The sequence below is a fragment of the Heloderma suspectum genome, chromosome 5 (assembly GCF_057233095.1).
Source record: "Heloderma suspectum isolate Gila_16-S chromosome 5, 16-S_ref, whole genome shotgun sequence".
Classification (NCBI taxonomy): domain Eukaryota; kingdom Metazoa; phylum Chordata; class Lepidosauria; order Squamata; family Helodermatidae; genus Heloderma; species Heloderma suspectum.
The window spans coordinates 207,010,068-207,134,339 of NC_139462.1; the positions used below are offsets into that span (position 1 = coordinate 207,010,068).

Genomic DNA, 124,272 nt, shown 5'->3' on the forward strand with positions numbered 1-124,272 from the left:
ATCTGTCACTTTGGGTTCTTGAAGACTTCCATCCAAGTAGAGAGATAATCGGTTGGATCTAGACGGTTAGTTGCACTTAAGTCCCATGGACTTGAACTCTTGGCTAGATAGTCTCTAGGTGATTTCTAGGTCATGGGAGTTAAGTCACAAGTAATTTTTCACACTATCAGTGGGTCTAGATTCACCCTTCTCTCTGTTTCAAATATGCTTCATGCCCAGAAACATTTAAAATATCTAGCCTATTCAGTGAAATAGGGCAACCCTATCTCATAGAAACCCTAAACTCTTTTAGATGACACCATGGTGGTAAGACACAAGCTATGAAATAAAGACATGTGAGTAAGAACCACTGTTTTTTGTTTTGCTTTTGGGTTTGCAGCTGTGCTTACAAATTAATGAGTGCATTTTTGTGAAGCCTGTGGCACAGTGCCATTATGTCCCATACCCTACTGCAGGGGTGAGGAAGTTTTTGCAATCGAAGGGCCGAATTCCAATCTGGAAAAGGTCTCAAGGGCTGCATTCTATCTGCAGGCGAGGGCGAAATGTTATTCTTACTGATTTGAAGTCTACTCAGAAGTAAGTAATAAGGACAAGCCTCTGCATGTCTACCCAGAAGCAAACACGAGCAGGATACCTATCCGCAAGTAAACAAGACAAGCCTCAGAAGTAAACAGGACTGAATCACACAGCCACACTTCCCTTTTCCAGCAGAGAATAACCTCTTATGCCTGATCAGCAGCTCATAAGACCTTTCCCAGCTGGGAGAGGGGGCAAAGCTTGGGGAAGATGCTGGTGGGCCTTATGGGGAACCTATATGGGCCATATTTGACCCACAGGCCAGAGGCTCCCCAGGCCTACCCTACTGTAACTAATACACATAGACTGAATAACTGACTGGGTTCAGAAGAGATGCTGTAGGTGCCAGGTTGCATACCCAACCCCTGCTCGGGGATCGGCAAGCATGGGTTATGCGAAGGTTAAACAACGTCCGAGTATGGCACTTCACAATCTATAAATCACACAGACATCAGCAGAATTAGAGAGAAATGGAGGCAGGAATATGGAAAGGAGGGCTGTTCGCATACGCATTACCCACGCTTGCCATGTTTGCACAAAAGAAACCAGGAGCGAGGGCTGCATATTCAAAATGGCAGCTGCACATACCACAGCCTCACCTTAGGTTGACTAACCCAGGGCGGGCTGTCATGTCGTGCAAACAGCCCCACTGTATATCCTTTTCATGTTTATTCTTGTCTCCATTCTGAAGTGCCATACTCAGAGGTTGCATGATTTTTTGTCACAAGGTTAAGACTATCAACGTATCAGCCATAGCTGCAGAACTAATATGTCAAATATAAGAGTTCGATAATTTGAAGTGATCTGTAGAAAGGGGTAAGCTTCCCCAAGCAAAATAGTATTGCATTAACAGTGCATGCATAGAGCAATGCATTTTCTGATGCTTTTGGAATGCATACTGAACTTTTTTCTTCCTTTCACTTCATACCAATAAACCACAGCACCATCCAACACCCCACTCACAACTTTATCCCTCCACACTCGCCTTAGAAACTTGCCTTTAAAATTAAGAATAATAAATGCTTCTTCTGCTCTCAATTTTAACACGTTGCTGTGGAAGAACCAATTTGCAAGGCAGCTGAACTTTCTCAAAATTATCTTAATAATAATTAAAGACAAAGGGAGCAACAGGGCCTGCTGCAATTGGACTCCCCCTCCCCCCGCCCCCCAGGCTAACTGACATCCATGGCCCTATGGGGAAGGAGGGAGCAGGCAAAGGGAACATCAAGGCCTGCTCCAGTTGGACTGCCCCTCCTTTGGGAGATGAGAAGGGGGAACAGGGCCATCCCAGCAGCCCTGCTGACAGTCTACCTAATTATTTTTTCTCCCTCTTCCTTCCCCATTGCCTTTTCCTTGTGTGTCGTGTCTTTTTTAGATTGTAAGCTTGCGGGCAGGGACTATCTTCTTTGTTCATTGATTGTAAGCTGCTCCGGGAGCCTTTTTTGGCTGAGGAGCAGGATAAAAATACAGTAAATAAATAAATAAGCTGACATCTGCACAACCCCACAAAGCAAACCCACCCTGGGCAGGTGCCATTGCATAAAACTGCAAGTAAGGGTGCAATCCTATGCATGTTTAGACAGAAAAAAGGTCCTACAACTCCCAGCATTCCCCAGCCAGCCATAGCTGTCTGGGGCATGCTGGGAATTGTAGGACATTTTCCTGTCTAAACATGTATAGGATTGCCCCCTAAAGGAAATAAAACAAAGCCTGTGATACACAGCACTTCAAGAACATAGTCAATATTGCACTAAATGCAAGTCAGCGTATGTTCAGGTGGCTTCACTGAATGTTGCACTTGCCGGTTAGGGTGAATTAGTAAAGCAGCAGCCATGCAGTTGTTAACCCCTTAATGGTGTGAATTAGTGTATACCTAATTCCCTGAGACAATGCTAAAAGGCACTGATGAACTGATGTTCTCTTCTACAAAAGCTCCATCGATTCATTACTTTCCAGTAATAAAAGCAGTAATGTTTACAAGCCTGAAAATGATTTTTAAAATAAAAAAACACGTTATTTTCCTTTCTGCCTTCTCTCCCAAGTGGGCATGGTTAGGCTTTGATCTTTATTCCCTGCATTACTCTCCAAGCTCCTCTTGTCCCCTAGAGGAACAATGCTTGCTTTGTTTCCATTCAGCAACCTGACGCAAAGATTAATACGCTTGAGTGGCCGTTCCACTATATTCCATTGTGCTCCTTCCCTGCAAGGGGAGATGCTGTTGGGGCAGACAGAGAAGGCCAACAGGACTGGCCTTCAGCTGCCATGCAGGACACTGTAGCACTTTTGCTTTGGTCATTTAACAGTACACACACAGATCAATCTGCTGATATGGAAGATCTCAAACCAACCATTTCTTACTCTGAACAGTTTCACCATTGCAGCGAAGTGTGCAAGGATGACATTCCAGAGCTTGCTTTCTTTTAAAGTGTTTGTTTCACAGAGCTGGAACAGAAGCACCATATGATGTAGCTGTTGCCAACCATACCAACTGTAGGGAGGGGGTATTTTAAATATTCTAATATTTAATACATCCCTGTATAGCATCTCAGAAGGAAAGTTCTAGGCTAGATTATCCCTGAAAATGCTAGTTTTGTATGCATATGGAGTGTTTTCATGTGATTTGTGCAAATAAGTGGTCTGAAATAACACAGTTGAGAAACAAATATGTTATGTGGAACTCCCAGTCATTTATTATGGCTCTAAAATCCTTTGATCAATATTTCTTCATATTTCAGTGGCAAAACAAGGGCAGTACATCACCTGTCCCAGCCACATTCTCTATTATTAATATAGCGCCACCAATGTGTGTGGTGCTTTATGAATACAGATCCCTGGGCCAAGGAGATTTCTATCCCAAGTTTGACATGGGTGGTAGAGGAAAACGACAGCAGAAGTAAAAATATATATTAATTTCAGTTTCACATAATTTGGCTTCGTTACAGTGGGGTATGGGGAACCAGGGGTTAGGCCAAAGACTTCACAGAAAAGATGAATACAAAGAAAGACAACTGCCCAGTTGCACAGCTATACAAGTTGGCTATAATAAATTAGTTACAGGTTGACAGCACTGCACCACAGTACCAATTACATTACCTTCCTTTTGATCACAAGTGCCACTTTCCAATATGAAACAAGGAGCAAACTGAGCAGCAGCTACATAGTTCACACTTTTTGCCAAATGTTGGGTTCTGTCTCTGAACTAGAGCTGAGTATTTATTAAATTTCTTAATCACCCATCTGGCCGGTCACCTAGTAGAAGCACAGTTGGCTCTACTCTGAGCAGCATCAGTATTAAGCAATACAACCAGAGTGGAAGGAAGGCATTCAAGGCAGTCTCATGCCCTCCAGATGTCTTGGACTACAACTCAACATTCCTGACAGTTGGCCTTGTTGACTTGGGCTGATGAGAGTTGGAGTCCAAAACATCTGAAGACCACCAGGTTGGGGAAGGCCGATTTAAAGTGCTGTAGCCATTTATTTCAGCCTATTTCCCCCCACCAGATATTTGGTGAGCATACTAGGAACATTTAGAACTTTTCTGAAGTAGGGTTGCCAAATTTGTGTGATTCGAACAAATGCATAATGAGTGGGAGTTCAGCAGCTGAAGCTTTTCCCCAACAGGGCATCAGCAGGCAAAGCCCTAAGTGATAGAATTCTGCTTGTCATGCAGCTGTTAAAACCCTAACCCTAACCCTACTCCAGGAGGAAAAAGGGGAACTAGAACCCCCATGTGAAGGAAAGGGTCAAGCTGCCAGGACCGGCCCCAACCTCCCTGTGAGGTAGGACTGCTCAGGACCTCATCCTAGCTCTCCTTCCAAAAATCGGACTGGCCAAACCCAGCCTTCCAGTCGCCTCAAATATCCAGTAGCCACCCTCCTAAGACAAGGGGCACTGAAATTAGCACTGAGGTTATGCAGAGAGATCACACCAACTAAAGGCTGGATAAAGGTTTAAGATAAAAAATAAAGGGGTAGAGGGAAAAGGAAGAATGGAAGTAGGAAGTTACACAAAAGGGTACAAGCCAAATTACTTAACTATATTCAGAGAGCTTCATGAATGCACACCCAAGCAAAATAATAAATCTACCTGGCCTATCCTTACATACCGAAGTATGGATCTCCCTGGACAGCAAGCAGCTGCCTGCAGGTCCAGGACCACCAGGATGAAGGGAGACACCATGCCTCTACCTCAGGATTCTTTTAAAGCCCAGCCCTGGCAACCCAGGGCAGATTTTCCTCCAGCCAATCACTGGCTCAGCCCCTGCGTGGGCCACCCTTGCCTCCGAAGAGGCTGAAACTCCCCACCAAATCCAGCTGTTGTCATTCCCCAATTAGCAGGGACTGCACCTGGCCTTGAGTGAAGGGCCAAGGAGCCTCTGGATGACAATTCCAGGTGGTTACATCCAGCATGACAGCCTAACCTAACCTTATGGTGGAAAACAGGTCATCATTCTTGACACCCCTATTCTAATTTTAAGTTATTGATGTAGCCTAGGGACAGTATTCTAAAGATCCATCATCAGTGAGGGTCTTTCAAGGACTTTCACAGGAAATTTAGTCTCAAGTCTCAATGTTTTGTTCCCATGCATTATTTACCATCCCCAATTAGAAAAAGAGGCAGCCATGAAATAAATGCTTTTTAGTCCTTCAATAATTTAAACAGCCTGCTCATCTTTTGCCTACTTTCCCAAAGATACTGCCAGCATTAAAGAACGTTCTGTTTCTATGGTTGCAAAGACCTGCTCCTAGCTAGAAGAGATTATAATCAATAAAACATGCCAGATGTCATTTGGAGTAAGGCACTTTGGCTAACCATCAGCTCTCCTAAGAAGCCAGTTCTATCAGGGTCCTCCCTCCATCAATTGCTACATAAGAGCCCTGCTGGATCAGACCAAGGGTCCATCTGGTCCAGCATTCTGTTCACACAGTGGCCAACCAGCTGCCCATGGGAAACGCACAAGTGGGACACAACTGCAGCAGCACCCTCCCACCCATGTTTCCCAGCAACTGGTGAGCACAGACATACTGCCTCTGATATCAGGACGAGTGGCCATTGATAGCTTTATCCTCCATGAATTTGTCCAGTCCCCTTTTAAAGCTATCCAAATTGGTGGCCATCACTACAACATGTAAAAGTGAATTCCGTAGTTTAACTATTGGCACTCCCAGGGCCAATCTATCCTGCCACAGCAGCAGCAGAAGAGAGAATCAGGGCCACTGCATTAGCTGTTAAGACACCACCAATTTTCTGGTCCCTCTTCTTTTTGAACTGTTTCCACTCCAGCTGCTCATTAAACTAATTTTGTAACTAAGAAATAGTGCCTAAGACTGCTTTTTTTCCTCCTCCCTCTCAAGCCACTCGTCGTTTGTGTAGTTTTCCAGATGGGGAGCATGTAGGCAGGGATTGTCTTAATATTGACCTTTGTAAGCCAAGCTGGGAGCCTTTCTGGCTGAACAGCAGGATAAAAACTTGGTGAGCTGCCACAATCTTGCTCTCAGTGGTGGCCCTTCCCACCCCCAACTGCCACCAGAAGGGCAGCTGAGGAAAAATCTTGTCCTGAGGGGATGAGAGAAGGAACAGATTAAGCTGGAACTCAAACGAAGAGAAACTGCATAAAAGAAAGAAAAGAGAAACAGGCCAGGAAGAACATGCCAGCCCAGGGCGATAAAGGATGCCGTGCAAACCTTAGTACAACTGGTTCCAGAATAGGTATATTCCAATCCATCACCATCATGCTTTTTTCCTCCTCCCTCAAAATCCCTTTCCTCACAGCTTGTGCCTTTTTAGAGCATAAGGCTGAGGGCAGGGATTAACTATTGGTTCTTGTAAGCTGCTAGGGGACCCTTTTGACTGAAGAGCAGGATAAAAATGCTTTGAACAAATAAATAAATAAAAATGCTTCAAATAAAACAAGTACAATGAGGGTCTCTGGGATAATTCTGGTGGGCTATGATTAAGATGGCGTTAAGCAGCTGGAAGAATTGCAATTATAACCAGTTTCATGTCTTGATCTGCACAGATGCTGTCCCATCTGAGTGACTGCACAAAGGCCACAAAAAAGCAAAATTTTGAAAAAGAAATGCAGCATGCTAAAGCATATGCTGCAGGCTGAAGCTTCATTATTATTATTATCATCTATTATTATATTATTATTAATATTATAATTATTATTATTATCTATTAACATAATATCTTGTTTCTGTTACTGATATGTGAACCGAGACACTACTATCAGAACTGAAAATATTGCCACAGTTTAAGAATTACTGAGAAAATGGATATGAAAGACTGTAAATGGTTGCAGTTGCTACATAAATGTGATATTAATAAGCAGTATCAATAAAGTCACTTGCTGAAGTTTTAAATAAGTAATCCAATAGACGGTGTTACTGTCATTGCCCCAGTGGCTCTAATCTGGGGCTGCATTTGGTTGTGGCAGCTTGGAAAACTTGGAGCACTGTTGCTCTCAATTTAAATCTTGACTCAAATGCCTTTCTTTCACTTTTGATTTATTTAAGTTAAGCTTGGCAACTGTTGCCACTATGTCCCTTCTCTTGCTTCTTGCTTCTTGCTTCAAACTGTCCTCAGCCATCAGCAGCTGGAGTTTTCAAAAGAGAAAAAAGTTACTGAACCATCTTCCCAATACATTTTCTATTGCCAACTACCTTCGTGTTCTGTGACAACTTTTAAAAAGTCTTTCAAGTAGATATGGGTGAAGTCTGAAGGAAAGCCGGTCAGGTTTCTGCTTAAATAGTTGGCAAACCCACTTTTCCTGCCCACAACAAAACGGAATAACATAATTATTCCTACTCAGCAGTGAGGTCTATTACAATCCTGTAGACACAGAAATCTTACCCCAGGCCCTTCCCTTGTAGACCGTAGGAACGCTGTAGACATCATATACCTCGACTTCAGCAAAGCTTTCGACGAAGTGCCCCATGATATCCTGATGAGCAAACTAGCTCAAAGTGGGCTAGATGAAACAACAATCCGGTGGATCCACAGTTGGCTACAGAATCGGACTCAAAGAGTGCTTAACAATGGGATCTTCTCAAACTGGGGAGAGGTAACGAGTGGGGTACCGCAGGGTTCAGTCCTGGGCCCAGTGCTCTTCAACATTTATATTAATGACTTAGAGGAGGAGGTGCAGGGAATGCTGATCAAATTGGCAGATGACACAAAATTGGGCGGGATAGCTAATACTTTGGAAGACAGAAACAAAATTCAAAGTGATCTGGATAGTCTGGAGCACTGGGCAGAAAACAACAGAATGACATTTAATAGGGATAAATGCCAAGTTCTGCACCTAGGAAAAAGAAACCAAATGCACAGTTACAAGATGGGGGATACGTGGCTCAACCACACTACAAGCGAGAAGGATCTTGGAATTGTTGTCGATCACAAGCTGAATATGAGCCAACAATGTGATGTGGCTGCAAAAAAGGCCAATGCTATTTGGGGCTGCATTAATAGAAGCATAGCTTCCAAATCCCGGGAAGTACTAGTTCCCCTCTACTCAGCACTGGTAAGGCCTCATCTGGAGTACTGTGTCCAGTTTTGGGCACCACACTTTAAGAAGGATACAGACAAACTGGAGAGGGTTCAGAGGAGGGCAACAAAGATGATTAGGGGACTGGAAACAAAGCCCTATGAAGAGAGACTGAAAGAACTGGGCATGTTTAGCCTTGAGAAGAGAAGACTGAGGGTTGAGATGATAGCACTCTTAAAGTACTTGAAAGGTTGTCACAGAGAGGAAGGCCAGGATCTCTTCTTGATCATCCCAGAGTGCAGGACACGGAATAATGGGCTCAAGTTACAGGAAGCCAGATTCCGGTTGAACATCAGGAAAAACTTCCTGACTGTAAGAGCAATACGACAATGGAACCAATTACCTGGGGAGGTGGTGGGCTCTCCCACACTGGAGGCCTTCAAGACGAGGCTGGACAGCCATTTGTCAGGGATGCTCTGACTTGGATTCCTGCATTGAGCAGGGGGTTGGACTCGATGGCCTTGTAGGCCCCTTCCAACCCTACTATTCTATGATTCTATAATTCTATGATACCTTCACCTGTTAACTGTGCATCCAATGTCCTATTCACTACTGCAAGAGGTCACCTCCCACCCTACTTTCTAAGGAGCAAGAACTGCAGAAATATCCTTGTAATGTGTAATAGCCTGCTCCAAGGATATCCCTTAACAAAATGTCCCTGAAGCCTCACCTATCCTATTTGCATATTATAAAAGCATGTCTTCAGGCCAATTTCTCTTCATATTTTTTCTAGAAATGAAGATAATTTTTTTTAAAAAACCTTTAAACTGACATTAATGCTGTAATTCCCCATATTCTGCAGTTTCAATCAGTGGCTTAGCCTTAGAAAAATATTTCTTGTTTAGTTATTGCACCCTCTAGTGGCCAATATTTTTAGCCTAATTTGCTTCTGCTAACCAAGTCAAGTCTATCAATCTTATCAATAGGATTAAAGTCCTCAACAGATACCTCCCTTTAGAAATGAGGTCTATTTACATTTAAATTGATAAATTGTAAGTATGATAGGATAAGTGCAACTTAGTATTAGTATACGGACTGAGTAGCAAACATCAACATTTCAACTTTCAGGGGGACAACTTTCTCTTGTTAAAGAAACTGGCTTTCCCAAGTTCCGACTTTGAACAAAAGTGTTAGCAAAGTGTATCAAAACTTTTTGTACTCTAGAGTAGGGATGGCGGAGAATTTCTCCATGAATCTCCGGGAGGCCGAATGCCAACGCATTCAGCCCCCCGAAATTGGTGGAGAAACAGTCCGCCACCCCCCTGCCACCCCCCCAGAATGGGACTTACCTCTGTCGAATGTCCCTGGCGCTGGCGGCTCCTGGTGGCAGTTTGGCAGCAGCCGGTCTTCCGACCGGCCGCCACCGCCGCCATTTCCCAGTAAAAAACAACAAACGTGATAGGCTACGTAAAGATTTACGTAGCCTATCACGGTTAGATTTTCAAAAAACACCGTGATAGGCTACGTAAATCCTTACGTAGCCTATCACGGCTGACTTTGGGGGGGGAGCGCGTACGCACATGGTGGTGCCTATGGGCGCCGCCATTTGCGTTCTTTATTTGGGCACGTGTAGTCTACGTAAACATTTATATAGACTACGGCGAAAATAAGGGCGCCGCCATTTGCATACGCGCTTCCCCCCCCCAAAGTCAGCCGTGATAGACTACGTAAGGATTTACGTAGCCTATCACGGCTGACTGCAGGGACGCAAACGGCGGCAGCTATGGCTGCCGCCATTTGCGACCCGGCAGGAGCAGAGGATTCGCGGCTGGAGGGACGGGGCGCCCCCCCCCCGGCCAGAATTTCGGCCGGAGGGACGGGGCGCCTCCCACCCCGCCAAGAATTTCGGGGGGAGGAACGGAGCGCCTCCCCGCCACTGCAAAGCAAGCTGCAGGACCAGGTAAGGGACTTTCGTCCATCCCTACTCTAGAGCACTCTCCTACATCTGAACCTAGTTCCCTTCAAGCTTTTCTAAAGTTATCTAGGTTGACTCAGATAATTGCTGATTTTATTATCATTAAATAAATCAAATAAATTAAGTTAATGAAATTGTTAAATTAAAATTGTAGATCTTCTAAATGCTGGGAATGTAGTACTGCATTCCCAAACTTGGCTAAGGACTGGCTCACACATGACCTGGACATATGCTCTACACATGGAAGGGTTCAGGACTGTTTTAGGCTCACATCCCTGCACACACAGTGTACAGAACACTCCTGCTCCCTAGTGTCTCGAATGTACACAGTGGGATAGTGTATGAACTGGCCCTTAAGAGGCACATTGACTCATCTTTATCAAAATGTTGCTCGTACCAAGTACAGCAACTTAGTAAAATACATGTAGATACAATGCTACAAAATGGATACTACATTAAAAGGTTATATAGGTCTCAAGGAAGTTCATTAAAATTGAAAGGTTTTCTTTATTTAAAACACAAAAAACATTTATAGCATGCAGGTAGTTAACTATATGGCATCTTCTCCAAACCATTTATTCTTCAATGCATCCTCATGTATTGAGAATAAACCATTGTGTTCACAGGCAAAGTTTTGTCCTTTTATGACTAAATTAGAGGTAAAGTATTTTATCAGTAATATTATGCAAATAATTTAGTTGATCTCCATAAATGAATAGTGTTTTTCTATGTCACTCAATTCCTACCCTAAGCCATTTTTTAAAAATGACCTGGAGGAATAAAAGATTCAAGCACCACAAATCCAAACAGCAACGCATTTAGAATTCTATTCAGATTGGAGATTTTAAATTTACAAAACCAGCAGTGGTCCTGTCCATGTAACCTACCATAGGTGATCTAAAGAACTAAAATAGGAGTTCTTTTGAAAGTCTAAGTTGCAGTTCTTCGTAAACTTAATAGGTTAAAATAAAAACTTAGGTATAAAAAGGATGTACATTTGAGCTACATGCTAGTTACAGTTTATTTAACTGCTTAATTACACAGCCATGTCAGCACCAAAACCTGTGATACATTACTTACAGGAATGAAACTACCATAAACAGTCATGAGAAAATATCCTGCTTCATTTGAGTATATTGCCAGGAAACCAGAGTTCAACTGTGTAAACTGAATCGGGACTGAAACTGTATGGTTAATGTTGAGAAATTGACATAGGCCATTATAACCGAAAACACAAGTATTTCTTAAATATTCTTTTATCTTTGTATGATTCCCCTCTTATGTTCCAGAATTCTTTCATCTTAAGTTTGGAGTGTTTAATTCAAGCACAAAAAGAACAAGTCTATGTTATGACAATTCCAAACTAGCAAGGGTTTGGCTGATAAAAAAAAATCCAGCCTCTAAAAACTATCATAAAAAAGACAGAAATCAGAAGTTAAGGAATAGAAAAAAAAATCTTTTTCTATTACTAAGCTCCATCATAATACAAATACTTCCATTTGTAAAAAAGTTTGTCAAAGATCTACAGAAAACCTCCCCCCAACCCCACTGCCTGTGAATGTACTGTAATAAGATATAAAACTGTTATTAATTTAGTCTGAAAAAGCAGTTATTCAGAATCTCTCCAGTGTCACAAAGTTTCTTCCTTTGCCTCCTACCAATCTCGTGACTGTAATGAGAAAGCCATCTAAGACCTTTGTAATATATCAAGCAGGAACTCCCTGTCAAAGGCATTATTTGAACTTCATGGCATGTAGTTTCAAGTGCTCTTTTGTAGGGCAAAACTCCCAACTTTTAAAACTAGGGCTTAGGACATTGCTTGGGAAAAAATGAAAGGCAGTTAAGATGTCTGACAAGGTATCTGGAGTAACACACATTTACAGAACTCTAGATTTACAAATAAGTTACAGTACAGTTTCAGTGTATCACAATTTCCATACCCATTTGACATTGCTGGCCATTTTAAACACTTACTTTGCCTCCTTTATTCATTCACCTTGTTCCATTTATTCAATTAATTCACATTCTCTTAAGCGTTAAGTTGAATTGGTAGTCTGAATAAAGTTTAATGCAAGAGGAGTTCTACAGGGTCCCGATTTCTAACTATAGCAGCTCTGGTGACCACTAACTGGCTCATCAAGATGAAGCAGAATGTTTTCACCTCATCACGCCATTCTGTGTATAATCAGGAACAGGACAGATGAAAGTCATTGCCAAGCCTTTCCATGTAAACTTACATTTACTACTTGCTATACAGTATTAATTCATTAAACTGATAACTGTTGGATTAAATCAAATGTTTAGTTCCATGTTTGAGACTTCAGTGCCTAAAGGCAGTCATAAGCACACCTCAGTAATTGCATACTGTACAAATAATTTTAGTCTTATACTCTATACAGCCATTCAGGCAAACTTAATGTACAGTGCTGCTCTAATTCAAGAGTGGGTCAAGTAGTGTTATTAAAAGTGGTAAAATTAAAACTTACTTCAACATTGTTCCACATTCCCTAAGACCATTAAATATACATAAATTAAGCTAGGAAACTTTAACTAAGATGTTGCTTAACATACATTCAACTTGGCACAGTGCAGACTAAATTTAAGACGTGAAAGACAGATCATGTAATGAGGGCTACATTTTAAGTTACACGTCAATTATCCAAGAAGAACAAGTTTTTTCCTAGTTTTGTAGGGAATCAATTAGCCAAATTAGCCAGAACAAGGAGAGCTGTACAGACCAGTATAAGTTTATACAATTTTCAAAAATAATCCTACAGTCCCGAGGAAGAGACAAAGATCACTGTCACGGAATGACTCTCATTGCGCGATATCCAATCCCCTTCATGCTGCATGTACTTTTCAGCATCTAGAAATAGTGAGAGAAACTTATGCATAGACAGAAAAAATGTAACATTTTTATTATAATCCAATACAAATTTTAACTTTTACGCAATTATTCATAGCCATTTATATTTATTCATAACTATTTACAGTCTAATTTTTCCATATTATTTCAGTGAACATACCAGAGCTAATTAGTATCAAAGCTAATAGACAATGATGGTGTCACTGTTGTACACTAAACACTGACTTGTTTAACAGAATCACTTCAGTCAGGCTTCAGGCCTGGGCATGGGACAGAAACGGCCTTGGTCGCCTTGGTGGATGATATGAGGAGGGCTCTGGATAGGGGCGAATGCTCCTTCCTTGTTCTCCTCGACCTCTCAGCAGCTTTTGATACCGTTGACCACGGTATCCTCCTGGACCGCCTGGAGGGGTTGGGCATTGGAGACACCGTATTGAGGTGGTTCCAGTCCTTCCTCTCTGGCAGGTACCAGAGGGTAGCACTGGGAGAGGAGGTTTCAGACCCGTGGCCACTTACTTGTGGGGTGCCACAGGGTTCCATCCTCTCCCCAATGCTATTTAACATCTATGTGAAGCCACTGGGGGCTATCATCAGGAGGTTTGGGGTGCGGTGTCATCAATATGCGGATGACACGTGGCTCTACCTCTCGTTCAAATCTTCACCAAGGTTGGCCGTAGAATCCCTGTCCAAATGTCTGGAGATGGTGAGTGGATGGATGAGGAGGAATAAGCTGAAGCTGAACCCTGACAAGACCGAGGTACTTTTGGTGGGAGACAAGAGGAGGTTGGGGGATGCTGACCTGGTGTTGAATGGGGGTACGGCTACTCTTGAAAGACCAGGTCCGCAGCCCAGGGGTCATTTTAGACTCACAGCTGTCCATGGAGGCTCAGGTGTCAGGTGTGAGCCGGACAGTGCTGTACCAACTCCATCTGATATGGCAGCTGCGCCCCTACCTTCTCGACCATCTGCTCCCATCAGTAGTACATGCCCTGGTATCCTCTCATTTAGACTACTGTAATGCGCTCTACATGGGGTTACCCTTGAAGACAGTTCAGAAGCTGCAGCTGGTACAGAATGCGGCAGCTCACCTGATTACAGGCAGCCGCCGGCGAGATCACATCACTCCAGTGCTGAAGGAGTTGCACTGGTTACCAGTTGTTTTCCGGGCCAAATTCAAGGTGTTGGTTTTGACCTTTAAAACCCTATACGGTTCCGGCCCAGCCTATCTTAAGGAGCGCCTCCAGCAACACCAGACAGATCGCTCAACAAGTTCAACCTCGGATGGCCTTCTCTCTGTCCCATCAGCCAGGACAGCTAGGCTGGTGAGGACGAGGGACAGGGCCTTCTCTGTGGTGGCTCCCACTCTGTGGAACTCCCTCCCTAGGGAACTCCGCCATGCCCCCTCTTTAATGAGCTTCCGCCACGGATTAAAAACATGGTTGTTCAGGCAGGCATTTGGGTGGGTTAGGGTATTTTTTATGATGTTTTTAATGTAGAATTTTATTGTTTTAACTGTTTTGTTGTTGTACATCGCCCAGAGTAGCTGGGTGACCAGCCAGATGGGCGATTAACAAATTTAATAAGTAAATAAAATAACATCATTTTTAAATTAAGTTATACACACAAATTTGTATACACACACACACAAACACAGAGATATGTATAAATCACACATTTCTATAAAAGCATTCCATTAAAACCCTTAAACTTATGTTCAATGTTTCTTATAACTAGTCCAAAGACCAAATTTAATCTTAGATTGGTGACAGTATTGACACTGTGCTGATAAGCTATGGCCAGCACACAGAAATGACCAACACATGAAACAAATTCTGAACTTTTGGGGACAGTTCAAGAACCTGTTTAGTTCTGAATGAATTAAGATTTTACTCAGCCCATTTATTCAAATGAAGATGCTGCTAATCCTCACAAATACTCGTGTGTATCTGGACTTTTATTTAATATTTGAATAAAGATTCATATTCTGTATTTTCTAATGAAATACCATAATCAAAGGACAGGAAGTTAAACAGAATAAATAAGTAAAAAGCCAACCTTGATAATATAAATTTATGCTTTCTCTTGCCGTGTTCCACCTCCACGTAGGGCAACTGGCTGGCTGTTTTGAGTAAAAGCGCCTCCCCCACGAATTGCACTTGGATGAGTTGGAGAAGCTGCTGGATGTTGACCAGGACGAATAGGTTTAGCTGCATGAAATAAACACAGTTGTTAAAAGTAAATCAAAGCCACTCAACGTATTAGGATTGCCTGAGTATGCTTAAAATCACACTTAATATGGGAGCAAGAAAATACCATTAAGATCTAGGAAAGGATTGTGGTAACATTTCTATTCAAGAAGGCCTTCTCTGATTAGCTTTTACAAACCTTTTGGCTATTCTGTTTTATTACTTTGTTGCAGGAAAAACAACTAACGTGGCTATTCTGGAAGACATAAAACAATAAAAAGGAACAAAACAGCACAGCTAAAAAGTTTGCAAAAGTGACTAGTCATAGTTTTGTGGTACCTTAAAAGGCTAATTACTTTATTATGGCATAGGTTTTGTGGATGGCAGTTACTTCGCAGGACTCTAGCCCACAAAATCTTATCCCATAATGACTGTTAGGCTTTAAAGTGGCACAGTACTATTAATTTGTATTGTTAATGGTATGTTTATTGTTTTATCTCATTGTAAGTTGCCTTGTAAAGAAGTTTTCTAAAAAGTGGGATAAATTTATTTTAAAAAATTGCTTCAATAATCAAAGCCAAACAACTATGAAATTCAGGAGCCTTCTAGCCCTGAGCCATATTTTTTAAAATACCACAAAATCACAAATACAAAATCAAAGAAACCCAAACTCTCTGCCAAGATACCCACTTCATAATTCCATGAAAATTCAAGTTACACATTTTATATTGTATGTATTCTCATAACGTCCTCAGAACCTGTTCCCACTGGACTGTCCCCCCACCCCCTTGAACAGAGGCACTGAACATTGACTGTTCTGTGGGAAGTATCCTAATGTCTTACGTTTTGCTATTGTTTCATCGTGATTTTATTAACGACTTTGATTTTATTTCCAAACTACTTTGGAACGATTTGTATTCTGAAAGATGGGATATTGATATGTAAAATAAAAATAAATAGTGTTGGAGGCCAAGTTATTCCTCTGGCAAATGGAAGGGCTCCTTCTGTTCAAAGAGAGAACTGGGATCTGGTGGAGCCTCCCTGTCAGAGGAAGGGGGTGGAGTGGCAATTTCTACAGCCCTCAGTACCAACTCATGCTGTTCTGGAAGATCCCTCAACCTTCCAGAACAGATTGTTAGGGGCATAGGAGACTGCATGGGGAAGGGGGAATCTGAAAAAATCACCTCCCTCTCCTCCCCCCCACCTGCAGTGATCACCAAGTTTACAGAGTCCATAAATATCATCATCACTATCATCACCATTCCTTGCATATTAAGTCTTATGAAATGTTTCACTGTCCCACATGTGTGCGCTGCTAAAGTATCTAAATCCATAAACTGCACTATTTCAGTAACTGATGCCCTAATGAAGGCAGCAATCAGGCACTCTCCAGTGTGCCTAGATACAGATAACAGCTCCATCTAAAAGCTCTGCTTCCTCCAGCAACCAGCTGCCATCACTGAGACCACAAGAGAAAGCAGCAGCTCTTCCACTCTGCTTAGATTAAACTCTGTGACCTGCTGAAATTACCACCTGCTGAACTTTGTAACTATGAATTTAGTACTCAAGTTTGTTTTTTCCTCTTCCCTCCCAACCCCTTTTTCTTGTATGTTGTGTCTTTTATACTGTAAGCCTGCAGTAGGGACAGTCTTATTTCTGATCTTTGTAAACCTCTCTGGGAGGCTTTTCAGCTAATAAGCAGGATAAAAATGCTTTAAATATATAAAGTACAGCACTTACTGCTGTAGCCAACACCAACTATTTTCACTGGTTCCCCCCCCGCCCCCACCCTCCGCCCCCAAAAGACCCAACAGGTGCTGTAATGGACTTACACACCAATAGAATTTATGGATCTGCTTGTGATCTCCCACCATTTTAAAAGCCAGGCCAATCACCGAGTGATCAAGAACTAGGCAACAATAATCAAATGCATGCCACATTTGTAGTGACTAATGTTCCATTTTTGCTACTAACCAATCTGTGCAGAATGTGCCTTTCTGATCATATTCTTTGACCTCACAGCTTCCTTAATACGATCTACTTCTTGCTGGTATCGCTTGCGATCACGAGATGCATTCTCTTTGGCTTCCTTTAGTGCTGATTCCAAAGCTTTAACTCTCTCAGCTGTAGCTCTAAGCCGTTTCTCCAGTTTTGGAAGTTCACAGCGAAGATCTGCATTATCACGTACCAGCTGGGAAAATACACACACACACACACACACACACACACACACATATGAGTTTCCTGTCACAAGGAAATCTTACTCCTGTCCTATGTCTCTTCACTATAACCTTGCATAATAAAAATATTCATATTTTATAACATAAATATGGCATACAGTAAAAAAAAAAAACCCAGCTATTCCCATCACATAAAACTTAATACTGTCTGTTCATATTCTTAGAATCATAGAATAGTAGAGTTGGAAGGGGCCTACGAGACCACTGAGTACAACCCCCCGCTCAATGCAGGAATCTAAGTCAAAGCATCCCTGACAGATGGCTGTCCAGCTTCCTCTTTAATGCCTCCAGTGTGGGAGAACCCACCACCTCCCTAGGTAATTGGTTCCACTGTCGTATTGCTCTAACAGTTAGAAAGTTTTCCTGATGTTCAGCCGGAATCTGGCTTCCTGTAACTTGAGCCCATTATACCGTGTCCTGCACTCTGGGATGATCAAGAAGAGATCCTGGCCTTCCTCTCTGTGACAGCCTTTCAAGTACTTGAAGAGCGCTATCATATCTCCCCTCAGTCTTCTTTTCTCAAGGCTAAACATACCCAGTTCTTTCAGTCTCTCTTCATAGGGCTTTGTTTCCAGCCCCCTGATCATCTTCACTGTCCTCATCTGAACCCTCTCCAGTTTATCTGCATCCTTCTTAAAGTGTGGCGTCCAGAACTGGACACAGTACTCCAGATGAGGCCTAACCAGTGCTGAGTAGAGGGGAGTACTTCCCGTGATTTGGAAGCTATACTTCTATTAATGCAGCCCATATTGAGAATGCTCACCTCTAACCATAGCCACAGTCAATGCATATGAAGCAACCACCAGCGTAATGTTTCTGACTTTGCCATTCAGTAGTGCAAAGTATTTTGAGGAAGATGCATATTTTAATCTATACTATGGAAGGTAACTACCACCACCAAATACTCCCCCACCCCCCACCTTCCAGAACCTGAAAAGTAAGTTATGGAAACTGAACAGCATTTTCCACTAACACAAATTCAAGGCTAAGTTGAATGGCCTTCTAAAATTTCAGTGGCCACTGAAGTAAACCTTCCACAAAAAGGTTAAGAATATAGGAAGAGCCCTGCTGGATCAGACCAAGGGTCTATCTAGTCCAGCATTCTGTTCACACAGTGGCCAACCAGCTGTTGACCGGGAACCCACAAGCAGGGCATGAGCGCAACAGCACCCTCCCACCCATGTTCCCCAGAAACTGGTGAACATAGGCTCACTGCCTCTGGTACTGGAGTTAGTGCATAGCCATCATGACTATAAGCCACTGATAGCCTTCTCCTCCAGGAATTTGTTCAATCCCTTTTAAAGCCATCCAAATTGGTGATCATCACTACATCCTGTGGTAGTGAATTCCATAGTTCAACTATGCGCTGTGTGAAGAAGTACTTCCTTTTATCTGTCCTTAATCTCCCACCAATCAGCTTCTTGGGATTACCTTGGGTTCTAGTATTTTGAGAGAGGGAGATGCACCAGCCCCTTGATAATTTTAGTTGCATTTTTCCCAGCTCTACAATAGCTTTTTTTAGGTGTGGTGACCAGAACTATACATAGCATTCCAAGTGTGGTCACACCATAGACTTATACAGAGGCAATATGATATTGGCAGTTTTATTCCTAATTCCTGTTCTAATTATGCCTAACATGGAGTTTGCCTTTTTTACAGCGGCCGCACACTGGGTTGACATCTTCATTGAGCTGTCGACCACAACCCCAAGAACTCTTTCCTGGTCAGTTACCACTAGGCTCAGATCCCATCAGGCTATACCTGAAGTTGGATTGTTTGCCCCAACGTGCATCACTTTACACTTGCTCACACTGAACCGCATTTTCCATTTAAATGCCCATTCTCCCTGTTTGGAGAGATCCTTTTGGAGCTCTTCACAATCCCTTCTTGCTTTAACCACCCAAAATAATTTGGTGTCATCTGCAAACTTAGCCACTTCACTGCTCACTCCTAATCCCAGATCATTTATGAACAGGTTGAAAGGCATTCGTCCTAATTCCGATCCCTGAGGGACCCCGCTATTTACTTCCCTCCACTGGGAGAAATTAACATTTATTCCTACTCTCCGCTTTCTGTTCTTTAACCAGTTACAGATCCATAACAGCTTAATACAAGTTAGCCATATCAGGATCATCCTTGAGTTTTAAACCACACACACATGGATGCATGCACACATGCACAAGTGGAATCTAACTGCAGCAACATTTGCTTGGAATTCACTATCCTGGATTTCTGTTCTGAATGTATGAGTAGCTGTAGTAGGATGTCGGCAAATTGTATCAAATAAAGCAAGACCATTAGAGTAGTTAATCCTGGGCAAAAAATGGATTTTTATCCATTAATACATTAACTCAAAAATGACTAATAGTTTCTTATGGCAATTCAAGGAGACAAACTCATAAGCTTTAGGGTCTACAAAACAAATAAGCTTTTATAAAGCTATGGTCAATAAGCTTTTACAGTCGTGGAAGCAGAAGAGATGCAAGAATATTACAGTTTACCTGTTTGTGGACTTTTGTGAGCTGTTCAAGATTATTCTCGAGGAAAGAAATCTTCTGCTTTTGAGCAGCACTGCCACCAGTGTCATCTGAGTCAATTTCTGCACTCTGTGGCGATAAGATACACAATCTAAGTTTAGATTCCTATGGTATGAAAACCACATACCAATGACTTTGAAATAAAGAACTGAGTTTCATATTACCTTCTTAACTCTGGTAGCCAAATCTTGAACAAACAGTTTTCTAAGATTATGCAAGGTCTGAAGTTCTTTGGCCTAATAACATAAAAGACAACTGTAGCACTCTTAACTGAGAAATTCAATAATTTGAAATATACTTTCTGAATCTATAACTTACCACGGTTTCTTCCAAACCTTTCAAGTCTTGTCTTGCTTGTTCTCTCCTATCTTGCATAACACTGAAGTTAACAAAAAAAAAATTAAAAGTTTAACCAACCACTTTTCTTCCTTCTCTCACCAAAGTAATAAAATAAAGTAGCTTAGAAAAATGCAAAACCTAAAAAGCTGGACTATGAGGCATTGAACCAGACACACAAATCAGGCACAGCTGTTTGCATGTTTAATAGCTATGCAATTAAACTTGATGGAACAAAATAGTCCTTGCACAAATTCTGAAGCCCAAAGTGTTGGGTTGAAGCAAGCCTCATGGGAGGGAATTCCACAATACTTTGGAACCGAAAGAGAATTACTGTAAACCCAAGGAATTTAACATACAATGTTAGAATGCACAAATGGGACAGGAAATAAACATCACAACAGAATGCTTAGAAATTTCTTGAGAAGTAATTAGTCAGACACAGAAGAGTACATTTGAAAAGGCCAACTACTCTGCCAGCACAGGGGAGAAAAGCCAGGTGACCTGTTGCTATCACTCATCACCAACTACTCTCCTCCATCTCACAGCAGCCAAAGACCTGATGCACCAGCCATTTAAAAATGGTGTTGCGGAGCAGGGAGCAAGGGATGGCTCATATCTTTACAGCATGTTGTATTGGCCCCAGGAGCGTAACCAAGTCACCTGTAGTGTTAAAGGGGCCTAGAGATCCATAATGCCTTGCTTAAGTTCATTATTAGTGCAATTCCCTTGCTAGTAAGCCCTCTGAGGATGTGAAGATGAGTCAAAGTCTGATACATTCCACACTAATCAGCTAGAAGGCCTTATCAAGATGTGCCTGAGAAACAAAGTTTGTTTATGTTGAGCTGCAAGTGGCTGTGCTGAGAACTAAGCCCTGCTAGTCTATGCTGGGAATGAACGCTAGGAGGCGCTTGCTGCTGTCATGTTGCCTCATTGCTAACATGTATGGTATAAAACCCATTGTACTGCATGGCTCAGGGTTCAGAGAAGCTGTCTGATCCAACCACTGGGTACGCCTGTGTGCTTTAAGTTACTCAATAACGTACTCCTTGTAAGTAAACCTATGGATCTGATTTATCACTATCTTGGCACCTCTAAATTAAGAGGTCAACACCCATGGCCGGGGCAATACAAATGTGAACAAAGAATAATGCGTAGAATTGTAGATGCTAGGCAAAGCTTTGTAAGAGAATGAGCTTGCACAAGAATGCAGAACTATTATTTTGGGTAGGTGGAAGGGGAGATTGAGAGACCACTGAATGTTAACAGGTGAAAAGGACCTTCTTGGTCACTTTATATAAACAATGTATTAGTAGAGAGTAAATATTAGATGTCCCTCCTTTGTTTCCTCCAGCCATTTATATTCATTACTTGAGATGTTGAAGTAATTCAGAATAGCGTTGCAAATTTATTTATACACGATAGCGTAAGCTATAAAATGAAATTTAAGATTGTAAATAATGTTAGAATCCATACCATAGGCTGTCAGGCAACTTGGTGCAAGACTTTTTAAGGCAGACATGCCATTATTCCAGTTTTCTGGAATACATTTTAAACAAAACCTATAAACATTTTGAACTACTGCCTTAAAATCTGTAATGTACATTGTACCACCTTTCTCCAAAGTATGTTCCAAACCTCCAAGTATGTCAGTACTTTTAAGATAGCCCATTCTTTCCTGTCCAGTCTTTGAAATTGTCCAGTTTTCACACATCACTGATATGCCCAAATTATTTCCATTTTTGTTTCTACTCACGTAAGTTCGTGCAGTTTCCTGCTTTTCTCTTGATCTGTAGCTTTGAGCTTATCATGCTCAATTCTGAGTCGTTCCTGCTCAAGCATCATCTTCTGATTTTGACTGAACATAGAAAAAGAAATGATAAAGCAAGAGATTTCCACAAAGATCAACACTTCCTCATCTTGTGACATATGGCACTCATCACCAAAATATGCCTGTTGAGCTAGCTTGTGCCAGTAACCAATATAACAATCCACATATCACACAGAACCAGATAAAAAAATGCTGGCGCCAACTGTATACCTTTAGGATTGACAATCAATTTTGTTCTGAACAACTAGAATGGGCAGCCACATTTAGCAAGGTTCAAGCAAAACCCTTTTTTTAAGGCTAAGTCAATATTGGTTTGAACTGAACACTGCTATTCTACTTCTATGGTGCTGACATTAAGCTCCTATCTCATTAGGAAAGAAAAGTTGCAAAATCAGCCTTGAATCAAGGTGAATGAATACAGAAAGGATATTTCTACTGTTGTGCACTGCATCTCTGTGAACACAGACAGGGCTTTACTACCTTCTACAAAAGACTGAAGAGTTTAAGCATATAAAAGTGAATCACACATTTAAAGAGACAGTTGCAAGGCAAGCCTATGCCTACTCAAGTGTGAGCTTTACTGATTTCAATCGTGCTTAGTCCAAGGTAACTAGGTACTGGATTGCAGCCTTAAGTTTAAAAAGCTATTCTCCACCCTCCCATAAAGACATACAGAAAGGTGCAAAACTTACTCTTGTAGTTCAGTAATTAGTTTCTCCTTTGACTCAACCTCATCTCTCAGGCTGCTAATCTGCTTCTGATGAGTTTCACGGTGACTTTGAATCTGCTGCTCAACAGCTTGCTAAAGAACCAAATGCTCTGGTTATTTCACATCATTATTATAGAAATTACATTTTTGAAGAAGCTCAATTTGAATATTTAGAGCACACTAAAAATTCACTTGCCTTGACTTCATTTGCAGTTTGAACCTTGTTTAAATGCTCCTTCTCCATTTCATGAACTTTTTCTAATGAGAAAAAAGCGCTTTCAGATACTGGACACATACAAGTTCTTTGAACTCACAATCTGCTGAAAGATCATGGCATGCCATTCCAAAAATATTATGCACCTTACAAAAATAATATAAAAGCCCTACAAGATCAGGCCAGTACCCCGTCTTGAGTATCCTGTTTCAAACCGTGGCTAGCCAGATGCTCACAAGGGTGTGTGTGTATATATATATGGATGGATAGGTATTGTGAACTGCTTAGAGATCTTAGGATATTAAGCGGTATAAAAGTAGTATAAACAGAATACATAAAGTGAGCCTATCAAATACATATCAAAGCAATTTAGCAATCCTTACACCCATACTATGAAATATACTATCATACCCAGATTACAGAGACCCAAGGCAGATGATAGTATGCCAGAGGCCATGCATTCTTGGCTGTCATGACATTGAACCTGGGACTTCCCAGCTCATAATTCATGCTCTTAGCCACTACACAAAGCATAAACGTAAAGTAACTCATACTTTGTGCTCGAAGCTCAACTAGCTCATCATTAAGGGAATCCACAGACTCTTCAAGCTGTCTTTTCTTCTGTTCCACATTCTGAAGATACTCTGTAAGTGACTTGATCTTGGCTTCATGCTTCCAGGATGAAAACAGGATTGATATCACAATGTTATATATAAACAAATACAACAAAATGCGTGTCGGGGGAAGTATCTGCAGGGATACATTCTACTGTATTCATCTACAATTCATCACACACTACGTAGCTCTAGAAAGCATACTTATTCTATCTACGGTACACAAGGCAAAATCGTTTACAGTGAATTACTCCTCCAGAATAATGAAATGTTATTAGTCTCTCTCTTCCTCAACATTTAAAGTACAACTAGCTTGCTCCAACATAAAAGCTGTAAGAGTAAGTGTTCTTTAAGAGAACCTAATGATACACTATGGGGCTGACATAACAAAAACTTAACTCACAGTCACGCTTGAGAAACCTAGGCCCAGAATATGGAAATCTGTTACTTGACATCATTGACCAGCTTTTTGAAGTTCAGAAGAACTAGTGTTTTTTTTGCCAGTGATAGGAGTAGCCTGTACAGTTGTTGCCTTTGCATATTAATCATAACAGACTCTCTACAGCAGCAAACCTTTGCAGCCCCGATGGAAATCTAGACCCTGTTAAGTCAGCCAGCCATTGAGGAACATGTTCCATATAAATTTACTTTACACACATCAATAGCTATAATCCCAACCCCACTGGAAAATATCATTTTAAAGCAAAGTGAATTGTTTATGTCCAAACAACTTAATTCTAATATTTTCTGGACCAATTCAGGCAGAACAATAACTTATAGGGAAAAAGTAAGTGTGCTGCTACACTCTGTTCAATCACTCCTGCCTGGCTCATCCTGCAAGCGGGAGCAGCTAAACTAATCTGGAAGCCTCTGACTGTGGCTGGTTCACTGTTACAACCAAACTCGGATCCCTGATTTGTTCTCTTAACAACCCAAAATGATAAACCAGGATTTGTTCTTGGGGTATCTTTACGTTAAGCAACCACCGCCACCCCCCCGCATCCTTACTGGGGCTTTCTGCTTTCGGTTTCTTTGTGGGATTAGGATGGGCTCCTTTACATGGCAGACATGTGGTTTGAATTGAGGGAGCGCCTCCCTCCCTGGCATGAGTGCAAGGCAGCGGGGGGGGGGGGGGGTCTTCTTTTCGTAGCTTAACTTGTGCTGCACTGTTTCCTTGCAGCTCCCAGGAAAGCTATGACTTACTTCCAAGTAGACATAAGATTGTGTGGTATGTCTGCAGTCCTAGGCACACTTACTTGGGAGTAAGCCCCAATAAACTCAATGGGACTTACTTCTGAGTAGACATAAGATCACACTGTAGGTCTGCTACCCTTGGCACACTTACTTGGGAATAAGCCCCACTGAACTTAACGGGGTGCACTGAATCAACAGACAATGCTGATTCTGAGCTTGGTGGGGTGGCAGATCATACCTGTCTCCCTTCGCTGCAGGGGGGCATTTTACCCTCTTTTCCCTCCAATTGGTTTGTGATTGAAAAATGTGCTCAAGCATTTACTTGGCAGACACACGGTCTGAATGGAGGAAAGTCCTTCCTCGGCAAGTCCATAGCGCTATGCCAGCATTACACACTGCTATGGCGCCATTAACTTGTATTACTAGCTTATCTCTGATCTTTTTGAAAGTGGGATAATGGGGGAAATACGCAGGACATGTCCTGGAGGTGTAAAGGACCCACAAACTTCCATGAGTGAATAATCACAAGCGTGCAATAAATCACTCATGTAGAGACACCCTTGGCTTATGATTCTAGCAAGAGAGGAGAGGAGCATGCTGGTTCAGATGTAACACTAAAAAACCACAACAGAGGCTTCCTGATTTATCAAGCCACCCCTGATGACGGGAACAGTCAGGCAGGACTGACTGAGCAGGATGCACAAGCATGCTTGCTCATTCCCCACTAAGCCAAAATTCTACAGTATTTTGAAAAAAAAATTATTTTCTAAATCAACCCATTAGTTAAGTAAAATAATTTCCTTCTTTTCTGACATTTAGGCTTTGAGTGCCGTTGCTTATGTAGCCAAGATGGCACTACTCCATGCACAAGAGAAAAGTAAAAGTAGACTTGGAGGAACCCCAAAGTTTGCAGAGGTTTACAAAATATTTAGAAAAAACCCTAAGGGGGACCCCAACAGAGCTCAATACAGACTAGGCATGCTCGGTGGCAACGAATTGCTGTTGGCAGTGTGGGACAGAAAACTGGAGAGGGGAGAATGGAACGGAGTGGCTAGAATCCTGAATAGCAGCACTCCACATGGTAACATTTGATTGCAGGTCCCACTTCTATTAATAATCTTAAATTTACAGTTACTTATGTATCATAAAACAAACTGCTAACCCTGGAATCGAGAGGCAGAAATGACTTAATTGACAGAGCCAAACCACATTTACCTGTGAGATAAGAAGCTGACAGGCTGCCAGCTCTTTTTCATTTTCTTCCATTTTCTTATTGCTTTCTGTTTGCGTACTTTCTAACTGCTTGCATCGTTTTACCATAGTTTTCACTTCAGATTTCATTTTACTGATGTAAAGTCTTGCAACTGTGAATTCCTCATCTATCATGCCAGTTCCTTCTGGTTGCTGAGAGGGAAGAATTATTTAGTTCCAAACATTTGAAATGTTCGCAAATGATCTGCAACACATTCACAGTTCAAGGTATTTCCATCCTACCAGTGTGCCTACCAGATGACTTGTTTGTATGGAGACCTACTTTATATTAGGATTGCGTCAAAATGATGACCTTTCTCCCCCAAATTTGCCATCCAATTTGCACGTGACAGATTTGTGGGGGAGGTGCACTTTGATTTTTTAAAAAAATTCAGGGGAGTTTACTTTCCAATTACGGGTGGTCACCACCTGCCATTTTCTCCTCAAAAAGGCCCCTCCAAAAGATGCTATTATCACATTATTTCACAGGTATTTTTTGTGGTGGGTGGAAAAATAGCCTCCCAGAAATGTTTTGCTGCTTCCACTACAGGAAGTAGCAAACAACATTTTTAAAGAGTTTTTTTTAAGGATGTGCTGCTGTTCACCACCAATGGTTAAATAAGCACTCCAATACTTCCAAAATCATCCCCCAAATATTTCCTGTAAATTAAGCACAGCAGAATTTTGGGGAAGAGAAGCCAGTAACAGCCACACCTCATGCTTTTGTAGTATAATTATAAATGACATATTCTATTAATTAATATTCACCATCAGGGTCTATTGATTTAAAGCAGCAGGAAAAACATTAATTTAAATCACTGATTTAAGTCAAGTTAGCTACTGAAACCTTTTCATATATTTCCTGAACAATGGTGCAAATCTGACCACTAAACCATTATAATTTACAATTCAAAAATATTTAGTTTCATTCTTACAAGCAAGCTTTGCATCTCTTTATCTCATTGTCTATATTTTGCATGCTTTCCTTTTTTATGTACAGAGGGAATGTCTTCGGCATTTTTGATATCAGGTCTTTTGACTAACGTGCATGACAGTTTGAGGTTAGCAACGCCATCCTATACATGTCTGAGCAGAAATAAGCTCCACTGAGTTTAATGGGGCTTACTCCCAGGCAACAGGTTATAGGAATGCTGCTTAAGTATGGGAATACAGGCAGTTGCACACTGGACAATTTTGTCTTTTTTCTTTCCATTGTTGCTCCATTGTGCTTCACTCTGACTTGGCCCAGCCTTGCCCTCACAAGAACTAAGTAGGAAACAAAAATGTAATGCTCATGATTGATAGGTTGAAGCAAAGTTTGATAGTTACTGGGCAGACTAGAACAGTTTATTTTCATCAGATACAAATGAAATGCCTGCCTATGTTTGGGTAGAGTGTAAATAATCACATTTGAGAAATGAGCACATTGGTTCTTCATTTGGACAGAGAAGCCTCCTTTAACTCTATGACCTGGTTCTCATGTAACTGCAGTGTGTGCTGCTGCCATTTTGCATATGCAACCTCTAATCAAGCCAAATGGAGGTTGCTGCATTTTGTCTGAACCCAGGCACTATAGGTTAATCGTGGGTTAAACAACCCACAGTAAACCTACAATTACTTCTTAGGTTAAGTGTGGATTGTTTAATCCACAATTAACCTATAGTGTCTGGGTTCAGATGACACGGACCAACCTCTGATTGATCTGTGGTTGCATATGCAAAATGGTGGAGGCATGTGCCCGGCACAGTGTGGCAAACAGTGGGTTAATTAACCTATCATTTGCTGACATTACATGCGAACAGGCCCTATATATTGGAGGGGGGTGTTGATTCAGTTTAGAGATTAACCGTATCCAGGTATACTTCCAGATTTAATATTAAACTAGTTACTATTTGAGAGACTTGGCATTTACATTTAAAAAAAAATCAAAACTAAATTACTAAAAAACAATTTTTCTTATTGTTTAAAAAAACAATTCTTATCCACTGTGCAATTTTGTCTGTCTTAACAAACTCCTCTGGCTAGCTTGGCCCAGATCCACCACCACATAAGCATGAAAAAATTCTATCTAGCCTGTGTCTTTGCACATTTGACTTTAGTCAGAGAAACAGAAGCCGAAAGCTAAGAACTTTCAGGAACCAAGAACTGGTAATCTGGACAGAGCCAGTTTAGTGTGATGGAAAACTAAAACAAATACCGAATGGATTACCTACCAACATGTGACACTTGTGTAAGTGGGTACTATGTCTAAGTACGACAGAGCTATTAATTCATTTTTTTATGAGACTAAGGGTGCATGTTTTGACAGAAAAAAGTCCTACAACTTCCAGGATGCCCCAACCAGCCACGGCTTGGACATGGCTAGCTGGGGCATGCTGGGAGTTGTAGGCCTTTTTTCTGTCTAAATATGCATAGGATTGCTCCCTAAGTGTAAGTTTGCCATGTCCATGGTGAGACTTAATTATAACTGTTATTTTTTAAAATAAGAGAAACTGAGTATTTATTTATGATTTTTTCAAAAATCAAAAAATCAGATTTAAATCAAAGTTTTTTATCCATCATGTTGAATACACATACACAGGGAAACTCTGAGCATTGTTAATGCCAGGGTACGGGGAGGAAAAGAGACGGGGGAAACAAAGAAACAAGACCTCATGAGAATTTACTATTTTAATGTTTCATGATATAGTTCAGCTAACACTTACCTTCACATCATTATTTCCCACAGCAATTCCTATTTCTGCAAGATCTTTTAATAGAGATGCCATCATTTCAGTTGCCCTTTTTTTCTGGTGATTGGTCATTTCTTTAAGTTTCTGAAGTTCTGCATCTATACTAGCTAATGTTACCTGAAGCAAGAGAAAGATGCATCAAATAAAAAATATATAGTGCTAACAATATGAATATATATGGCTACCCAACCAATATTTTCAGCAGCCAGGGACAACCAAAGTATGTAACAGAATCCCAAGAACCAGAACTGTTATTAAAGTTGCTATCCCTTGTTTGCTGAAGTATGCATGTGCTTAACTCAAAGGTGTAGTTTTGTTTTTACAAATACATGCTTTCCACAATGTAGCCTAGAGAAGAAGAGGAATAAGAACCCCCAAAGAAGAGGCAATACAGTAGGTAAGATAAGCAAGGAGCAACAGATGAGGCATAGGTTAATGTAAGATTGGGAGGCTGAGTAAAGGGAACAACAAAAACCAAGACTGCAGAAACTTCCAAAAGGAAGATGAATTAATATGAATCAACAAGAAGTGAAGGCCATCTCTTAGCACTTCACAGCCAATCACTGTTGAATACTGGGCTATAGGGCAGTATTCTATTCTGCCCAACTGCTAGTGCAACAAGAAATCGTCGCTTCAGAAACGTCCAGAAACAAGTGGCAACACTACTTTCTGGAACAGGGTAAGTCAGTGGAACTCCCAGAAGGAGTTCCGGAAACTAGTGTGGTGCTAGTTTCCAGTGTTATTTTTGGAACTGCTAATCCCTGTTGTGCAAGAGGTCAGTTCTGCTTGCACAAGAGAACCTGCAGAGGTGCAGAATACTGCCCATAATGTTTTCCTTCCACTATAGAAAACTGCTACATTAATAAATCCTCTCACTTCAGAGTAATTACCTCTTGTAATTTTAAAGATAATTTTCCATTTATACAAAAAAGGAAAGACCTGCTAACTGTTTAGAGCCTTATTCAGGGATCAAACACCGATTGTCAAGCCAGCATGCACAACCTGCTGCTATGAGTGAGCGCCAATGACTCAGTGTAAAGTATATAGATTTCTGCTAGAGAAATGTATCTAGTTATATGAATTTTTTAATAGAGACCCATATTCAACACAAAAACACCTTGAGTTTGATCTTGTCCTAGAAAGCAGGAGATAAACATTGAAATAAAGTCGTACACACATGGCTCCAATATGTACACCCTATCCCCCCCCACCTCCACACACACAAAATGCTTTTTACCTTCAGCATTTGGTTCCACCACACAATAAATATCAATTTCAGGTACCCTAATGAATGAGCAACATCCATATTACTTCTTAGGTTTTTGTCGTCCATATATGCATTAATCCACCAAAAAAGATGGTAGGTTTTTCCATGGAAAAAGCAAAGCCTACAAGACTAGGTTAGTTACTTGCAGGTCTCTTGAGAGAAAATGGTTTGGCTGAGCATTAGCAACCTTGCTAAATCAGTTGCACAAAAATGAAACCCTAATGGCATTTGAAATAAACTAAATTAAATTTCAAAAAAATTGACTAAATACAATGAATATCAGATAGGTGACTATTAGGAAATGCTACAAAAAGTGACAGAAGGACAAAATTAAAATAGATGGAATGGTTTCTTAAAAATGGATGTGAAATGCTGCTGAACTATTAAGTAGCAGCTGATAAGATTTAGTATTACACTCATTCAAAATGGACCATTGTTACGTTCTTAGACTGACACTGTTCACTGAAGGTAAGATATAAGCTAACTCTGAGGATGTCAAGGTAACAGGCTTATTTACTAACACTCCATTTTTCCTTTCTAGATGAGAAATCGGTGGGGGGGGCACAATCTGTATTTGGGCTCTCTGCAGGGCAAGGGAAGGGAGGATTAGACCTGCCCAATTCAAATCATGGGGGCCCTGCCACTGCTTTTTAAGAAAATTATCTGGGACTTCAAATGCACAACGTCAATGTAGTGTGTAATCTGGCTCTAGGCTGGAGTGGACAATTTGTTTTCATTTTAAGGTTTGTTAGGCCACCTTTCAAGACATGGTCCTCTCAAGACTACTTACAGGCCAAAAAGTACCATAAAAACCAAAATTCCAGTAATATAGCACAATATAAAAACCATTACAAGTATCAACATTTCAAGGCAAATCCCATTAAACATACCTACAATCAATAAGCCCATTAACACACAGTTCAAAAAGACAAAATCAGTAAGAAACCAGTAGTCTAAAATGCGGCAGCATATGTTAATAAAATAATCTCCGTTGAAGGCCCTTTCCTTCAAGTTGCTAGGAGATGAATCCAACAATGTCTACATTGTTAGTGAGGAGGAAAGCAGTTGTGGCCATCTTGGATGTGCAGAGAAATATTTATAAGTGGTGCCAATTGCTGGAACACTGCCTCCCCCCCTCTGCATTTTCAGCCTCCTCGTCAATGCTGCCACAAACAAGGTATGGGCAGCCCTGCCACCATCCTTCCTTGAAGAGTAGAAACTGCAACTGATCATTGACATTTTCTCAAAGCCTATGAGCATGTAGATTTGTTTTATGCAACTTGAGGGTTGAAAATGTGATGGAAAGTGATGCTGAGGAATGGAAAGTTTTAAGGACCTCAAATATATTGTATTTTAACTTTCATGATGGTTCGGTCCTTAAAAAACACACACAACAGCCTCCTGTTTGAAGGTGGAATTTAATGTTTTAAGAATGGCAGGTTCTGTTAAGCACTATATGCTCTGGATGAAGAATCCTAAACTCCCATCTCTTTTTTCCACCAAGCAGAAGCTATGGAGTGCTGCACTGCTAGGCTTCTTGATGTGCCAGCGAGAATCAGACAAGACAGAACAAGTCCATGGTGCAACCCATAATTACGTGGAACCCTCTGGGAAGTTGCACATGGAGACCTCTGAGATCCATAGAGATATCTCAAAATAGGATGACTCAAACCTTGAAATGTAGTCGAGCAGTTACACAAGCTTGCATTCATGAATGCAAGGTAAGAGAGGCATATAGCTTATTATCCAAGGCTGAACTTAATACTTTTCAAGAAATAGCAGATAGCCAACACTATTTTTATTCTGTAGTTTTAATCTATTATATGTTATATTGTATATTGTTTTATTTTTGTGGTTTTATTTTTGTGAACCGCCCACAGAGCCGAGGCTACTGGGTGGTATCAAAATGAAACAAATAAATAAATCCTGTATTGTGTAATTAATACTTCAACTTACTCTAACTAATTTGTCTGTTTGAAAGCCTCATGGCTGGCAAATGCAGACTTCCAGGTTAAATAAAGATCTTCTAGCCTGGCTTTAATTACAATGCTACTAGTAGGAAGGAAATTAGAAGCAAATCTCTAAAACAAGTACTTATTTTCTGCCACAACAGTTCAAGACAGAGTAAAATTCACCATAGCAGAGCACAGTTTTGCAATGACCTATGTTTAGTTATGCTACCTATAGTAGACTACAAATATCCAACAGCTTTTTAAATATTCTCCAAAATTTCTATTAACTAATTGAGAAACCTAGTTATTTCTACATACAGCAGCACACAATTTCAGTTCTTACAAAATATATATTCTGTATTCTGTACCCTGATTCCTTCCTGGAAGCACAACACTATATTAAATGGAAAAAAGGACAATGGGCTAGATCCAGATTTAAGCTGGATCACCTGTGGTGGTTGAAGTGAAATTCCCTGCCCCCTCCTTCTCATGGCAGCCTCTCCAGCCCCCTAAAAATGCTACACAGAAGGCCAGTTCACACAATCAAGGAAGCCACTGTAGGTTATTTAAGCCACTGTGGGCTGTGGTATGTGTGGGTGACCCTTTTGAATATTTGTTGTGTCATCCAAGCCAAGGAAGTGGGGGTTGTGCAAGCATTAAACATGGCCTATTCTAGGGTTACGTGAGGGTTGTTTAACCCTAGCACAACTCCCACCACCCAGATTCAGATGACACAACAAGCCGCAGCTTGAATATTCAAAGACCACCCCGCACGCACCGCAGCTCACCATGGCTTAAACAAGCCATAGTGGGCCACTGTGATCATGAGAACCAGGTCAATTAATTAGGAGACTCTGCTGAATGGGGTGAGCTGTAGGGTAGGGTGATCCCCAAAAATTGGGCAGAGGGACCTTCCGCAAGCAGACCCTTCCTCTCCCAGAAGGCAAATCCTGGATCCTACCCCATATATTCACAATCAAATTTTGGAAATGGATTGCTGTATTAACTATTAATGGTCTGTACCCATACTCAATCCTCTTCTCCTCAGACTGACATCAAAGGGATTTCCTAACTAGCAGTTTTGAGAACCGATTAACTGCCTTATCCTTACGGATTCTGTGCATTTCAAAACAAAGCACAAGACAGCAAAATAAGAATTAAATAAGGTGCCAACAGTATCTTCAATTCCCAGTTAATTGCCAGCACAGCACCACTGTTGCCTCAAATGGGAGGCACAACAGCACACACCATGTTTAAGATACTTCACATGAAAGGATGAGAATACATGATTAAATTGGCTCAAACCCAAAGACTTTCAACTGCTAAAATGTACGAAGAGTTTTAACGCAACTAAAATATAAGGACAGCACACAATTTTATATCTTTGTGGCTATGTTTTTATCCAACAAAATAATGGCACATGGATGTGCATACAGATTTGTACAAATGGAGGCTAGTCTACTTTCAAAAACACAATTTTGAAGAGATTTTAAGTTGATTAATAGTAATTCAACCATGTCACCTGTCAACAAAAGAGTTATGTTACAGACACTTATCAGTTCCTTCTCCTTGTTTCTTACCGATTTCTGATTCAGTTCATCACTAAGCAGCTCATATTCCTTTGCCTTGTCTTCTACTTCCTGTGACTTTTGATCATAGTTGACAGCAAGCTCCTCAAGGGCTTGGAGCACTTCTTTTACCTCCTCTTTAGAGGCATCATTTTCAGCTTGAAGACGATTCAGTTCAGCTTGCATGTTGTCTTGGTCCCGCCTGGTAGATGCTAGAAGCTACACACAGAAATTATGTCAATTGTATGTATTTAAAACAGTTATTTCCTAAACTGTAAAAGTCACTTCGTCCATTTCAGAAATCTCAATGCAATTAACTGCCAACTGTCCTACTGCCAACTATCCTTTTTTGTTTGTAGAATAGCTAACCATTTCCCAAAAAGTCTATGTTTGGTCATATCGTAACTAGTCATTCTATGGCAAGATTCTGTAATGACACTGGCCACTATTTTAAATCCTGGGAGGCTCTAGAATTTCTAGAGATCTGCTATCAGTGGTGTTCCTGAAGCCACTACACAGATAAATTAATAGCAACTCTTTTGAAATTCGTGGCCTAATTTGAATAATATGCAACATCCTTCTAAAGTGTTTACATGCTGTGAAGTACTAATAGCGTGAGTTACATTTCCCATACTTCAGTAATGATATCAGCAGCCATATTCTTAACACCAACACTAACCTGTGCAAATATTTTCATTTAATGTCATTACTGTACATCATTTGCTCTGTACACAGTAACCAAAAGATAAAATGGTAAAGCTCACCTCTTCCTGATCCAACATTTGCGTTTTTAGCTTTTCTACCAGTTGACTCTGCTGATTGATTTCTTCATCCTGAATTAAAAAAGAAAGAAGCCCACACTCTAGAGTTCATAAAAAAATTGTCAGAGTTGATTAAAAGTGTTGACCCTGCCTCAAATTTAGAGAAAATGGTTATAATCTAAAAAAAACTTGCAACTAGTTCTGTCCTCATGCCAAGGAACAACCCCATTTTGAAAATGAAGGCACTTTACAATATTGCAAGGAGGTGCTCTTTAGATTCTGTTGAACTTCCGGACTGCATGCTCAAACCAACGATACACTGCCTGAAGGATAGCAATCCATATTAGAAAAATCTGGATGGTTAATGTAGATAGTGTGTGGCCGGAAATTTATAATGTAAAAGCACCCTTTTTTGGTTAGTACCTCCTTGAAATAAGCTCAAGTATAAATTTTAACAATTATTTTATTTTATTTTAAGTATTTTTATCCCACTCATCAATTAAAAAAGGCTCCCAGAATGGCTTACAAATCAACAATAAAAGGAAGAAGATAGTCCCTGCCCAGAGGTTTACATTCTAAAGAGACATAACATACAAGGAAAAGGGGATGGGGCAGGAAAAAATTAAGGAGACTGTCAGCAGGGCCGGTGTAATGACAGAGGCATACAATCATAGGCAGTATGATGCCACAAAAAGAAAGAAAATAGGATCTACAGATCAAATAGATTTGGGTGTTGGAAATGTGGAGGTTAGATGCTGATTACATGTATTATGGGGATGCCTCGAAGCAGAAAGTTATTGGAAGTTAATTTACCTAACAGAGTGAATTGATATGCAATATGATGTTTCAACTACACAGTTTTATACTGCATAATTAAACACTATATTGTTGAATTATGTTTCAGATGTTTTGAACAAAAGCTTGATTATAGATTTTTTAACAGCAGCCAGAATGGTCTTGGCTAAACTCAGGAAAAATTCAACAATTCTATCTATTAGTGGGTGGGTTATTAAAGGCTTTAGAAATTGCATGAATGGATAAACTAATGGTCATGGTACGTAATAGGCATGATTTGATAAGCAAATGTTTTTTTTTAAATGGCATCCTTTCATTCTGGATTTAGACAGATTGGATATTCTTGCATTTAGAAATCACTGGAGAACTGAAAAATGGAACTGTATGCTGATAAAGCTATATCTAAGAATGTAATAAAAAAGATTTAAAAATTGGAGGACAAGAAACTTTTTTATGAAAATGCTTTTCAATTTATTAAGCCACTGTATGACATTAGCCAACATAATAGTGGGATGGATGCAGACTTAGTCCCATACATTTCAGTGGGTCTACTCTAAGCATGACCATGACCAAGGCCTGGTTTACATGTAACAATAACCCATCAGTTTAAAAACCAATGGGTTGTCAGGGAACTGCACCTGCCTCTTCTGCTTCAGCGCAAACCCACAATCGCCTCCTTCATAGGTGCGATCGCATGATGTGCGAACATGGACCTCTGGTTTATTTAGAGGCCAAACAACTCAACCGTTACCCCATGGTTTGTTATTTTTAAACTCATGAGTTGTCATTATGTGTGAACAACCCCTAAGCCTAGATATAACCCACGGTTTCCTTAGCATTAGAGTTTCATTATTATTCTAGTATTCAATATTCATGCTAGAACACAGTTAATTTCAATCCGCTGCTGTCGATCATTAGCTTCTTTCCCTTCTACTTAATTCCCAGTGGAATGAGGTGCTATTTTTCTTTGTCCAGAGCAGTTTACAGTGCAATCCTATACATATCTACTCAGAGTAAGTTCCACTGAACTCAATGGGGCTTACTTCTGAAGTACCCTATGGAATTCCCTACCAAGAGATAAATGGCTGGCTTCCTCCTTGGCTTCCTTCTTCAAAACAGAAAAGGTGTTTAAAAACATACTTATTTTATCTGGCTTTTAACTGAAACGGTTTTATTGTACTTGCTGCTGTTACATATTTGAACTGCATTATATTTTCTTGTATTTTATTTTAATGGACTCATTTTAAAATAGTTTAAATGTATGATGGTCTTACATTGAATTTTATTGTTTTATATTTTAAGCCACCTTGGAAAGACTACAGTCTTGAAAGGAAGCAAAGAAATAATATCACGATCAGCATCACTGGGGTACAGCCTAACACATTTTAATTCTGAGGAAATACGGTACCAGATGGTTTAAAGCACATTAAAATGGCGGTGAGCTTCAAATGCATCTTGGACACATTTGTTTACTCAGGCTTTCCCTGACTTGTGACTGACCATGCCCCGTTTTACTGCTTGTTTTAACTTTCGTAATATATTTATAATTTTATATTGTTTTTACATTGGCTTTTATATTGTATCGTATGTGCGTTTTTTAATGTAAACTGCTTGGATATCCTCGGATGTCAAGCAGTATAGAACATACATGAATGAATGAATAAATGGCATACCTTATCATCTAGCTGTTTGTACAATTTAGCTATTTCTTCCTCACACTTTCTCCTTTCAGCATCAGTAAAATTGCCAATCACTCCAATAGTCGCAGTTGGAGTATCATTAGTAATAGTAATATCCTTATCCACAGCAAATGCTTCCAAATTGGCTTTTTCCTTGTCAAACTGTTCATCAACAGGTACAGTCTCTCCTTTAAAACAAAAATCCCCAATCATATCACAATTTGCTGAAAATAGCTGTACAAATTCACTCAATATTAGGCCAGCTAAGTTAGCATGAGAATTTCACTGAAAGATGATTATTCACATTTGTGAGTCTGATCTAGCCACACACAAAATAGCATCTACTGGGTTAAACACTGGAGCTCTGATATAACGCAGGGTTGTTTTTATAGTGTATTACAACTGAAAGTTACATGGTTTGAATCACATTCAAGTTATACTTATGGGACAAGTTAGTCATTGATTTAAATGGATCTTCTCCAAGTATGACTTAACCTAGATCCAATCCAATGTCTTGATCTGTTATAGTGTTTTCAAACAGATTAACTAACATGCAGAACTTTTCGTTTCAATGCTACACTGAAAAAAACCTGCAGTATTCATTTGAATATCATTGAAACAGGCTTGAAGAATACTTTAAATTCCTAGGTACAAGCATCATGTTAGACACCCATACACACACAGGCCTGGGATTTTTCCAGACTTGCAACTTTAGATTAATTTGCCATATGGCAACACAGAATGTCTTTATTCTACATATTAGACCAAAAGCAAATGTGGCATTGAAGATCTGTGACAAAACTCACCATTACGCCATCTATTGAGCTCATTTTCAAGCCACTGAATGGTGTTTCGCAGTGTCTTGTTTCTCTCTTTTTCTCTTTCATACTTTTTCTTCCATTGTTCTGCTGTTAGTTCTACATTAACACACACTGTGTTCTTGATAGTCTTGGCTCTAGAAAGGCAGATTAGAAATTATTATATAAAATATTTCTTGGCCACCTTTCAGAGCAGACGCCCTCCCAAGGTAGCATGCAACAATAAGACATATAATAAAAACTGATTCTGCCTTAAAAAGCAATAAAAACACAGTAAAAACAGCAAGAAAAAAAACAACGACAACAGCAAATACATCAAGGGAAGGCCAAAGAAAATAGTATATTTTCAGGGCCTTCTTAAAATCCTCCAGTGATGGTGTCTGGGAGACTCCCAATGGCAACTTATTCCAGAGATGTGGGGCCACTGTGGAAAAGGCCCTCTTTCATGCGGTCCCCAACCCAACTCCTCTCACAGGTGGGAAAATGAGGAGGGCCTCTCTTGTTGATCTTAGAGTGTGGGCTGGCTGGTATGGGTGAAGTAATTTGGTCCCAAACAGTTTAAAGGTCAAAACCAACACTTTAAATTGGGCTTGGAAACACACTGGCTACTAATGCAGCTGGCACAGTATAAGTGTTATATGATCGAAACAAACCGCCCCGAGCAACATTCATCTGGCCAGCCAGATTCTGCAGCTGAAGTTTCTGAAGCATCTTCAAAAGCAGCCCTACATACAGCACATTACAGTAGTAAAGCGTAGACATCACTAGTGCATGGATAACTGAGGCAAGTTCCATCCCCTACAGACGGGGCCACAGCAGGCGTACCAGCCTAAGCTAGTAAAATAGACTCCTGGACATCCCAGCTCCTGGGCTTCCCCAGTTATCACAGAGTCTAGGAAGACTCCCAGACTACACACTCGGTCTCAAGTGCAACCCCATCGAAAACTAAATGTAAGCCTCCATCCAGAGTAGCTGGTTTCCCAACCCACAGTACCTCCGCCCTGTCTGGATTAAGCTTCCACCTCAAAATGGCCACCAGACACTGGTTCACGAGTTCGACAGCCTCCCTAAGATGTGTAGATGGAAACAAAAGGTAGAGCTTAGTATCATCTGCATACTGATGACACTTCAGCCCAGACCTCCTAAAGACTTCCCACAGAGGTTTCATGTAGATGTTAAAAAGTGTGGGGGACAGAATGGAATGTTGTGGCACCCCATAGGCCATGGGGTGGAACAAAAGTCCCCCAGCACCACTTTCTGAGACCACTCCTCCAGAAAGGACCGGAACCACTTTAAAACTGTGCCTCCTAAGCCCAACCCAGATAAACAATCCAGAAGGACACCATGGTCGATGGTACCTGACTGGAATGGATCTAAGTTATCAGTATAATCTAACACTGCTTGGAGTTGTGAGGTCTTCTTGCCCAAGAATGGCAAATTTGATATCAGGTGGTAGGTTGTTATCCGAAACCAGAGGATCTAGATTTGGTTTCTTCAGCAAGGGCCTCACCATGCTTCAAGGAAGCATTAATCACCTCGGAGGTCTAGGTACCCAGCCCAGCATTGGCTGATTACACAAGCCAGGATGGACAAAGATCTAAAGACCAAATAGAAGACATAAGAACATAAGAATATAAGAAAAGCCAGACCAAGGGTCCATCTAGTCCAGCATTCTGTTCACACAGTGGCCAACCAGCTATCAACCAGTAACCCACAAGCAGGGCATGAGCGCAACAGCACCCTCCTATCCATGTTCCCCAGAAACTGGTGAACATAGGCTCACTGCCTCTGGTACTGGAGGTAGCACATCGCCATCAGGACTAGTAGGCATTGATAGCCTTCTCCTCCAGGAATTTGTCCAACCCCCTTTTAATTTAAAGTCATCCAAATTGGTGACCATCACTACATCCTGTGGTAGTGAATTCCATAGTTTAACTATATGCTGTGTGAAGAAGTCCTTCCTTTTACCTGTCATGAATCTCCCACCAATCAGATTCATAGAATGACTTCAGGTTTTAGTATTTTGAGAGAGGGAGAAAAATGTCTCCCTATCCACATTCTCCACACCATGCATAATCGTGTAGACCTCTATCATGTCTACCCTTATGCTCCTTTTTTCCAAGCTAAACAATCCCACCTGTTGTAACCTTCTCTCATAGGGGAGATGTTCCAGCCCCTTGATCATTTTAGTTGCCCCTTTCAGCACTTTTTCCAGCTCTATGATGTTAGGGGCCACGGTGGCTTAGTGGTTAAGATGCTGAACTGCAGACCGGAAGGTTGGCAGGACAGCAGTTCGAGACCCAAGTGCTGCATGATGGAGAGAGCTCCTGTCTTCAGTCCCAGCTTCTGCCAACCTAGCAGTTCGAAAGCAAGAAATTGCAAGTAGATAAATAGGTACCGCTTCAGCGGGAAAGGTAACAGCGTTCCGTGCACCTCGGTGTTCAGTCATGCCGGCCACATGACCACGGAAGCGTCTTCGGACAGCGCTGGCTCTTTGGCTTAGAAATGGAGATGAGCACCACCCCCTAGAGTCGGACACGACTGGTTGGGGACACCTTTACCTTCTTCAGTGAAGGAGATCTTTACCTTGTCATGGTGCTGGAGCTTGAGCACCTCAATGACATCATGAGCTAAACCGTGAAGGGACACCCAAGACGGGAAGGTCATGGCAGAGAGGTCAGACTAAATATGATCCCTGGGGAAGGAAACGGCAACCCACCCCAGTATTCTTGCCATGAAAACTAAATGGATGAGTAAAACCAGAGATATGTCGGTATACCATCGGAAGATGGGACTCCCAGGTCGGAAGATGGTCAAAATGCTACTGGGGAGGAACAGAGGATAAGTTCAACTAGCCCCAGATGTGATGACGCAGCTAGCTCAAAGCCGAAAGGACGGCTAGCAGCCAATGGTGCTGGTGGTGAACAACGAATCCGATGTTCTAAAGATCAACACACCATAGGAACCTGGAATGTAAGATCTATGAGCCAGGGCAAATTGGATGTGGTTATTGGGGAGATGTCAAGATTAAATATAGACATTTTGGGTGTCAGTGAACTGAAATGGACTGGAATGGGCCACTTCACATCAAATGACCACCAGATCTACTACTGTGGACAAGAGGAGCACAGAAGAAATGGAGTAGCCTACATAATTAATAATAAAATGGCTAAAGCAGTGCTTGGATACAATCCAAAAAATGACAGAATGATCTCAATTCGAATTCAGGGTAAGCCATTTAACATCACAGTGATCCAAATATATGCCCCAACCACAGATGCTGAAGAAGCAGAAGTAGATCAGTTCTATGAGGATCTGCAGCACCTACTGGATAGTACGCCAAAACAAATATCATTTTCATTACAGGAGACTGGAATGTTAAGGTGGGTAGTCAAACGACACCTGGAATTACAGGCAAGCATGGTCTGGGAGAACAAAATGAAGCAAGGCATAGGCTGATAGAATTTTGCCAAGACAACTCACTGTGCATAACAAACACTCTCTTCCAACAACCTAAGAGACGACTTTATACATGGACTTCACCAGATGGTCAACACCGAAATCAGATTGACTACATCCTTTGTAGCCAAAGGTGGCGGACATCTATACAGTTGGTACAAACAAGACCTGGAGCTGATTGTAGTTCACATCACAAACTTCTTATTGCACAATTTAGAATCAGACTAAAGAGAATAGGGAAGACCCACAGATCAGTTAGATATGAGCTCACTAATATTCCTCATGAATATGCAGTGGAAGTGAAGAATAGATTTGAGGGACTAGATTTAGTAGATAGGGTCCCGGAAGAACTATGGACAGAAGTTCGCAACATTGTCCAGGAGGCGGCAACAAAAAACGTCCCAAAGAAAAAGAAAACCAAGAAGGCAAGATGGCTGTCTGCTGAGACACTGGAAGCAGCCCAAGAAAGAAGGAAAGCAAAAAGCAACAGTGATCAGGGGAGATATGCCCAATTAAATGCAAAATTCCAGAGGTAAGCCAGAAGAGATAAGGAATTATTTTTAAACAAGCAATGCGCGGAAGCGGAAGAAGATAATAGAATAGGATGGACAAGAGACCTCTTCCAGAAAATCAGAAACCTCGGAGGTAAATTCCAGGCAAAAATGGGTATGATCAAAAACAAAGATGGCAAGGACCTAACAGAAGCAGATGAGATCAAGAAAAGGTGGCAAGAATATACGGAAGATCTTTATAGGAAGGATAATAATATCAGGGATAGATTTGACGGTGTGGTCAGTGAGCTAGAGCCAGACATCCTGAAGAGTGAGGATGAATGGGCCTTAAGAAGCACTGCTAATAACAAGGCAGCAGGAGATGACAGTATCCCAGCTGAACTGTTTAAAATCTTGCAAGATGATGCTGTCAAGGTGATGCATGCCATATGCCACCAAATTTGGAAAACACAAGAATGGCCAACAGATTGGAAAAAATCAACTTATATCCCCATACCAAAAAAGGGAAGCACCAAAGAATGTTCAAACTATCGAACAGTAGCACTTATTTCACATGCCAGTAAGGTAATGCTCAAGATCTTGCAAGGTAGGCTCCAGCAATTCATGGAACGTGAATTGCCAGCTGTACAAGCTGGGTTTAGAAAAGGCAGAGGAACTAGAGACCAAATTGCCAATATCCACTGGATAATGGAGAAAGCCAGGGAGTTTCAGAAAAACATCTATTTCTGTTTTATTGACTATTCTAAAGCTTTCGACTGTGTGGATCATAACAAATTGTGGCAAGTTCTTGGTGGGATGGGGATACCAAGTCATCTTGTCTGCCTCCTGAGGAATCTGTATAACGACCAAGTAGCAACGGTAAGAACAGACCACGGAACAACGGACTGGTTTAAGATTGGGAAAGGAGTACGGCAGGGTTGTATACTCTCACCCTACCTATTCAACCTGTATGCAGAACACATCATGCGACGTGTTGGGCTTGATGAAGCCAAGGCTGCAGTTAAAATCGCTGGAAGAAACATTAACAATCTCCGATATGCAGATGATACCACTTTGATGGCTGAAAGCGAGGAGGAGCTGAGGAACCTTATGACGAAGGTGAAAGAAGAAAGTGCAAAAGCTGGGTTGCAGTTAAACCTCAAAAAAACCAAGATTATGGCAACCAGCTTGATTGATAACTGGCAAATAGAGGGAGAAAACGTGGAGGCAGTGACAAACTTTGTCTTTCTAGACGCGAAGATTACTGCAGATGCTGACTGCAGCCAGGAAATCAGAAGATGTTTACTTCTTGGGAGGACAGCAATGACAAATCTTGATAAAATAGTTAAGAGCAGAGACATCACACTGACAACAAAGGTCCGCATAGTTAAAGCAATGGTATTCCCCGTAGCAACCTATGGCTGCGAGAGCTGGACCATAAGGAAGGCTGAGCAAAGGAAGATAGATGCTTTTGAACTGTGGTGCTGGAGGAAAATTCTGAGAGTGCCTTGGACTGCAAGAAGATCAAACCAGTCCATACTCCAGGAAATCAAGCCAGACTGCTCACTTGAGGGAATGATATTAAAGGCAAAACTGAAGTACTTTGGCCACATAATGAGAAGACAGGATACCCTAGAGAAGATGCTGATGCTAGGGAAAGTGGAAGGCAAAAGGAAGAGGGGCCGACCAAGGGCAAGATGGATGGATGATATTCTGGAGGTGACGGACTTGACCTTGGGGGAGCTGGGGGTGGCGACGGCCGACAGGAAGCTCTGGCATGGGCTGGTCCATGAAGTCACGAAGAGTCGGAAGCGACTGACCGAATAAACAACAACATGATGTCTTATTTTAGGTATGGTGACCAGAACTGGACACGGTATTCCAAGTGTGGCCGCACCATAGATTTGTATAGGGGCAGTATGACATTGGCAGTTTTATTCTCAATTCCTTTTCTAAATATGCCTAACATGGAGTTTGCTTTTACAGCAGCCGCACACTGGGTTGACATCTTCATTCAGCTGTCCACCACAACCCCAAGATCTCTTTCCTGTCAGTCACTGCTAGCTCAGATCTCATCAGGCTATACTTGAAGTTGGGATGTTTTGCCCCAACGTTTTGCAAAGAACGCCTCAGTCCTCCAAGCAGTTTGTCCACATCCTCAGGTTGCATAAGCAAAAAGGTATCCATAACATGACTAGATGGTGCACTAGCCCCATCCATCTCAGACTCTGTCAAAACAATGGCATCCAAGTCAGCATGAATACAAGTCATTTTATCTATAAAATGTCCAGCAAACGGCTCCCAGTGGGCCCTTGAAGGTTCAAGTTGTGTTCTAAAGCCTACAGAGGCCTTTAACCACTTGAAAGAGCTCCTCTGGACTGAGCTGTGCAGATGCAATGGTGGCAGAGCAGTAAGATTTATTTGCCGCCATCACCACCAGAGAATAAGCTCACAAATGGATTTTTACCTGTGTTCAATCGTGCTCATTATGAGTCTTCTGCCATTTGCCCTCTAACACAGTTGTTTGATCACCCTCAGCAACTCAGAATACTAAGGAGCTGACACAGTTCCATGACTAGGCCGAGGATGTTTGGGAACCATCATATTGATAGCCCAGGTCATCTCCTCATTCCAAGCAGTGTCCAGGACCTCGACAGGACCATCAGCTAAGCCTGCAGGAAAATCTCCAAGAGACCTCAGAAATCCATCTGGATTCATCAGTCTCCAGAGGCTGATCATCAAACTTGGTTCCCTACCCCACAGTTAGCCTTGCTAACTGGATATAGGATGACTTGTCAGTTCACATGGCAATTCAGTTTTGATCTGTGCCAAGGATTTCAGCTTTGATCTGCAGTTTTCTTAATTAAAGCAAACCTCTAGCCTATTTTTCTTTTTTTGCCACCTCTATGCAGCTTCAGAGAGCCGCTATACTTTCTTTAGAACGTCCTATCTAGGCACTTAATTCATCTTGCACATGATTCTGGCAGATGAAGCAGCACAAGGCAGTCACACAGCAAGAAACTGTAATGTTAGGTGCATTAGATAACAGTATGGTTGTAACAGAAAGGAGGCAAAAATATTTCAGCTGACAAAACTAAATGCATCAACAGTTACTCTGCATGCCAATACTGCATCAATCTCAAACAATAAATCCCAAAAGGTACATCATCCCTCCATTTGTAGAGCTCTATAATGACTGATGCATTGAAAAGGAACTTAACTTACAATCAAATATTGACAAGTTTTTAAGAAACATTGTTAGAGAAATGGTCATTTGGCAAGGATATGTTTGTTTTTATGAGTATGCATATGGGCCATGAGTATGAACAGCAGCCTATTAGAACTGCGTGGGAAATCCAAGATACACTCGTTTCCATGGGAACATACTTACATCTCTCTTGCTTGTACCCTATGGCTATGCTCTTAAGCCTGTTACTCACCTTTGACCAAACAACAGTGTAGATTTTGTTTCAGATTCATTGTAAGATGATGGAGAGCAGCAAATGACAATTGTAGTTCTACAGTTGCCACCTAGTGAATCTTGTAAGATTCTGGTCATTTTACTATCACGATATGGAACATATGTCTGCAAGAAAAAGTTTGCCTAAGTTTAGTTTACAAAACTTATATGAATATAATTAAGCTTTTAGTAAGTATTTTGCATAGTCAAACTATGGGCAGTGGAAGATATTTAATACATTCTCAACCTGAGATACACTGAATGTCTAGTTTGGTATGGTATTTTGAAGTAAGACATTCTACATAGACGCAGTTTGCACATCACAGTGGCTTGTTTAAATTGGCGACACATGCAGGGCACCACTAGCCAAAATGCCAACACAAGTGCTGCTTGTTATGCCATCCAAACCTGGGCAGCATGACTTGTTGGAGGGGGAAACAACTGTAATTAAATAATTTGCACCAAATTATGTTTTCAAAATAAGGGATACACTTACACTGTTTTCAGCTAAAGCAGAAATGACATTTCCAAGAGCTGACAAAGACTTGTTGATGTTCTTAGCTTCATCCAGTACAGCACCTTCTGCTCCTGTTTTACTAACCTAAAATAGGGAGTTTTAAGAAAGCTTAAACAATCAATTTTTATTTTATGAATTCTGGCCTGTATCTAAATTATCATGCATAACGTGCAGCAATCTTTCCTACCCTCCTTTCCACTGAAGTAGCTTAGCCCCTACTCTAGAAGCTGTTCCTGAAGGTGAAGTGAAGGACTAGCACACCTGCAGAGACCACATGTAGCCACAGGTCATTACGAAAGCAAAACTCTAATACGAGTGCAAAAAAGGCATACGGAAATGTAAGTGGCCTAGCTAGTTAATATGCTATGTTACAATTTTAAGTCTAGGGAATCAGTCAAGAAGTCCAGAGACTTAGGAGAAATTCATTTATATTACATTATCTCTGCAAAATGAAATAGCAATTCAGGAAAATGTCTGACCCGGTTCGTACGATCAAAACAAACTTAACATAATGCAATCCATATGGTACAAATCCTTGGAATTTTATGTCCATTAAGGATAAACTCAAAATCATACTATTTTTCTGAAATACTTCCTTGTTTGGGGGGCAATTCTTAAAGCTGCTTGAACCAAACTGCTTAAGAATTTTCTAGGTTTCCACAAGTTGACATGGATCTTACATATTTGGCCAGCTTACACTAAGCCAGAGATAAGCAACCTTGCACCCTCCAGATGTGTTGGACTACAACTCCCATCAGCACCAGGCAGCATGGCCAATGGTCAGGGATGATGGGAGTTGCCCTCCAGATGTTTTGGACTACATGACATTGCCTACCCCTCTTGTAGACAAATTTGACACTTCACACCCCTGGGTTCATATAGGGTATAATCTACCGAGTCCCCTTGAAATAGCTGCAAGTCTCAGAAAAAAGTAATTAAGGTCTAAGTTTAAAGGAAAATGATCACTAATGGACCTGTCCTCAAATACAAAAGAGCCTGCAAAGGGAATACGACAATCAATTCCTTCCTTGTTGCTTATAAAGGTGGCTTCTTTTTCCTAATCACCAATATTGCTCCCATTGCAACTCTTCATCTGATATTTATTGTCCCGATTTATCATTGTATCTTTTTACTTCCTTGGGGGGCCAAGTTCACCAATTTTCAGGCCAATACACAGTTCTAAATAATCTACTCTAATAAGGACAATAGACGGATGATACTTTTATGACTAAAATGTATTTATTATTTTGTTATTTTTAACATTTATCTACAGCCTTATCTGTAATCATTCCCTCAAAAGGGCTCCCTTGCAGATCTTAATACTTGGGCAGGTTCATGAGAAGGGCAGTCCCTTAGATACCCAGGTCCTAAGCCATTTAGGGATTTAAAGTGGTTTCTAGTGCCTTGCCTACTTTTTGCCTGATGTCAAACAAAACCTCCCTTGCTCCAAGGAATGGGGGAAATATAACAAGGGTCCCCCAACCATTTCAGTCTGGTGGGCACATTTGAAATTTTAAGGTAATGCTGTGGGAACTCTCATAAAATAGCTGCCATGGTGGCTGTGGCTAGTTTGAGAAGACCCATTTTCCAGAAGGCAAGCTGGTGAGGCTCAAAGACAAATATCTTGCCCAACAAGAACCTGAGTACAAGGCAGAGGTGGGGTTTGAGTTTCAAAACAGAAAAAACCTATTTTGAATGCCCTCTTTACTGCTCCAACACCCATTTCACAGAAGGCAAACTAATGAGACTCAGAGACAAGTAACTTGGAGTACAAAGCAGAGGTACAGTCTGAGCTGCAAATGCCAAATCACATATTTGCCCCCACAAAGCACAACAAAATACCAATTTCACAGAAGGCAAAGTAGTGATGCTCAGAGAAACACTCACCCACACCCCCAAAATCCGTCAGCCAACACACACACAACCCAGGCAAAACACACAGCGCATCTCAAAACCAGGCAAAAGCACACCAAAAGCACAAAAAACAAACAAAACCAGGTACACCCCCCAACCAGGCAAAACATAGAATACACAGGGAAGACCCCACCCTATCCCAAGTTTATTTTTATCTTTTTCTGGATGGCTAGGCATGCTTCAAAATGAAGAACGGGGCTGTAGCCATGTGCCATTTTAATTTCCTAAGAATGCCCCTGGAAATAAATATGGCATTGGAGTGCTTCACTTGCAGCATGCCAGCTTAACAGTTAAGGAAATCTTTTAAAAACATTAAAATTGAGGAGGATCAGGGAGCCTGGCAGGCACCAAGGGAAGTGTCCACAAGACCCAAGTTGGGGACCCCAGATGTATACAATATATACATCTTTCACTGGTGTACTTCAGAACTAGCAGTGGCAAACGATGACTCATCGTAAGATCCAATATTTCAATTGTGAATACAGTTAAGTTCAGTGGCAACTTCTACTTGTTCAGCTTCACAATATAAAACTATTACCTTTTCACTACCTGCCAAGTCTACAAGGTAAAGCTTTCCACTCAATTTCTGCTCTGTTTGAGTGTTTTCTTGCTTTACATTAATGAGAAAGATGCTATGACTTCGAGAGCTATGTTCATTCATGTCTGAAAGATAAAATGTTTGGAGTTTTATCAATATACATTCTGGCAACAAATCTCACCAGTACCAAATGTCTAATCAATGCTGAAAAAGCCAAATGGCGAACCTATAGAAAAATTACATATCCTCTTGAGACTTACCCAAAGGGAGTGGCACAGGCCTGACTAGTACATTAAGGCCTCTCAACAGCCATCTAAGGAAGCCCTCTGCTAACTAGAGACCTTGAACTTTCAAGTATTGATGGCAGGAGACGATAATCTATTAAGGAAACTAAACTAGAGACAAATTCTTGCACAGGGATGGACAACTGGCTGCCTGCAGGCCACACCCACCAGCATTTTCTATGAGCCCCTTACATCCCCTTCTTGGTACCATGTTTAAATTGCAAGGTGCAGTGGAAAGTGAGAGAAAATTTCTCATTTTCCACTCAGCAGTGTCTACAGTTGAGAAGCTGGCTACAGGCCAAACACAGTGCAACTGACTCACAGCCCACTTCTCTCCCTTCTAACAATCTCCCCTCCCCAACAGGAAATGCAAGATCATCCCAGAAGCCCCTGTATCATTACCTCAGAAGGCAATGAGATTTCCCATTTCCTGATAGGAGAACGCCACCATCAGGGAAAGAAGGGGCCTACCAAATTCCTCAGCCTAGGAGCTTCAGACTCTCCCCAGTACACTATGGAGGATGGGTTGTGATAATATCACTGTCATTGCACCTCTAGCTCTACCCACCAAGCTGAAGAATTTGGTCATCTCCATTAAAGAACACAATGCTTCCCAATGGGGAAAAAGGCACCATTTCAATACAACACTGAAAACTTGGTTATATATATTGTTTGCACAGAATGAACACTGGTAATTTGTCAGGAAGATAACACAGATAAATAAAAATGCAAAATTAAAACATAAAAATGCAAAATTAACCACTTACTTGTAACTGCTACATGTCTATTAGATTTTCCTTCATCTATAGTATCCATAACTTCATCTGGACTACATACAAAACGTTCAGTGCAGCCCTGTGAAAATACAAATATAATGTAATTAACCATTAGAGCAAGGGATCTAAAGAGGGCTGATATACTTGCTCAATCCTTATACACACCTTCACATAAGGTACTCTGTTTTTGTCCTCATGAACAGAAAGATTGGTCTTAGAGACTGAAAGAGAAAAAGCATTAAAATAGTTATCCTCCTCTCAAACAGCTACTGCCTGGACAAAGAAATAAACTTTGCCTTCCTATTTCAGCGTTGTTTTAACCATGGTAAGTTAAATGCCTCTGGAAAGTTCACAAATAGAGTATGACTATGATGGCTATGCCCTCAAGATATACTTCCTCATAACCTGGAGGTTTCAGTTACTTATCCTAACTAAAAGCTGTTAATAGACTTTTGCCCCATGAATTTGTCTTTGTTGTTCAGTCATGTCTGACTCTTCATGACCCCATGGACCATAGCACGCCAGGCCTTCCTGTCCTGCACTCTCTCCCGGAGCGTGCTCAAGTCCATGAATTTGTCTACCCCTGTTTTAAAGCCAGCTTAGTGGACATCACCATATCTTGTGGAAATAATTCCATAAGGTAATTATGAATCACTTTATTACTATATTACTACTTTATTACTCCTGAGTGCCTGAGGAACTATGAATGAAGGTCCGTAACATTGTTCAGGAGGCAGCAATGAAATCCATCCCAAAGAAAAAGAAATGCAAGAAAGCCAAGTGGCTGTCTGATGAGGCTTTACAAGTAGCTGAGGAAAGAAGCGAAGCGAAAAGCAAGGGAGAAAGGGGAAGATATATCCAAATGGATGCAGAGTTCCAGAGAATAGCAAGGAGAGACAAGAAGGCCTTCTTAAATGAACGATGCAAAGAAATCGAGGAAAACAACAGAATGGGAAAGACTGGAGATCTCTTCAAGAAAATCGGAGATATCAAGGGAACATTTTGTGCAAAGACTGGCATGATAAAGGACAAAGAAGGCAGGGACCTAACAGAAGCAGATGAGATTAAGAAGAGGTGGAAAGAATACACAGAAGAACTATACAGGAAAGATCTGAATGTCCCTGATAGCCATGATAGTGCGGTCACTGAACTTGAGCCGGACATCCTTGAGAGTGAAGTCAAGTGGGCCTTAGGAAGCATTAGTAACAACAAAGCTAGTGGAGATGACAGTATTCCAGCTGAGCTATTTAAAATCCTAAAAGATGATGCTGTGAAAGTGCTGCATTCAATATGCCAACAAATTTGGCACACTCAACAGTGGCCACAAGACTGGAAAAGGTCAGTTTACATTCCAATTCCAAAGAAGGGCAACGCCAAAGAGTGTTCAAACTACTGCACAATTGCGCTCATTTCACATGCCAGCAAGGTGATGCTCAAAATCCTACAAGCTAGGCTTCAGCAGTATGCGAACCAAGAACTACCGGAAGTACAAGCTGGGTTTAGAAGAGGCAGAGGAACTAGAGATCAAATCGCCAACATTCGTTGCATCATGGAGAAAGCAAGAGAATTCCAGAAAAACGTCTATTTCTGCTTCATTGACTACGCTAAAGCCTTTGATTGTGTGGATCACAACAAACTGTGGCAAATTCTGAAAGTGATGGGAGTACCAGACCACCTTACCTGTCTCCTCAGAAACCTGTACGAGGGTCAAGAAGCAACAGTAAGAACCAGACATGGAACAACCGATTGGTTCAAAATTGGGAAAGGAGTACGACAAGGCTTGCATATTGTCACCCTGCTTATTTAACTTATATGCAGAGTACATCATGAGAAATGCCGGGTTGGATGACTCAAGAGGCCGGAATTAAGATTGCTGGGAGAATTATCAACAACCTCCGATATGCAGACGATACCACCCTAATGGCAGAAAGTGAAGACGATCTCAAGAGCCTCTTGTGGAGGGTGAAAGAGGAGAGTGCAAAAGCTGGTTTGAAACTCAACATTACAAAAACTTAGATCATGGCATCTGGCCCCATCACTTCCTGGCATATAGAAGGGGAAGAAATGGAAGCAGTGACAGATTTTACTTTCTTGGGCTCCAAGATCACCGCAGACAGTGACTGTAGCCATGAAATTAAAAGACGCTTGCTCCTTGGGAGGAAAGCTATGGCACACCTAGACAGCATAGTAAGAAGCAGAGACATCACCTTGCCGACAAAGGTCCGTCTAATCAAAGCTATGGTTTTCCCAGTAGTAATGTATGGCTGTGAGAGCTGGACTATAAGGAAGGCTGAGCGCCGAAGAATTGATGCTTTCGAACTGTGGTGCTGGAGAAGACTCTTACGAGTCCCCTGGACTGCAAGGAGGTAAAATCAGTCCATCCTAAAGGAAATCAACCCTGAGTGCTCATTGGAAGGACAGATACTGAAGCTGAAGCTCAAATATTTTGGCCGCCTAACGCGAAGAGAAAACTCTCTGGAAAAGACCCTGATGCTGGGAAAGACTGAAGGCAAAAGGAGAAGGGGACGGCAGAGGATGAGATGGCTAGATAGCATCACCGATGCAATGAATATGAACTTGAGCACGCTCCGGGAGAGAGCGCAGGACAGGAAGGCCTGGCGTGCTATGGTCCATGGGGTCACGAAGAGTCGGACACGACTGAACGACTGAACATGGTGAGCCTGGGGTGTCGTGTGAAGCAGGCCGAAATGCTGATACTATGCGAAACGTGGCTGCACCAAAGATTTATATGGTAGCATTATGGTACTTGCCAACTGTACTTGCTTCCCCTTCCTAATAATTCTCCACACTGAATTTGCCTTTCACTGCTGCAGTACGCTGAGCTGACATTTTCAATGAGCTTTCCATTACAACACCAAGTTATCCTTCATGATTAGTTACATCAACTATAGACCCACTGGCATGTATGTGAAATCAAGATGTTTTTGCACAGATGGGTGCTTCTGTAATGTCCACACAATCCCATTAGACTCTGACAGAATGAATATATAAGGTATTTTATTTTTATCACCTATACTTATAACTCTAGCAGCTGCTTGCACTGAACAAAACCTAACAGTCTAAGAGAGAGATGACCAAGGCTATTGGCTACCTTTTAAACCAGACATAAATCCATCTCTAACATGAACATAACCCTGGCCTGCCTTACAGGGTTGCTGTAAGAATTTCTGCCAACGTATATGAAGCTCTTTGAGTACTCAGAAAATAGTATTAAACTTGCAAAAATGTTGCATCAGTTTCAGAAGTTCCATCAGTAAGTTGTATGGGTCCTTCATGTAGTATTTTCAATAATTTGCAGCAACTGCCAAACAAATAAAGACGCCATGCACGAGAGGCAGGCAACCTGATGGCCTACAGATGTGTTGGACTACAACTCCCATCAGGTCCAGCTACCATGCCCAATGGTCAGGGGTGATGGAAGCTGGAGTCCAACATGTCTGGAGGGCACTGGGTTGCCTACCCCAGTATACACTTGTATAATTTTCAAGAGAAATGACCATTACATACTTCAATAAAACTAGGATCAACTCATTATCTTCTGTGGCGCTTTCATCACCAGCCTTCTGCATTCACCACAGTACAGCTTCCACCAACAATGCCTAGGATCCTAGGCAATCTAATACAAGCAATGGATTTTGTCTAGGGCCAGTGTGGTGTAGTGGCTAGAGTGTTGGACTGGGAGCCCAGCGATCTGGGTTCTAGTCCCCACTCAGCCATGGAAGCTCACTGGGTGACTTTGGGCCAGTCACAGACTCTCAGCCCAACCTACCTCACAGGGTTGTTGTGAGGATAAAATGGAGAGGAGGAGGATCATGTAAGCTGCCTTGGGTTCCTTGCAACAGGAAAAAAGGCGGGATATAAATGCAATAAAATAAAATAGCTATTTTCTAGTTTATAAACCCAAACCACATTTCCTCTTAGTTATCATTGCTCTGGTTTGTACATCATGATAAGCCACCATGGGTTAATGACATGAGAAGCCGGGGCTGGCACCAAATGAACTCAGGCATCATAGGTTATTTGAGTGTTGTTCTATAGTTATCCAGTGGTTGTTTAATCCTCAAATAGGCCACAATGCCCAGGTTTGCGTGACACAACAAGCCATGGCACACCCCCGCCATGGCATTATATTCAAAATGGCACATGCATCTCAGAGCCCCGCAGGTGAATTAACACATGGTGGCTTAGCGTGACATGCAAACTGCCCCATTTCCTTTAATTATCTTACCCTTCACTTTCTCCTTACTCTGTGGGCCCATCTTACTCCTTTCTCCAGTGCGTCCCTCAAACTGGTTCCTCTGTCATGTTCTGTTCTTAACCTTTTATGTTTAAATCTGGCCTCAAACCTACTTTTCTGTGTAGTTTGCCATTAAATCATTTTCTCTTTTTCATTTCACCTTCACTGTTTAATTCTTGAACTAACATTATCAGCAAATGTGTGCTCATACATATGCGTATTCTGTTTTACTTGCATATCCAACTGATCCTCCCCTGCCCCACTTTCTAATGTTTGGATTACAACAGAGATTCACACGAGATCATCAAGTTCTATTGTACCCCATTTACTACACAAGCAGCTAATATTCCCTTCTCAACGTAAGAAAAAAAGTACTCACCATCCAAAAGGTCCCTTATTTTATCCAGATAAATTTCAAAATACGACACCTGAAAGGATATAAAATGTTGAGGAAAGTCCGTAAACCCTGTCCGGATATGCAAAGTCAACAGCAACAGATATTCTAGATCTATCATTGTGAGGGCAATATGATCCATTTATTAATCTAATTTAATTATTCTATGCCACTCTGAGAACCATTATGGTTTGAAAGCTGTACACAAATATTATAAAATTTAAAAAGCAGCCTGTAAGCTTAAACTATTTAGAGAGGTTAAAAGCAATATGGGGCAAAATAAAAGGAGAAGATTTGTGAAAATAAGAACTGTACTATCAACTTTAAAAAATAATTTTGTTTTGAATTTAGTACAAATGTCACTATAATTACATGTTACTAGCGCCTTACAGATGACAGTGTTCTGTCAAACATGCATGCAGCAAAAAAAGACGCACATTAAACCACTGAGTAATATTGACATCATAAAATTAATGCCCATCTAGTCTTGGGTCTATACAGAGATCACCAGAACAGCTTCATTGTAGCACTTAGCAGAATTTTGAAGTGTATGCGTGCGTGTGTATGAGAATCCTACAAAAGTCTGCGAGGGGACCAATCTTACTGAAACTTCTGTGGCAATAGTCTGTTTTAATGCCACAATTAACGAGTGATTATTTGCAACTCACCTATCCATAACAAGGCTATCTGCCTCAATCAGAGATTGTGGTAATCTTCTCTGAAGGGCTTTTCTAAAAATATACAAGTTTTATTTAAGAGCTAGGCTTTGAAAAAAATAAACTTAGGAAGCACTGACAATTAATCTACACAGCACAGGATGAAGAATTTTATTCTGCTATTTGTTATCATTAGACAAATTATTTTAATCAAGTACATGGGATAGTTTATAACTTTTTAGGATTATTTTCCGAGTTATTAAATAAACTTCCATTTATTAGGAAGTCATACTTCCAATCTACATAGTCATGTGACTTCTAAATCAAATGGGTTATTCATCCTCAGTACTTCTGATGAATTGTCTTTAGTTTGAAATCTATAGAGTTAAAAAAATACCTTAATATGAAACTCCAAATTTTCATCCATGGAATAAATATAATTAAAAATATCCTGGACTATCCTTGGAATGATACCCATTCCATCTGGATCATGTAGTTTCCCCTTTATGTAAAAAAAGAGAAAAAAACTGTCATTCAAGCAAAGGCTGCATATCTCAGACATTTTAGGACACCAATGAGGTAGAATTATTAAAAGTATCTTTACAGTCAGTCCATAGCCATAACTTATGAGCATGTTCCAGACAAATCTAATAAACTGTCCCACCAATTTCAATTGTATGGAGATAAACCACCTGTTCTCCCATGAGATTAATGGGATATGCAACCTCGTCCTATGGAAGTTTAGTCAAGAGTAAGACCCAAGAGTTATGCTTACAACCAAGAGAACACAGGATAATACCCTGCAAGAGCATAACTTTGGGTGGACTGTACCATCTATTAGAAAGTAATGACTTAACAATCAAATGGGGAAAGGCAAGCTTAGTCTATAGAACGCCTTCATGTATATAAAGTTGATCAGAAGAAGAGTGCCTAAAGGAGCAATCCTATGTCCCCTAGACATCATCTGGGGGGGACCATAGGATTTTTTGGTTTCTGGGCTCCAACCACAGAGCCCAGAAACCACGCTAACCACCCCCTCCCACTTGTAGCAGATGCAGTTCTCTCTGCGCTGGCTATATCTCTGTTCTCGGAAATGGAGCATGGAGACAGGGAAAAGGGGGTGATCCCAGGGGCGGGGAGGGGAGGAGATTGCAGAAGCTGCGTTATGCATCTTCTTATATGCCATGGGACCTCCCCACCTCCCACTCCCTTCCCACCTCCTGCTCTGAAGCTCCCTGGCCAGATAGTCAGAATCGCCTGTCTAGCTAAAAATGCAGAGCGGCCAAAGCATGGAGGCAAGGATCACCTCCATGTTCTGGCTGCCCTGCACTGGATAGTCATCAGCCTCCAGGTTCAGAGGCTGACAACTATCTCCATAGGACTGCTCCCTACATTATTTTTCCCTCAAATGGTGTTGAAATTCCAAATATACTGATCAAAAGCCAAAACATTAAAGAATATTTCTGAAACAAAAATGGTTAACCGTGAAGAATGAAAAGAGACAAAGGAAATAGTTCTGAGTAACAACAGAAAATCACATTGGCCACGAGCAGAGTTCTGCGCATGCAACAAGGTTACTCCACTCCTCCTTTGCTTTCTATAGCAGTTTCAGATACTTTTAAATAAATAGTTCAGGCTCACACCTCCAAGGTCAAGGGCCCCCCTGGAGTAGGAGTCAATATGGAAAACTACTGCAGTTTGCGAAGAAAATTGGCAACACATACAGGGACACACAAACACTTTCCTCTTGCGTATGGGGCTCTTTGGATCTCAGGCCATACACTATATACATCATTTAACAGGACGGAACTGACCAAGTTCACTACAGCACAGGTCATGGATAAAGTTAAGTGAACAAATAAAACTTAACAAAAATACACTTTTAAACTGTAACACATACGATATTTATCCAGTTATTAACAGAAAGTCATCTAGTGTAACTGTTACAATTATGTTTAACACTATAAATTAAGTATAAACTTTTTTTATGTTAATTTTGAAAAAAGCATTTTGTTGAAGAAACGTGTACCATCACAAAAAACAGGAAAAGCTTAAGATAACTATACTATCTGTACTTTTTGCTAGTCTGGCAAACAGAAATGTTATCAATATAGGTTACAGTAACATGAATATGGAATGAGTTCTTAGGAGCTATCAATTACATCAACATTTACAAACGAAGAAAGGAATAACGTTAATCACTAGCTATGAGAAAAGATTTTTCATCTGAAGCTGACATTTCCATTCCACCCTTGGTTGCCAACTTGCCTCCATTTTGTTCCCACACCTATAAGACTTACTATAAGAAAACAAATAGGTTTCTGGTGTGTATAGAGAAGCATGTGCGGAGTAAACATGGTAACAATCCTACCTCCATAGTGTGAGTCTTCCCAGATGACGTTTGCCCATAAGCAAATATCGTACCATTGTATCCCTCAAGAACATCTAGGATGAAAAAAATATACAGTAATTATAAATTCCACAACAGTCTCATATGAAACATTCAGTCTTGAAACAGATGCTGTTTTCTACAAAGATTTCAACACATTTTTGGAAAAAGAACTTAGAATATGCATGCAATAAAGGAACTCTGAATCTAATGCTTGAGGACAACTCTGGAAGGAAAGACGGACAGAAGGAAGCAAGCAAGCAGATATTGGACATGGACTTTTCCCTTACCTACAACTCTTGATACAGTTGTACCCAAGTAAAGGGCTTGAATTTATACCTGCTACACACTTCTTGGCAAAACAATTCCTGGCATATACTTTATGTGGAGTATAAAAGGCATCGTTCATCTATTTGTTGCCAGTATCCAAGTCTCATAAGATCATTAAAGCATGGCTGCCTGGCCCTTAAACTTGGGCTTAGGGTAGCATACACTTTCAAACAACATAGGGATAGAAAACCAATATCCTTCCCCACAACATGTTCACAAGATTCTCAGAACACTCATTAAAACCACAGAGGAGACTGAAAAATTCGATTCTAGAACCAAAGTCATGCTTCAACTATACTAATAGTTTCCTGCCCTCACTACAATTAGTATCTCAAAAACACAGATGGAAGGACAAGATGGATAAAGCATTATGCCCACAAAGCACCATTTGTGACTCATGCCTTTTATTGCACTCGCGCGCGCTCTCTCTCTCTCTCTCTCTCTCTCTATATATATATACACACACACACACACACACACACACAAAGAAATCTCCTCTTACCTTTGACAATCTTTTTTGCACAATCATTATATACTTGCTCCTGTGATGTGTGCGACTGGAACACACGGTCAAACGCATAAGGCTTAGACTGAAAAATATATTAAAAGAGTATAAAAGACAAAGTTATAAATTACTTAGACCAGATGCATTATTGTACATTGAAAAAGCTATTTTCCATTTTCTTTCAACCTGCAGATTTTATTATTGTTGAAACCAATCTCAGTTCAAGACTGAAAACAAATATGCCACTCATGGCTTATCACACTGAAGAGGACGACATCCAAGCTTACCAACTGTTGTGTAATTGTTCTTTTAGTCCAAAGGACACTAAAACTATGTAATATGCCAATATTAATAAAAGCATGTACAACACATAAGGGTCTTTCCCTATACAATGGCTGAAATGCAGAGACTAACATAGTTTCTTTAGGTAATTCTTTCAACACACAAGAAAGAATGTGGGAATATCATGAAATTTGAAGTTAAACCAGTATTATTCACACTAATTTTGATCTTGTTTTCCTAAATTACACGATGTCCAGTTCCTTGCAGTGGTATCAAGCCCCAGCAGGGTTTTCAAGTACAAGACAGAGCTTTCTATTAAAAATTCTTTCCTGTTGCCTATTAGCTGAAAGGATAATAATCCTTATTTTAGCATTTCCTTAATTTTATCCATTTTCAAATTTAGGCAGCCCAATTCCTGACCCTTACAAATGGGGCTTGATTTTATAGAAATGACTACATATTTCAACGCCGGTCCCTGTACATGTTCCAACCTGAACAACTCAGTCAAGCATGCTCAAAGCAAGTTAAAGCTGAATATTACTGGTGGTAATAGTTCTAGAAGATGAGCAATCTTATCTAACATATCATAAAACCTAGAGGTAGATGTTACTAAAGCAGCAGATAAAAATCACAAGTGGGATGAAATAACAGCTGTAATTTTGTAGTTCCTTGAAAACCCTCTTGCTGAAATACTGAAAATGATACTTCTATTACAAGGCTGAAATATTCATGTATCCCATGCGAAAAATGCGTACAGGCTGAGAACTACTTGAAGATTAATCTGAGAACAGATTCCTTAACTGATGAAGTAGGAACCCCTTTTAAGAAAGAAAGTATGTTTCCACAGAAATCATTTCAACATAATCAGACTTAAGGGCACAATTCAACCATGTTAAGCACTTTAAATCCCACTTCAATTTTTTTTTAAAAAAAGAGTTGAACAAATGCTAAAAAGTTCCTCAAAGATATCAATAAACTTTTAAAGTGCCCAACTGTGGCTCACCATATTCAAAACATTTAGATGTGAAGTCTGGTTCGCATATAATGACAACCCAGAGTATGGGTTGTTGAATCATGGATTGTTGTTGAATCATGGGTTGCCATTATGTGCAAACCCTGCACGATGGTTTAACTATGCATAGCTAACCACAAACAGCCCAGGAAGGGAAACATAATTTGTTGTTGGGTTGTGAACTCTGGGTTGTTCATGGTTACCAACCCACAGTGCAGGTTTCATACATAATGAGGGCCCACAATTTAACAACAACCCTTGGTTCAATGACAATCCGTACTCAGGGTTGTTGTTACATGCTAACCAGTTTTAAATTTCTAACAAAGGAATGTCTTTCAAAGTAAGTCTCATTGGTGTTTTAGTGTTGGCAGCTCAAACAATGTATAAAGCAGACTCTTGAGTTCTTACTCTTTGTATAAGGTGGCTGTTTTATAAATATTTATTGTTCATATGGTGCCAGAGTAGCTGACACAGAGTAATGTAAGCAAGAGAGACAGGCAATGAAATGACAGTATTTCTTGACTTACTTTGGGGGTGGGGGAAAGGGCTGAGCTAAAACAGGTTAAAAACAAGAACTCACCCCACATTTTTAAAATTGTCACAGCAGAGGAATACTTTGACAGACTGTATTATCCCAATTTAAGCAAAGAAAAAAGGCAACAGCTATAAACTGCAGCTTTGGGTCAAAGTGTTTTCTAGTAAGATAACCTTTAATATGAATTATCATCAAAGGGTCTATGGTGAAGTCAGTTAAACTCTTTCAACCTAAATCTATGTGCTTACACAACGCTATGCTACATATTTAACTATTTTATATTATCTATAATATTCACTGATACAATAGCTAATTGCACCAAATAGTGTTAATCCTGAAGACAACGAGCAAAGCAGGTTACTGATCTTGAAATACATGAGACAATCTATCATTTAAGATCAAGTTTGTCTTCATATACATTGTTAGCATACTAAGGGTAGCTGTATTAGTCTGTTTCTGATCTTTACAAATTTCCAAACCACCAAGATTTTCAGCTTCTTTTATTTGAAGTGGAAAGCTTCAGGAGTTATAAAGCCAGATTTGGAGATGTGCAAGTGAGCGCTAGATCTCAATATTGAAGAGAAAGTGCACCATTATGTTATGTGCTGATAAGTACTACAACATAGCTGAACTGATACCTAATGTTAGCTTTTCAGTTTGATTAGACTAGAAGCCCTATATAACTGATAATTCTCTATTTACCATTTTGTTAAGTATGCTACCAGTGTAATGCAAAGTTTGCTGTAAATAATCATTAGGTAACCATGCTAGACCCAATGACAAACATTATAAATTTGAATTTATCAGGGAATTCAAACTATTTTTTAAACTGGTAAGTAAACTGAAAATTCAGCAAATGAAAAGACAAGTAGGGGTGGGGAAACATAACTACAAGGCTATTCACCTAAGTCTCAGTGAAGTTCCTGGCTTAGAACAAAATGCCAACTTTATAACAGCTTCTAAACTGTTTTCATGTTCACATACACTGGTTTAACCTGGAAGCATCGTAAAAAGGTATGTGAACAGGTTGCTCAGCCACAGCAGCCACAAATCTAGAAGCAAACCAAAATATACCTCTTTGAATATGTACTTACTATGCGAGTTTGCCTCTACCAATCTCAGCTGTCCACAATGGTTGCTATTTCTCTACAGGCATATACAACATGTTGCTAGCATGCTTGGATTAGCAGCAATCAACATAATAGGTACAGCTGGTATCTGGCTTGCAAGTTTCCAGTATGACAGAGGGCTAGTCACCTGCAAACACGCCCAACTGCTGAAGAAAGCTAACATCTTGAAGCATGCGTACAGATTCATAATCAAACTACTGTATAAAGTGTCACCACCACACCATATGTGGTTGGTTCCATGATCCAACAACATATACAAGTTATATGTATATGTATATCATGGCAGACAATGACTGTAGCCATGAAATTAAAAGACGCTTGCTCCTTGGGAGGAAAGCTATGGCACACCTAGACAGCATAGTAAGAAGCAGAGACATCACCTTGCCGACAAAGATTCGTATAATCAAAGCTATGGTTTTCCCAGCGGTAATGTATGGCTGTGAGAGCTGAGGAAGGCTGAGCGCCGAAGAATCGATGCTTTCGAACTGTGGTGCGGGAGAAGACTCTTACGAGTCCCTTGGACTGCAAGGAGGTCAAATCAGTCCATCCTAAAGGAAATCAACCCTGAGTGCTCATTGGAAGGACAGATACTGAAGCAGAAGCTCAAATATTTTGGCCACCTAATGCGAAGAGAAAACTCCCTGGAAAAGACCCTGATGCTGGGAAAGATTGAAGGCAAAAGGAGAAGGGGACGGCAGAGGATGACATGGCTAGATAGCATCACCGATGCAATGAATATGAACTTGAGCACGCTCCGGGAGAGAGCGCAGGACAGGAAGGCCTGGCATGCTATGGTCCATGGGGTCACGAAGAGTCGGACACGACTTAATGACTGAACAACAATAAGGGCAAGTTCACACAAAGATTCAGGTGAGGTCTTTCATTTATTTTTCTGTATTGAAATATATGTAGTTGAAAATAACTCATTTCATACCAAGTATACTTCCATCAACGAATGACCTCTCACATGGTCATAAGTTCTGAGTTGTTTGTGGATGCTTATTTGATTCTACTTTATCACAGATAATGGCTGTTGTAGATATTTTGTGAAATTGTATTTTCTTAAAAATGCATCTGTTCTTTATAGCAAGCTGTACTATCTTCATGTATGGTTCGACACACAGCTTTACAGCTGCACATAAGCACAATACAAGGAGGAGGAAAGAACACCTATGTTTTCCTATCCCAATGTAAGCAGGCATGATATTGGAAGCTACAGATCCCTGCTCCCAAACTATATAGCTACACATCCAGAGTGCATTAACGCACTCAGCCTGCAATCCTCTACCCACTTACCTAGGAGCAAGTCCAAATGAACTCAACAGAACTTGCTTCTGAGTAGACATGGATAGGATTACACTGTAAGCTTCAAAATATATCAAAGAGATTTCCCTTCACCAGTTGTACCAATTCACAAATCTCTCCTTACAAGGCATTTGAAATGAGCTTGACCTGTGCTGTCCATGAATGGACAATTTAAGTCGCCTTACTATCACTAATTATGAGGTTGATATGAAGGCAAAATATGGCTAAAATTTTGAAAATAAAGTGCCAAAGAATAATTCATAAGTGAGGTGGTGTGACCAAGAGCACTGTTCCAGGTTCCTGGAATATGCTACAGCATCCTGCCTTTCAAAACATACTTAAAATGTACTTTGAAACCATATTGTCTAGTAAGTATTCACAAAAGAAGGTGTCACCAAGAATGATCAGTTACCCTGAACATTATCCAAATTAAGCTCCAATAGGTTTCTGCTGTGCTTCCATGTTTATGGTCCCAAACTTTCCAAGTCGATAAAATATACCTTGAATAATCTGATCCATCGTTTTTAGACCTCTGAGATCTGAAGTAATCTCTCACAATTGAGACAGGCTCAACAAATATTCTGTGGCTTGTTTCTTAGAACAAATGTCAGCATTATTCACAAAGTGCTTAAGTTTCAGAAACACATTCTTGCTTGTGTGGCATCTTCTGGTATGAAAAAGCTATGGAAAAATAAATTTGCAAGGTGGGGTGTTCTTCAAATTTTGTATTAGACATATATAAGTATACCAGATAAACATAGACATGCAATTAGCCACTAGACTGCTTACCTATTATAAAAGGTAAAGGTGTCCCCAACCAGTCGTGTCCGACTCTAGAGTGCAGTGCTCATCCCCATTTCTAAGCCGAAGAGCCAGCGCTGTCCGAAGACGTTTCCATGGTCATGTGGCCGGCATGACTGAACACCGAGGTGCACGGAACGCTGTTACCTTTCCTGCCGAGGCGGTACCTATTTATCTACTTGCAATTTCTTGCTTTCGAACTGCTAGGTTGGCAGAAGCTGGGACTGAAGATGGGAGCTCACTCCGTCACGCGGCACTCGGGTCTCGAACTGCTGACCTGTTGACCTTCCAGTCTGCAGTTCAGCGTCTTAACCACTAAGCCACCGTGGCCCGTCAACCTATTATAGGTAACCTATATTCCAAGTGCCTGGCTAGCATTGCTCAGTGAATACATTTAGGTTCAACAGCAGGTATATTGTTCCTCAGATCTCCCATCTGGTTCTGCTCCTATCAGAGCAGGAGCTTATTTTCTCTCCATTCCTATCTCCCTCCGAGTAGCTAGTCACTACAGCCTACTCACTTTTTGAAAGCAAGTTCTGTGAATGCAGAACAGATAAGACTGAGCCAATAAGGAAAGGACAGAAAGATGTGACAATGTGGGAAGCAAGCCAGCCTAAATGAGAAAAAGTAGAACAGATAACTTGCTGGAGGCATATAAGTAAAAATACCACAAGCAGTGAGGCTCAGAGGGAGAAAAAATCATTTGCTAGTTGTACCAGTACATCCTGTGGTGTCTAAAAGTACATCACAGAGGCTTGTCCATGTGCTTCTGTATACAAGAGAAAATAAGTACCTGCCTTACATGCATAAATCAGGTCTTATTGTGCACTTTGATCCCTATGTACTTCCCAATTTCTAACTATGAGGAGGCAGCAATTTCAAACTACACAATGTGGCACACTCATTCTCCATGGCAAACTGGTCTAGACTCTACAAGTTCAGGTGTGGGTAGCTAGAAGATAGGTGGTCATATCTTGATAGTAGATTGACTACAAAGCCTTCCCCCCACACACCCCCTGCCTTTAATTCTTACCTCTAGGAAACATTCCACACATCAGTATCACCATGGGCATGTAAGTTATTTAAAAAACAAATAATGGTGCATTGTGGTCACAAAATGCTACCAGAAATAGCCATTTAACAACACTGACATAGCAGACCCTTTTCAAACTCAACCATTAGATATGGGTAGCTAAGCTGGTTGCCAAACCTTAATTTTTTTTGGTGTGCTAACTCTTACAAGTTCTTAAATAGATGCACTGGCTCCTGCTCCTTTACCAGGCACAAGTCAAGAACCCTTTATAACTTAGGACCAGGGAACCTAAAGAATAGCCTGCCTATTCCCCAGGGTCTGAGGATCTTTTCCTAATGCTCTAAACTAGTCTACCCAAACCTAGATCGTTCTCCCCTGCTCCCTGGCCAAATATTGTGGACTACAGCTCCCATCAGTCTCATGGCCAATTGTCAGGGATGATAGGAGTTATAAACCACAATATCTGGAGGCATCCAAGTTGGGAAAGGGTGCTCTAAACATATCAGGTGTGGCAGGTGGCAACTGGGGAAAGAGTTGGTGCTCCATTTGTGAAATGCTGTTCTGAAGAAGACTAACCTGGCACTTATGCTGTCATCTTTTCAGCTCCAGGCACATATCTTTTTTTAATTTTCCCTGGCTTTTTAAGAACTTTTAACCCTCAACTGATTGGTTTTTATGCTGCTTGTATCTGCTGTTATCTGTTTTTATCAGTTATGCTGCTCTGATATTTTATCGTATCCATTGTATTTTTATTTATATAAGCCATCCTGGTAAGCTTTAATTGAACAGGGTAAAATGTATTAAATTTTGAATTTTTCTGGTCTCCATACAAAGACAGCCTTCTCGTATAACGTTTTCACAGAAATCTAGTTTGAATGCTTCCTTATTTGCTCATGCAGATTTTAGTGTGACTTGAATAGAGAACAGGTAATTCTTGCATTTATTTTTGCAATTCAAGTAACAGCTCAAATTATTTCTGTAGCCCCCAACTAAAACAGGTGTTTACACTGCTTTCATTATGCCATCTGGTCAAGTTCATAGAAGCTTAAAAAAGCAGATGGTCTGGAAAGCAACATGTGGCCAACACAAGTGTATTTCCATTGGGACTAAAGGGCAAACTAATGGCTTAATTGGAGAGGTGATTTTTGACATAGGTTCTGAAGATGGAGCACCATATAGATATCCTGGGAGGAGTTTCAAGCATAAGACTTGAGCTGGTCCAAAATAGGGCAGGAAGACTTTTAATGGGGATTGGCCAACATGATCATACTATGCCAATACTTTTCCATCTGCACTGCCTCCCAGTCCATGTCTAGGCATGAGTCAAAGTGCTGGTATTAACATTCAAAGCCCTAAACAGCTTGGGGCCAGGTTACCTGAAGGATCATCTCCTTCCACATACACCTGCCAGGACAAGATCACCCTCAGCAGTCCTTCTCTGGGAGCCCCTGCCAAAGGAAGTGAGGCAGGTTACTACTACGAAGAGGGCCTTTTCTGTTGTGGAAGCCCAGTTGTGGAATGAGCTTCCCAGAGAGGCTCACCAGGCACCTATGTTGTACTCTTTCTGGTACAATAATGCCTTATTTTCCCAGGCATTTTAGTATTTGTTTCTGTTTTAAATCTGTTTACATCTTTGCATTGCTGCTAGGTTTTATTTTGTTTTTTACTTCTATTTTATACTGTAGTTTTAAACTTTTATAGTGTATCTTATGTTGTATTTTATGGCTTTAATTGTTGAGAACTGCTCAAAGAGTTTTGACTACTGGGCATATAGAAATGTAAACAAACAATGAATGGAGACTGGAAAAAAGGAGACCTATAGGTGGTTCAGAGTAGACAGACCAGGGAGTCAAAACATTGCTTTTAGTGGGTTGGTTCCAGTTCAGGTTGAGCTGCACTTGAAGCTGTTCCAATATAGGCCAAAACAGGTTCAGTAACTTATTCAGCACACATTCACCTAATGGTTTAATTCCGCTTCACATCACAAAATTTAAACAATAATTTGCACAGTGGGCAGAGCAAACTAGTAGGTTTAAAACTGCTGTAACTGAAGCCCCCTTTACGCACTGAGTAGATATCTGAAAGGGAGAGGGTGTAAGACCATACAGAATTTTAAAACTTCAGGTCAGAGAAGTTATGCTGTATGCTAAATGAGATAGAAAAGCCAGTATGGAAATTTGAGGAGGGTCTGCACAAGGAAGGCAAAACGTTTGGCAGAGAGCTCAATAGATTTTAGGCAAGAGAGAACCCTAAGCAGAATTACCTTGCCCTACAGCAATATCTTACTGGCTCACACCCCAGAAATTCTCCATTTGTATCCCAATTCCTAGTTGTGGGGGCTCAAAGACTCTTTAGTGCTCACTAATAACAAGGAACTTTCTCAGACCTACTCATGATATCACTCATCATCTGAAGGCTGTATCATGAATCCCATCCCAGTTCTACATGACCCACATGGAATTGCTCTTCCTCCCCCAAGGCTTTGGGAGGACAGAATGTATTGTTTAATCCTTTGGAAGTCTGCCATATGGTTTATAGCCTTTATATTGTTCATCTTCACAGCAGCCACAAAAGATAAGGTTACTGCAATTCATTTTTCACAGATGGCTAACAGACTAGAAAGATTCTGGATGCCTTTAAAATCCCAGCTCAGCTATGACTTAATCAAGTCTCAAGCCCAACACTGTCAATACCAAGTCCCTCCTACTGTAATACTTGGCCAGGTAGTTTGTTCCGACTAAGAACATCATTCTTCCATATTATTTCACAGAGCCCACCTAAAACAAAAATTTAGGGTTTCAACATACTCCACATTTCCAACCATCATGTACCCAACCCCTTCTTACAAGAGGAATCTATGGAGGACGCAATCCCATGGGGATAGGCAGCTGCCTCCAAACACGGAGGTGACTGTCTATCCAATGCAAGGCAGGAGAAGCGCGGAGGGGATTGTCCCCTCCACGCTTCAGCCGCCCTGCATTTGCGGCTAGACAGCCAATTTCGGCTGTCTAGCCATGGGAAAGTGGAGTGGGAGAAGCGGCTGCTGGACAACACACAGGATGTGTTGTACCAGCATTTCCGCCTTCCCCGCCCCAGAATGCCCCATTTCTGCCACTCCATGCTCCTCTTTCAAGTGCAGGGCCTTTCTGAGCTGCCTGCGAGGCACCATGGGGGGTGGGGGGAGAGGTTGGTTCTCTGGAAATTGACATATCCTATGGTCGTCTAGCTGCTGACTAGCGGCCATAGGACTGCTCCCTAAGTGGAATTAAGTTTATAGCCAATTCATCTGAACTAAACAGGCACACTAGGCTGTAAAAGGAGACAAAAAGGCCAACAATGGCTTGTTATATATACTGTCTGTTTTGTGACCCAGTTACTAATATCCTGGTCTGATCTTACATCAAGAATATAGAATGAGCATTTCTCGGCATAAGCTTAAAATAAATTTGGCTAGATAAACAAAAACATTTATGGTCCAATGTAAATTTAATATTGTGGTTTAAGAGTTTGTTTTACCAAAGAATTTGTCTGAGCTGCAAACTACTGTTCTTTTCAGGTATCTGAGAGAGGAGGGCTTTGAAACAGAGTCTGAAAAACCACTAAAAAGGTTTCATCAAAGCCACTTTAAAAATCTCTAGACTGAATGCAGCACAATTTACTTGAAAATCATATAAGACATTTCAAAATAAGGATCTTCTGGGGTTTTTTGGGAGGATGTAGTCTTCTAGAACAAATGTTTATTGAAAAGAAAGCTGCTATACATCAATCTAACTGTATTTTGTTCTAGAACTACTGTTAAGTAAACTGGCACTATCAGTTTTACCAATGTAACTCCTTTTTACAAAGCCCCTCTCATTATTCTCTATGATGAGCAGACTTTTTGTGAAGTGGTGGGTTTCATCCAAAGTATTCAAGCATCAACTAATGGTTCAGCTACAACAGAAAGCTTGTTTTCTATGTATAAACTTGAGTGTTTTTCCTTGGCTATAAACGAGTCACCAAAATGACTTTTGAGGTATTCTGATTTCTCAATTCCATCAGTATTACAAAGCTAAACATATAAGCTATCTGTAAAAGACTTGGGGATTGTTGTTGTTTTGCTATTCTTTCCCCACCTGTTCTTATTTTCATAGCAACAATAAATTTTAAAAGGCTTTGCTATGAATGACAACACTACATTACCATAGTCACTATTAATACAGTTCAAGCTTGTATCAACTTGTTAGATAGGGTTTCATAGTCTGATCAGTCCTTCCTCACGTTTACTATTCAAGTCTTTTCAGCTACCTAACTGCTGAAGTAAAAAAAACAAAAAACCCTACCCTTGGTACAAAAGTGTCAGCTCTTATCAGCTCCCTGGTGTGGTAGGCAGGTTGGGAAACCATCACACAACTGCTACCTCTTAACATAAACTTATAATATGAAGTTTCTTCATACACAGTGGAGTCCTGCAACACGAATGAAAGGGCATCGGGAAAGCCACTCAAATGGTTTTGTTTAGAGGTTTATGAATGTCGAAACCGCCCCGCTCAGCAACTAGGTCTATGACATCATGGAGGTTATTTTTCCCGTATACAATCTGATCAGTAGGTATATCCTATACCAAAACGAGAGATGATGGCCAACAGCTTTCACAGCTGCTTCGTCTGCCACAGAGCGCTCGAATTCTTCGGGGGGGGCCGGGCGGGCGTCCAGCCAGCGCCCACCCTTTCAAACACTCCTCCTTGGAGCTCGTCCTCCTTTTACGCCCTTCCCTCCTCTGCTCCCTCAATCCCACTCCAGCAGTCCCACCACCAACTCTCACACACCCCACTTACCTCAGGCTCTGCGTTGCGCCCCAGCAGCAGCTTTCCGTCACCAGCCAATTTCCTCCCACCTCTAACACACCCCGAGCCATCTCACATGCCCCCGCCCAATCGCCCCGGTCACACAGCCGTTGCCCGAGCGCTTCTGGGGGACCCTAGACCCCGCCGCCCCACCCCTCTCACTCCCCCCTCCCCAAGGGACTCCCACCCCTCCTGGACGGACGGACGGCCGCCCGCCCGCCCCGTCCCCTCAATTCTCGCCTCCGCTCACCGCGATGACGACGGTGTCCTCGCCCTGGAACTTGGCGATGTACTTGTCGCCTCGAATCACCTCAGAATCGTTGAGGGGCCTGAAGCGACACATCACTTTGATGTTGCACTCCGCCGGGTCCGCCATCTTAGGCCAAAGCCGCCGCCGCCGCCGCCTCCCGGGTGCTCAGGCCGGCCAAAGCGCCGCGTCACCAACCGCCCGCTCCCGCCTCCGTATCGCCCTTCCCCTGGCTGCGGGGGATCTTGAGGGCCACCCGCGTCAGGAGACCCGCCGCACTGAGAATGGGGAAGGGCTGCTCCGCCCAGGCCGCCGCCGCCGCCGCCGCCGCCGCCGCCTCCTGCACTCACTTCCTCTCCAATATGGCAGCCATGGCAGCTCCCGCAGCCGGCGAATCCGGGCCCGCCCCTTCTTCGGGCGGGGGCGGAGCTCGCGGCAGGGCAGGGCGTGGGTGACGTCACCCACTGCAGAGAACGCCGGCGGCTCGCTCCGCCTCCGCCTCAGCACGCAGGCGCAAAAAACGCCCTGGGTCCTTTCGCTGTCAAAGCCAAACGAGCCCGCCGCACGAGGCTCCGGGGTGGGAGGGGGCGGCCGTCGGCTTCGGGCGGGAAGAATCGTAGGGCGCAGGCGCACGCGGCAGAGAGCGAAGGGGCGGGTGTGCCGCGCGGGCGACTTCGCGAAGGGCGGCCGGGAGGCGGTGGACCGCAGGTGCCGCGGCGAGCTTTTGTCCGCCAGGCCTGGAGATGCCAGAGATCAAACCTGGGACCTTGTGCATGCAAAGCGTGCGGTTAACACCGGCTGCGGCACCTCCCGACAGTTCTTATGCGTGCATATCCGTGAAATGCTTTGTTATTTTATTCATTGCCTTTGCATTTCTTCCCAAGATCGCATGGTGCCCTTCACCGCCACCATGTTCCCCGCAGTGCCGCTTCACGGCTGAGCTGGGATCAGAACCCGGTTCATCCTGGCACAAATGCATCCATCCGCTGGACCGCATAAGTAAATAATTACTTAACTCCCATAAGGTTCTGCTTCATTTTTAAATGCACTTTGAAAAGAAAAAAATGGCCTCAAGGATGCCCTGAAATCTCAGGAACTCATTTCATGTTTTAAATTATTTTCTTGTTTCTTTGCCCCAGCCTGAGTGAAACTGACAGGCTCCTAAGTCAGAGGAAAACATAAAAGTGATTTGCTGGGTAGTATCCAATGTTAGGCCTACATAGAGTAGACTCATTGAAATGAGTGGGACCTGTTAGTTGTGGCTAACTTAAGTCTTATCCATTTCAGTGGCTCTACTCTGCATAGGACTAGAATTGGATACTACCCAATCCTGAAGGGATGCTGGGAATTCTAGGACTTTTTTCTGTCTAAACATGCATAGGATTGCACCCTAACCCATTATAGAGAATGCCCCACTACAGTTTTTTTAAAAACTTTCTATCCTTAGGACAGACTCCACATCTGTCAAGGAACCCTTGTACATCTGCTATGGAACCCCCGAACTTTGCACAGGATTCTGGGGAATGTTTTAGAGCGCACACTAACTTCATGCAGGATACTGGCTAGGTCTGTTGTGATGCATAGTTGACTCACGAAGGGAGGGGATGCCTAGGTCACACTCAGTGATCTGGTGCACACAATATGACCGACCACCATGGCTTGACTTTCCTGCAGGGGCTGTCACATTGTGCTGCTGCTCATGTTGTGCAAACCCAGGCAGCAGGGGTCGTTTGAGGGTTAGACTCTCAAATAAGAGATGGCTTGGTTTAGGGTTGTCTAACCATCAAACGACCCCTGCTGCCTGGGTTTGCACGACATGGCAAGCCAGGCACCTTGCAAAAATGGCACCTGCAGGTGCACAATACAACAGCGCCCATGGGTGAATTAAGCCATGCTGTGTTGTGTGAACCAGCTCAGTGCTCTCCTCATTGGCATATGGCACAGGGAGATTAGCAGACAAGGTGTCTTCTGGGAAGCTTGTGTTCTATTACTAATTACTGATCTTCCCACAGAGAAGCCCAGCTAAGCTTCCAAGAAAGAGCTTCCAAGAGTTTCCCAGAACACAGTTTGAAAACTACTGCCCTCATACTTTTAACTGGATTAAAACAACATCAATTGTTCTCTTGCATTGGATGGTTCCGTTTTTGCATAATTCACTGAGTTATAGTGAAAATGAGGAAGGTAATTGTCCCATCATAGTCACAGAAGTTGCAGTTTTGGTGAAATAATGCTTCCAGCCTCATTGAGTTCCTTTTTGGAAATAAGGTGGGATATAAAATAATAAAATAAAAAATAAGTAGTGCTTCAAAATGGAGCCCCTTGCCTACATTTATTCCTTTTTTAAATTAAGAGATTTGAGGTGCCTATCAGAAGCTCGGCAGGCAGCAGCAAGGGAGAGGGCTGCTCAGTAGTAGCCCCCCACCTGTGGAATGATCTCCCCAATGACACCTGCTTGGCACTAGCACTGTTGTCTTTTTGGCCCCAGGTTAAGACCCTCCTCTTTTCTCAGGCATTTAGCAGCACATGATGAGTTTTTAATCAGTCCTGGATCTGTCTTTGGTTATGACTGACTGTTCAAAGTTGTTTTTAGTTATATGTTATCTTTGTGTATATTGTCTGTGTGCTTTATGTAAATGGCTTTTAAACTTTGTATATTGTATATTAATGTTTTAATTTCTGTAAACCACCAGCAGAGCTTCAGCTATGGGGCGGTATAGAAATGTAATAAATCAATAAATCAATATCCCATTCCTGCCTTTGGAAAGAAATGATTATTACTCCATGTGACTCCTGCTCAATGGAGCTTTAAAGCACATCAGCTTCATTACATTCTCCTCCCCTTGTTTTGTGCTTGAGAGAACTAAGGTTTTTTTTCCTTGATGTGTTCAAGCATCAATAACCACCTGATGTGTGTATGACCAACATTTAAATTCTTTGGCTTGTTTTTATCTTATCAAAGCAATAACAGGATGATGGGATGGGTTTTCAACTCAAGTGCCAAATGCCTTAACAACACAACATTTCCGTTCCTTCTTGGCTCTCCTGGTTGAGAGAGGTGACAAAGAAAATGCTGATAATTTTAGGATGAGGGAGCAATTGAAAAAATGCTAAAAACATTCTGGATAAGAGGTGGAAACAGCCAGTGAAATCCTCTGAATAGTATTTATTATGCATTTTATAGATGTGTATCCCACCTTTCCATCAAATGACCTCCAAGATGGCTTTCAACAGATTAAAAATGCAAAAACATTACTCAGCAATCCTGTTCCTCCAGCTCATGGCAGAGGTCAGAGTGTTCCAAGGACAAGTGGCAATTGGAGCCAAGTGTTCTTTCTGCCAGGATAGGGAAAGCAATGGTTCCTTCTCTGTGGACAGGTCCATACTGCTAGTTTATCGATTCTGCTTGCATAAAAGAATAGCTCATGTTTTTCTTGTTGTAGAAGGTATCTTCTTACAGACTTTCAAAATTACTGGGGTATGGGCCCCAGGGAGACCACAACTACCCAGCCCCCTTTCAGGCCCTACTTAATTGAGGAGAATGGAATTAAACATCTAATCTTTAAATTTTCTGTGTCAATTTATACTGCTTTCGGGCTCCCAAGTCATTGGTGCAGGAAAAAAAAAGATTAATATTGCCACCAAACCATTTCAGTTATAATTGTTTTGACAGCATTATGAGTCATTATATGGGACTGCAAGGTAGACATACTTAAGAAAAAATGATAAAATGTTGAAAGACTACTACAGTGATGCAAATTATCAGATACACTATAGTATCTTGAATTCTCTTCTGCTTGTATCCAGGAAAACCTTTCAGAATTATCACTGTAGCACCGGAGTTGGGAACATGTGGACCTCCAGATGTTGCTGGACTGCAACTCCCAGCAACCCTGCCAGCATAGCCAATAGTGAGGGATGATGCGAGTTGCAGGCCAAAACATCAGGAGGATAACAAGTCGCCCACCCCTGTTCTACAAGCACATTACCCTGTCTGTCTTCATTGAGGGCTTCTGAGGCTTGTATGGTACACAGTCCTTATCTTTGTAGTTCATCCATACCACCTTTCTCATGGGAATCAATAGGGAGAGTGCATCCCTGTTGATTCTTTTGGATCTCTCAGCAGCATTTGATACCATCGACCATGGTATCCTTCTGGATTGCCTGAGGGAGTTGGGGGCACTGCTCTGCAGTGGTTACGCTCCTTTCTCTCAGGACGGTTCCAGATGGTGTCACTCAGGGATAGTTGTTCCTTGAAAAAGGAACTATTATGTGGAGTCCCTCAGGGATCCATTCTATCCCTGATGCTGTTCAATAACTACATAAAATCGCTGGTAGAGAGCATCAGGAGGTTTGGGGCTGAGTGTTATTAGTATGCCGATGACACCCAAATCTATTTCTCCTTAACATCTTTATCCAAGGAAGGTATGACTCCTTTGAATGACTGCCTGAAGTTGGTAATGGGCTGGATGAGGGAGAACAAGCCGAAGTTGAATCCAGGCAAGACAGAGGTGCTCATTCTGAGCGTCCTGATTCAGGTATTGAGGTATGTCAAAAAGTTCTGGATGGGGTTGCACTCCCCTGAAGGAGCAAGCTCATAGCTTGAGGGATGCTTCTTGACCCAACCTTACTCCTGGCACCCCAGGTGGAGGCAACAGTGAGAAGTGCCTGTTATCAGCTTCGGCTGATACACTAGCTACGCCCATTCCTGGAACATGTCGACCTGGTAATGGTGGTGCACACACTGGAACCTCTAGGCTTGATTTCTGCAATGCGCTGTACTAGGGGCTGCCTTTATATTTAGTTTGGAAACTTCAACTGGTACAAAATATGGCAGCCAGGTTGGTCTCTGGGACATCCCGTGGAGACCATATTACACCGGTTTTAAAATCTTTACACTGGCTGCCAATTTGTTTCCAAGCAAAATATAAAGTGCTGGTTCTTACTTCTAAAGCCTTACGTAGTCTAAGTCCAAGGTACCTTAGGGAGCGCCTTCTCCCCCACTTCCCAGTCTGCCACCTAAGGTCGCCTGAGGGCTCTCTGCTGCGGCTGCCTAATGTGAGACTGGCAGCCACACGCAAGAGGACCTTCTCCTTTGCCGTCCCTCAGTTGCGGAACGACCTGTCGGTTGAAATGCGCCTGCTGGCCTCCTTGAAGGTTTTTAAGCAGGCGTTAAAGACACTCTTATTTCGGTAGGCCTTCCCTTTTTAGAACTCCTGTTGCTTTTGCTGACTTGTATACTGTCTTAAGCAGTGTTGTTTTAAGCTGTGTTCTAGTGTTGGATTTTTAAAAAATTGTTTTTAGGTCAAAGTTGTTTTAGCTATATGTTTGTTATATTATCCGCATGTTTTTATATAAATGGCTTTTAAACTTTGTATATTGTATTTCAATGTTTTAAATTTTGTAAACCGCCCAGAGAGTTTCGGCTATGGGGTGGCATAGAAATATAATAAACAAACAAACCAACAAATAAAATAAAATAAAATTCTATTTGTGGTGGTGGCTCTCACTTTCCATTCTTCTGTAATCACAGAATTGGTTCTGTTATAAATATATCTTCATGAACAGATGTGGTTATGGAAAACCATGACGTGGGAGTTGGAATAAATCCTTCAAGAAATTCAGAGGCTAATTTTCAGTTCCTGTTTCATGCAGTGTTCCAGTGCCTGTTGAGCTGACTTGCTGACCATTGCTGTTATCTAGGGTAATGTGAGTAGGATGTCCAGGAGTCATGGATGGTGATGCCTTCCTGTTTTGTAGCTTTGTTTTCATAACCAGTGTCCACGTTTTGCCATATAATGCACCATCTTTGAGAAATGGAAAAGTACTGGAGCCAACATGCTAATATTGAACCATTCCTGAACCTATACAATATGGGTAGCCATATTGCTTTAGGTTGGGGGGGGGGTGTTACACCATTGGCCTTGACAGCCCCCAAACAGTACAAATTGACAAAGAAAACACAAATGTCCAATGTTTCGTTCCATTCTCCTCAATCAGCGGGGCGCATAAGGGGGCTGCATGGATTTGGGTCCCCTAAGACCAACACCCATATAACCCCAAGTAACTCTAAAAGTCTGGAAGAAGACACCTTCTACAACAAGAAATACATGAGCTACTATTTTATGCAAGCAGAATTGATAAACTAGTGGTAGGGACCTGTCCACTGGCTGATAGATGGGGCCAAGCTGATCTTCCCCCTGTCATGATGTTATTCCCGGGAGGCAGGAGATGCATCTTCCCAGTGCCCCTTGTTCCCCTGGCCGATGGATCCGGCCAGAGTGCCCTTCCTTTCTGATCTGCAGTCCCAGGGGCTAGGGCAACTGGCAGCTGGAACACAGAATCCTTCCTTGCAGGGAGGGAGGATGCAATCTCCCCACAGCTGTTCCTTCTCTGATCAACACATGGGCCCAAGTTGGGCTTCCCCTTGTCGGTACAACGGTGTTCTTCCTGGAATGGGGATCAACCTCCCTGTCACTACTTATTTATTGATAAAGTATTGAAAACCAAGTTCAGCAACAGCTTTAACCGAAACAAAACCCCTGCTATGTTAACCAAGGTGTGAGTGTACATTTGCATCTTAAACAACAAAGAATCTTGTGGCACCTTAAAAACTAACACATTTATTTGGCATAAGCTGTTGTGGACATTGTCCAGTTCATGAGATGCAAGTTCACTTTAAAGCACTAATGTGTTTTAACATATGAAGTAATTTCTTTAAAAGTAGTTCAATGTGGCAAGGCAAGTTTTCAGTCTTTCCCTGCCCATGAAGATCATGTTGCAACACGTTCATCCATCTAATGCGGCTATAACTTTATAGGTGTGTTCTGTCTTAATCAGGGCAAAAACAGCTCTACTTCACAACCACAGAAGTGCCTCAGGCAATAATTATTCACTAGGCTAAGGGTGTGAACACAGCTTTTAAAAGGCCACTGTCCTTTGATTGAGTTTGAGGTAAGACTCTCAGCAGTTATATCATTTTAAAAATGTGTGCATGTCCTGGTTTTTAATAAAATGCACAAAATACAATTGTATGGGTAGCGCTTACTTGGGTCCAGGTGGTGAAGGGAAGAGAACAAATTAGACCACAGACTTAGCTGGGAAAATAAATTGGCCACAACTTTACTGACTTTCACTTGAATAGGCTTGGCGGCAGTATAGGGCATGGATCCTGCCATTGGCCGGTCCGCCTGCTGTCGGATTCGCCCTTCCTGGTTCGCAATCCAGGAGTGCTGGTGGCAGATGGCAGGCCAGGGGCACATCATGGCATGGACCGCTAATATGAACCCCTTTCCACCACCCCAGTCGTGGCCAGCTCACAGCCCTCATGCTGGGCTGGTCTTGGCACCACGCCTCCAAGATCCCTTACGGGAATCCGCACTGTGGGGGAGTGGAGTTTCCCGCTCCCCCTCACCAATGGATCCAGCCCAATGCCTATCATGTGTCCCTTACCATCCCCACTTCACCACACCAGGTTGCAGCCAATTCATGATACAGTCTCAGTTGTCTTTCACCCAGATATTGATGCCTTTGTCAGACAGGTGGACACTGTTAGGCCTGTACTAACTTGCTGGCTAACTTGCTTGCTCTGGGCCTGCACAAAGCACTGTATGGCCTTATCCATCTTCCATCTGGCCACATCCACTCTGGCCGGGTCTTTGGCCCACTTCCAAATGTGTCTCCCGAGCTCAGCCCAAGACTCATCCATTCCTTAAAGCCTATGTGATGTTGTGCCTGCAAATCCACACTGAAGTGGCATTTCTTGCCCTGCAGCTATAAACAGATGAGATAAATTATGAGAGGCTCTTAGTGGGTGGGTGTCTGATCTGTTGACTGACGATTTCCAACAATCAATTGCCTGGCTTTTTTGTCCCCTTGCTTGCCCCACTTGGCCATGGTTGTGGCCTCCCTGGTCCTGAATGAATATGAGCTGAACTCATGAGGAGAGAGGCCCAAGGATCTGATACCATCCCATAGTATGCTCACCAATCGTACTGCTCACATTCCCATGCTGCCTTTAGGGGGTGGGGCAAGGGCCCTTAGTCAAGGTCTCCTTCAGGTGAACCAGGCAGCCCTTCCCCTTTTGAACAGTTTTTTAACTCCAAATGTTAAGGCACATTCACGTTGCCAGTGGTGTCACATCTTGGACAACCATGGCTCACGTTGTGGCATTCACCCAGTATGCAGCAACCAGTTCACTTACCCTTAAGGCCCCCCAAATTGCCAAGGTGAAGGCCACCCTGCACAGTGTAGCCTTGAACTGTGACTAACATAACGTAGCAGTGATATGGCACAGCCGAGCTAGCAGAGTAAATGTTATGGGTCTCCTTCCAGTGGGTGTTGCCGGTAAGCAGGGAACTCGGCTTGCCACATTCCAGGGGCCCGTGCGCACTACAGTTCCTGCATGGAGCTCCTGCACATGTGGATATCTTGATTCACTCAGAGCTCTCTTCTCCACTCAGAACTTCTCCCTCCTGAAGCTGTTTTTCTTTAAAAAAAAATTTTACAAAGGAAAGGAAAGATCAGGACTCACTAACCCAAGTTGGCACATTTCCCACCTTCCCCCTATCCACTCTGTTATGTATCTGAATCTGTCCAAGTGAATCTGCAGTTATGTTTCACTAAGTTCTCAACTAATGTTGAATCACCTGCTCCATTGTATAGTTTGTTACTTAATGAAAGTGCTTAGTTACAAACCCAGCTTTGTGTCTGTGTCTGCTTGGAGTTGTTTGTGTGATTATAAACAAGTATCTTACACAGTCCAAATGCCCTGCTTTAATGTAATATATATACCATGTTTTTATACTACTTTTCAATTCTTCAATTCACAAATTTATTTATTTATTTATTTATTTATTTCATTTCTATACCGCCCAATAGCCGAAGCTCTCTGGGCGGTTCACAAAGCAGTTGTAACAACAATAAAAAGTGCTGTCCATTAAAAGCAACAAAGCCAACCTTTTAAAACAATTCAACCGATCAACAGCAACAGGATCAGTCCTTAATAAAAAGGTGTCCCCAACCAGTCGTGTCCGACTCTAGGGTGTCGTGCTCATCTCCATTTCTAAGCTGAAGAGCCAGCGCTGTCCGAAGACGCTTCCGTGGTCATGTGGCCAGCATGACTGAACACCGAGGTGCACGGAACGCTGTTACCTTTCCCGCCGAAGCGGTACCTATTTATCTACTTGCAATTTCTTGCTTTCGAACTGCTGGGTTGGCAGGAGCTGGGACTGAAGACGGGAGCTCACTCCGTCACGCGGCACTCGGGTCTCTAACTGCTGTCCTGCCGACTTTCTGTTCTGCAGTTCAGCGTCTTAACCACTAAGCCACCGCGGCAGCTAACAGCAAATAGGGTCTCATTTTCAAAGACCTGACAGAACAAATAGGTTTGTGCCTGTCTCTAGAAGAGGAGAGGTGTATCAAGCCGGAACAAACCTCCTGGGAAAGGGCATTTTACAGTATTGGTGTGACAGCTGAAAAGGCCCTGCTCTTTGGTGAATCACCTGAAGCAAGGGACTCTGTGACATGGGCTGGTAGCTCGGGCTCCAGAAGCAAAGATGGATCCACAGGTAGCTCTGTGCTATAAACCTCAGAACAGTGCAACCCCATTGAAAGCAGACATTTTGATAGTGGAGTTTTAGATGCATGTCTGTAAGGCCTCAGCTGCCATTGGCTCATTTGCTGTGATATCACAGAGGGGTTTGCAAGCGTAGGGCCAGACAGCTAAGGGCCAAAACAGATGTGATCCAGGAGCCCGTACAAGTTTATGATCAAAATAGGGACCCTTCCTGTCACTACTATAAAGTTGTTGTTTTTTTAAAGTCACATTTTCTTTGGCTCTGACTATTGAGTGGGAATCAGAATTCCAAGGTTCATTAATTAAACCAGGTAGGAATTGTGATGGGCTTTCAAATGACAATGCAGGTGCAGATTAGTTGAGCAATCTGAGGGCCTCTGCCAGAAACGGACCGTTCTTCTTATTTATGCAGAAATTTGCAATCAGAATCTAAGAGTTGTTTTGACATTAATTCATATTTTGACCAATACCAATAAGTAATTAATTTAACTCCCTTCAAGTAAGGCTGCAGTTCTAAATACACTTATGGGAAGTAAGCACTACTGAACTTGCTAGAATTTACTTTTGAGTAAATATGCATAGGCTCAGTCTGACTCTGTATGCAGCATATTGTACCATGCTATCCTATGCATAATTTACTTATAAGTAGTTCAATGGTGCTTATTCCCAAGTAAGTGTGCACAGGATTGTAGCTTCAGACACTTACAGAGTCTTTCTACATGAGGCATTAATTGTGCACATGTGATTTCTCACTCACAGTAGCACAGCTTACAGGTGCTTTACATGGTGTTGTCCTCCTCCAGGGTCTCTCCTGTTCTTTGCAAGTATTATAGCCTGTGTGTTTTTCTAATGAAGAAAGTCTGGCACTTCCTTGAATGGCGGCATGAAACCTTGGCGGATTTACGCAATTCTGCTTTACCACAGTGCCATCTAGTGCTTGTGTAATGGAACACATAGAAAGGCAGAGAAAGAAAAACCTTGGGGAAAAAACATGTATCAAGGAGCTGATTGTCAGGGTGGACACTGAGCCCATAGAATTCCAGAGTAATTCTGATTCTGAGGAAGAGGAGTCGCTCCTGGGAGACGGGCGCGCTCCTCTTTTCCAGGGCCAACAGCTGATGGAGATTCCTCCCACCAGCATTCCTAGCTTAGATAGCAGTCCTGGGAGTGACAGAGTGCGGGAAGCAGACTTGATGGACGCGCGACGCCGACGCAGAGAGCGGCACCAAATGGAGAGCGCGGAAAGGAGGCATAGTGCCCGGTTGGCGCGCAAACAACGGCTGTGCCCAGAGGATCCAAGAGAAAAGGGGAGGGACTCTCCCTAGCCCTGAAATTCAGGGGCCTGCCAGTGATTCCTTTTCAAATGGGGACCAACTGTTCCAACTTAGGGCACAGGTACTCTGCTGCTCATATCTAGTTGCTAACAGTAGAGTTGTTAAGTTGTAAAAGAGGAATAAAGCTTTGAAAAGAATCCCTTTGTCTGTGTCTGGACTTGGCTACTGGATTAGACTGAGAGAGGCCTCCAAGGAGCCCTTGACACTGATCTTAATCCCACAAAGAATCTGGAAGCAGAAGCCTCAATACAATGGCAGATTAAAAGCCTCATGTAGAAAAGCCCACAGTCTTTCTTCAGTTAATGCAGTAAACCTTGAGGGGGGAATCTATAATTTTTGCTGTTATATATTATAAAAACAGTCACTTTAGGCTTAGTACAGAGATTCTGCCAACTCCAAGGCTTACTGTATCTACATAATGAGATAAAGATCTATCTTGTCAAAATCAGCAAGTTTAATTTGATCTAAAAAGATAATTTGACTAAATTGCCACCACAGGTGCATATGCACAGTTAAACAGCCTTTGTTTTCCATCACCCCGACTTAAAGATCAAGGTGCTGGATTGATCACTTAGCTGTATATATTGAAATTCAGCATCTATAAAGCAAACCATGTTCTTCTTCTTTCAGGCTGCTATAAATATACAGTTATGGGGCTTGCTAGCAATTAAGGCATGCTGAATTTACTTAGACTCCAGAAAACATAATGCAAAGATATATCACTGAAACATGGGGCAGTATCCAATTGTGTCATTCCATTAGTGCAAGTGACATTGTGCTAGGTTCTGAACTACACCCAAGAGGAGAATCCAACTAAAGTTACATCTGTGGAAGCATAATTGTGTGAGCAGTTGTGCAACCTCATTGTGCAATGGGTTGCACAAGCGCAGTGGGCAACCACTTGCATAACGGAAAGATTTGGTGGAGCTCCACTAGTGCTATTTGAGTTTGTGGAATGACACCACTGGATACTGACCATGGATAGGCTCCTAATGATCATTTATCATGTATTTGGTTAGCCATCAGACTCTTTGATACAAACACCATGGGTAGCCTCAGTGACATCCACCTTAAGCCTCTGGCACAAACGTAGAAATGTCTATTGGTATAGAGGCAGGACCTGAGATAACAATAACAACACTTGGCAAATACATAATGCCTTTCAGTGCTATCTTATACATAACTACTCAGAAGACAGTCCCATTATTATCAATGGAACTTACTCCCAGGCAAAAGTGTTGGACTACAATGCCCATCAAACGCAGCCAGCATGGCCATTAATGGGAGTTGTAGCCCCAACACATCTGGAGGGCACCAAGTGGGAAAGGCTGCTATATAGGATTGCAGCCTTCTAGTGTTCAAAGTGATTCGCCTACAGTATCACAGTAATGCTTACAACAAAGCTGGAAGGTAGATCAGTGTTATTATCTCCACAAGTGGGATGTGCAACAAAGTGTTGCAGTGCTGAGTGCTCCTGTTTAGGGTTCCAGCCAGCCAGCCATGCCCACTTCCTGGATACTCCATTATCCCCGAACCTTGGTTTTCTGTCCCCAGTCCTCCGTGGCCACTGAACATTCTTGGTCTTCATTTAGGTATTTGGGGTGGGGGGCCTTTGAGTTTTTTTTCTAAATTTTTTGAACTTCCGCAAATGTTGGGTTTTCCCCAAGCCTGTTGATACCTCTCTCTTCTGTGTGGATAGTGCAATTTGGCTACATAAGGATTACACGCACACACACAGAGATGGTAAAATTGAAGGTTACTCAAGCAACCAATATATTTTTGTACAGCAATAATGCAACACCTACTTTTTTAAAACAATAACACAAGTAACGAAGACTACACAAGGCTGTTAATCACTGTATCCACTTTCGGTTTTGTTGCAGAATTGAGATCCGAGCTCTACACAAAGAGATTTTCCTTTTCTGCTTTTCCCCTACATAACCTGTAGGTGGAGCTGTGCTATAGTGACATAGTGCAAATTCACAAGTAGAAACAGCACTAATACCTGATTTCCCTGCTCTAAAAAATCCTGGCAAAGTGCTCTGAAAAAACAGAAGCGAAACTGGAGGATCACGGCATCGTCTAAAGAACCTGTAAACAACTATGAGTAAGGAATCATGGGCACACAATAAATGCCTCATGTAAGCTCTAGAAGCCATACTTTCTGAGCCACTACCTTTTACATACCATGTATGCACCCACAATCTGCTCCTTCCCAACCTTCATTACACTTTCACTTAAGGTCTTCCCAAAGCACTTCCTAATTAATTTCTACATTTTATTCAGAAGAGCTACTCCACGCTTGCTAAGAACCAATTTCCGTCACTTTTAAATACAAATTGCTTGTTTGGGTATTTGTTAAATAACTATTAATGTGTCAGGTTAAATGACCTTCTAAAAGGAATGGCACATGAAAATGTCAATTCCAAAAGGAAAAAAGACATTTTAATTCATCTTGGGTCTGAACATGAAATACTACAGGCTTTTTCATGAATAAGGATCTAGGATTCTTGAAAGTCACCTTTGCAAAACTATAACTCATTTGTAACAACAGTTGAGGACTGTCTTTTAAATTAACAGGATTTTTAAAGAAGAAAAATCTCTCTTCCCCTCCCCTTATTAAATTACATGAGATGAATAATGTGTCCTGTTTTCATAATCAATATTCTCAGTATATTTTTCTGCAGCAATGTGTACATAACTCAGCGAAAAGCAAACAATATGAATTTGCTTTTGGGGCCAGCCTGTTTGTTTCCTTCTTGGAATACATTTGTGAGAAATGGGTTATTTACATGGATGAAAAAAATGGAGAAGGCTCTCATGTCTTGCTCTCAGAAGATTATCTTTCTCCAACCTTCAAAGAGTTATCAGTAGTTAATGGGGGGCAGAGGAGCACAGACCCAAAACAAGTCTATGGCAGCCTTCTGCAGTTTGGTGTCCTCCAGATGTTTTGGACTACAGTTCCGATCATTGGCCATGATGGCTAGAGCAGATCGGGGTTGTAGTCCAAAAACCTAGAGAGGTCAGGATCGGGAAGGCCAGTCTATGTACCAGATGACTCAAGACAAGCCTGTAGCCAGGATGAAACCAGTGGGTGCACCACTCCATCTGGAGATCTGATCCACACTTTTTTTAAAAGCAGGTTTTAACACACACCCCCGACTTGGCTGCTTAATTTATGTTCTTCAGGTTATATCCCACCCATTATAGCAGTGAGGACAATATACATGAAGTTTGAAGGCAGCCTCCCATCCAGAAACTGACCAGACCCAGTTCTATTTATCTCCAGCAAGGTGGTTGCATCATGTGCCCTCAGACTATGGGTGCTTCCACAGTAAAGAGTTTTATTGTGCAGTTACACTGCCTCATTCACAAGATTTTATGCGGAGTCTAGACTATACCATCTTCCATTTGTAATCCTCTTGTGTTTCCCACCATTTCTTCCATCTTTCTTACCACAGAAAATCCATTGAGGAGGGAAAGAGGATATCTGCACAATGTCTTTTGGTTGGTAATGCTAGGAACTATTCGTCTAGAAGCATCCTATGCCTTGGAAAAAAGAAACTGTAATATTACAGCTTCCATTTAAAGAATAATAATTGATTTTTAAAATAGGTAACTTTCTGGTGAAAAACCCCCAAAGAAGTTGTAACTGGTGTCTCCCCCAACCCAGAAAAGGCGGCGGTCATCTATATGTCACCCATATGGCCTGCCCGGCTCTGCCGACCCAAGATAGTCCTTGGCCTAGGATCAGTTTTCCAAACTCACTATTACCCTTTTGTGATCTTGAAAAACCTCTTTTAGTTACTACTATGAGTATGGAAAGATGCTGAAAGGTAGCAAGCAGTGACTTAAGAATTTATTTAATTAAGGAAATGTGTTCCTTAATTAAATATGTTAATTATACACATGTAAACATCTGATCTTAAAAATAATTGTTCATATTCAATGTATATATTTTTGATGTTAACAATTCATAGTTGCTAGAATTCACATAGACACTTGTGCTTGGCAACAGGTTTCTAGACAATGCGGGGGGAGGGGGGATTTTCATGACAACGGAATGAGAAGCACCTTGGAGGATTACCCAGATTTTCATGGAAATGGCTTTGGTCTATCAGGAACAGATGAAGCAAGAAAAAGAAGAGTGCACAGTACATTTAAAACCCAGTTTGCAGGGGTCACAGAGTGCTTGAAAGTAACATATTTCCGAGTGTGGTGTGGTGGGGTGGGGGGAGTGGAACTGAATGTCACCAGATTGGCACATGCTACTCAACCAATGAGAGAGGCTTGTTTGCCTCCCTGTCCAGGCTCCTCCCTGCTACTACATTATTATGAATGGAGAGCAACTAGTTCACAATTCTGAAGGCTCCCTCCTGCTACTACATTATCTCCCCACCCCCCTTATTCCCCAGCATGAGCACTTTTGCCATGAGAAGCCAAAATCCCTGATTCTGGAGTGTAGCATTTGAAGGATTCCCATGAAAGCAGCCCAGCTCTCCATTAGCAGCACTCTGCCACAGAATTATTGTTTCCACACACACCCCTTCTACCCTTTCTTTCTCCTTCTCCCTGCTTGCAATGAGATGAGAAGCTCCCATGATGCTACTACAACTTCACATAACAACAGAGAAACTATAGAACGTCAAAGAAGCGTAGCATCAAGATAGCAATTTCATGGAGAAGCGAAAGCACGTTATGGCTCTAACTAAAGTTAGCCTTTAACCCTTTGAACGATTTACTGCTTTATCGGTTAACCATGGCTCCATATGCATTGAGATCTGTTAAAGATTCACTGAAGGGGAGCAAGATTTATTTCTTACTAACAAGTAAACATGCACAGAAGGTGGGAATATGGGAAAACTACTTCGATCGGAGAAACAAGGGTGTGTCCCCCTTGACCACGTTACTGCCAAGTCACAGAGGTACACCCAGGATTTAATGTGGGGGGACATGGCACACTGTGGCAAAACTGCCAGGGAGCCACTTTCAGTAAAAAAAAGTTAGAGAAAAGGAGTTTCAGAAAATGCAGCTTTTCAAGAGAGAAGCAGTTGGTTGGCAGCAGATTGGTGACAACGTCATCTGTCACGAACTACCTCAGACTGCTGTAACTTCGCACCAAATCGCTCGTGAAGACAGCCCCTTGGTAGATGTGATGAGATCTGATTTGCTGTTCAGTCCTGACTTTGGCTTGCTCCTCAACCCTTTCTCCTGGTTAGCCCTCCAGTCCTTCCTTGCCTTTTGGTCTTGATTACTGGTTTGTCCTATGGCTCCTAGTTCCCAGCTCTTGGCTTACCCCAGCCCTGACAATGGGTGATCAGGGTCTTAACCAAGGGATGTTAATGGTCCACAATAGCCTGGAATCTCTGTCCAGCCTTAGGAATATGACATCCTAATATGACATCTTTGGGGGAGGGACAAGAGTTCTTGGACAGAATGGGGGAACTACAGCAGCAAAGGGCAGACCAGAAGCTTGAAGAGCAACAGCAAGATGAGGCAGAAGTGGGAAATGCTGAGGAGAAGAAAAATGGAGTAGAGGATACTCCTTGGAAAATGGTGACAGTTAGGAGAAGAAGAACTAGACGCCACTCTGCACCAGTGGAAGCGGTGGAGCTGTGGAACCGATTCTAGGTACTTGCAGATGAGACTGGAGGACAGCCTGCAGAGGAAGAATCACAGGGGAACCTGCATGAGAGTGAGCAAGAGGCTAAAGGTCAGTCAAACAGAGGCGATGAAACCCAGGCCTACAAGAAGAAGAAGAGAAGAGTGGTAGTAGTGGGAGACTCCTTGCTGCGTGGGATCGAGACCCAAGTATGTCGTGAAGACCCGTGGACTCGCCAGGTATGTTGTCTCCCAGGAGGACAGATTAGAGACGTGACTGAAAGGTTGCCTGCACTCATAAAGCCCACTGACAGGTATCCCTTTCTTCTCATCCATGTGGGAACAAATGATACCGCCAAGCGGAGCTACGAAGAGATCACGTCAGACTTTGAAGCTTTGGGAAGGAAACTCAAGAACTTTGGGGCCCAGATAGTTTTCTCATCCATCCTTCCAGTAGTTAGAAGAGGGATAGAAAGGGAACGAAAAATACTCCGGGTGAATGACTGGCTACGAAGGTGGTGCCGACGAGAGAGATTTGGATTCTGGGACCACGGGCTATACTTCCTGGAAGATGGGCTGTTGGCTAGGGATGGGTTGCACCTCACAAAGGCTGGGAAGAATGTGTTTGGCCACAGCATGAAGAACTTCATCAGGAGGGCTTTAAACTGAATCCTACGGGGAAGGGAGATGTAATGTTGGGGGTAACAATGGACGTAGGCGCATGCACTGCAATGGAGAGAACAGCGCTGATAGCGCCCAATAATAGTCTTCAGACACATGTAGGAAGAAAGCCAGACTATGAAGCACATGGTCTTCGATGTCTATATACTAATGCCCAGAGTATGGGAAACAAACAGAACGAACTTGAACTCTTAATACAGGAGGGAAATTATGACTTGATAGGTATAACTGAGACTTGGTGGGATGATTCTCATGACTGGAATACAGCAGTTGAAGGATATAACTTGTTCAAAAAGAACAGGAGGAACAGAAAGGGAGGCGGGGTTGCACTGTATGTGAAAAATACATATCTCTGCACAGAAATACAGGAGGAGGAGCTTGGTAGCCCCATCGAGAGCATCTGGGTTGAAATAAATGGAGCAAAGAATAAAAGGAACCTGGTGGTCGGAGTCTACTACCGGCCACCCAATCAAGGAGAAGCCAAGGATGAAACTTTTGAAAAGCAAATAGCCAATGTTTTAAGGAAGCATGATGTAGTAGTAATGGGGGACTTCAATTTCCCCGATATTTGTTGGGAGACAAATTCTGCAAAACATGGCCCCTCCAGGAAATTCCTGACTTGTGTGGCGGATAACTTCCTCCTACAGAAAGTAGAGGAAGGAACTAGAGGATCGGCTATCCTTGACTTGATCCTAACCAACAGAGATGACTTAGTGGATAAAGTAGCAGTTACAGGAACTCTGGGGGAAAGCGACCATGTTGTACTTGAGTTCTTGGTTCTAAGGGAAGCAAAAGCCGAGTGTACTCAAACGCGTACCCTGGATTTTAGGAAAGCTGATTTTAATAAACTCAGAACAATGATCAGTAAGGTCCCATGGCAAACAATGCTAGCGAGAAAAGGAGTCCAAGATGGGTGGGAACTTTTAAAAAAGGAAATTCTCAAGGCACAATCACAAACAATTCCAACAAGAAGAAAAGGTGGAAGACAACAGAAGAAGCCAATGTGGCTTCACAAAAAGCTTAGGGATGACCTGAAAACAAAAAAGGACACATATAGGAAGTGGAAAGAAGGCCAAGTAACAAAGGAAGAGTACAGGCAGGTAGCACAGAATTGCAGGGATGGCGTCAGGAAGGCTAAAGCGGAGAACGAGGTGAGGTTAGCGAGGGATGCTAAAAACAACAAAAAGGCTTTCTTCAGCTACGTGCATAGTAAAAGGCAGAGGAAAGAAATGGTTGTTCAGCTATTAAATAAGGATGGCAAAATGATAACAGATGACAAAGAAAAGGCAGAGGTGCTCACTTCCTACTTTGGCTCAGTCTTCTCCCAAAAGAGGGTCTATGACCCCCCTGGCAAAGGCGAAGTACAGGCTGAAGGGGCAGGATTGCAGCTTGAGATCGACAGGCATATGGTCAAGGAACACCTCATTACTTTGAATGAGTTCAGATCTCCAGGGCCAGATGAACTGCATCCTAGAGTAATAAAGGAACTGGCAGAAGAACTCTCAGAACCGCTGTCTATTCTCTTTGAGAAATCATGGAGGACCGGGGAAGTGCCAGATGACTGGAGGAGGGCTAACGTTGTCCCTATCTTCAAAAAGGGTAAAAAGGAGGAACCTGGGAACTACAGACCAGTCAGTCTGACATCAATCCCTGGGAAAATTCTGGAGCAGATCATAAAGCAATCCATCTGGAAGCACCTTGACAACAATGCCGTGATTACTCGAAGCCAACATGGATTTGTCAAAAACAAGTCCTGCCAGACAAATCTGATCTCATTTTTTGATCAAGTCACCTCCCTTGTAGACCGTGGGAATGCTGTAGACATCATATACCTCGACTTCAGCAAAGCTTTCGACAAAGTGCCCCATGATATCCTGATGAGCAAACTTGCTCGAAGTGGGCTAGATGAAACAACGATCCGGTGGATCCACAGTTGGCTACAGAATCGGACTCAAAGAGTGCTTATCAATGGGACCTTCTCAAGCTGGAGAGAGGTAATGAGTGGGGTACCGCAGGGCTCAGTCCTGGGCCCAGTGCTCTTCAACATTTTTATTAATGACTTGGAGGAGGAGGTGCAGGGAATGCTGATCAAATTTGCAGATGACACAAAATTGGGAGGGATAGCTAATACTTTGGAAGACAGAAACAAAATTCAAAGTGATCTGGATAGACTGGAGCGCTGGGCAGAAAACAACAGAATGGCATTTAATAGGGACAAATGCCAAGTTCTGCACCTAGGAAAAAGAAACCAAATGCACAGTTACAAGATGGGGGATACGTGGCTCAACCACACTACGAGCGAGAAGGATCTTGGAATTGTCGTCGATCACAAGCTGAATATGAGCCAACAATGTGATGTGGCTGCAAAAAAGGCAAATGCTATTTTGGGCTGCATTAATAGAAGCATCGCTTCCAAATCCCGGGAAGTACTAGTTCCCCTCTACTCAGCACTGGTTAGGCCTCATCTGGAGTACTGTGTCCAGTTCTGGGCACCACACTTTAAGAAGGATGCAGACAAGCTGGAGAGGGTTCAAAGGAGGGCAACAAAGATGATCAGGGGACTGGAAACAAAGCCCTATGAAGAGAGACTGAAAGAACTGGGCATGTTTAGCCTTGAGAAGAGAAGACTGAGGGGAGATATGATAGCACTCTTCAAGTACTTGAAAGGTTGTCACAGAGAAGAAGGCCAGGATCTCTTCTTGATCATCCCAGAGTGCAGGACACGGAATAATGGGCTCAAGTTACAGGAAGCCAGATTCCGGCTGAACATCAGGAAAAACTTCCTGAGTGTCAGAGCAATACGGCAATGGAACCAATTACCTGGGGAGGTGGTGGGCTCTCCCACACTGGAGGCCTTTAAGACGAGGCTGGACAGCCATTTGTCAGGGATGCTCTGACTTGGATTCCTGCATTGAGCAGGGGGTTGGACTCGATGGCCTTGTAGGCCCCTTCCAACCCTACTATTCTATGATTCTATGATTCTATAAGCAGCTAGAAGGAGCTGCAGTTTGAAGCTGAAGTCAGATGGAGACTCTGTGTTGGAGTGCAGCTGAACTGAAGCAGCCTAGGGGCTGTGCAGGTCTACAGAGCTGCCCTTTTGGGATCTGATCCAGGATCAGCATTTTTGCTGCCTGCTGCAGCTGTCTTATTTGCTTCCACTATGCTTTGTCAGTATATTTGCAACTAAATCATATATTACAAAGCACCATATGTCTCCAGCATATTTCATCCAAAGGAATTAAACTCTTTAGTGTTTCCCCTAGACATCTCCCCACTGGAGAAGTGGAGAGCACTTAATAATAGATTGGAATTCTAGCTCTCACACCCTACATGCTTCAGTTGTTTGTGCATGGGATAAATTATATTTGACTGGGAGATCAGGGACTTAAATCCATCTTCCCACTTCTCCTTTTTTGAAGTAAAGACTAGCACTGTTCTTTAGCTATGAGAAAGCATAAGAATGTAAAAAGAGTCTTGCTGTATCAGACCACAGGCATTTCTAGTCCAGCACTCTGTTCCAGTGGCTAACAAAATGCCTATGGGAATCCCACAAACAAGACATGAGTGCAATAGCACCCTCCCACTTGTGTTCCTCAGCAACTGCTACTCAGAGGCATACTGGATATAACACATAGACATCATGACTAATAGCCTTTGATAGCCTTATCCTCCATGAATATGTCTAATCCCCTTTTAAAGCAGTCCACGTTGGTGGCCATTGCTACCTCTTCTATTAGCAAATTCCATAGTTTCACTATGTGCAATGTATGAAGAAGTATTTCCTTTCGTCTTTCCTGAATCTCCCATCATTTATGTATATTGGATGATCCCAGGTTCAATGTTATGAGAGGGGAAGAAAAACTCTGATTTCAATACCATGCTTTGCTGTTTTACTATTGCTTTTAATCATGCAACAGTGAGCTGGATGATAAAGCAGACACAAAACCTTAGAGCACTGATTACATCATTATGACTCCCATGAGATATACATCTTTATTAGGTATATGAAGGATCTCTTGGAAATTAAAACTTCAGATACTCTATTGGTGCCATAGACTTGTTTTTCCACTGTGGATATATAGAACATTTAAAAGGAACTGCATGACCTAATGCTAATAAAGGCAAACTTGTTTTAAAAATGAGGGACATTTTAATTTGAAAAAAAAGCAATGAGCAATCACTTTTAAGACTATTTAGCTGAACAGAAAGCCTGCCAATAAGGTACTCTTCATTTCCTACAAGGTTCCAGAAACATTACTGTTGATTGCAGTCCATTATAAACGGATACCAGTATAAAAATATATAAACATCACCTTAAAGTGCATACCAGTGCATTAAAATGATCTTCCTAGATGGCAAAAGTATTACATGACCTAAGCGATACGCTATACCTAGCATTTTGGCAGTTAATAGTATTCTAACCCAGGTATTTATTTGGAAAATAACAACAAAAACATCAACAATAAGGTAATCTCTTTACTTAACAATCTACTGGTTTATTGAGGCTTTGTTGATGGTAAAATGTATTGCTCCATGGCAAAAATAGTACATTGTAATGTATGGTTTTAGGATAAACTCTAAAGAGCTATTGTAGACAAACCCAAGGCTTTGGGCATGCCCAGTGCAATACATAGGTTGTGAGGGGAAGGTAGAGGGGTCTTCATGAAATCCACAAGTTCTAACCCGTGACCCCTGTGCTATGTTAGCCAAGTTATGTCATCCAGCTGGAGCTTTCTAAAAACAATAGCTAAGAGGGCTGTTGTGAAAAGCATGGGGGTGGACCTCCTCTGCCCCTACTATTCAAGGACTAGGCCAGTGGGGTGTTTTGTGTGTGTGTTTTGGAATAGCAGACCCCCCGATACAAATTGCTTTTAAGGGGTTGGATTCAACCCTCATGTGAGCAGAAGGCCGCTCACACAACAAGACTGATGCTCATGTAATGGGATTTCCCCATCCTCTCTTGCCCCCTGCAGCCCTCTGTGCATGCCACAAATCTGGTCTGAAAAGGGCCTGACTTGCATATTTACCATGTGTTGGATCCAGGGTCTGCCATCCCCTCAAGGAAGGGCTCCATTTGCAGAAGGTCCCTCCACCTATTTGGGGGGATACTCCCCCCACACACACACACACTACAGCTCACCCCATTCAGCAGATTCTCCTAACAGCCTGTTTGCATTTTCAGGGGGCTGGACAGGCTGCTGTGGGAAGGAAAAGGTGAGGAAGTCCACATCCACCAGTGCGGTAGATCCACTGCAAATCTGGATCCAACTCCACATTACTGAAGGATCTCCTCCTCCCATATGTGCCTGCCTGGACCTTACGATCATCCCCAGCAGCCCTTCTCCGTGAGCCCCTGCTAAAGGAAGTGAGGCGGGTGGCTACTAGGAGGAGGGCCTTTTCTGCTGTGGCACCCCAGCTCTGGAATGAGCTCCCTAGTGAGGTTTGCCTGGCACCTACATGGTATTCCTTCTGGTGCCAGGTGAAGACCTTTTTCTTTCCCCAGGCATTTTAGCATTTTAGTTTTCTAGACTTTTAGCTTTGCTGGTTTAAACCTGTATTTTAAATCTCTGCATTGCTGCTAGGTTTTATTCTGGTTGTATTGTTATATTGTGGTTTTAATGTTTTTATATTTTATATTGTTTTACTGTGTGCTTTTTGGTTTTAATTTTTGTGAACCGCCCAGAGAGCTTTGGCTATTGGGTGGTATAGAAATGAAATAAATAAATAAAATAAAATAAAATCATGAAGTCCAGTGCTAAGCATGCTTACTCACAAGAAAGTCCTATTTGATTTTATTTCTTTTTAGATGTTACGCTTACATCTTATCTTTATATTACTTCCTCTTTTTTATTGTAAACCACCCAGAACACTTTTGTTATTGGGCAGGATATAAATATTATAGGGACGTAAATGAATAAATACAATACTTTGTACAATGGGACTTATAAGTAAATGTACACAATATTGTAGCTCCAGTTTTACAGATATGAACCTCTGCTTGTAAGAAATGTAATAGCTCTCTTGTCTGTATGCTATAGTATCAGAATCAGTAGTTCTTTAAACAAGACAGGAAACAATAGTGTTTAATCAGAACGTATTGTGTGTTCTGCTGTAGAAATCAATAGGTAGGATTTTGTTTTGTTTCACTCTTTCCGCCTACTCCCCTAGAGATCCCTCCTGTAAGGCCTTCTGGGAAGCAACCAGCTGTGTTATCTAAATGAGACCAGTGGTTGTATCATTGTTTACTTTCCTAATGAAGCACTTGGAGATATACCACACCTATCACATATGCACAGGCTACAACATTTACTTGGCTCTTATTTCTTAGATGCCAGTTTTAAGCTTCACTGTGTCAGGGTTGACACTGAGCCCATAGAATCCCAGAGTAGTTCTGATGCTGAGGAAGAGCAGTCGCTCCTTCGGGAGAGGAGCGCGCTCCTTTTTTCCCAGGACCAACAGCTGACGGAGCTTCCTCCCACCCACATTCCTAGTTTAGAAAGCAGTCCAGGGAGTGACTCAGCACAGATAGCAGACTGGGGGGGATGCGCGGCGCAGACGCAGAGAGTGGCGCCAAATGGTTCACGCTCAAAGAACGGTTGCGCCCAGAGGATCCAAGGGAAAAGGGGAGGGGTTCTCCCTAGTCCTTATATTCAGGGGTCTGCCAGTAATTGCCGTTCAAACGGGGACCAACTGTTCTAACTTAGGGCATAGGGATGCTGCTGCTCAGATCTAGTTGCTACCTGTAGAGCTGTTAAGTTGTAAAAGAAGAATAAAGCTTTGAAAAGAGTCCCTTTGTCTGTGTCTGGACTTGGCTACTGGATTAGACTGAGAGCCCTCCAAGGAGCCCTTGACAGCTTGGTCCCCGTTCCTCATTTTTTTTTCTCTCCTCTCTCTCCGATTGCCTTATGGAGGGTGCTGGGGACCCAGCGCTGCAAGCTCTGCTGCAAGAGAACCAGTTGCTCCGTGATCAGATGGCTCAACTGTCGGCGGCCGTGCAAGATCTACAGGCTAGTTTTCAACCCACCCCACCCCCGCTTCCCCAACGCCGTAAATGCCCGGTGGCATTGCCAGAGAAGTTTTCTGGTGAGAAAGAACTTTTTCAGATTTTCAGGGCCCAATCAGAGCTGTACATGCGCCTTCGACCTGAGGATTTCCAGACAGAACAGGTTCGTGTGGGTTTCGTCGTTAGTCTGCTGTCGGGCATGGCAGCTAAATGGGCTTCGGGACTTCTTCTCGCTAATGACCCCCTGCTCGGGGACTATCAAGGTTTCATGACAGCCATGGCCCGTTTTTTCGGTGACCCCCTGCGCACGCAGATGGCTTCTCGGGAGATTCGCCGCCTCCAGCAGGGTAAGGACTCAGTTTCCAGCTACGCGACTTCTTTTCGCTTGCTGATGCAGGATTTACAGTGGAATGATGCCGCGCTACTGGCTCAGTTTTTGGATGGTTTGAACGACGAGATTTTGGATGAGTTGGCGCGCGCGCCCAGCCCGCCTACTTTGGAGGACCTCATCCACACCTGCCTTCAGATAGATAGTCGACTGGAGGGGTGCCGGCAGTCCCGGTGGGGAGCCAGGGGCCGGTATTTCCCTCCTCCCATTCCCCCACGTTTCCTGCCTCCTCCCCCACCCCCCGCTCCGACGCTGGGGGCAGAGGAGACCCCGATACAGCTGGGAGCTACTCGAGCCTTGCTGCCGCCAGAGGAGTTTAAGCGCCGCCATGCTGAGCGCCGATGTTTTCGATGTGGAAAGCTGGGGCATTTCGCCAAGACCTGCCGAGTGACATCCACTGCTCCGCTGCCTCCTCCTCCTCCTCCTCCTCTCCTTCCCCCTCCTTCTCGTCCCTAGGCCTGACTAGGCTGTCCCCCAAGCCTGTTGGGGGCCTCAGTTGTGGGGGTCAGTTCCCCACCGGGTGGGTGCTTTCCCCAACCCCCCCACCCTCCCATCTGCTGTTGCATGTTCATCTCTGCTCCTCTCAGGGGGGGGGGTGGAGGCCCTGGCTTTAGTGGACTCGGGGGCGACGACCAGTTTCATGGATGAGACCTTCGCCCTTTTCCACAAGATTCCTACCCTGCCCCTTCCTGCCCCCTTGGCAGTGGAGACCATTGATGGGCGTCCTCTCTCTTCGGGCGCGGTGACCTGGATTACAGTTCTGCTCGCTATGCGCACCCAGTCCCACGTTGAGCAGATTCAGTTTCACTTAGCCAAGGTTCCCTTATGCCCAATCGTGCTGGGTATTTCCTGGCTCTCTAAGCACAACCCTCAGATTTCTTGGGGACTTCAGCAAGTGGAGTTTGCGTCTCCCTACTGCCTGGAGCATTGCCTCCCGGAGGAGGCACCAGTCCCGGCCCAGGCCTTAACCCTTTCCTCCCCCTCCTTGTCTGCTTCTGGCAGTCCTTCAGCGACCGTCATCCTCCCAGAGAAGTATGCAGCTTTTCAGGATGTGTTTGACAAGAAAGAGGCTGACCGGCTTCCCCCCCACTGCCATTTTGACTGTGCCATTAACCTCATTCCAGGGGCGACCATCCCTGCTGGCCGGCTGTATCCGATGTCGGAGCCAGAACTTCGAGCTCTGCGGGAGTTTTTGGACACAAATCTCGAACGCGGTTTCATTCGCCCCTCCTCCTCCCCCGCCTGCGCCCCTACCTTCTTTGTGGCCAAGAGGTCTGGAGAACTCAGGCCAGTGCACGATTTCCGAAACCTAAATTCCATCTCCATCCCTGACAGGTACCCCCTCCCCCTCATACCAGAGATGCTGGAGCGCCTGGGGCGAGCCAAGATTTTCACAAAGTTGGACCTGCGTAATGCATATAATCTCATTCGCATCCGGGAGGGGGATGAGTGGAAGACCAGTTTCGGGACCCGGTACGGAGTATATGAATACCTAGTAATGCCTTTTGGGTTAGCCTGCGCCCCTCCCACTTTTTCGTGTTTTATGAATGCCATCTTCAGGGACTATTTGGACACTTTCCTCATTGTGTATCTCGATGATTTACTTATATTTTCTGAGGACTCCGAGGCCCATCAACGCCATGTCTCTGCCATACTCCAGCGCCTCCGCGAGAACCATCTTTATGCCAAGCTAGAGAAATGTGCGTTTGATATAACCTCTTTGGACTTTCTTGGCCACGTTATTTCGCCTGACGGTATCAGGATGGATCCCGCAAAGGCCCAGGCTGTCCTCTCCTGGCAGGCTCTGTCCACCAAGAAGGACTTGCAACGTTTTCTGGGGTTTGCTAATTTTTACAGAAAGTTCCTGCCCAGTTTTGCTCGGCTCACTTCTCCTCTCACGGACCTCCTTAAGGGCAAGAAATCTCCTTTTCATTGGACAGCATCAGCCCAACAGGCTTTCAATGAACTTAAGAGGCTTTTCAGTTCTGAGCCGATCCTGTTACATCCTGACCCGAGGAAGCCTTTTGTAGTGCAAACTGATGCCTCTGACTTCGCGGTGGGGGCGGTGCTCTTTCAGCCTCTTCGGGAGGGCAGAGGGCTGCAACCCTGCGCCTACCACTCCCGGAAATTGACCATGTCTGAGAGGAATTATACCATCTGGGAGAAGGAACTGTTGGCCATCAAGTCTGCTTTGGAGACCTGGCGTCATCTCCTGGAGGGGGCAGAACACCCAGTCGAAGTTAGAACCGACCATCGCAACCTCGAACATCTTCAGACAGCCCGTGCCTTAAACCAGCGGCAGATTAGGTGGTCGCTTTTTTTTTTGTCGGTTCCACCTTAAGATTTGCCATGTGAAGGCCTCAGACAACCTACAAGCGGATGCTCTTTCTCGGATGCTCTTTCTCGTAAGCCTGAACTCCAGCCAGGGAGTGAGGAGACTTCCCCCCCTCTCTGATTCTTCCCCCTCAAGGCCTGGCGGCAGCTGCAGTGCCTCATTCTTGGGACAGGCCTGATGAGCGATCCTGGGATCCCGCGAAAAATGTGCATGCTCCGTTGCTCCTGAGGCGCTTCCACCAGCTGTACCCCTACAAACCTGGGGTCCCAGGGGAGGAGCAGGAGGGAGGGCCTCATGGGAGCGGGGATGATGTCAGGGTGGACACTGAGCCCATAGAATCCCAGAGTAGTTCTGATGCTGAGGAAGAGCAGTCGCTCCTTCGGGAGAGGAGCGCGCTCCTTTTTTCCCAGGACCAACAGCTGACGGAGCTTCCTCCCACCCACATTCCTAGTTTAGAAAGCAGTCCAGGGAGTGACTCAGCACAGATAGCAGACTGGGGGGGATGCGCGGTGCAGACGCAGAGAGCGGCGCCAAATGGTTTGCGCTCAAAGAACGGTTGCGCCCAGAAGATCCAAGGGAAAAGGGGAGGGATTCTCCCTAGTCCTTATATTCAGGGGTCTGCCAGTAATTGCCCTTCAAACGGGGACCAACTGTTCTAACTTAGGGCATAGGGATGCTGCTGCTCAGATCTAGTTGCTACCTGTAGAGCTGTTAAGTTGTAAAAGAAGAATAAAGCTTTGAAAAGAATCCCTTTGTCTGTGTCTGGACTTGGCTACTGGATTAGACTGAGAGCCCTCCAAGGAGCCCTTGACACACTGATATATGTCATAGACGTTACATGCACCCGACTTCTCCGAGTGGCAAGAAATTTCAGGGTCAGCAGTTATCCAGGTTTGGTTTCATTTGGAAGGAGGTCACTGGAGGCTTATGGGCACTTTTTAGTATTTGGTTTATTTACAAATATACAGGTTGAGCATAAGTAGAGGCACAGTTTAAATGCCCCAGCAGAGAGGTGAAGTCCGCTGCTCACATATATGATGTCTAGGGAGACAACCAGCACATCAAAACACTGTAGCCCATTAGGAGGGGATTACGCCTACCAAATTTCAGGAAGAATAGGTGCCGTGGTTTTTGTACTACACATCTTTATAATTTGATTATACTTTGAGTGATTCACTCCCCGCAACCCAGTGGTTGTTTGTACAATTTGTATGAAAATGGCACACATCGTAGATGTGTCTCCAATCCAGAACCTTGCAAAGTTTCAGAAGAATAGGTGTAGGGGTTAGGGAGTTATGATGACTGAAAACTAATTTAAGGCTTTCTCATAGTGAAGCCTGGTTGCAGTGGAAGAATGGCCATCTCATGGTCCCATCCTTGCCCTCCCTGAAAGCACAGAGAGTGGAGTTGTTGTTGTTCAGTCGTTCAGTCATGTCTGACTCTTCGTGACCCCATGGACCATAGCACGCCAGGCCTTCCTGTCCTGCGCTCTCTCCCGGAGCATGCTCAAGTCCATATTCATTGCATCAGTGACGCTATCTAGCCATCTCATCCTCTGCCGTCCCCTTCTCCTTTGGCCTTCAATCTTTCCCAGCATCAGGGTCTTTTCCAGGGAGTTTTCTCTTCACATTAGGTGGTCAAAATATTTGAGCTTCAGCTTCAGTATCTGTCCTTCCAATGAGCACTCAGGGTTGATTTCCTTTAGGATGGACTGATTTGACCTCCTTGCAGTCCAAGGGACTCGTAAGAGTCTTCTCCAGCACCACAGTTCGAAAGCATCAATTCTTCGGCGTTCAGCCTTCCGTATAGTCCAGCTCTCACAGCCATATGTTGCTACTGGGAAAACCATAGCTTTGATTATACGAATCTTTGTCGGCAAGGTGATGTCTCTGCTTCTTACTATGCTGTCTAGGTGTGCCATAGCTTTCCTCCCAAGGAGCAAGCGTCTTTTAATTTCATGGCTACAGTCACTGTCTGTGGTGATCTTGGAGCCCAAGAAAATAAAATCTGTCACTGCTTCCATTTCTTCCCCTTCTATATGCCAGGAAGTGAGGGGCCACATGCCATGATTTTAGTTTTTTTAATGTTGAGTTTCAAACCAGCTTTTGCAATCTCCACTTTCACCCTCAACAAGAGGCTCTTTAGATCCTCTTCACTTTCTGCCATTAGGATGGTATTGCCTGCGTATCTGAGGTTGTTGATAATTCTCCTGGCAATCTTAATTCCGACCTGTGATTCATCCAACCTGGCGTTTCTCATGATGTACTCTGCATATAAATTAAATAAGCAAGGTGACAATATACACCCTTGTCGTACTCCTTTCCCAATTTTGAACCAATTGGTTGTTCCATGTCTGGTTCTTACTGTTGCTTCTTGACCCTCGTACAGGTTTCTCAGGAGACAGATAAGGTGGTCTGGTACTCCCATCTCTTTAAGAATTTGCCAGAGTTTGTTGTGATCCACACAATCAAAGGCTTTAGCATAGTCAATGAAGCAGAAATAGATGTTTTTCTGGAATTCTCTTGCTTTCTCCAGGATCCAGTGAATGTTGGCGATTTGATCTCTAGTTCCTCTGCGTCTTCGAAACCCAGCTTGTACTTCCGGTAGTTCTCGGTTCACATACTGCTGAAGCCTAGCTTGTAGGATTTTGAGCATCACCTTGCTGGCATGTGAAATGAGCGCAATTGTGCAGTAGTTTGAACACTCTTTGGCGTTGCCCTTCTTTGGAATTGGAATGTAAACTGACCTTTTCCAGTCTTGTGGCCGCTGTTGAGTGTTCCAAATTTGTTGGCATATTGGGTGCAGCACTTTAACAGCATCATCTTTTAGGATCTTAAATAGCTCAGCTGGAATACTGTCATCTCCGCTAGCTTTGTTGTTAGTAATGCTTCCTAAGGCCCACTTGACTTCACTCTCTAGGATGTCCGGCTCAAGTTCAGTGACCGCACTATCATGGCTATCAGGGACATTAAGATCTTTCCTGTATAGTTCTTCTGTGTATTCTTCCACCTCTTTTTAATCTCATCCGCTTCTGTTAGATCCCTGCCTTCTTTGTCCTTTATTATGCCCGACTTTGCACAAAACGTTCCTTTGATATCTCGTATTTTCTTGAAGAGATCTCTAGTCTTTCCCATTCTATTGTTTTCTTCAATTTCTTTGCATTGTTCATTTAAGAAGGCCTTCTTGTCTCTCCTTGCTACTCTGTGGAACTATGCATTCAGTTGGGTATATCTTCCCTTTTCTCCCTTGCTTTTCGCTTCGCTTCTTTCCTCAGCTACTTGTAAAGCCTCATCAGACAGCCACTTGGCTTTCTTGCATTTCTTTTTCTTTGGGATGGATTTCATTGCTGCCTCCTGAACAATCTTACAGACCTCCGTCCATCGTTCCTCAGGCACTCTGTCTGTCAGGTCTAATCCCTTAAATCTATTTGTCACCTCCACTGTATATTCATAAGGGATATGATTTAGGTCATATCGGAATGGTTTACTGGTTTTCCCTACATTCTTCAATGTAAGCTGAAATTTTGCAAGAAGCAGCTCATGATCTGAGCCACAGTCAGCTCCAGGTCTTATTTTTACTGACTGTATAGAGCTTCTCCATCTTTGGCTGCAAAGGACATAATCAATCTGATTTTGATATTGACCATCTGGTGATGTCCATGTGTAGAGTCGCCTCTTGTGCTGTTGGAAAAGAGTGTTTGCTATGATCAGCATGTTCTCTTGGCAAAACTCTATTAGCCTTTGTCCTGCTTCATTTTGTACACCAAGGCCATGCTTGCCTGTTATCCCAGTGATTTCTTGACTTCCTACTTTAGCATTCCAATCCCCTATGATGAAGAGGACATCTTTTTTTGGTGTTAGTTCTAGAAGGTGTTGTACGTCTTCATAGAACCGATCAACCTCAGCTTCTTTGGCCTCAGTGGTTGGGGCATAGACTTGAATTACTGTGATGTTGAATGGTTTGCCTTGGATTTGCACTGAGATAATTCTATCGTTTTTGAGATTGTACCCCAGTACTGCTTTTCCCACCCTTTTATTGACTATGAGTGCTACTCCATTTCTTCTAAGGGATTCTTGCCCACAGTAGTAGATATGATGGTCACCTGAATTAAATTCGCCCATACTTGTCCATTTTAGCTCGCTGATTCCCAAGATGTCGATGTTCAATCTTGCCATCTCATGTTTGACCACCTGCAGCTTACCTTGATTCATTGATCTTACATTCCAGGTTCCTAAACAATATTGTTCTTTACAGCATCAGACTTTCTTTTCACCCCCAGACACATCCACAGCTGAGTGTCCTTTCGGCTTTGGACCAGCCGCTTCACTCTTCCTGGCGCTACTTGGAAATTCCCTCTGCTCTTCCCCAGTAGTATATTGGACACCTTCTGACTTGAGGGGCTCATTGTCCGGTGTCATATCTTTTAGCCTTGTGATATGTTCCAAGGGGTTTTCTTGGCAAGAATACTGGAGTGGGTTGCCATTTCCTTCTCCAGTGGACCACATTTTGTCAGAACTCTCCACCATGACCTGTCCATCTTGGGTGGCCCTGCACGGCATAGCTTATGGCTTCACTGAGTTACGCAAGCCCCTTCGCCACAACAAGGCAGATTAGAAACAGTCACTCAACCCCCCTTCCCCTTTCACCCACATCAGTATTTAGAGGGAACAGAACTATTTTAAATGAAGACTCATGTTGGGTCCAGGTTCAGTTCTGGTCACTTTGGAAGGAAGCCCAGTGTCAGGGTTGGATCGGAGCCCAGAGAGCCCCAAAGCAGTTCTGATTCTGAGGAAGAGTTAGAAACTGCGGGAGAGGAACCCACGCGCATTTCAGAGGAGCAGCCAGGGGGAGAGCCCCTCCCGGTACACATTCCTGAGAGTGATAGTGACCCTGGCAGGGAGAGGGCAAAGCAACAGCAGTTTCTGGATGCTAGGTGCCAGTGCACCCTCAAGCATGAGATGGTGGGTGCTGAGAGGCAGCGCCCAGCCTGCTTGGCGCGTCGGCAACAGTGGCGCCCTGATGCCCCACAGGAAAGGGGTGGACTCTCTCCTCCTAGCTCATAAGTACAGCGGTTTCCCGCTTTCCCCTTCAAACAGAGATCAACTGATTCCTAAGGTTAGAACCCCCGAGTAGGCAGCCCTCTTAAGTCTTACTCATAGGATCAAGCAATTAGCATCTGTAAGCATCATTAGAACTTGAGCACACTCCGGGAGTGAGCGGAGGACAGGAAGGCCTGGCGTGCTATGGTCCATGGGGTCACGAAGAGTCGGACACGACTTAATGACTAAACAACCAACAAGCGTCATTAGGTTGAATGGGAATAAAGCCTCGGAAAAGAGCCCTATTGTCTGCGTGTTGATTCTGGCTACCTGAGGATTTCAGAAGGCAGCAGGGAGTGACCTCCTGACAGCCAGTTTGCCTCAGGAAGCACCAGAAATGTTTCGATCTGATTTGGCTTGGGCTTCAGGCTTTGGACAAATCCAGTGCACATCTTTACTAAGACCACAGTGCTTATCAGAAGAGCTGTCCCTCATGGTACCATCAGCTCCCTGCTGTATAGTCAGTTCTCTAGCCAAAATCAGGATCTTGACACGTGATTCCTGCAGATATTGCTCAGCCAAATGTTTCCAGTTATTGCTTTGTATGCTTATCAAGGCAAGGTATCTAATGATCCACTTGGCTGCTGCTGATAGCCTCACCACCAGATTCCTTCAGACATGAGATGTGTATGCACCAGCATTATGGCATTCTGTCTTCCCATCTTCATTTTGGACAATGGTCAATTTATGTATTAAGCCTCATTTTTTTCCTTACAAAATAGCATCCATAGGAATAGGAAAAGATTCCTTTTCAGGCCTTTGTTAGTGTTTCACTTAGAAGATACATATACATTTCTTAGAACTAGTAGGTCATAGCTAGGTCAAATACAAATGGTCATATGTAGAATAGGGGTTGAGTGAATCTGCGCACCATTTAGAACACAGGGTAGTGGTTGTCTGCTTGCACCTAGTTTCTAGCACACAAAGGTGATGAAAGTAGGTTGAGAAGCAATATGACAGTAGGTATGGGGTGACATGTGAGCTGTGCGCATTGCGAAAACAGTCGTATCGTGCTTTCATCACAAGCCACACTTCAGCAGTATTTGGGTTACTTGAGGCAATAGATTTCAAACTGTGCACTGGAAGCTTATCAGATGTCTCCTCAATGAAAAGGTAAATGACAATATCAGTAACAGCAAATAAACTTCCCTGAAAGACAGCTTGCCTACTACTACCAGTTTCCCCTGCAATATCCAGTGTTAGTCCTACTTACGGTAGAACCAGTGGAATTAATGAGGCTTAAGTTAGACTAACATTGGATACAGCCCATTGGGCTTTTCTAGGGCAAAACTGTCTGTTTTCGCAGGTTAACAATGAACCCCAACAGACCTGATCAGTAGCGTGAACTGAATATGCACCCTGGACCATGCCTTGGAATACGTGTCAGCAATGAGCAGAAGTTTCACGGTAGACAAGCTGATGTAAAAGTTGATGTGAAAAGGATTCCTTGAACTGGCTTAAGGGGCCATCTATAAAGTATGTAATGCTTTTAAAGGCCTTTTAAACCCCCTACTTGTCACACTTGGCCTCATTTTAATCAATACTAAACCCCCTCTTTTATCTCAGCTTTGCTACTCCCTCTCCCTTGATGCATTACATATTTTGTGGGCTCCCTCTAAGAGGACTGTTTCTTTCATATGATTTCTCTCTGGTTAACAGATGCCTATTCACAGTGTCAGGCATCCTAATTTATACCTTGAGGAATTTCTTAAATATACTGCACCATTTCAGAGACCTTGTTTCATTATTTTACAGAGATCTTGGGATTTGGGGATGTGTGCTAGGCTAAAATTGACTTGGAATAACTCATACATGCCTTCTGTGTCCTCTTAGATTCATTACTGTCATTCTTTCTGTGCTGGCATACCAGAGCCGCTGATTCATAGGTTGCATCTGGTTCCAAATTCTCCTATGCACAGTCTTTCCCACACACAAGTGAAACCCAGCATGCTGTTAGGCTGTGGACATCTTGCCATTGTCTATTCTGTTTTGATTTTAATACTTTGTCTTTAACTATTTTAATAAATATTTTGGGTAGCTTCCAGATTTATGCTGGATCAGCTGTAATGGAAGTGGATTTCTCCTCCCCGCTCTTTTCTATGGCAGCCCCTCCAGCCCCCTGAAAATGGTACATAGAGGGTCAGGAGACCCTGCTGAATGGGGTGAGCTGTGGGAGGGGGGACCTTCGAAACGTAGGCGGGGGTACCGTCTGTGAGCGGAGTCTTTCCTTTTGCATAAAGTCCCTTCCTCTTGTGGAAGGTAGATCCTGGCTCCAGTCCTGTGTTAGTATGCTTATTTTTTAGATGCCGCTTTGTTATTTTATAACAATTTCTTTTACCTAATAGGCTACAAGGCCTTTTAGCAAAGTTTATTCTAATGTTTCCTAATTTGTTAAATCTTCAGTGCATTCATGCACAGATTCACACTTTTAAAAAATGTGACAGTTGGGGCAAAAATATGCAGTTGTTGTTAAGAGTAAAAATCCCTGTGGTTGTGTCAGGGTGGAAACTGAGCTGATAGAACCCCAGAGCAGTTCTGATTCTGAGGAGGATCAGCAATCCGTGGGAGAGGAGCCAGGTCATCCCTCACAGGCACAGCAGCTGGCAGAGATTCCTCCTGCCGGCATTCTTAAGATAGATAGTGACCCGGGCAGTGAGAGAGTGCGGGAGGGGGGCTTGCTAGACGCTCAACGCAGATGCAGGCAACGACGAGGCATAGCGCCTGTTTGGCGCGCAAGCAACGGTTGCCTCCCGTGGACCCAAGGGAAAGAGGGAGGATCTCTCCCTAGCCCATAAGTTCAGGGTCTGCAAGTGATTCTCCTTCAAACAGGGACCAACTGCCTAACCCGGAGTATAGGCTACTCTGCTGTTCATTGCTTAGTCGCTGGTGATTAGCATCTGAAAGAGTCATTAAGTTGTAATAGGATTAAAGCCTTGAAAAGATTCCTTTCGTCTGTGTCTTGAGTTGGCTATTGGAGTGCACTGAAAGAGGCTGCTAGGGTGCTCCTGAGAGGTTGCTGAAATGTCAAACTCTTAGGCTAGTGACAGCTGGCAGAATTTGACAGAATCCTATTGACTGTTTGCCGAATCCTGTCCATGTTTGTTTGGACATATGACTCATGGGTTTCAGTGGGATTTATGTCTGTACAAATTAGGTTCACAGTTGTAGTGTGTGAATCGCCACTATATTGGAAGAGTTTATCATCCACCCTTCCAGCATTGTATTGGCTATGGAGGAAATAAACCAGGTAAAAGAATTGGCTCTTATTTGTCATGGCTAAAATGAAAGTGGTAGACAAGAGTAAGGTTCTCTGCTTCTTCTAGATCAGGGGAGGGTCACCCCTCTGGCCCTTCAGATATTCTTGGACCCCAACTCCCATCAGCCACACACAACACAACCAATGGACAGGGAAGGTGGGAGTTACAGTCCAATAACATCGGGGGGGCACAGCTTTCCTACCCCTGCTCTAAACCAATGTAGGGGTAGAGTATTGGTGTTCTCTCCCTCCAGCCCTATTGAATCCCTCATCAACTGTGAAAGCCATTTTGTGACATGGGGATTAATGATTTGCCCCAGAATTGTTCTAACCCTCTTTAATTGTGCTACATTTTGCTGTTTTCTGGGAATGACTGTCAGGGTAGAAACTGAGCCCATAGAGCCCCAGAGCAGTTCTGATTCTGAGGAGGATCAGCAATCTGTGGGAGACGATCCCGCTCATCCCTCACAGGCACAGCAGCTGGCAGAGATTCCTCCTGCCAGCATTCCTGGGAGAGATAGTGATCCTGGCAGTGAGATAGCGCTGGAGGGGACCTTGCTGGATGCTCAGCGCAGACGCAGGGAGCGACGAGCGATGGAGGGTGCGGAAAGGAGGCGTAGTGCCTGTTTGGCGCGCAAGCAACGGTTGCATCCCGTGGACCCAAGGGAAAGAGGGAGGAACTCTCCTTAGCCCATAAGTTCAGGGTCTGCAAGTGATTCTCCTTCAAACGGGGACCAACTGCCTAACCCGGAGCATAGGCTACTCTGCTGTTCATTGCTTAGTCACTGGTGATTAGCATCTGAAAGAGTCATTAAGTTGTAAAAGGATTAAAGCCTTGAAAAGAATCCTTTTGTCTGTGTCTTGAGTTGGCTATTGGAGTAGACTGAAAGAGGCCGCTAAGGCACTCCTGACAATGATGATGTCTGAGCATAGAATCTTCTGTAGCTGTAGTGTGGAAGAATCCCCAGATTATTCATAATTTTAAAACTCATTTTGATATAATTATTATACTTCACATTCATATAACATAGTGTTCAAGGAGCTTCATGGACACTAATTCAGTAATCCTTACAATAGCCCTGAAATGTAGGTCGCTATCATCATCTGCATGGCAAATGGGGAGCTGAACTGTAGACGAATAGTAGTTTTTCACATAGTGAATTTGTGGCTGAAATGTGATTTCCACAAAGGACTTTCCAGATAATTTTGAATAGAGGCATCACTTTATAAAGTTCATCATCGTTCCAGGTATTTTCTGTATGTGAATTATTTAAGGCCAGAATGACACATCAGCCAGAAATAATCTCTCCCTTAGCAGCTGGAGTTGAGGTTAGTTGACAGTACATCAATTGACTATGCCTGGAATAAAAATTCAACAGCTTAGCCTTAAATACAATAACACTTGTGAGTTGCTTTCTTGGTTGGCTCCCACTACAGTGACATCTGTGCAAATAGCTATACAAGCAACAATGTCACAAAGGACTGTGCCCAGTGATACAAATGTCAAAAGGTCATTTTGCACCTCACCTCACTATTTGACACATGTATAATTTAAGGATCATAAAGAGATCAAGCTGAGCAATCTATTGCATATTCTTTAATTAATCTTATGCTCTGGTGGCAGGAGCCAGACAGGGTGGGAGGGGAACTGAAGGAATTTCACCCCCCATTCCTCCTAAAAAAAAAAAAGTTTCAGCTTAAAGGGCCTGTAAAGTCATCTAGCTGAACTACGTGTTATGGACGGGAGTGGAGACAGCAACAGAAAGGCTGATGGATCCTGTGGATCCTGGCCTCTCCTCTCACCACCCATTGGAACACCTTCTTCTTGATCTCTCCAAGGTAGCTTTAGGGCCATCAACCAAAGCTGATAGAAGGCACTCTGTACCACTGAGGCCACCTGATCCTCAAGTAACAAAGATGGCTGCGGGAGAACCCCCAAGCTATGAACCTGCTCTTTCAGGGGAAATGCAACCCCATCCAGAACAGGTTGAGCACCCTCCATCCAGTCAGAAGAACCATCCACTAGCAGCATCTCAGTCTTGTCTGGATTGGGTTTTAGTTTATTAACCCTCATCCACTCCATTGTCACAGCCAGGCACCAATCTCACCTGATTAAAATGAAAAGGGGAAATAGAGCTGCATGGCATCAGCATGCTGATGACAATGCACTCAAAAACTCCAAATGACTGCACTCAGCGGTTTCATGTAGATGTTGAATAGCATGGGGGACAAAACCAACCCCTGCAGAACCCCCATACTGGAGAATCCATGGGATCGAGCAATATTCCCCAAGCACCACCTTCTGGAGCTGACCATCCAAGTAGGAGTGAAACCACTGCAATGCAGTGCCTCCCTCTCCCAACTCAGACGATTGTCCCAGAAGGATACCATGGCTGATAATATCAGAAGCCACCAAGAGATCAAGGAGGGTCAGCAAGGTCACACTCCCCTTGTCTCTCTCTTGAAATAGGTCATCACACAGGACAACTAAGGCTATTTCCGTACCAAAACCCAGCCTGAATCCTGACTGAAATGTATCTCCTATTTTGCTTCATCACTCTCAGTTCTGGAGTATACTCCCTCTCAGGAGCAGACTACCGGCTAAGCCCAGTCCCTGTTGACCAGCCCTTAGTCCATCTTCCCTCCCTCCTTCCGCACCTCCCTTGGCACTCTTGAAGTGTAGCTTGAGTGTTCTAGGTAGCATAGGGAGAGGAAATGCCAACCTCCCCCCTTGAAAGTGTATAATACAAAAAGAAATCCAACCAGTGTGATGTAGTGGTTAGAGTGTTGGACAGGGACTCAGGAAACCTGGGTTCTAGTCCCCACTTGGCCATGAAACTCACTGGGTGACTTTGGGCCAGTCACTGACTCCCAGTGTAACCCACCTCACAGGGTTGTTGTGAGAATAAAATGGAGAGGAGGAGGACCATATGAGCCACCTTGGCAGAGGAAAAAAGGTGAGATATAAATGTAATAAATAAATAAATAACCCCTGTAATCCATTTAAGGAAGTTTATTACAGTTAAGGCAAAGATAGGGTAAGGGAAAGGAAGTATTGCCTGGATATTGGGTGGTATAGAAATGTAATAAATGAATAAATATTTATGCATGCAAATAGTTATTGCCAGTAATAGCTTTACTTGCCAACTGTAGTACATTTTGATACCACAAGATGGCAGAGCTTTGTCCCTTTTCCAGATTTGTTCCGTAGAATTAGAGAAGTATGAGAATTTTGTTTCAATTCACAAATGATTCAAACTTGGCCCACTCACAGTCCCGAATGTGAGCAGGAGCATTAAAAAAAAAAAAGTTTGCACATTCCTAAATTCACAAACACATTTGGAAAATGCATATTTTGAAAATGCGTACCTTAAAACACCCCCCCCCCCCGACACATTCACACTTTAATCATTGGAGGAAAAGTCTGCACAGAAATGCATATCTTTCCAGTTTGAATGAAAATTAAAACAGGTCACAAACAAGAATGGGAGTGGGACAAAGTGAGCTATGAAGTGGAGTTCAGAGAATCTCAGAGAACTTGAACATCCTTGGTTCTCCCATCTCAATATAAAATGTGGTTTAGGCTTTATCAGGGAATATTTTTGCTGGTGTGGTCTGCTAAAGTAAGAAAAATGGGGGAAAGGGGATATATGACTTTTAAATGATAGGTCTACAAAAAGTATTATAATCTTTGTGCACTAAGTCATGGTTTTGCAATATGGATATTTAGGGGTTGTTTCCCACCACCCCTCTCATTTTGTCAGGGTCGTTTCCTTTCCATCCACATTGAGCAAAAAGACTTACATTCTGATAGGCTTTTAAAAGTATGAGAATTTAGCCACTGATAGTCAGACACTATCCCACTACATCTCTCCACCCCCTGCCCCAGCTGGAAAGTGATGGGATTAGTGAGAGCCATGCCTCTTGAGTGAGTGCACTGAGGGGATGGACTTCCTGCCAAAATGCTCACCTAGCTCTGGAAAGTTCCAAATATAGCTATGTGAAGGTGCAGAACCCATATAGAAGAGACCATAAAGAAAAAGGACACTGCACAGAGGCCATAAAGAAGAACAAGACCTTACTTGACAAATGCATGCTCTCACATGTGCTTGCAGGGGGCACAGAAGATGTTTGTAAGGGAGAATTGGCAGGAAGGAAGAAGGGTGATTCTTCTGGTGGAGGGTGTTCAGCCTGTCCTGGATGGGGTTGCACTTTCCCTGAAGGGGCAGGTTCACAGCTTGGGGTTTTTCCTGGAGACATATTTGTCAATGGAGGCTCAGGTGGCTTGGTGGCACAAAATGCCTTCTACCAGCTTTGGTTGGTGGCCCAGCTACAACCCTATTTGGACAAGTATAACCTAGCCTCAGTAGTCTATGCTCTGATAACCTCCAAGTTAGATTATTGCAATGCACTCCATGTGGGACTGCCCTTGAAGATGGTTCAGAAGCTGCAGCTTGTGCAAAATGTGGCAGCTAAATTGATTGCAGGGACCAGAAGGTCTGAACGTATAATATCAATTCTGCCTCTCTTGCACTGACTACCTGTATGTTTCTGAGCTTAAACCAATGTCTTACTTTTGACCTAAAAAGCCTTACATGGCTTGGGACTGAAATACCTGATGGAGCGCCTCTCCTGGTATAAACCTACCCGTTCACTACAATTGTCATCTGAAGCCCTCCTCCAGGTGCCTCCTCCAAGGGAGGGTCAGAGGATGGCGACAAGGGAGAGGGTCTTCTCAGTGGTGGCTTGCTGACTGCGGAATGCTCTCTCCATTGAGGTCAACGTTGTCATCCTTTCAGTGCCAGGTTAATCCTTTCCTCTACTCCGAGATGTTTGACAGCATATGATAAGGTTTTAACTGGTCCTGGTTTTTTTTAGTGTTGAGTGTTTTAAATTGGTCTGTGAATTGTTTTTATATAATGTTTTATATTGTTATTTTATGGTTTAATCTTTTGTAAACTGCTCAGACAGCTTTGGCTATTGGACGGTAAATCATCATCATCATCCCCTTCCACACTGGCCAATTCTTCCCTGAAAATTCCCGCAGTACTCCCACCCCCACCCCTAGCCAGTTTTACTTCTGGTTTCAGAGCCCAGCTGCTGGGGCAGGTTCAGGGAGATCTGAAGCAGCTTGGGACATCAACAGAAAAAAAAAATCAGCGGAAGGGAAAGGGTTAGGCACCTCTCAACCCCTCTCTCCATTTCCCTTATGAGGAAAAGATGGGATTGGGTGTCATGTGTAGTTCTAACCACTGTGAATTAAGGACACGGAAATCATGCTTTTGAAATGCAACAATGAGATTTATTTCCCCAAGTGCCATGGCAACAAAAAGATAGAAACTCTCAGAAGCAGCCACAGTGATGCCCTCTTGTGATAAACAAACCATTGATCAAGGACTCACGTTGTCACTGGAGAGAAGGACACTTTTTGAATGCAGTTTCTGCTCTCATTTCCAGATTTGGCATAAAATAAATTGCCTGTGTGCATGAGGATTTCAGAAGGCAGAACAAGATGCTCAGTTCCCAGCCATTCAAGGGATGCCTCCTTGCACCCCCTCCTTCTCTCTCTCCATCTTTTTGGCAGCAGAAAATACATATCTATTAATTTGTACACATCTGCTCAGTTAATGACTTTTTTGTGTGTGTTTTTCAGTTTGAGTTCCCCCCTCCTCAGTATAGTGTAATAATACATTTCCTTTTTTAAAACCAAGGAAATTCAATGATCATAAAACCTGCCAGTTTAAGGTCAGAGTTAAAACTATGTCACATTGGCTCAAGCTCCACAAAGCCAGGAAATTAAAACCTAAGCCTGATGCCTTAACTGAGGTGGCCTGTGATCAGTGATGATGTTGTGCAATGTCACAAATTGTGCTTGCTAACAAGCAAAAAACAGGCATGGGTCAACTCACAGAAGAATTCATGAAGTGATACAGTAAGGTTCAGATGTTTCATAAAGCAATACAGGGCCAGGACAACATGGGACATCTTTGTTGGTCCCAGGCACTCCATCCTTCCCATCTGGATTTGGGCTTGAAAGACCAAGGAAAAGTTTGGGTACATGGAGGGTAAGTGGTAAGCAAGCATAATTTGTGACATTGCACAACATGATTACTGATCATGGGGCATGTCTGTTAAGGCATCAGTTTTAGCTTCTAATATATGTTGTAGGTCACCTTGAAAAGTGAAATGCAGGGCAAATATATTTTAAATTATAGATAGATAGACAGACAGAGATGCACAGACATCTCATTAAATATATCAAAGAACTAAAAGGAAACTTGTAATCCCCAAATATCGTATATTAAGCTGCCAACAGCAGACCAAAACCTCTGGGCCAAAATCCAAAACATTTCAGTGAACTCTTAAGCCAAATTATTGTAGGTTCCACATGGACCTATGGCCCAATTAGAGTCCACCAGAAGAACCGCCTTCAGTGTGGTGGCCCCCTTCTTTGGAATTCCCTGCCCCTGGAGGACAGGCAGGCACCAACACTGTGCTGCTTCCAGTTCCTCCTGGAAACAGCTCTCTTCCAGGAAACATTCCTTAGCTGACCAGCCACAGTTTTTATTGGTATTCTGTTTTTAAAAGAACAATTTTAATATGATGCTTTAATTCTTTTTATCTTTTTATCATTTTACCTTTTTATGTTCACTGCTCTGGAATCTGTTTTAGATATGGAGTGGTATACACATTTTGTAAACAAACAAACAAAATTATAATGGGTTTAAGAACACTTCAACTCTGTGTTGGATTGTGACTCTAAATTTTAGGACAGCTCCACCATGCATCAACACACTACACATCCTTGCAGTGCAGACCCTTTCCAATATTTTCACGTACTAATTTTATAAATTCTGCATAATTTAGGGTGCCATCCCATGCATGTTTAGACAGAAAAAAGTGCAACAACTCCTAACATGCTCCAGCCAACTGGCTGGGGAATGCTGGGAGTTGTAGGACTTTTTTCTGTCTAAACATGCATGGGATGGCACCCTTAGAGGGCCAAACTACACATTATACGTTAGTCACACTAACAAGCATGGTTAATGCTGCCACTTTTATTTTGAAGGAAAAGCAGCCCTAGGGCAACAATCCAGCACCAATCCAGTTGCTCACTCACAGAAGTTTGCAGGCCCTTTAGATTATGTTGTCAACCTCCAGGGCATCTCCTGCACTAAATTACCTTTATTCCATTTTTAAATAGATCAGAGATAATGAGGTATCAAATTACCCCGCTTGTGTTTCGCTTGAGTTCCCTCCGTGAAAAAGGAAAAGCCACAAGAAGAGGAGCTAGACCAATGAGACATATGGAAGACTCGGATAAGGGGAAGGAGGGGGGAAGAGGAGGGGGGAAAGGAAGCGCGTGTAAAGGGAGTCCATTGTGATCCTGCATTTAAAACGGAAGCAGAAAACCCCATTTTAAATGTGGGATTTGGGGCTGGTGTAGAGATGCTCTAAGTCTTGGGCCCAGAGGAAGAGGATGTAGGCATTAGCAATGAAGATGAGGGAGGCCCACTAAGGGCATCTTCCCTGAGGGCCCCACAAAATATGGACCTGGCACTGGGTGCAGGACTATTCACATTGTATATCCTCTATTCATTTGTCTAAGAAAACAAATCTACTAGCAAGTGAGAATATGCAATTGATATACTTTGGTCTTTTTCAAGCTTCCCCTTTGATGATGCTTCTTCTAAGCGAGGTTATTTTCCACTTGATGTGCATTGCCAAGGAGTTTAGAGTCTGCAGTAGGCCCATAGTATGACTGCCAACTTTAATATTTTAATGCATATTTCCCTGATTTTTTTATTTTGTAATGCAGTGAACAAGGAGCTCTTGCACAGACATACACTTTGGAAGCAGAATTGGAATGCTATCCAAAAATGCGGGCTATGTCTACCAATGGCTTCTGCCAAAGAGTCAGTAAGCAAGGGAAATAAGAACCATTTTAAGATCCAACTACCCTTGTGAGCTGGAGAAGAGGCAAGACTATGCCCCTGCCCTTTGTCATATCTTCTTCTGCTCTTTCCCTTGGTACTGGGGCCCTCCCTGCATCATCTAGTTTAAACACTAGCTCCTTCTTCACAAGATATTTAGTGAAAGACTGGAGAACTATTGGGGAGTTTGTACATTCTTTAATTTTCTTTTTAATCCCTCCCACCCCATATCTCTTTTTCATTAAGGTTGACAGATGAGATGCCCACGCCTTTGACAGATGCACAACATGGAAAAACTCAATAGGTTTTTCTCATCCTGTGTTGCACCTCCTGCCAGACTGTGTAGCTGCACCTGCCATCAAACAATCAAAGGCACAGGAGCTTCTACCCAAATTGTAATATCTAACTGAAATGTGATGGGGGGAGAGGGGAGAATAGGAGGCAACCATGAAGAGATTCTGAGTAAAAGTGCAAGAAGCGGAATGTAAGCTGGATTTAGGACTTATCCATGCAAGCAACTGCATTTTCCTATTTTTCAAACGATACCTTGATGCTGGAAAAGTGCCGCCTCCTCATCTCCTGCCGCAAAAACACAGAGTGCTTCTGTTGGAATGGTGAGTGTTGTGCAGACTGCTGCGCTCACGTACCATGATCATTTATTGGATGATGTCCGTGATATCGCAAGCGATGAGCGACTGGTGAACCTCCCACAAGCCTACTTCATGTTGTGCTCATGTCTTAACATATACATTTAAAATGTCTGCAAAGACTTGACCATCCCTTTGTTGCTATCTTTCTTGTGCCAGTGGGGGGGGGGGAGAAAGACCCTTGTTGGGTAGGGGTGAGATCGGCTTTGCATGTAGACGGTCTCAGGTTTAATCGTCAGCATCTCCAGTCAAAAAGTAAGCAAGTTAGGGGGAAAGACCTTTACCTGAGACCCTGGGCAGCCACTGCCAGGCAAAGCAGATAATCTTGGACTAGATGGACAGAATAGTTTCAGCTAGTATAAGGCAGCTTCCTATGTTCCTAGTGTATCCAGATATGAAAGGTATATCACTCCCACCCACCCCAAGAGCATCCGACTTCCTGACTGACAGCATGCCGTGAAATTGCTGTAGAATGACCCAAGTTGCTTCATTCCTCCAATATAAAAAATGGAGGAACTGCAACCTCTAACTAGGTTAGTGACTCTAAAATCAGCATGTTGCAGGACAAAGTTTATGCAGGGCCTATCAGGATGCCCGTCAACCTCCAAACCCAGAGGCTGATGGGCATCCTATGCAGAGCTGGAGGAGCGCAGAGGTGATCTTCACCTCCACACTACATTTCTGCTAGATGGGCTTTTACGCCCATCTAGCTGGGGCTCTGCAAGGCAGGAGGGAAGGAGGCTGGGGAGGCCAGAGAATTCTTCAAAAGCAGGTCTCCCCAGTCCCCTCCTCTCTCCACCCACAGAACCGCCCCCTTTCCTTCCTCTCCGAGGTTGCTGTTGCGACCTCGGAGAGGCAGCCAGCAGTTATCTCCACATTGGATATGAGGGGGAGGGAGAGGGCTGCGGAGCTCAGATTCCTGGCTTCAAGGTTGCAGAGCTGTCTCCAACATTGGATCCTGCAATCCAAACTATCTTATTGTCTAGGGGCCATAAGATTGCTCTCCCAGAAACCTCCTGGACCATATGCTAAACGATCAACTTTCTCAGTCTGTAATGAGCACAGTTCCTTGTGTTTGGTCAGTTCTGGCATTAAAACAACATTTCAATCAATAGTTTTAGTTTAAGGGTGCACCCTATTCACACTTACTTAGAAACAGTCCCATTGAACTCAGGGGGACTTACTTCTGAGGGCTCCTTCACATGGAGCTTTTATTCTGTGACTGAGATTGCTCCTTCACGGAAGTTTGTGGGTTCTTTACATGACACCATGACCCTCCAGGGCATCTCCTGCACTAAATGCACTTTGTTCCATTTTTAAATAGATGGCAGATAATGAGCTATCAAATGTCCCTGTTGTGTTCCACTTCAGTTTCCTCCGTGAAAAGAGTTAAAGCGGCAAGAAGAGGAGCGAGATCAATGAAAGATAATGAAAGACTCAGCTATGGGGAGAAGGAGGGGGGAAGGGGAGGGGGGAAAGGAAGCGCATGTAAAGGGAGTCAGTTGTGATCCTGCATTTAAAACAGAAGCAGAAAGCCCCGTTTTAAATGGAGGATTTTAGGCTGGTGTAGAGATGCCCTGAGAAAACATGCTTAGGATCAGAGGGCATGAATTTGGCTCTTGTTACAGAGATGCAGCTAGGTAGTTTTAAAACCTGGACTTAATGGTCTTATGGCAGGAGATGGTGGTGAGGGGAGGGCTTTAGATGACCACATGTACTTGGTAATAAGCACCATTTTGTTGTAGAAGGAATAATATATATTTAAAGTAAACATAATAAGATGAGCATCTCTGACCATGTACAGGCTGACCATGAGCCTTTTTGCTGCTTCCCCCATCACTTCCTGCTGTCTGGGGACCCCCTGGGTTTCAGGGCCCTGGGCTTTGGCTAGTGCTGGCTCCAGGGTTTTGACGGCCATGGGCCCCTCCCTGAGTGAGTCTACCTTCTCATTGCCATTGTCATGAGCTGCTTTGGCTCCTCCTCCTCTTTCTCAGCATTGCCGCCACTTGCTCGCTTGACAGGCAGACAGCCAGGGAGCAAGTAGGCTGTGGCATCTCCTGCTCCTCCTTCTCACCACCATTGTTTGGGCCAGAGCAAGAAGCAGGTGAGCAAGGAGGTTGCAATAGTGAAGAGGAGAAGCAACTCCACGGAGCTCTTCTCAGTGGACCCGCGGCCATGCCTGCCTTTGACGCCAGCCCTGACTTTGACCCTCAGGTCCAGCCCTAGTTGAACCACTGTCTGTTTACATCCTTCCCTCAAGTCCAATGTTAAATGCAAAATTATATCCTATATTAATTACCTGAATATCTAAAGGAAACAACAATCCATGCTGCATCTTTCCCTAAACCACTTCCTTTCTCCTCTGTCCAAAATAAATTGTCAATGTACATTTTCAGCCTCGAGGTGGCACCTTTCCTTCATTGCTAAGCCACAAGGCTCTCTGGTGCAGGGCTGGGAAGACTTCAGACTTACAGCATCTACTTTATTTTTTCCTTGAATCTCAAGATCCACCAACCATATCTACATGAAAAACAGCAGGTTAGGGTCCAAACATACACTTAGAATTGAGGAACAGAGTACCTCTGAGCGCACGTTCAGCCCAGGAATTCATTTTCAATATAAAAATTGAGCTCAAGTTCTTTCACTCACAAACTCACTCATAGGAACGTAAGAACATAAGGAGAGCTGTGCTGGATCAGGCCGAGGGCCCATCCGGTTCAGCATTCTGTTCACACAGTGGCCAACCAGCTGCTCATGGGAAACCCACAAGCAGGACATGAGTGCAACAGCACCCTCCCGCCCATGTTCCCCAGCAACTGGTGTACATAGGCATACTGCCTCTGATACTGGAGGTAGTATAGAGCCATCCGGACTAGTAGCCATCGGTAGCCTTCATGAATTTGTCCAATCCCCTTTCAAAGCCAACCGAATTGGTGGCCATCGCTACATCTTGTGGAAGTGAATTCCAGAGTTCAACTGTGTGCTATGTGAAGAAGCACTCATCTGTCCCGAATCTCCCACCAATCAGCTTCATAGGATGACCCCATGGGGTGCTAGTATTATGAGAGAGGGAGAAAAATGTCTCCCTGTCCACACGCTCCACACCACGCAACGTTTTTCTCCCTCTCACTCACTTTTTTTCCAAGCTAAACAATCCCAGCTGTTATAATCTTTCCCTGTAAGGGAGTTGCTCCAGCCCCTTGGTCATTTAATTAACCCTTTTCTGCACTTTTTCCAGCTCTACAATATCTTTTTTAGGCGCAGTGACCAGAACTGTACACAGCATCCCAAGTGTGGCCGTGCTATAGATTTGTATAAGGGCAGTATGATACTGGCATTTTATTTTCCTAGGTAGCTGCCTTACAATGAGTCAGACCGTTGGTCAACACTTGTATTGGTATTGTCAACACTGACTGGCAGCGGCTCTTGGGGGTTTCAGGGCAGGCTGGAGTCTGTTTTTCCAGCCCTGCCTGGAGATTCCGGGGATTGAACCAGGGACCTTTTGCATGCAAAGCAGGGGCTCTGCCACTGAGCCATGATCTTCCCCTACCCAAGCATTCTTCATTCTGTGGCTTAATTTGGGGTGGATGAGCCCTTTCCATTTGTTGCTAGTGTTAAACAATTGGGAGTCAGAAACTCTTGCTGTTCTACTGCAAATCACTCATCTACATGTAAATCCTACCATTCTGCCCATCCCTGCTCTGGTGAACAGGGATGTCAAGTTAGCAAATACCATTCCTGGGTAATGGTTGGTAAATCACATTCAGATTCCCTTTCTGTGTTGTTCTTTTTGCAAACAATCTCCTGTAGGATGGAAGAGTCCAAGAAAGTAGGGACCAAATAAAATATCAGACCATAACTTGCATGATCATAAGAACTTCCTGTTAAGAACATAAGAAGAACCATGCTGGATCAGACGACGGATCCATCTAGTTCAGCATTCTGTTCACACGGTGGCCAACCAGCTGTCAACTGGGAACCCACAAGCATGACACAAGTGCAACATCACCCTCCCGTCCATGTTCCCCAGCAACTGGTGTACATAGGCATACCACCTCTGGTACTGGAGGCAACACATAGCCATCAAGCCTAGTAGCCATTGATAGTCTTCTCCTCCAGGAATTTGTCTAACCCCCTTTTAAAGCCATCCAAGTTGGCAGCCATCACTACATCTTGTAGCAGTGAATTCCATAGTTTAACTATGCGCTGTGTGAAGAAGTATTTCCTTTTATCTGTCCCAAAATCTCCCATCAATCAACTTCATGGGATGACCTTGGGTTCTACTATTCTGAGACAGAGAAAAAATGTCTCCCTATTCACATTCTCCACACCACGCATAATTGTGTAGACCCCTATCATGTCTCCCCTTACCGACCTTTTTTCCAAGCGAAACAATCCCAGCTGTTGCAACTTTCCCTCATAGGGGAGACGCTCCAGCCCCTTGATCATTTTAGTTGCCTATTTCTTTTGCCTTTATTGATAAGCTCAGCCAGCCAGTTGAGAATGGGATAGGATGCACTTTAAAGTGACATGCATAATTGCTGTTCATCTGTTCTGGGAAGTTCCTAAATTAGATATGGAGAACATGTCGTGTCATTATCCCAGGCACAACAAAAACTTGGCAAATGCTGATCCTATTGCCTGAAGGGGTTATTTGAACCTGGGAGAGGTAGATTAATAGGCTGCTTGATCCAAAACATTTATGGAAATCCAAGTTCCTGTTACTGACAACCAAAAATGTAATAACAAACTAATAATCAAGGAGTATGATGTAAGGTATGGACTTGAGCACACTCCGGGAGAGAGCGCAGGATAGGAAGGCCTGGCGTGCTATGGTCCATGGGGTCATGAAGAGTCGGACATGACTGAACGACTGAACAACAACAACAAAATGATGTAGGGTGCAATCCTATGTATGTTTAGACAGAAAAAGTCCTGCAACTCTCCTCATGCCCCAGCCAGCCTATGCATGTTTAGACAGAAAAAAGTTCTACAACTCCCAGCATGCCCCAGCCACCATGGCTAGGGCATGCTGGGAATTGTAGGACTTCTTTCTGTCTAAACGTGCATAGGATTGAGCCCTTAATTTTTCTTGGTCTTTTGAATAAAAGGAAAAAAAGACAATTATTTTCAATATTCAAGCTAGAAGTAAAAATTATATACTGCACACCCCTGAAATAAATGTATTAGAGTGGTCCCATCAAAGACATGTTAGTGTTGCAATGAAATAATTCTATTCCTTTATTTTTATAATTCTATTTTTGTTCTACTGTGAAATCACTGTCCAGATTCCAAAGAACCACACAGCTAGTCCTGTAGATCCACATTCTGCCCCTACATCAATGTAAGAGCATTGTTATCAGAGGGAATGGTATCCAGCCATCCTCTCCAGACAGAGAATGCTGTTGCAATAGATGTACCGTGAGCAGGTGTAACAGAGAATGAGGCTCATGCATCTTTAATACTCAAATAGAAGAGGGAACTGCTGAAGGTTCAACTTGGCACATCACACTACTACAGGGCCGAGAAAAGCTGTAGCACCTTGCAGGGCCAGCCCAAGACATTTTGCTGCCTGAGGTGAAGGGCAAAGTGATGCCCCCTTCCATTCCACGTACAAAAACTGACTGGACTGGTGGTTGAATCTTTTTTCAACACTGGCAGGTGGACAGCATCCTCCACCACACCTGAAAGCAGCAGGCTAGCTTAGGGGTCACAGGGCAGGCTGCAAGGTCCACAACTCTCTCCTCTAACACCTTACTGTCACCTCCTAGTATCTACTGCCTGAGGCGACTGCTTCGCTCTGCCTAATGGTGGGGCCGGCCCTGACGTCTTGAATTCCTTCCTCTCACATCTATTAAAGATGCAGAAGCCCAGACATCTGCTGCACATGGTAACCCTAGGTCAGTGCTTCCTAAACGTCTAAAAGCTAAGCCACATTTTTTCTTAATTACAATTGGAGGTACACTTTATTCTTCCATCCAGAAAGGTTAATGTCTAGTGTGTGAAAAAGCATTGCCTAGCCCTAGAGGAGCCACTCCCCCAGCCCTCCCAGGTGTCCGTGTGAGTCAATTATTTGGGCACACCTCTTGGATTGGAAGAAAGCCCAGATATGTGACTCATGCAGAGATCAGAAGGCAGACTCCCTTGAGGCCAGGTGAACTGGACACATCCCTTCATCTGGTATGACTAGCATCATAGAATCATAGAATAGTAGGGCTGGAAGGGGCCTACAAGGCCATCGAGTCCAACCCCCTGCTCAGTGCAAGAATCCAAGTCAGAGCATCCCTGACAGATGGCTGTCCAGCCTCATCTTGAACGCCTCCAGTGTGGGAGAGCCCACCACCTCCCTAGGTGATTGGTTCCATTGTCATATTGCTCTAACAGTCAGGAAGTTTTTTTCCTGATATTCAGCCAGAATCTGGCTTCCTGTAACTTGAGCCCATTATTCCATGTCCTGCATTCTGGGATGATCAAGAAGAGATCCTGGCCTTCCTCTCTGTGACAACCTTTCAAGTACTTGAAGAGCACTATCATCTCTCCCCTCAGTCTTCTCTTCTCAAGGCTAAACATGCCCAGTTCTTTCAGTCTCTCTTCATAGGGCTTTGTTTCCAGTTCCCTGATCGTCTTTGTTGCCCTCCTCTGAACCCTCTCCAGTTTGTCTGTATCCTTCTTAAAGTGTGGTGCCCAGAACTGGGCACAGTACTCCAAATGGGGCCTAACCAGTGCTGAGTAGACGGGAACTAGTACTTCCCAGGATTTGGAAGCTATACTTTTATTAATGCAGCCCAAAATAGCATTTGTCTTTTTGCAGCCACATCACATTGTTGGCTCATATTCAGCTTGTGATCGACAACAATTCCAAGATCCTTCTCGCTTGTAGTATTGTTGAGCCACATATCCCCCATCTTGTAACTATGCATTTGGTTTCTTTTTCCTAGGTGCAGAACTTGGCATTTATCCCTATTAAATGTCATTCCATTGTTTTCTGCCCAGCGCTCCAGTCTATCAAGATCACTTTTAGCTATCCCGCCCAATTTTGTGTCACCTGCCAATTTGATCAGCATTCCCTGCACCTCCTCCTCCAAGTCATTAATAAAAATGTTGAAGAGCACTGGGCCCAGGACTGAGCCCTGTAGCCAACTGAGGATCCACCGGATCGTTGTTTCATCTAGCCCACTTTAAGCTAGTTTGCTCAACACAATATCATGGGGCACTTTGTCGAAAGCTTTGCTGAAGTTGAGGTATATTATGTCTACAGCATTCCCATGGTCCACAAGGGAGGTTTGTTGTTGTTCAGTCATTAAGTCGTGTCCGACTCTTCGTGACCCCAGGCCTTCCTGTCCTGCGCTCTCTCCCAGAGTGTGCTCAAGTCCATATTCATTGCGTCGGTGATGCTATCTAGCCATCTCATCCTCTGCCGTCCCCTTCTCCTTTTGCCTTCAATCTTTCCCAGCATCAGGGTCTTTTCCAGGGAGTTTTCTCTTTGCATTAGGTGGCCAAAATATTTGAGCTTCAGCTTCAGTATCTGTCCTTCCTATGAGCAGTCAGGGTCGATTTCCTTTAGGAAATCTGATTTGACCTCCTTGCAGTCCAGGGGACTGGTTCTTATCATGTCATGTAAGAATCATGTCTGGTTCTTACTGTTGCTTCTTGACCCTCGTACAGGTTTCTCAGGAGACAGGTAAGGTAGTCTGGTACTCCCATCTCTTTAAGAATTTGCCAGAGTTTGTTGTGATCCACACAATCAAAGGCTTTAGCGTAGTCAGTGAAGCAGAAATAGATGCTTTTCTGGAATTCTCTTGCTTTCTCCATGATCCAGCGAATGCTGGCGATTTGATCTCTAGTTCCTCTGCCTCTTCAAAACCCAGTTTGTACTTCCGGTAGTTCTCGGTTCACATACTGCTGAAGCCTAGCTTGTAGGATTTTGAGCATAACCTTGCTGGCATGTGAAATGAGTGCAATTGTACGGTAATGCCTTATGATTTAGGTCATACCTGAATGGTTTAGTGGTTTTCCCTACGTTCTTCAATTTAAGCCGAAATTTTGCAAGAAGCAGCTCATGATCTGAGCCACAGTAGGCTCCAGGTCTTGTTTTTACTGACTGTATAGAGCTTCTCCATCTTTGGCTGCAAAGGACATAATCAATCTGATTTTGATATTGACCATCTGGTGATGTCCATGTGTAGAGTCGCCTCTTGTGCTGTTGGAAAAGAGTGTTTGCTATGATCAGCGTGTTCTCTTGGCAAAACTCTATTAGCCTTTGTCCTGCTTCATTTTGTACACTAAGGCCATGCTTGCCTGTTATCCCGGTGATTTCTTGACTTTCTACTTTAGCATTCCAATCCCCTATGATGAAAAGGACAACTTTTTTTGGTGTTAGTTCTAGAAGGTGTTGTAGGTCTTCATAGAACCGATCAACCTCAGCTTCTGTGGCCTCAGTGGTTGGGGCATAGACTTGAAATACTGTGATGTTGAATGGTTTGCCTTGGATTTGTACTGAGATCATTCTATTGTTTTTGAGATTGTACCCCAGTACTGCTTTTCCCACCCTTTTGTTGACTATGAGTGCTATTCCATTTCTTCTAAGGGATTCTTGCCCACAATAGTAGATATGGTCACCTGAATTAAATTCACCCATGCTTGTCCATTTTAGTTTGCTCATTCCCAAAATGTCGATGTTCAATCTTGCCATCTCATGTTTGACCACCTGCAGCTTACCTTGATTCATTGATCTGACATTCCAGGTTCCTAAACAATATTGTTCTTTACAGCATTGGACTTTCTTTTCACCACCAGACACATCCACAGCTGAGTGTCCTTTCGGCTTTGGCCCAGCCGCTTCACTCTTTCTGGTGCTACTTGGAAATTCCCTCTGCTCTTCCCCAGTACTATATTGGACACCATCCAACCTGAGGGGCTCATCTTCCGGCATCATATCTTTTAGCCTTGTGATACATTCCATGGGGTTTTCTTGGCAAGAATACTGGAGTGGGTTGCCATTTCCTTCTCCAGTGGACCAAATTTTGTCAGAACTCTCCACCATGACCTGTCCATCTTGGGTGGCCCTGCATGGCATAGCTTATGGCTTCACTGAGTTATGCAAGCCCCTTCGCCACAAAAAGGCAGTGATCAATGAGGGGGCAAGGGAGGTTACCTGATCGAAAAATGAGATCAAATTTGTCTGGCAGGACTTGTTCTTGACAAATCCATGTTGGCTTTGAATAATCACTGCATTGTTTTCAAGGTGCTTACAGATGGATTGCTTTATCATCTGCTCCAGAATTTTCCCAGGGATTGATGTCAGACTGGCTGGTCTGTAGCTCCCAGGTTCCTCCTTTTTACCCTTTTTGAAGATAGGGACAACATTAGTCCTCCTCCAGTCATCTGGCACTTCCCCCGTCCTCCATGATTTCTCAAAGAGAATAGACAGCGGTTCTGAGAGTTCTTCTGCCAGTTCCTTTATGACTCTAGGGTGCAGTTCATCTGGCCCTGGAGATTTGAACTCATTGAAAGTAATTAAGTGTTCCTTGACCATATGCCTATTGATCTCAAGCTGCAGTCCTGCCCCTTCAGCCTGTACTTCGCCTTTGCCTGGGGGGTCATAGACCCTCTTTTGGGAGAAGACTGAGCCAAAGTAGGAAGTGAGCACCTCTGCCTTTTCTTTGTCATCTGTTATCGTTTTGCCATCCTTATTTAATAGCTGAACAACCATTTCTTTCCTCTGCCTTTTACTATGCACGTAGCTGAAGAAAGCCTTTTTGTTGTTTTTAGCATCCCTTGCTAACCTCAGCTCATTCTCAGCTTTAGCCTTTCTGACGCCATCCCTGCAATTCTGTGCTATCTGCCTGTACTCTTCCTTTGTTACTTGGCCTTCTTTCCACTTCCTATATGTGTCCTTTTTTGTTTTCAGGTCATCTCTAAGCTTTTTGTGAAGCCACATTGGCTTCTTCTGTTGTCTTCCACCTTTTCTTCTTGTTGGAATTGTTTGTGATTGTGCCTTGAGAATTTCCTTTTTTAAAAGCTCCCACCCATCTTGGATGCCTTTTCTTGTTAGTGTCGCTTGCCATGGGACCTTATTGATCATTGTTCTGAGTTTATTAAAATCAGCTTTCCTAAAATCTAGGGTTCGCGTTTGACTACACTTGGCTTTTGCTTCCCTTATAACCAAGAACTAATATGCTGTGGTCGCACCTGATGTAAAGATGTCACAGAATCACCACCACACACACCAGTGTAGGCTGATTAGGAAGAGGGGTAGGGCCAAAGCAACAAATTCATGCAGAGATGCAGCTGGCATCATCCTCCAAGAGGCAGCGACCAAGGCAGGAGACTTGAATGCTTTATCCCTCACAACACTTTTGCAGCGCACCCGTGTGGCTCTGCCTGCTGTTTGGGTATGATTGCCCTAAGCACAACTGTTGGAAGCTGTGGGAATCCTAGTTGCACAAAGAATCACACAGGAAAATATTAAGCAAATGCTACTGGCAATTAATACATGCATTGGCTACAAGCCATTGTAAACTCTTAATTAGCAGTATGCCCAGAGGCTAGATAGGCCAAGAATAAACTTGAAAGATTACGCAATCTGATAAAGGTCTGTTAAGTATACTGATTTATAGCAAATTAAATACATGCCAAGGTAGCTGTTTTGATAGTACTGTTTTCTTTAACACAAAGCAAGAAAACTTGCATTGTTGCTAAAATATGCTAAGCAAAGCTATCATTTCTACTTGCTTGACTATTGTGCCTTTTGCTACAATGAGATAATTTCATGCCATGTTAGCTGGGTGTTTATAGCAAACACAATCAAATTGTCCTGATTAATGTGGCTGAATACCCAGTGTTTGTGTGATAACTGTAATTAGGAAATGTTGACCTTGTTCACTGAATCTCCCAGATCCTCACCCCCCACACAAACCAGTTTAACATCTGTTGCAGCTTAATTCATTAACAACACTTACCATCTGTGAACAGAATACTTACAGTGCAAAAGGCAAATCAGGAAACAGAGAGACCATGAAGAACTAAATAATTCTATTGTTGTTTTGCAATGTATAGATTTGGCATCTGAAAAAATAATTGTCTGATGAATGAGGTTTAAAATTCTGAGGATAACAGAATGGAAGCAAACTTCGGTTAGTTGGAGTACCTCCTATCCGATAGTAAAGGAAATCAGGAATGTATTGCTTTGTTATTTATTCCTTGTATTTTCTGGTGTCAGTTGCTATTTGCAGCATTCGGAGAGGAGGAAAGATAACCAGATTTACAACTGGCTCATTAGCACCTCCAAAGCCTATTGGTCCTTCCATGGTCCAGTGATAGTACGGCTTAACATGAGTACATTGATTAACATTTTAGCCAAGTGACTGGTTGGCATACATATATTATACTTTAAAAATGCTGGCATTTTTTCTGGAGCCAGCACCTGCCAAAACCTCTCCAACCCAGTGAAAGGCTGCTCCTCCAGACTTTGCCCACTGAATAAAACTACCTCCATTTCATCAATCATGGGCCCTAGCAGGTTGGGGCCAATTATCCTTCTCAAAGGGAATGACCAGAGAGGTTTCTTCTAGTCACATCTTCTGCCTGAATGTTTGCAAGCAACTGCAGCATACATTCTTTGGGTCTGACATTTTGGGTCATGGCATGATGAAGCCTCATTTCTCAGTAAGGGAGCCACAACCCACA

General features: G+C 43.0%; 1 protein-coding gene across 1 annotated transcript; it reads right to left on the reverse strand.

Moving 5' to 3' along the window:
• Positions 1–10,525: 10,525 nt before the first annotated feature.
• KIF5B (kinesin family member 5B) lies at positions 10,526–69,096 on the reverse strand. Its single transcript, XM_084859183.1, has 26 exons — positions 68,736–69,096; positions 57,559–57,646; positions 56,709–56,782; positions 54,735–54,839; positions 53,667–53,715; positions 49,195–49,250; positions 49,021–49,108; positions 47,970–48,094; positions 45,497–45,601; positions 44,981–45,126; positions 37,579–37,727; positions 36,767–36,960; positions 34,302–34,370; positions 33,550–33,756; positions 28,724–28,867; positions 25,983–26,171; positions 23,514–23,631; positions 22,942–23,003; positions 22,729–22,838; positions 21,962–22,063; positions 20,188–20,248; positions 20,034–20,105; positions 19,834–19,938; positions 17,067–17,283; positions 14,962–15,113; positions 10,526–12,906 (listed from the first exon to the last, which is right to left on the reverse strand). Exons 1-25 carry the CDS (start codon positions 68,859–68,861, stop codon positions 14,977–14,979), a joined length of 2,898 nt encoding a protein of 965 aa, XP_084715309.1. The 5' UTR covers positions 68,862–69,096; the 3' UTR covers positions 10,526–12,906; positions 14,962–14,976.
• Positions 69,097–124,272: the final 55,176 nt, after the last annotated feature.

Excerpts from the sequence above, each read along its gene's own strand:
- KIF5B (XM_084859183.1), bottom strand. The coding sequence starts at position 68,861 with ATGGCGGACCCGGCGGAGTGCAACATCAAAGTGATGTGTCGCTTCAGG. Across the intron at positions 33,757-34,301 it reads AAATGTTGGATCAGGAAGAG|CTTCTAGCATCTACCAGGCG; the intron begins GTGAGCTTTACC and ends TTCTGTGTGTAG. Across the intron at positions 23,004-23,513 it reads AGTTGAGCTTCGAGCACAAA|AAAAAGTTCATGAAATGGAG; the intron begins GTATGAGTTACT and ends TTTTCTCATTAG.